Source organism: Scophthalmus maximus, chromosome 5 (assembly GCF_022379125.1).
Source record: "Scophthalmus maximus strain ysfricsl-2021 chromosome 5, ASM2237912v1, whole genome shotgun sequence".
Classification (NCBI taxonomy): domain Eukaryota; kingdom Metazoa; phylum Chordata; class Actinopteri; order Pleuronectiformes; family Scophthalmidae; genus Scophthalmus; species Scophthalmus maximus.
The window spans coordinates 7,970,001-8,086,060 of record NC_061519.1 but is presented as its reverse complement, the minus strand read 5'-3'; the positions used below and the strand labels follow the sequence as shown (position 1 = coordinate 8,086,060).

Sequence of the window (116,060 nt, the reverse complement as noted above, 5' to 3'; positions counted from 1 at the left end):
GTGCAGTCTGTCCTCTTTGTAGACCTTAATGATAGGGAGGAGCTTGTGTAGCTCACGTTCTCTCTTGTGGCAACACCTGGGGGTTGTCTGATGTTCTCCCAGATCCTGTTCTTCATTAATGTTTACCATCTTCAATTGCCGTCATCCTGATTATACACACTGTAAATCTATTCGATACGCCGAACCTCTCTTGCAGGTTTGTCCACCCTGGAAGAAGGATCCTTCCTCTCTTGCTCTTTATTGTTTAAACAATACTAAACCAATGTGTATATTTTTAAGGCTTACTGTATATCCATGTGTAGGGTAGCTACAGATACAGTTGCCAGTCAACGTCGGCCTTTCATTCACATCAAACTTTTGTGTCCTCACATGCAATACATCTGGGAAGTTGGATGTCTGATCCGTCTCTGGAAATCTCTAAATACATCCAGGTGTCCAGCATTCACTGAATCCAGGATGGACATCTGTTCATGAGGGGAAAAGTCTGCAAGTCCTCTGTGGGGGTTCAGTTTTTGGTGTTTTTGGATACAACAGAGAGCTTGTCAGCTCCTGGCCCTAGTTCTGCACTTGCTGACACTGATTCTTCGACATTCATCTTCCAATGTAACTTTCAGAAGCCACGGAATAAGCTTCTTTTTTTTTCTTTTTTATTCCTTCAATGCATGAGCGATGACTTCAAGGTACCAGAATTCAATTTCAGACAGCACTGTATAAACAAAAAATGTGTTGATTAAAACCAATATGCTTTTTTAATATATATATAAATGTGAACCTCAAACATTAGTTTGATGAGGTTTAATAGTTTCAGCAGAGTCTGTGCAGTTGACGATTCACGTCAGCGTGATTATGAGGTCTGCATGCTAGGATAGGATGTTGGAAGAAAGAAGAGAAAAAGAAAGATGACAGATGAAAAACGGACAAAATTCATCGCTGTTACCAACTCGGCACCTTGTCACTACATTTATCAGAACACTTAGTACGGCCATTAAAGGAAACATTCAGGCTTTGTGACTAAAAAAATCACTGGGCGATTTTTTTTCTTCCCAGCAGCATCTGACAACTGCATCGCTGCACGTGCTTTTACGACTGCAATAATTCAAGATCAACTTTATTAGCAGACACACCGCTACAGACTTTCAGGAGCTTTAAACTCAAGAGCACTGGCTGGCTGAAGTCCCGCACCTCGTTTTGAATGCTTCTAAAGGCCAAAGGGGTTAAAGCAAGCGCGTGGAGAAAGGAATGGCACTTTAATGGACCGTACAACAGTAAAAAGCACAGTAAGTGTAAACTGGATGAATTAATAAGTATCACCGTTTGTCTCAGAGAATATACCGGGAGGCTGCGGTTCAATGTCCTACTTCCTCCAGTCTTCATGCCTAAGTGTGCTCCGGCAGTGTATGAATGAGTATGAATGTGACAGAAAATGATGTATGTCTGTATGAATGTGAGTGGTCGATAACACCAGAAAAAGTACTAAATTAAGTCCATTTATCACTTATATTATCTGGATGAAAGGAAAATATGATAGATTTCAATGTGGTAACATGGCTCAGTGTCAGCGATGTCTCATTGACTCCAGTTCCTACTTATATATGCAAAGCCGTTTCTAATTCAAACAAAGTGGAGGCTGTTAAATCCATAATTCTGCCTTTTCAATTAATTAGTGCAAAACCTCTCTCCTATTTATTGGAGTAGGTTTGTTTTGTTTTTCCTGAAAAAAAGTGATAGACTTACATTTGCTGATGAAAGGTATTAAAATGATCTGTCATTTGTTGGTTAACATAAGTGGACATTAAATAATGTATTCGGAAGTGAAGAACATGGAGCCCTACTGTAGCACTGACCTCCAGTGAGCTGGACTTCAGAAAGTGAGTCTATCAAATCCAATGGAGAAATTGTTGTTGATGCGATTGATGCACACACACACACACACACACACACACACACGGAGAGGGAAAGAGTAGTGTGCAAACCTGAAAAGAACGTCCTCTGTGATTGATTCCTAAATCCAGTGCACGTGAGAGAAATGGAAAATATAACACCCCACTCCTCTCTTTCACGTCTGTTTGTGTTTTCACACATTTTCACCTCACCTTACTAAATCCATTTTCTCCACCTCTTTCACGTAACCCTCTGTTTTTTGTTGCCGGTCACTGGTCTCACCCCTCCCCCGATCCCTGCGCTACATTTCCAGTGTGAGCGCTCCAGTTTTCCAGACGTCATGTTGGACGGGGGCAGCCGAGTCACAGTCCTGCACTGGTGGAACAGCATCACTGGTGCCACTCACTGCAGCAGTCCAAAGATCCTGTGTGTGAAGTATGGTCAGAAACTGCCCAGAGGATCTGTGTAGTGGTGGATCAGGCCTGGAAATGAACCTGCCCACATCTGATATTTGTGGTTGACACAGAATAATGACTTGATTTAAGTAATACCAACTGTTGCCTATAATTCTATTACATTTTCCAGAGGTACTAAAACTCTCCTCTCAAACCCATGATGATCTTAAAAAAGGAATCTGTGAACAAATGATATTGATCAAATCGGGTCTGTCGGTTTTGAATTATTATACTATATCCATTCTTAAAGTCTAAAGAGGAATTTATAGGCCACACATAATCTGCCAACTATTTGATCGCATCAAGTTTCAGCATCACATTGTGATGTGTGATTATTGCCGAAGAAAAATTAGGAAACTCTTGAATAGTTGCCCGGGTCACAACTCAAGAGGTATTCATTCGATTCTTCTGTCGTATCTTTTATCACGTCACATTTCCCATATTCATTTGTTGTTGACGCTGCTGCTGTTTGCTGCTAAATCTAACACTGCCTGCATCGCTTTCACATTTGAAAAGTCCTCCATCGGTGCAGCAGCAGAGCTTCTCCTAGTTGACAAGCCATGTTCCTGCTGTAGAAGATGCAGACGGTTTTAATCTGCTGCCATCTTGTGGAGATGAAAAGAACCTTGAACAAGGCAGTTGTTCGTAGGCGCCAAAAGCCCTAGAGGTTTTGCACCCATAAAATGTGTAAACTGATGTAAAGTGCCAGAGTGCATTTACTCCTCTACTGCACCTAAGTATGATTTTTGAAGGACTTGTACTTTACTTCATAATTTTCATTCTGATGTATCATTATAGTTTTGTTTCAGACTTTTTGTTTACACTTTGAGGGGAAATTAAAAAGCTCCCCAGCAGTATATCAAGTCATTATCGTTATACCAACTTTACCCAGCAGCAACATGAAAGTGATCTTTACACATCAGTAATTACAATCCAATGATATATATTACTCTGAAATGAGTCTTTCTGCATTAGCATGTTTACTTTTCGCACAAAAGGTTAAATTTCAAACTTTTACATAAAAAAACAATGATTTGGACACTTGAGTTATTTCCATTTTTACAAGCTCTGAGTACTTCTTCCACCACTGCCGATAGAACTTCCAACACCTCTAAGATCACTGTATAGGAGGATACAATGGATTCAACATTGGAAAACATGAAAGGCTCATGGAATTAGTGAGGGAAAATATTAGTATGAACCTTTCTGACAAGCTCCAGTGAGTTTATCTGGGCCACAGTTGAAGAAATGTCATTTTAATTACAACTGAGGAATGTGGTTGTTGATTTTCATGATCTGTCCATCGGAAACTAGAGTCCACAACTAATAAATCTGTCCAACTTCTTCACTGTGTGATCTTTGCGTTGGATCCATCAGTTGTTCTCTCAGTCTGGATCTGATTCAAACTATAAAATAATGAGGAAGCAGCTAGAATTTTCTGTTGGATGTGATTCAAAAAATGAATAGGAGGAAAATTTGAGAAGGCAGAACAAATAAGTGTTAATGACATGTCAATGAATTCAATATTTAATAGAGAGCAGACATTTATGACACAGATTATCACTTGCAGATTCATTTATTCAGTAACAGAATCAGATCAATGCAGATTTTTCTGTTGATATTTACAGTTCGTTTTTATTTACAAATATGTGCTGCCAAACAGTCACGTCATACAAACACATTAAAAAAGGTTAGGTTATAGAAAGCGTTTGCCCTTGAAAATTAGCTGCAGTATAAAATTACCTTTTTGTTCTTCTTTAAGTTGATAAATTCTTTAAACATTCATTCCAGACTGGAATAGTTGATGTACAAGATTACTTTCATTTTCTGCCCACAGAGCTTGCATGCATTTGTTTGTATGCATGTAATTTGAGTTTTTGTATACACGATTAGCAGTGAGGACATTTTCCGGTCCTCACACTTTCACTGGGCTGTTTGAGGTGTTGGGGTTTGAGGTGTTGGGACCTGGTCTTGTTTCTGCATGCTCAGTTGTCGGATCTCGTCCACTCGATTGCGGTGCAGCTGGAAGGCGGGGGTGACCCAGCGACCGCACGAACACTGATCCCCGCACCAGCTGAAAGAGCCCAGCTTCGAGCTACACTTGGGACACAGCAGCTACACACACCGGCACACACAAACACAGGGTGAGAGGAGGGAAGCAGCAAACAATACTTAGGTTATACTTAGTTTTAGGCAGTAAGCGATTTTGGAGAGAGCTTGTCTCTCTCTTTGCTGTTGTTGTGATTTTCCTGCTCTGCCGGGCCGCGAACCCGGGTCATCAGGTATGGGAGACCGACGCGCAAACTACTGGCTAATCTTCTCTATTCTAATAATCAAATCTAATAGTCAGTTCAAAATGGATTTATGAATACAGTTTTTACTCAGGTAATCGACCTTGTTAATCAACTACGGTTTTAATGAGAATTAAAATTTGAAACGATAGAACTAACCATCGAGAATTTCACCGTGGTTTTACCGTCAAACCGGTAACCGATTCATCTACTTCATTAAAAAAAATATATTTTTCCTCACCAAAAGTGAATTTCAAGTTGAAAGCATTTTGCAGCCCATGTGCCTGGTGGTTGAGAAATTCTGTAATTTGGCCAAAACAGCAGTGTTGCAGCGCCACCCGCCAGCAGGTCTCTTTAGGGATCGACGAATGATGTTTGCAGTGTTGTTGGTGCAGCCTGCACCATTTGTTTTGTTTTCAATTTGCAGAAACAAGGCTGAGCCGAAAAGCCGTTTTTCCCCCGCCGCACTCACAGAATTGACAGAAATATTCCCTGATTTTTACAAAACGTGTTTTGCTTCAGAAACATATATATAGTATATACTTGTGTTGTGTGTGTGTGTGTGTGTGTGTGTGTGTGTGTGTGTGTGTGTTTGTGTGTGTGTATCACCTGTCCATCCATCACCCCAAGTAAAGCTTGTTCCATCCACAGCACTGGTTCAATGAAGTAAGATGTGCACTGGACGTCTCCTAAATAACAACACATTTATGTCATTACGTATTAAACTCTACAAGTTTCCAGTGTAGGATTGCAGTTAAAAAAAATTAAATATATTGACTTTCAATGTTATTTGTTACAGGTGTTTTTAGATATTCGGACTGTTTAAACTCTGCTCAGGTGGAAGGTGGGTGGAGCTCAACTCAAGCTTACGTTTAGACGTCATAAACCAGAATAATAATGTTGTTCGTTTCTGGACATTTTGGTGCCCAAGCTGAGACCTCTCACCAGCACCAAATATTGTATGGCAATTCTATTAATTGGATAATACTAAATTTGAATTTTAAACTTTATCCAACTTCTCTTATGTCTTCTTACCAGTGAGGTTCCTGGACTTCTTGTGACCAAAGGCTGATGCTCCTCCTCCTACTGGGTGACTGAGAATACTGGATCCACGGAACACAGTTCGTCTGCAGAGGACAGAGCTACAGTTAGGATGTGTATCGCCAAAAATCTTGACTTATTCCTTTAAACAGTGATAACAAAACAATTTATGAAGCAGCATATTTTGAAGTAAGAGACATGAACTCAGCATTATTATAAAACCTCACTACTTTACCAGACTTTCCCAGCTTGGGTTCAATAATGTATCTATCTATCTACCTTCAGCCACTGGATTAAATTTGCACCCCTCACCTGCATTTCCTGCAGCGATAGGACACTTCAGAGGAGCTGGAATAAGCAGGGTCGACGGCAAACAGCTCCCTGGGAACCTGCTGCATCTCTAAACACACACACACACAAGAGCGAAGTAAAACATTTGGGGAATTAATAATCAAGTAATGATCCATGTTCGAAAAAAACAATGTGTGTTGGCTACCGATCTGTACTGCGTGTGTGTTTACCAGGGTACTTCTCAGTGATCTTGCTCAGTCTGTATTGTTTGTACACAGGATTGGAGGTGTCAACTTCACAGTGCATGGCCTCATAAAGACACAACTGCCCCTCAAAACCACTGTTGACCCTGAAACACATCAGCAGCTGTCATTGATCTGTTCTGACTGTTTAACCATCCTGACTAATACTCTTAAAAGCTCACTTCACCCAAATTAGAAGAATGCACAAATTATATCACTTAAAAGGTTAAAACTGTAAAAGACAAAAAACATACTACATCAGGCTACATCCACATTAATATATCAACGTTATCCCTCCAGACGTGAGCATTAGTCGTTGTGAACAGAAAGCAGACTGTCTACTGCTGCTAGTCGAGCCGGAAAAAATCGGACCCAAACAGGAAGCGAAAAATGTGGCTATATATGCACCCATATGAACCCATTCACCCCAGCTCCGTCCATGTAATATGTGTGCATATTTATGTATGTCTGTATTAATGTTTGTGTGTATTTGTTTCCAAAAGCCTCTGTTTTAGGGGCTAAAACATAGTAGTTAGGATTTAGCCTCAGTCATTTTAGCGACTCAATTATTTTATTTTTCTGAGAAACTCTAGCAGTGCAGACACACGCCACACACACTTACTGTACATCCTGTTTGACACTCTTCAGTCTATGGTAAGCCTCACTGAAGCCCAGTCGGTATCTCTTCATTAGATAAGCAGTCACAATGGTGGCACTGCGACTTCGACCAGCCTGACTGAGGCACACACACGCACGCACGCACACGCACGCGCACGCACGCACACACGCGCACACACACACACACGCACACAGTTAAATGCTGTCTGTTTATTCGTTAGTTTACCAAACAGTAGGGGGGGTTTCAATGTGAGCCTCCCCTCAGTCTCTTCACCCTACTTACTTAGTTTTGCTCAATATCTGGATGCCCATGATTATGTCATTTTAGCCTATAAACAGAATAAAGAAAGACAAATATTTCTGCTTGGCATAACTTCAGACTTCCCCAAATGCCTGAAAATTTTTATTTTTTAGTTTCTAAATATGGGAGGTGTTAATCAAACATTCAATTTCGCCAAAAATACTGCTACTGAATGGACTAATTTAACCAGACCACACACAATCTGTTCTATGTGATTTCCTTTAGAGAACTAGTGTAATAACTTTTCACTTCCATTCACTGAGCCTCCGCTGAAGAGGCCTGCCTCCTACTCTAAAAACCTTGGCCATACAGCGTTGCTTTCATATTTACCAAACTAACTCATTAACCTAAATGTATATGAAACACCTGCTTACACATCATTCCATCAGGGCTAAAATCGAATAATGTCACAGCAGATTATTTACAGGAGACTTTTTATTTCATTTTACGTTTTTACTTCTGATACTTAAAGTACATTTTACTGAAAATGCTTCCATACTTTACTCAAGTACATTCTGAATGCAGGACTTTCCCTTGTAATAGAAATTTCTTTTGACATTTATATTTAACTTTTGTGAAATGGAGACATTTCATGGGCATCTGCCATAAATAAAATAAAATACCTTTGTGGAAACACATCAAGGGACACAAGTGACATGATGGAAGGAAATACAATAGAGCAAAAGTCTCAGGGCATCCTGTTGACCTCTGACGCTTACCAGTGAACGATTACAGTCCCACCTCCACCCACAGCCTCATGAATGAACAGGTAGCAGTCATCCATGTGAGACAGGAGGTCAGAGGTCACCTCGTCCAAAACGTTGACCCACTTCCTGCGGAAGGCATCATCGGCGGGAGGCAGAGGGGAGGGGTCAACGGAGTCCACCGACAGGATATGAGTGACAGCGGCATCGGCCAGTGCCTGCCTGTCGTTGAGATCAGCCGCAGCGCCGATGTACAGACCGGGGTCCACCAGGAGCATGACTGCAGAGAAAGACAGAGAGCTGACACCAGTCTCTTCTTCCAGAAGACAAGATGTTTTTTAATAACAGGTTATCTGGTTCCACACGATTCTATTTCTACAAATATGACCATTGACAGCTCTTATGCCTCTGAAAGGCTGGATATCAGAAACCTAAGAAATGAGACGGTCTATTAGTCTTCATACCATACATATCTGATTTGGTTTCTTTCTGTGGTTGTTTAAATTTGTAATCTTTTTTACTTTTAAAATGAGGAGATTTATGATTTAAAGCGTAATACGTAAGGCAAATTTGAAAGCACAGAAATGATTTGTGGTGTTTCATTTAATGTGACCCATTTTCCTTTATTTCATTCTGAATATTGTATTTCTGTAAGGGCGGTCGTATGATGTATGCCCTCTCCCATCTGCCTCACTTCTGTTATCTGTTTTCATGCCATTTGTATGAATGCAAATTAATAACTTAGAACACTTTGAGAGCGGCGTGTCTTATTTTCACTTCCACGTGCTGAGAATCGTTCATCCCTCCAGCGAGTTGTCATTATTGTTGCTCAACTTCCGCCCGCCCCTGTGGAAAGCCACTTCAGTTTAGCACTCCAGCTGCTAGTTAGCACAGTGCTGTTTACCCGCGAGTGTAAAGCTAGCTGACTCCCCTCGTGAGCTTACCTTAGATTAGCCTCTCGGATGTTTTGGCTCTTCCAGTAAAATCTTCTAGCATTGGAAGAGAAGGTGGCTACAACGACAATAACAAAGAGAGAATAATAAAGAGTTGGAATTTAAAATGAAAAAAAAACTACCCGTCTGGTCACTGTTGTACTTGGTTCGTCTTTAAAAGTGTCCGGTCAGAAACACGAAATCGTGTAGAAGTCTGTTCCCCCCTAAGAAGCGATAATCTATCAGTGCCAGTGTCACCGCACATCCTGGCAGCTGACAGCTGAGTACTCATTTTTAACGCTGAACATGTTTAATCATATTTCATCACATAATGTATGTCGACGAACAGTGTCCCAGTAGTTTGTTCAGTAGATAGTCACACATTCAGACATCAGATAGGGTGAACATTTTATTTTGCAATATTTTGGTCTTGTTGATGTAATTGGTCCTCTTTTGTTACATAATGTACCAAAAAGCTTGGACCTTGCAATTGCCTCCTCCCCTCTTGTGCTACCCTGTAATTTGTAAATGTCTCACCAGCATCCCCATGGACTTTACCCACATGTAAACACATACAGTGTGTATTTACAGTTTAGCAGGTATTCACAGACAGCTTCTCCAACAGAAACATCCACAAAATAAAAACAGTAATAAATTCTAGAATTATTTAATTTAAGTCAATGATTTCAAGCACAGGTGGAATTTGATCCATAAACACTAAGAGTATAAACCTATTTCAAACACAGTAGGAGGAGGTTACTGTTAGTTGGAGGACTTTGTAACCACTGTGTTATTATATTGTATATTATATATTATATATGTTATATAAAGATTGTTATATAATACAGTGTATTACAGTATACAGCAACAGTTACATGGTTGTAAATAAGGAGGACAAACTTAATGATGATATCACTGATTTTTGTATATTTAAAATTATTAATTTAAAATCTTTTGTCCAAGTTTTATGTGTGTGTGTGTGTGTGCGTGCCATGTTCATTCAAAATGAACAAAAGCCAATAAGCTTCATTTTTGAAGGAAAAAACTGTGGAAAATCTAGTAAGATGGACACAGACGTGTCTCTTACTGAGTATTTTGAGTATTGTGAAACAAATATTTCACAATAAGTTCCAAAAACTAGCCGAGAACCAAGTTGGAATTTATACGTAACCACTAGGAAAACAGGCTTCAGTAATAAAGCTGAAACAATGAGTTTCCTCAGATACCAGGAGGATGAGGTAATGTTAGGCAGACTCTGGTCAGCAGCCCACAGTCTCATTAGAGTCATGAAGTAAACATAGCTCTACATGCATCCTGTCAACTCACAGCAGCTGCAGAGAGAGAAAAACACTTATATGTTAAACGACTAAACTGACCCGTAAATGTTCTTGTAGAATGAATGACTGTTGTTCTGTTGTGTTTTGTGGACCAGACACCCTTAAATCACTTGTATCATAATGTCTGTCTGCCCTCCTGTTTCTCAATACCTACCGAGTATGTGTGTGTGTCAGTGTGTGTTTGTGGTGATTTGAGCTGCCTGCCAGGGTGCGTCCCACTGTCTGAACATGGTCATAATGTGGGGTGCTCATAAAGTTTTACAAGCTGCTTCAATGTGACTGTATGACCAATCACAATCACCTCACTATGACCACAGTGCTCCCTGAGGTCTAATTGGAGATGCCCATCACACATAATTGACTGTTAGAAGTGTTTTCATCGTTTTTAACCTGTGTGTGTGTGTGTGTGTGTGTGTGTGTGTGTGTGTGTGTGTGGGTTCATATGCATACGAACATGGTTTCTAACCTCATCCGTAGCAGATATGCAGTGGCCAGAATCAGGGATGCATGATATTGGAGTTTTTGCCAATATTTTACAACTCATTTGGCCAATAACCTTTATCGATACTGATCCCAATATATATAAATATATACGCTTTTCCCCCACATCTAATTGCAGGGATCATCAAGTCTCTTCAGTAGTAGAATTAACGTATTATTATGCACAGGAGTTGAATATCAATCATTATAACCCAGAGATCCTCAAAGCATGAAATACAAACACGGACCTGAAGTATGTTGTTGTCCATACTCGTGCATCATGTGTATCAACAATTACATGATGAAGAGTGACAGAGCAATGAGTGAACTTCTACAGAATGTGGTCAAAGACAGATCATCAGATGACATTAAAGGGGCAACTTGACAATCGTAACACTATTCCTTAACAACCCAGAAGTTTGTGCTCCAGAAGCAGCATATTGATCGGCAAAATCTATATGCAGCAAATTATAATTGTAAACCAAAATGAATTTATAACAATCAAAGGATTTCTGATTCCATTTGCCTTAATTAAATATACTGATACCGACTCTGGGTTGAAGACTCGCTGACGACTGGATTGATGCCAATCAGGTCGGGGAGAGAACACAAAGGAACAAACAAACAAGGTGGACAAGACCTACCACTTGTTGTTCGAATCAGGAAGGGCACAACAGAATACAACGTCATCACTGTTTGCAATTGACCCCCAGTATCACAGTATCACCATCAACATTCTTGTGTCAAATGAATCAAAACTGGTGAATATAACAGCCAAGATGGGTTGCAAGCACATAGTTAGTGCTGTAACTGCTGACTATGGAACTCTTTTCTGCATGGACACTGGGAGAAGGGGTGTTGAGGGGGTTACCCTACTGGCGAGGGGTTTTAACTGCAATGCAGAACTTACTAAACAAACCCATCATTAACATTATCACTATTTTTTATTTACATTATCCCAGCAAACACTGGTGCCATTGTGACGTTGTGTCCCCGGCCAAAACTGGTTCGCTCAGACCCTCTCTTACAAATATATATGGATTGTATTATTGCAATGACAAAAACAAATGTGCTTGTGTTTTATTTAAATACAATGATAATTGATTCACGATGAATTTGGTTGGTAAATGGTCACGGTCAGGCCAGACGTCCACACGATGTCCGTCCCCAACCATGTAAAAAGGCAACATCCATTTTTTGAAAATTTTGAAACATGTTCATGTCTTTAATGTAAAGCTACATGCGAATGATATTCTTGTGTCATTGTTTTCAGCCTGTGCCGTCTTTATCCAAGCGGTTGTTGATCTCGTGATACACACCATACACGTTACATCATCTCGCAAGACTACAGCTCATTTGTCAAGCAAGACAACACTGGACAGTGTCAGGCTACCATTTCTACGAGTTATGGTTGTGGCCGTGTTGTAGGGACACAGCACGGTAAGAGATTGCAACGTGATTGGTTGAACAGTAGGTTCATATTTCGTTTTCCTCCAGATATTTAAATGTGGCGAAAAAACGAAAGAAGAAAGGTACCTACGTTGGCGTTATGAAGATTTAGTGATTATTTGATTTTGAAAGCAATATATTCTTCATTTTGATAGGTCTTTAAAAAAAAGTAGTCATTTTGAAGTTCACTTTTGTCTGCAACAACAACAAGCCCTTACCCTGACCGTTATCCTAACCCGACTGAAGTTAGACGTAGCATTTAAATGCTTTTAAGGTATAAAAATACATGAGATGCTACACCTTTAGAAGAACCGCTGAACCAATAAACAACCTCATTTTTATGGTGTTTTAAAAAACAATGATTTGTCTTTGACTTTGTTGATGCTTTGTCTCTTTTTCTCTGAATAGCACTCAAAATACTACAAAATACCAATGTTGGAGTGTGAACCAGATGGTTACAGTTTCATGATGGAAAGAAATGGAATTAACCGATTCAAATATTAATAACATTGGCCAGCGCCTCCTGTGATTTTTTTTCTTTATCTTTGCTGGTCTTGAATTAAGAAAGAGATAATTAAATCTAAAATGAAGGAGTCTATTGATTTATTTCCGCTACTTGGCTATTTCTATTTCCAATTCCCTCATCTTCTCAGCCACATGTACAGACTTTTTATGACCCAGGCACTGAGCTCAACGATTGAAACACCACTGCAAAATTGCCAAAACCACATGACATCAGTTTTGTCTGGCAGGGAATATAATGTCAAAGGGCAAGAATAAGGTCTGATAATGTGTGTCGGTGACGCCACGGATCTCACAAGTCAAAAAATAACTTCAGTGAATAGTCGGCCAAAACATTCTATCACTGTATTATGTAAAAGAAATTCATTAAATTAAAGAAAGTAGAAGACAAGCTATTTGCACAAACCTAGACAGAACATAAAAAGTAACTGGAATCTTTTGTAAATGACTTCCTTTCCCATGGTCTTGAAGGGTTACTGTGTGTGGGAGTTCATTTATTACCAGTGTAGGAAGGTTAAATGTGTGCTGGCAGTTTAATTAGTGTCTGGGTGTAGTGTGAGTGTTTTTTCTGTTCGCTCACATATATATAAGACCGACAGACTGACACAGTGTGAGATGAACAGCGGAGGCGACTCACTGACAAGGTAACTGTTGACTCTTCCGCTCTCTTCCCGTCACTGTGCCAGTGAATCCCTTTCACTCTCCATCTGTATTTTACAGTTGTTGGGATCAGATTCTGTCCACGCCGAACAATGATGATGATGAGGATGATGAAAACGTCTCTGTGGCTTCTGGTGCTTGGAGTTGCTGTGACCTCTGCTGCTGCTCGACCAGGTGTGTTAAATGTTCTATGAAAAATAATGCACTTTCAATCCATTTTGCTGCATGTAATGTGCCAAGTTGGCATTATATTATCTGGGAATGTCTGAAGTGCCATGTACCCATGATACCTTGTCATGTCTTATAATGCTTGAACCCTTATAATGTGCCATGTATCTTATTGTATCTGAGCATGCGTCTATGCTGCCCTGTGATTACTCATAATAGATGAATATCAAACAGGTATGCCTTGTATGATCTGGTAAAAACCTCTAATATCTTTAAATGTCTGCTGCAGATATGGCAACATCTAAAATGTAACAATGTACCTGTACAATAAAGCAATGATAGCTTCTATCTACAATATGCTTTATGGATGAAATGAACCTCTCGCTTACACTCAGTGTTTCTCTTCAGGCTCCTGTGTGGGACGTTGTGGTGAGGTTTTCACCAGAGGTCAGCTTTGTGCCTGCGACCTCAGCTGCATGCAACACAATGAGTGCTGCCCAGACTTTGAGGCCACTTGCACCACTGGTGAGACACTGACCACAGGTCAAGTAAGACCGATCGCAGCTTACATTTTTCAGATTCATCCGTGTGAATAAGGGTGACGCAGATGCAGAAAGAAATAACCCAATAATTCCTAAAAGATGAGGAGCAGTTATGTATGGGGTGCTTCTGTGGGGGGATTCACAGGGTGGCAACCTCCGAAGCTGATGTTTCTCTTTTGCCGTTTCTCGAAATTCATCAATGAAAGGATTGTTGAGGAATTTCTCTCCTCTCCTCTCAGAGGGACAGTGAAGATGAGTGTGTGGTTCACTTAAGCGAGGTCAACTTATCTTTGGCATGCCGGGACCGCCAATGGTTAGCCGAAGGCTGTCTCGGGGCGTCGTGGTCGCAGAATTTAGGTTTTAGTTAAAAGACATCGCACGAGACGCACTGCGGTAAATATAGAAGACAGAGATAGAGTGTCGCTATGGAGATAGCCATTCTGTGTGTGAGATGACGACACGTGATTCTGAGAGAGGGAAATACACCACAGACACCAGATGTAGATAGGTTTTTTTAGGACGCAATGCACTGACCACTTGTTGATCTGTGTAACCAACCAGAAATCTCCTCAATATTGACCGCCCTGCGATAAATGCTTCTGCTTAAGACTTCCACAGTCTCCATCTTCCTGAGTCGGCGTCAACTCCATTAATACTTTTTCCATCACAATGAGGAAGGCACAGGTTGTCCAGATCACTCAGACACCTACAGTATCAAAACCGACTGACACATCGAAAACCAAGCCACGCGCAGTTGAGAGTGTTGTGTTGTCTGTTGTCCCTCAGCTCAGTCCTGCCTGGGTCGCTGCGGCGAGCCGTTCAGACGTGGTCAGCAGTGCGAATGTGATCCCGAGTGTGTACGCCACAACACCTGCTGCCGCGACTATCAGCGTCACTGCGGTGAGGGGGGCCCACAGCCGCGACCACAACAGTGTCCAACATCTAAAAAAAAAAATGGAGCGGAGACTGGAGGCATCGCCTCAAGCTCTAAGAGATGTGGCAGTTGATTTCACAGTCTTACCAGCATCTCTCGGAATACACCTGTAATGCTTTTCTTGCCCTCGTCTCTCTCTCTGTCCACAGATGCCAGCGTGTCAGTGTCAGGGTCACATCCAAGAACTTTCCAGCCTCTGGGGGCCAAGGCTTCAGGTTAGATTTCCATCGACAGCAAACTGACCAACCAGCAGCACAGCTTCTCTTTCACTGTAGCTCTGACTGCAATTTATGATCCCCGTCTATTCCATTTCTCTGAACACAGTTACCAAACCAAATTTGACTCTAAATCAGCAACGCAGGTGCCGAGTGGCAAAAGAACCACCGATGGTTTGGACAAGCTGCTGCTGCTTTTTTATGCACTCTTTCGAGCTTGATGCTCGTCAGGAGACCTAAGGACGTTTTGCACTTCTGTGGCCTTTTTTGTGTTCCTTGTAGAAAATCCATATTGCTGTTGGATTACAGGTTTGTTTGTTCATTTTGATCCTCTTCCTCAGGTCATCGAAAATCCGAGGGGAGCAAGAAAGGGTCCAACAGTGAGAGCGAGGAATTGTATAAAGGTAGATGTTGCTTTGAGGCTCAATTTGTTCTCCAGTCATAACATTTTACCTATAAGACACAAACAGGAAATATAACAAAAGCCTGTGAGATACACTTATCTTTTACTACCACCTCCCAGTAGCCTGGGACCCAGAGCCCCAGAATTCTGGGGCTCATTTAAATTTGTTCTGCCAGAACACATATTAAAGTCTGACTACGCCAGGCTAGTATCCAGAAATGTAGGCTGTTTCGAACACGCTAACAGACCCAGAGGGGGCCCCACATATCTAGACCCAGTGCATGCTGATTGTTTTGAGGACCCAATGTAGATGTCCAGTTTTAAAATCTTAATAGAAGAGTCTCACATTTTGGGGAACAATGCGCTCATACCATTCTCTTATACTCATTATAAGCCTCTCAGCCAAAAATTGACTTGTCTACCTTGTTTCCCACATTTTGTCAACCAAACATATATATGCTTCAATATAATTTCCATGAGTTAATAAATAAGTGAATATAGATAAATAAAAATAGGATTTATTTACTTTTCAAGTTTACTGTCCACCTTAAGGTCAATTTATATACAATAGTTACCCAGCATTTATCCACTGACTGTGAATGATCTGCCAACCTAAAAAACAGAACTCTGTGAAAGAGTCACTTTATCCTTATTTTATAAAGATTCATCTCCTTATGCATTGGTGATATGAATGCATTTGTTCCTAACCCTAAATCAAGTGGTCCCTGCTCACATTGTCAAGGTGCATTAGACGTCCTGCACCCACTGACTGACAGCTCCTCTGGGTCGGCCCCAACCAATCAACCACAACATGGTTTGGAGTATTTTTCAAATTTCATTTTCTAGATTTCATTTTTGTTTCCCCCAAAAGATGACATTGTTTTGTTTAATTACCTTAAAAAAAAAAAAAAAAAAAATCTTTGCTAATGAATGGAAGATATTTTCCTTTCCCTTCTTCCTCCCGTAGGTGTGACTGACATTTCCGTCGGCCTGCTGCCAGCGTCCGCCCCGTCCTCTCACGGTGGAACTCCAGACTCCCGAGCACGAATGAATGCTCTGCCCAGCAACAGTGTTCCGTCTCAGGGCGGCAGAGCTCCTGTGAGCCCCTCTGGTCCCAGTGAACCCCTGGTGCTGTTACCTGGGGGAGCGGCTCCATATGTGCCAAGTCAAGGTTCATTAAAGAGAGATTATTTCAATGTGATAGTAACATTTGTTTAATTCGATTGGGTTGAATTTTTCATTGTAATTGTGATGATTACAGTGTGATGCATATTTGTTTGACAATGTAATTCATTTTTTACTTTATTATAGAAACGAGCACATACACAAAAATGCTTTTTTAAATTTGTTTCCAGGACTCACAGGTTCTAGGCCCAGACCCAACACCCTGCTGGACATAGCTCAAGCCTTGGGACTCTCTGAGGTGGACACAGGCTCTGAGAGACCGGGAGCAGGTAGGGAAAGTGGGGGGATCTATTTCCTAGTTTGACCAAGTTCAGTCTGTTGAGTGTTAAATACATATTTCAGCTTCAAAGAATGACATCTTAAAGTGTTTGGCACTGATCTGACCGTCCCTTGGTGTACATGCTGGTGTGTTGGTGTGTGTAGGACTACTTGCTGGTGACGTGTGCAGTGATTCTCCCATCGATGGACTGACTGCTCTCAGCAATGGGACCATCCTGATATTCAAAGGTCAGTATAACTGTGTGCACAGCACTGAAGGTTTTTATTTTGTTCCCTATAGTTCAGTGTATGGTGTAGTTTGTTGTTGCAAGCTGCCCTTGGGTAGACACAAGTAATAATAATAGTAATACGTTGTGTTGTGTTGTGACTGCATATGCTGGAATGAATGTAAATGTGGTGTGTTCTGTGTACGAACTGTATAAAATGTGTGTACAAATGTTCCAGGTGAGCTCTTCTGGTCAGTGGACCCTGTCAGTCACTTACCTGGTCGTCCGCAGAGCATCACAGACAGGTTAGGTGTCTCCTCTCCCATCGACACCGTCTTCACACGCTGCAACTGCCACAGAAACACCTACATCATCAAGGTACAAACAAGGGAAATAAGTGAAATGTGTGGTAACACGACTACCTGACGATCATTTTTTTGCATTTACCTGATCAATTATTTGGTCTATATTCGCTATAAAAATAATGAAAAGTTACTTTTGATCAAAAATGTCCCAGAGCCCAACATGACCTCTTAAAACAGCTAGTGAGTATATATATAGTTATGAGCAACAAGGCTCCAGACTAGCAAAGCTGACATGCAGGGGAAATTATTTAAAAGCTATTTGTTTCAAAATGAATTGCTGGGGAGCTAAAATCTGAAACCATTACAAACATGAATACAGACGTAGACTGAACAAATCTGAAAAATATTAATTTCACGATGATGAGGTGAATGTTTCCTTAAATGTCAAGATGTTTACAGCAGCATTTGCATCACTTAAAAAAAATTATGTTTTGGTGTCTTGGTAAAAAAAAGCAGCATGTACAAGTGGTTTTAATGGAAGTTTTGAACTCGATATGGAAAATGCAGCACCACCATCAAAAGCTTTTCCTCTGCTTGAGGATACATTGTAACCCTCACCCTCCCCACCTCTCCCCAACCCTCCAGGGAGACCACTTCTGGCGTTTCGATAGGAACATGGTTGTAGAGCCCGGCTTCCCCAAGCCTCTGGCGTCCGAGTTCCCAGGACTGACAGGAACCATCAGTGCTGCACTGGCAGTGCCAGCCACCAGGAAAAGACCCGAGACTGTGTACTTCTTTAAGGGCGGTGAGGACTGAATTTGGTTGCCTGGACCTGGAGTTAAACGGGCCTACAATGGTGGTTAGGATGTCGGTCAGCTGAGTCTATGTTAACTTAACCGGAGTATGAAGCATGTGCATGTGCATGGAAGGGGCGTGTTCAGCAGAGAGGGCAGAGACTTGAGGCATAATGGTACTGTCAGATTCAGAAAATGAGTGCACATTGATTCCAAAGGGGACACGAAGAGTTCAAACTAACAAAGCCAGGGAGGCTTGTTGGCAACGATTAGGATACTTGAATTAGTCTATACCTAACCTCTGAGCCTTGACTACAGGGCAGTCACTTACATGTAGGGACCATCAATGAACTCCTGTTTAAATACCTCTTTTGATTGGATTAAATATACAGTAAATGAGATTCCATCTTGTTTCCATGTCATGTGACCCACTGATTCAGAACCGTGGCCTAACCGCAATAGTACCCTCCCAAAATAGGACACACATCTTTTTATTGGATTTTAAGCTGCATATAATTCATAACAGGATCAATATATATATATAAAAAAAAAAAAACTCAATAGCTTCCATGCCATGTCACTGTCTCCAAATCCTACCAGATGCTTTTTTTTTTTGCATCACTCGACAAATTGGACACACCTCATGAAGTTACAATCGACATCGCATAAGACCCGCATAAGCCAGTAACCTTGGTTTGGAGTACAGGTCTCTGGGGATAACATAGTCTTGCTCAGCACGACTCACCTCCCTGTCCATCATCTAGGAGACATGATGCAGAGCTTCACCTACGCACCAGGCAGCACTCCGTCCTGCAGCGGGAAATCCAGGAGCTCGACTCACCAGGCTGGTAAGTAACCACGCCAACCATCTCAGCAGTTACTCATGTACCAATGCCACTGACAACAGTCTTTACATCCTCAAGATGTACAGTATGTTTGATATCCACCCTGTGCAGAGGTAGGCGGAGCAGGTTCCCTCCTCTTCCAGTCTTTGAGCTAAAGTAGCCCATGTCCCATTATCCATCTTCTCTTTTCTGGGTTTCACAGCAACAAAGCATGTCCCCCTAAATGTTTGCGTGAGTGCCGGTTTAATAACCTAGAAAAGTGGCAAAGGTAATGTTTTAACAAAAACGACACGGATAACATTTTGATTCCTCACATTGTGAAGCTCTTCAAGGTGGAGAGATCAAGATCAAATTGGCTCTGAGGGGATTCCCCACCCCGGTCACCTCTGCTCTGTCCATGCCCAGCCCCCAGAGGAGTGACAGATACCACCACTACGTCTTCTCCGGAAGTAAGCACCACCACAACACTAGGCCCAAGTCACCGCATGACATGTGAGGGCTGGCCACAGGAGATTGAACAAGTATTGGCAGGGCTCGCATCTTTGGTTGAGTCTCTCATCCAACCCATTTCCAGCAGCAGCGCAGCTCTGCTCCAGACAGAGGAGCACGTAGAGCCTCACACCAGAGCTAAAAAGGGTGGAAATATTGGATTAACATTCATCAGGCGGACACAGACAGGACTCCAAATGAATGATAATGTCGTTCCGCTGGATGTGATATTTTTCTAAAGATAACAACCTTAAGGTGATAATGTCTCCGTGTTATGTTGACAGATTTGCCTAAAAGTTGGGAAAAATAGAATCAAATTTAATGAAATGAAAAATCAGACAGGAGACACATACACTGCGTGTTCTGTTTATACCCTAACAGAGCTTGAACCTTTTTATATTGTTATAGTGCCAATTTATACCAAATGATTGGCTAATCTAAATAACCTGTTGACCGTTTCTGTAATATTATTGGTTGCAAAAGTCACTATATGATGTCATTTCTTGATTTACTTCATAGTGATGTCACTATGACATCTTTCCTACCATATGAGCATAGATTATTAATGGATGTATATGGTTGTGTCTTAAGTCCAATAAGATGCAGAGATACCTGGAAAAATGCATTTTTTAAATTATGCCTTGTCTTTTTTATGACTTCATTTTGAATTCCTAATAAAATCATTTATCATATGTCATATAAATGGGGAATAATTATCTGATCAACTATAAGCTTCAGATTGTCTTATTTGCAGAGAAGAAGTCTTGAAATTCTTGGGGTTCTGACCATGTGTTGGTTGACCTTGATCTTTGACCAATCAGCTTAAAAAATGAATGACCTGGTGAAACACCCCCCCCCCCGTAATACTCCCGCTAAGTTTCGGAAAATAATCGTTTTGTCATTTTGTCCACACAAAAGCGCGGGCGAAAACTGTACCCTGCTAAGCCGGCGTGCATGGTGATGATCCTGCTTCATTTTTATGTGTCATTGACCAGGAGAAAAGTACAGAGCAGTTTTGTAGTTTAATAGACCCAAATATATTGCATATTGTACTCCATCTAATTCTAATGCCATATTTAAGTGTTTGAGGAAAAGGCAGCTAGAATCATTTTCTCTCCTCTTCTCTGCAGCTGTGTTCTTCAGTGTCCACATTGTCGGCAGCCTGCCTGCGCTGGCCAAACCTGACCCATCTGCCGCCCTCGCACCTCTGCCCATCCTCAGCCCTGCGACCACAGCTACCAACGCTGCCAACATGGCCGCCCACAACGCTAACCCCACCTACCCAGCCTACTCCATCAGAGTTTGGCTGCGCTGCCCATAGAAAGGTCCCGAAGAGGAGATGGCGGCCCTGCTCGGGGTGTTTCCTGCTACAGCGCGACAAATTCTACTATGTAAATATACTTACATAGTTATAGGTAGTAACTATATTTTCTCAAATGCATTGTTAATTCCCATAAGTGATTTTTGTAACAAAAAACCCCATCATAAATTGAAGCGATCTCCCCCTTGCCATAACAGCTCCAACTTGAGGAGGCAGGGCCTCTACAAGGCCTGTTAAGGGCCCTGTAGTATCTGGCACCGACACATCACCAGCACATCCTTAAAGTCCTGCTAGTTGTGAGGAGGAGCAGGAGTAGATCGCGCTTGTTCCTGCACATCAGTCTGTGCCTGTTTCATGGTCCGTCCCTCCGTGCATCACGGTTGGTGGGCACTGAGGGACTCACCAGTGCTGACTAGGTGCCTCACGAGATGCTCCCATCGATTTGTCAAAGTCGCTCAGGACTTAACACCACAGTGACTTAGATGGTCACTGTCCAGTAAATCCCAGACCTTAACATGGACTGGTGTAATGAGATGATGTTATTCGCTTCATCAACAAGTGGTCACACTGTTTTGTCTCATTAGTTTGGAAAGCTAACTCTTACTGGAGCAAAAACAAGTTTTTATTCCCCTTGTTGTATAGTATTTAGAATTCATTCATTATGTCACCATTACAGATTTCTGTATCAAATATTATTTTTTGTGATTTAGCCTACTTAAAATAATTTGAAGTCAATAAAACAGCCCATAATCTTCATAATTTACCTAATGCAGAGTTGACATCTTTAGATTTTCTTGGTCTGATCAACACTCTAAACAGCAAGAAAGTCAATTAACAAGAATATAAAACTGATAAAAGCAGAAAATCCTCAATTTTTTCAAGATGAATGATTTGCACCAGTACTGCTGCTACTCAATTTTCAACTTTATTTTTTAAAACAAGTGTTTAACAGCTCTGATGGAACAAATCGAAAAACTAACATCAAAAAACAAGAGCTGCGTTCATGATTAACAAAAATGACAAAAGAAATGAAAACTCTGTGGATTACACCAACAATATGACCTTACATATCTCACACAAATACATAGTCATGTCTTTCTAATGTGATCATGTATTTTTATTGGACACAATTCTTTTTGTTGTCGCGAATGACTTAAACTCAACAAAAAAATTATCTAGGAATTAGGCAATCTTTTCATTTCTTCATTGGATGAGATGGCTGAGGTCTTTCTGATGACATCATCACTATGCAATGCCCCCTCTGCCCATGGCCCCTCCCCTTCCTCCCCGAGAGAAAGTCCCTGGTAGGAGATAAACATCAGAAACATCAATAAACGAACAAAACAAGCAATTTAATCCCACATCATCTCTACTCATGATAGTATTCTTGTGATGTCTGTAATGCTGCTTTCTGCTTATTGCACTTTAATAAACGACTTCATCATAATCTGAGTGACTTGAGTCTATTCTATAAGTGTACAGATCAGTGATCATCAAGCTTAGTGCTATGTAATCTTAGCTGAGGTGTTTAAAGTCCAGGCCTCCGAGAAAGTTTCAGATTATTACCTCTGCGGGTGAGTAGCATCCTGCTCTCCCTTCCTCCTCTGCTTCCTCTGGCCGACAGGCTGCTGATCAGAGATTGGCTCACCGCGCGCCGCTGAGTCGCACTGCTGGTGTCTAAGAACAAAGCCAGAGAAGAGAGATGAGACTGGGTATGACACGAGCAGGACACACTGGAGAGAAGAACACAGCAAAAGATTTTTAGCTGTTATCAACAAAAAAAGATTCACCGAAAGCTATCATGACAGATTGAATCACAAGGGTGCTGACATTAATTGTGGGATCTACATATGGAACGATTGAATGTTTTAACCTAAAAGCATGATGAAAGTCTCTATTTCCTCTGTTGAACTTGCTGCGGTTTCACCATATTCAGCCACAGATGGACTAAAGATTTGGTGTAGAGAGTGATGTAATTATCCTGAATTCTAAATTCTAACATTATACACTCAAATTGTTTAAAGATATTTTTATTGAATCCTTTTTATAGTGCTAATATTACAAGCTTGTTGCCATAGTTAATGGACTTAACAAGTCTCTCATCCAAACAAGATGGTAAAGTGTCTTTGCTGCCCCAGAAGTCTTTGATGGATTTTGTACCCCTTTGCCTCGACACCATCTAAAAGTGGCTGAAAAACAACAGGCAAAGATGAATTCATCGAGATGTTAAATGCAGAAACCATGGAAGGCAAAATTGACCAGTCATTTTAATTCCTTTGATGGGGAAAAAAACCCAAGAGATCTCCCAAATCTGAGCTGATGTGTCCCATGTTCTCACCAAAGGCAATGCAAATGAAGAAAGAAATTAAAGAACCACACAAAGTAGCAACAACAGAGAGCTGAAGCTGCCAAACTTCCACAGAAGGCGTTGCACATTTGTACCAAAACAAACTCCTTCTTTAGAGTAAAAAGACAGAAGAGGTGAGATCTAAACTCTCACCTCAACTATTATGATGATACATTAATTGAGTCATTTTTCTAGCAAAACAAATATCTGTTGGCTTCAACATTTTACATATAATCATTTGCTCCTTTTTATTTTATATGATAATAAACCGAATAACGGAAATTATTTTCATTTGTCACCCTGGGTTCAATGAAACTGTAATTGTTGTATTCTATAGTTAAACTAATTATTTGAGAAATTATTCAGATTAATTGATAATCTGCCCCCACAGTCAGGTTAGAATGTGAAAAATGTGGCACAGCCCTGCCACTGTCATCACTGAAATTCGGTACACAGGCAAAAAAGGTTGGTTCAGATTCATAATGAAAATCCACAGCCAGGAAACAGAAGAAGTTACCAGGGTCCTGGCTGGTAGAAGGCAGAGATGCATCATCGCTCTGCTGCCCTGATGACTCCACATCTGTCTGGCTCTCCAAAGACGACTCAATACCATGCCTGAAGAAAAAACACACAAATAGGGTTAGACGAGACTCCATCCTTAAATATAATCCTTTTCTGATATCTTGCATTCAGAATTTAGTTTGATGGTACTAAATATTTTACCAGTAATCCACCTGAACATTAGGAAAAGGAACGTGTTAGTCGTATACTTTCACAGCCCATAATCTCCTGATCAGTGAACGTTGCTTCTCTAATATTAAAACCACAGAATTGTTTTTCAAATACATTCTCTGGTGTCAGTCCCACTGGTTTACTGAATGTCAGCTCAGGCCTGACTGCTCATAAGTCACTCACCCCTCTCCTTCCTGATCCACGAACACCTCATCTCCATCGTCTGCAGCGGCAGCCATCCCTGTGGAGGCTGTCACCATGGGAACAGACTGGGAGGCCATGTTGTCACCCGTGTCTGAGGGCAGTGACTCCGTGAAGACTGTGACTGAGAGATCATTGGGAACATGATGCAGCGTTTATCCTTAGAACTGTAATCATTTCGACAGTGTGTGTGTGTGTTAGTTTGTGTGTGTGTGTGTGTGTGTGTGTGTGTGTGTGTTACCTGGTGCAGCCACTTGTAAAGGTGTGGTGGGGACACTCCTTCCTCCTCCGTCTTCATCATGAGCAGCCAGGAACAGAGGAGACTCATACATCCCCAAACCTGCAACACAGCAGTGGTTCGACAGTCATTTAACAAGTGAAAAGAAAAGGAATTGAGTACGCTGTTACTGTGTGAGTGTGTGAGTGTGTGTGTGGGGGGGGGTACCTCCTTGAGAGGCCAGCTGTCCCAGGTCAGAGTGTGACGCTGATGTCTGAGGCAGCAGGTCCTCTGGAGGTCCAAATCTAAACCTAGTGGACAGACCTGCTACCTGAGGAGAACTGAGAGATGAAGAGAAGACAGACGTGGGAGGTAACATGAGGATCTGATGAAGTATCCACTCAGAATTAATCTTAAGATGATTCATAGCTCAGTTTGTTTTTATAAAAGGGGGAAAATAATGTGTTTTATACTACAATTAGGCTGAACTCATCAAGGGGCCAGAGATAGGTGTCATTGGGATAACTGATTATTGGTTCTACTGCTGGTGAACTGCAGTAGAATGGTGAAAATTACTTTTGAAATAATGAAGTACACATAATTTCTTCTGCAGTGAAAACTCTATTGACCATGTGGTGAAAAAGTACAAGCTTATGTCTCCGATCCAGAGTACACAAATATACTTCTGCAGGAAGACCCACAATAGAAATCCTGAAATGCTAATTTCTTGTGCCATTACATAAACATTCAGTCAGTTGTAATACAAGTATCAAATCAGGTTATTTTATTTGGACTACTGATATTTCACTGTAAATATTGTCAACAGAACCTTTGGATCTCTGGAGCCATTTTGAAAATTCAAATTCTTAAAATCTTAAAACACTGAGTGATCATTTCAATAATGGGTGTTATGTATTTTTTTTCCAGACCACACTGAACACACTCTGACTGAAACATCACACACTGTGTGTGTGTGTGTGTGTGTGTGTGTGTGTGTGTGTGTGTGTGTGTGTGTGTGCGCGTGTCTTACTGTATAGCCTCAGCGAATCCATCAGTGCGATGTGGGACAACCAGAGTGGGAGTACTGGGAACCATCCTGTCATCGTCATCAAAGAAATGTTGCTGCAACAATAAACACAAAGTCGCAGCTCGATTGTTACCTGGCACAACTTTGTAATGCACACTATTAAAGATTAACATCATAAAGATTATGTAACTCATTTCCTGAGTATACAGTTGATTTCTTACTGTGCTGCCGATCCCAGGGGTGAGTTGGAGTCCACGTCCTACTGATGGTCTGCGCAGCTGAGAGGTCTGTCTCTGATTAATAAACCCACACTGTCAATTTTCTACTATTCATACAAAAATTCATCTTCCAGCACATTCTCAGAGTAATGACACAAACTAAAATGTTAGTTTTTTGACAAACTGTCCCGACATATAAGAGGAAGCAACAAATGCTTTCTTCATGTATTGCAGGTATGAGATTGATCTCTATACATTAGAAAGTTTAGAAGCCAATATTTGTGTTGCATTTAGTTGGTGAGGGAGCACACGGATACAAAACCCTTAAAAAATCAAAAAAAAAGATATATTCTACGTTGAATTTAACCTCTTTTACTTTGCCCAACAATTTCACAACCTGATTTAAAGTTTACCAATGATGCACACGTTGCTTTTTTTTGTTAATTTGGAAGTGTGTGTGTGTACCTGGGTGTGTGGAGGTCCCAGCTCTGGAGCTGGAGGTTGGATATAGAGCCTTGGTGGGAGGGAGTGTGTGGGCCTACGGGGATGGGGCAAGCGGGGTGTGAGGGAGGATGAGAGGGAGGGGGAGGGTGCACAGGAGGAGGATGTTGGGGGGAGGTGTACAGGCTCTCTGGTGGGGTCCGACTCTGATGTGGCGCTGCTGCTGCCTTCACCTAGAAGATAATGATAGACTCACATGAGCTCATTTCAAAATGAGGGGAGATTCATTGAATCCACAAACTACAGGGGGCGCTCACTGCTCTGCGCCGGCTCTGAGGCATGCTGGGAGTCTGACGACGCACCGCACACATCCTCCTGAGTGTTGGGGGCTTCTGATGGATCCTCTTCCTCTCCCTCATCTTCAGGATCTTCGCTCTTCTCATTACTCTCATCTCCTCCTCTCATCCCGCTGTCAGCAGCATCATCCTCATCATCCTCATCCTCCTCTTCCTCCTTATACTGAAGCAGACAGAGATAGTTTGGTTATTTACTTTACACAATAGACTAAAGCTGAAAACATTTTGGTGAGTGAGAAGAGGACAGCACCTCCTCCCCTTCGTCTTCCTCCTCCTCTTCTTCTTCTTCGCCTTCATCCTCCTGCTTCTCTTCCTCCTCTTTGCTCTCTCGGCTCTCGCTGTCCGTGTCAATCACAATGACATCCCGGATTATAGCGGAGCCCTGAGAGGATAACTCATAAGAGGGGACAGACTGGGACACGCCTTCTTCCTCAATATCCTCATCTTCTTCAGCTAAAACAGGAAAACTCTCCTCTGGAAGCTCCTATACAACAAATATACGACAATCTTTCATTTATTTCAAACTTGAAGCTTGTATTAAAACGCATTGTGCAATTTCAAACTAATAAAGACCTGTTCCTGTAAAGGATTAGAAAAATCCACACTGATCAAATCCACATTCAAGAACGGTATGTTCCTCTTTCAACAACGCCATGGAACATCAGCTGTCAAATACACAGTGTGTTTGTTGATCCTCTACCATGTGGCTTTCATTAGTTGCTAACCTGACTATCATCCGGTGAATCCTGTTGTTCTTCCTCATCCCTCAGCTCTCCTTCCATCTCCTCATCGCCTTCCACCTGGAACACAAAACATTAAACAGCTGTAATTAAACATGTTGCAATGAATTAAATAAATGACACAAAAAACATTGATGATTGCCAATTAACAAACAGTCATAATGTCCAAAGATCTCTCTGTAAACCTCTGTGATAACATTTACAGCAAAGCCAAGTTAAGGGAGATGGTATAAACCATTTCAAAAGCATCAAAGCTTCCCAGGAGAACAGTGGCATCAATAATTGTGAAAGACTGGAACCACCAGGACACTTGTTTGGGCAAGATGCGTCCTGGTCTTTCGTCCTGGTTTTTCAGAAAGAACCTGCCAGAGTGATGAGCAACACAGCGACACTCCATCACTCAGGTCTGTATGTAAGATTTATGTCTAGTAGACACCAGGCTCTGCTCATCACCTGGCTAATATCATCTCTATGGTGAACCATGGTGGAGGCAGCATGATGCTGTTGGGGCATTTTAAATAAAATGAAGCATAGTGCAAGGATTCGGTAACTTCCTTGATGTTGTCATAGCCATCAACACCCTTCGGCGACATCAGAAATTTGTAGGAGAAAACATAAGCAGCCCAAGCTGACCAGTCACAGTCCTTGTAGTCTCCATGAGGTGTTTCTGTGGCCGTTGAGTCAGTTGAATGAATGAAGAACATTTCAGGTGACAAATTACTGTAGTTCACCCCCGTTTGGGGTTGTGTCTACCTGCAGTGCTATCGATGGTTTTAGGCGTAGTTTTTTAGCCGTCGGTGGTGTGAGGGAACTCTCTGGTCTGGTCTCCACTTCCTCCTCCACCCCCTCTTCCTCTCTGCCCCGCTTTGAACCTGCTTTAGTCAAACCAAACAAACACACACAGACATGCACGCACACAGACGCGCGCGCACACCCCGTCGGGCAGACATGCACCGTTGTCATTAGAGCCTCCAGTGTTCACTCAGAGTGCATTCAGTGTGAGGTCAAATTAGCTTTGAAACACTTTAAGTTTGAATGCAGTGGGGGTAGTGCTGGTGGTTTTGGAAAACAGTCCCGCTCACCTGTTCCACTCAGAGAGGAGGATGTAGATGGCCGCTCGGTGTCCATGCTGGACCCTGCATCCTGACTTGCTGCCTGCTGCTGGGTGGGCTGGACAAAAGCTGTGGTCTGTGTACTAGTTGGCTGAGTCATGGGTGTGGGTGCGCTCACCAAACTAGAGCTGGTAGAGTGTACAGAGGCTCCTGTACTAATGAGCACTACAGAGAGAGACATTATGTTAAACTCTTGTCACATCACACACATGATTTAACCTTTTTTTAATCATGACTGTGTGTTTTATCTTGTTCTGTGAAATGGTTCTATCTATATATTTTTAACCACCGTTAAAAATAATCTACTATTCACTAGGTTACACTTTGTTTTTAACTCTTGTAGAACTGCAACAGTTAATCAATTTATCAATTAGTAATTGACTAGTAAATTAATCACTAACTATTTTGATAATCGATTAATCGGTTCAAGTAGTTTTTCTTTGAAAAAGAGTCTAAATTCTATGATTTCAGCTTAAATGTGAATATTTTTTGGTTACTTATCTCCTCTATGACAGTAAACTAAATATTTTTAGTATGTGTAAAAAACGAAAAATCATCTTGGAGTTTGGGAAACACAATCATAATTTTACTAACTAATCGATTAATCGAGAAAATAATAGAAAGAATAATCAATGGTGAAAATAATCGTTAGTTGCAGCCCTAAACTCTTGCTCTCACCCTCTTGGCTGTCAGTCTGTGTAGTTGGCATGACGGTGGCAGTAGGTGTTGGGATGGGGACAGTTGCTGGGGTAACCATAGGCCGGATGCTGGCACGGGGCGTGGACTTGCTACCAGGGGAGGGGCTCGGCTTGTTGCTAGGAGATGGAGTACTTGGGGTGGGGCGGATGTTAGCAGTGGGAGGCTCAGACATGCTGGAGCTGATGGAGAAACAGGTGAAATTAATATCGTCATTTAATTTCAGCAGACAGTTTTCATGTGTACTTTTTTGTGTTTATTCTAGGGGTGGGCGATCTGGCCAAAAGATCATATCACGATCTTTTGGGATAGAATCACAAACCACGATCTGAATCATGATTTTCCCCCCCATCTAGGCTACCCCGCCCCACCCCCTTTTTGCCACACGGAGAAGCCGGTCTGTCTCTGTGTCTCTCTGCTGCGTGTCGGGTCGGGCAGTGAGAGCTAGACACGCCCCCTGCAGTGGGCAAGATCCGAGACATGCACACAGAGCGCTCAGGATTGGAGAAGATTCATCATAGACGAAAGCGTTGATTTCCCCAATGCCATTAGCAGTGCCAAATATGATAATATATAATCAAAAATAAATATCTGTTAGTTGAAATGAATGCACACACAGTTTTGTGTAATTTCCACACGATCTGTAATATCTGAAAAGCAGATAATATGCCAAATTATGATTGTCCACGGTATAAAATCATCAGATCGCACCCCACTAGGTAGTTCTATACAATTTTTGTGTTTCTGTCTGGTTATATCATCTGAATGAAATATGAGGAGCTCTATCAAGAGTGTCAACGATCATTCACCACCAGTTCCTGATGTTTGCGCATGTGTGTTAATGTTTCCATTAGTAGTTACCCTCCCCTGTCTTGGGCTGGACTCTTCAAAGATATCTGTCTCTGGTCTGCAGATCTGGGCTGATCACCCACCTGAGTACAGACAGAGGTTTGTAATGTGGCATTTACATGACACGAAAAACACTCAAGAGAAATTCGTAAACATGACACAGAAGATTAATTCCACAGCATTATGTCATTATCATTATGTGATTACATTTAAAATAGTTAGATAAAGAAAAAAAATTCCAGAAAAATTTGTAAAGAAAAAAGTAATAATATTCTGAGAATGTTAATATATTTTAAGGGCAAATAGTATTTAGAGGTAAAAAATGCATAAACTGAGTCATACAGGTGCCCTTCTCTGTGCTAGTTTAAATGTGATGCCATAACAGAGCAATAATGTCATGCACAGCGTACTATAATAACAAGGTGATTCTTGTTGTCTGCCACACCTGGTTATTGACTAACATCACATTATTGGTTTAATTTTCCATTCAATATCCTAAAATCACTCTACTTTTTAACTGTGTTTTGGATAATTCAAATATCTATTATTACACATTATAGTTAAGAAAGTAGGTAAAAGAAGAGGCTGAGTTTCTCTTTTTGTTTAGCCATCATGTAATCATAGCATACAATAAAACAAAAAACTAGTTGGTTTATTTGGTTGAGGAAGTAAATGAATAGTGGCCTCACAGTATGGACCTTCATGTCTGTCATGTAGCATGTACCTTAGCTCCACTCTGGTCCTGTGGCTCCTCTCTGGGGTCAGAGTGTGTTTGTGTCTCCCTCAGTTCTCTAAGCTCTCTGTCCTGGCGAAGAAGTCGACCTTCGAACTGAGACTTAAGGGCGTTCATTCTCACCTCCATTTCCTCCTTACTCTGTTTTAGTTCTTCTATCTCCTTACTGAGCTGCTCTTTGGCATCTATAAGTAAAAGGGCAGGCAACAAACAGAAATGTTAAAGTAATGTTACAGAATAGCTTCTTTGTTTACTTGAACTTGTCAGCATGTTTTCAGGTCAGTATGTTTGTGTTAGTGCAGGTGAAACTGACTGATAAGTTGGTTGATTTTGGTCTTAGCTCCCAGGAAGGCCTTCTTGGTCTTTTCCTCTTTGTCAGCAATCTGCTGTTTCAGCTTCTCCTCTCTGTTCTTGTTGTCCAGCAGCTGCAGAAAAAAATGCACAACTTTAACTGCTGCTCTGAAAGGGTTCTTAAAGTGATGAATAATATCATAGGCCCCGGACAACAACAAAAACACTCTTGAGTTCTTATAAAATGTTTATTTTGTTGTGCGAGAGCACAGTGGATATATAAGAAGCAGAACAAAGAAACCAAGACTCTTGAGCCCCACAGCGAACCGCATCTTTACTGTGATTTTATCGTGTATTACTCTGACATTGTGTCTGAACTCAGCACACGCGCCCACACACATACACACTCTCTCTTGCTTGTTGTTGTCTTTTTATATGATGTTCATATGATATATGATTGGAAGCTTAGCATATAATAGACATTTGTTGAAAAAAGTAGTATTGATTGTACATTGATATTGCTAAAGTTAATAAATGTTGTTATATTTTAAAGAAAAGTTGTTTTGTGTTATTTGCATGTACATTGTGATAAAGGCTGGTTGACAGAGTCAGTGATCAGATTCACACCTTCAGCTCACTCCATATGGTCATATCTACCAGATATGATCATTTTGAGTGAACACCCTGAATTCTTGAGACTGAATTGACCATTTGGTTATTGGTTCCAGTTTCTGGGTAGTTCCCTGTTGCTATTAACATTGATTAATAAGCTCTATTGATTTTAATAATTCATAATCATCTTTGATAATTCATAATTATTACTGATAACCAAATTAGCCCAAACTGATGCACAACAATTTATTAAAATTATATATTAATTTGGTGTCTAAACAGGCTGAAGAAATATTTTTTTCTGTAAACTGGTTTACAAATTACTAACACTCAACACGTCCAGTTTGCTGAGTGTTCTTCCTTCCTTCCTGTGTTACAGGATGTGCCCCAGGGTTCAATACTAGGGACATTTGCTTTTTAATTTGTTGCTCTTAATTCTGGATAATTTAATTTTGGATAGTCTTGGGAAATCATACATGTTTACATATCTTAAATGACTTTTCTTGAACTTGCATTTTAATTTGTTGTGTTGCATTTTAATTGGATGTTGAGAATACTCTTTTGCAGTACGTGAAAGTTGTCTAATCTCTAAAAATAGATTTTAATCTTTCATTCAGTGTAAAGTTAGTTTTTGTTTATTTCATTCTTCACGATCACCTTAAGTTGACTCTGCTTCAACTTCCTAAACCATAAAACGTTTGGCTTCAATCTTAGGACTTAGTTAATTACTGTGTCCTAATCAAACAAACAATGAATTGTTATCTTGCAGATATATGTAAGTACAGGATATAGATTAAAAATGGTTTACAGGAAGCAGGAAGTACCTCTTGTCTGAGTCTAGCAACCTCTTCTTGTTGTGCTTGGTTAGTGTCACTAGCAGCGTTAGCATCACCGGGCTGGGAACTCTTGGCCAGTGAAGCTTGACCAGCTTCATTGGCCTGGTTAGCTTCAGTCAGTTGCTCCTGCAGACGCTTGATGTCTGCTTCCCGCTCACCCACCGTCTGTCACAGAGGAATAATAAGGTCAGGGACAAGGTTGTGTGAGAGCACATAAGGATGGATGGATTGAAGTTAAAAAAACAAAACAAGGTTTTCCCAACCTTCTGCAAGCTGTCTTGCTCTCCCTGGAGCTCAGTCAACTGGACAGCAAGCACAGATAGATTAGATTTACAAAGACAAGATTTCTAAAAAACATTTACCATTTAGCTCATGTACAGCATCACACAGAGCCAAAGTAAATGCACCTTATGTCACTGAAAACTTGGCTTCAAAACTGTTGGAAGGAAACATTGAGTTCTGTTCATCACCCATAGTTCGGATCTTATTGACAAAATGCGTTTGAGGGGCTATTATAGAGAAAGAAATGGTCCCCACCTTGCCCTCTGCTTGGCTCAGTGCAGTCTTTAGATTGCTGACTTCCTGGTTGTAACTGTGTTGACTGGTTTGGTGGGTCTGTTGTAGCTCTTTCTGACTGGCGAGGTTCTGCTGGAGTGACTCTTTCACCTGCTGGAGCTCCCTCTGGATCTGCTGAATCTGGTTCAGACGGGCCTGAGCTTGAGACTGAGCTGATTTTAACTGGTTTTGTACCTGTGATTTGAAAAGGCGGTGTGGCAGGTTATTTTAGTTGGTTGTCAGGTGAATTGTTTTTGATTGCTGGGTTACAGACATGAGGATCAACGTTGAAAACAGATCAAAATGTAAAATATGAATCCGGCAAGAAGGCGTGTGTATTAATACAAGATGACTTAATCCTGGCAGTGCTGCTCACCTGCTGGGTGTGGGTCTTGGCTTGGTGAAGCTCTTTTTGACTCTGGGTCAGTTGGTTCTGATTCTGCTGCAGCTGAGTCTGGGTCTGAGACAACTGTGACTGGACCTATAAAGATGTGAAAAAAGGGATTCCAGTCTTTTAATCTATTTCATCAGACAGTGGCTCCACTTTGAGAGCTACCTAAATTTATTAAAGGGGCAGAAAGCAATTTTGGAGAAAGATTGTTTAAGGATTTTTTGACCACATTGGTCTGGGCTCGAACCAGCAACCTCAGGTAATGGGAGATGGACACGCTAAGCACGAGGCCAAATCCCCTGAGTCGTACCATCTGTCGCTTGGGTTTTTAATTTACAGAGCCAGGACTGTGCGGAAAAAACATTTTTTTGGCGCGCACACAGAACTGACAGCTAGCAGACAGCTGAATTTTACAAAAAGTGTATTGAATTAAAATTGCTTACTGCCCCTTTGAGTGCTCTTAACCAGTCTCAATTTTCCCATTTCCAGGTGAAAGCTCCACTTTCTAAACGTATTTAGAGGCCACAGAAAACTTTAGCCTGGCTGACAATTAACACACTCATCAACATATCTGTCAAAACCTGACAAAATAAAATACAGACTTAGCTACCTGTGTCAGTTGGTTCTGGTTCTGTGTCATTTGGTTTTGGACCTCCTGGGACTTTTCCTTGACTTTCTGGTTTTCCTTCTGGGCCTCCTCCAACTCCTGCTGGGCCTTCTGGGTCTGGAAAAACACAGGATTTTAAGGACTCTTTCCCAAACTCTGGTTTAAACTCCAAAGGACCAGAGTCATTTAGACAGGCATGCACAATACTGAGGTTTATGTTCTTATTTATAATTCTTTATGTTGGGTTTTGCATAATTAACACAACTTTATGGTGGTTATGTGAAAAGCAAATTACCAAGGACGGTGTAGGTTTATGGTCACACTGCAAGTTGGGTCTATTCAAATGGTTGGTTTTATAAAAAAATTGCAGTGTTCTATCCTTCTATGTTGAGTCTAAAGTACCTTTCTGCTCACCTCTTCCTGTTTTTTCTGCACCTCTTCTTTCAGTGTTTTCAGCTCCTCCCGGGACTTGTTGAGCTCCTCCTGGGCTTTAGTCAGCTCTTGCTGCACCTCCTGGCTCAGAGCTGACTCACTCCCTACTTTAGATGCTGTTTCCGCAACAAGCTGGAACCCACAAAAACACACAAAGATTCACTTTCAGTTTCAATGCTCATCTGGTCTTTTACTACAGCCTTAACCCAAACCTCAGGCCCACCTTGTCATGCTGGACTTTGAGCTCGTCATACTGGGTCTTGTAGCGACGTCCTATCTTCTTGACCTGGGTGATGGTCTTGTTCTTCTCCAGGATGTCATTGTTTTTTGTTTCCAGTTGTTTCGTCAGAGCTTCTTTCTCTGACGTCAGTTGGGTCACAGAGTCTCTGAGGGCTTTCAGCTGAGACTGAGTCGAGTTGCTGCTGGCATTGGATCTACATATTGGATTGACACATAATCTCAGTTAGGTGACATTTGAACATGCATTTATAAAGACTTTACATACCCACATTCTCCACTGATCAGCTTACTGCCAGAACTCCACCCTGGGTTTTTTAAGTATTATAGTATTAGGTTATTCCATTGCTAGTCATGCAGTTCAAAGAAGTAGAAGGCTTTTGATTCTCTTTAATTTCTATGCGCAGACGACTGCAAGCCCTCCATCAGCCAGACCTGGCCAGAGGTCCAAGCTGACAAGAAAGAAAAACAGATGCACGCGTTTCTTCTCTTCCACTACTACCGTGCACACTCACACACACAGTGTTTGTTGAGAGTTTGCATAAAAAATAATTTGGAATAATTTTGGAAACTTAAGATTCTATGAGACCTGATTTGAATACTGCACGTTCGCCCCATTCTGATTGAAATGATTCCAATTGAAGATGTTGCTGTTGAGGTTGGACCTAGAATGATGATATGTTTGTGTTGTCTAAGTGGGTGTTTTACCTGGCCAGTTCAGTCTTCAGCTTGGCCGACTCTTCAGCTAGCTGTGTGATGCGTCTCTGCTGAGCTTCTTTCTCATTGGTCAGTTTCTGTTTCTCCTCCGCATCTCCATCTTTCTGTTGGCTGACCAGCTGCTGCAGATGGACACGGAAGGAAGTGCAAGTCAAAATTACGCAGTAAAACAGTTTCACAGCCGTGACAAAATGTAAAACATGAGCTCTATTTTAGTATAGATTATAAGTGCAAGAGTACACACGCTTTCCCTCCTTCTGTCAATGTTCGTTCGTTCGCGCACGCGCGCACACACACCCACCCACCCACCCACCTACCTGTGCTTTGGCCTTCCAGTGTTTGAGGTCTTCTTCCAGAAGCCTCTTTTCCGCCAGAAGGGAGCCATTTCTTTCTGACAGCACAGACAGAGAGAGGTGCAGTGGGCTGATGTCTGACTGGAGCTTTGTCACCTGACAGACAGAGATGACATTCTGTGAGCTTAACCAAGAGCAGCTGCATTGCCAGTGCTCACTGGCAGAGGGGTAGTGTGGTATAGATAAGCATGGGCTCTCAGATCCAAGACAATGTTACACAGACAAATTCTGCTCTATTCAGTCAAATCCATGTTTTTTTGTCCACCCTGCCTTCTGAATACACAACCCAGTTCTAGAGATGAGAAAAACTAATTCCATCATTAAGTGATACAGTAGACCTTAATTAGAGTTGTACACCGCACTGATTGCAGCAGTGTTTTGTCTGAAACAACATCAACACTACAACGTGTAACTTTTTAAAAGGTTTCCACGTGAGAAAAATCTCTGTCCACACAACATAGGACGGCTAAGACTTCTCAGTGGGCAGAAACTGCAAACCTGCATCACAGTCAACATCTAGTAGGGAGTGCAGGAAAAGTCAGCTCGCAAATATCGCAACATTCTCTGATAAATTGCATTATTACAATGTGAACATAAGGTTACATTAACAAGCAACATAGTCGAAAACTAATATATGAGCCAACTTGAGTCACGTCAGCCTTGTTAAAGTTAACATTTCCGTGGAAACCTACAGTCTCTATGCTGACCCGCTGCACTTTACAGCACTGTTGTGACTCAGGATGTAGTATTGAATCTAGTGATGGTTCTTGAGAGACTAAATAGAAGACTAGAAGAGTTTGACTATGTGACAACAAGATGTGAAGCCATGGAAGTCGACTGAATAGTGTCTGAATTCTACTTACGCCAGCCAAACCAGTCTCAAAGTCGTGCTTTTTGTTATTTTTGCTCAACTGTCTTCATGTATCCACAGCTAAAAATAAAGGGGATACCTGACAAACCATGACATACAACACTTGGATCGTACTCTAGCTTGCGCTTGCTGCAGCTCCAGTTGCAGTTTATCTCTGTCCATTTTCAGCATCCTGTTGGTTTCTTGGAGAGCACTGATACTGCTAATCTTCTTCAGCTGTTCCTCTTGTTGGGCCAGAGTCTTAGCTGTAGCCTGAGAGATGGAAGGGTGGCAAACAAACCTCTTAATTATAATCAGCGGTATTCTCTTTTTTGCACTTTTTGCCCTAAAGCTGACATTATTTAGTGCACATTTGGGTTCACCATCTGAAGATACTGAAGACAATTAATTCTTTCCCTGCCTGAAACAGGCGGAGATTCTCTGTAGTCCCATAGTAATTTGTGGAAAAATTTACTGTAAATGTGTACAGAGCAACTATAATCTATGTCTAACAGCCATCAGAAAAATTGTGAATGTCCTCTTAACTAAAGATGAAGCTCAGGTACAGCAGTTGTTAGATTTCACATATCAAATCATATTCAAAACTTCATTTACTTCCAGTCGTCCATCCTCATTTCCTACCTGCATTTTCTCCCTTTCAGAGTTCAGTGTGTCCTGTAGATTCTTTAGTTCTCTGTCCTGGTGTTCCACTCGCTGTTTGTAGCGAAGAGCTTCTCCCTCAGACACCTCACATCGAGCAACAGCGATCTGTTTCTCCTGCCGCACAAACCTAAATGACAAACACAATTAATTCACACGGAGACGAATGGAAACTGGAAAATAAAGGTTTATTCTGGTATAAGATTCAACAAAAGTCATGTGTTTTTATACGTTAACAACCTCAAGCCCTTCTCACGGGTGTTAATGCCAACACAGTCACCCATGGCATTACACTATTACCTGAGTATTTCTAGTATCTGTTCAGTGGTCTTCCCTTCCTCACTGAATGACAGGTCAAGCTGCTGTTTCTGTTGCTGCTGTTGCTGCTGACGACTCCTGGCAGCCATGTCGTCCATCTGCTGGTGCAAGAGAGCATTCTGCCTCCCCAGCTCCTCACAGCGACGACTCTGATTTGACAGGTCCTCCTGAACATGGGTCAAAGTTCGATTAGAAACACAATCGTCTAATTACCCTGTAGACGACGTAGTCAGGAGCAAGTTTTCAAGGCATGGACAGATTTCCTCTAAACTTGGTGAGTAAATGGTCAGCAAAAAAATAGAACCATTGATGTCTAGTTCTCTCCCTCCACTCTCTTGGATCAGTCGTCCTACCTTCAGCTGTTTCTCCAGTGCGTTACAGGCTGCAGTTTTCTCCTGCAGGAGGAGGGAGGTCTTGTTCAGTTGCTCCTCCAACTCCCTCTTCTGTGCCACATCTTGTTGGATTTTTTTCTTGAGCTGCTGCAAAGCCTCCACATCAGCAGCATGAAGCATTAGCTCGCGCTCATACTTAGCCTGCGCCTCACTAGCAAGCTTAGTCTGGGAGGAAGAGAGACAACGGCTGATGTAAGAGTGAGTGAAAGTCCACAGAGGTTAACACAACCTTGTCAAGTGTAATGTTCTGAGTGTAGGGGAAAAACTGAAGTCAAGACTCGTGAGCTTTATGGGAACCGTTTGAGTGTGTGCGTTCATGAACCTGCAGCAGGCTTTCCTGTTTTGCCTTCTGCTCCAGAGAAAGAGAAGCAGCTGCTTTCTCCAACGCCTCCTGCTGCTGTGCCCGACTGGCCACCAGAGAGCGCTGCAGCTCATACACCTGGACAAGAGAGCAGGCAAAATAACAACAGATGGTTGGTGCTGTTCACTTTGAAGGCTGAAAGGTCAGTGCAGGCATTACTCAGGGCTCTTTTAATTGTCCATCAAACCACTTTGCTGGTTTTATTTTGAACCTTAAGACAAACAGAGTCATTCAGCAGTGGTAACAGAGCAACCTGAGGTATTTTAGTCCAATATTCACTCTGCTTTAGCTCTAGTTGGATCTGGCTAAATGCTCCACTGTTGTTTACCAGCAGAAGATGTGATGAGCTCAGTTGCTGAGGAGAGCTGCAGATTCAGGTGATAATCCTCAGTAGGTTCGTTGCTATGAGCAACACCTTTGATATACTTTTTTTTATGCAAAATGAAAATCTTAATCAAAGCGACAACCTAAAAAGCATCTAGTCATGCAACATATTTATGGATATTTCCATAAGGTCAAGGCGGGTATTTAACACAAAGTTTCTTAGTCAAGTTCTTAGTATAAAAGAAGCCTTACTTGTTTCTCCAATGCCAACTCAGACTTTACTCTCTTATCCAGCTCCTGCTGCATCACTGTCTCCACCTCTACAATCCTCCTCTCCAGGTCTTTCTGCACATCCTGTGACTCCCTCATTTGCATCTCCAGGGGAATGTGGGCCTACAGAGGTAAGGGGAAGTCAGTTTGTACAGGGTGTCTGCACTCTTTTTGAAATGAAATCTTAAAAACAAAAGAGAAGATTTAACCCTTTTGAGAACAGACAAATTAATTAATACTATACTTTTAGTCAAAAGTATCTTCAACAGCAGCCTTGGTTGTTTACAAAAGTCGCTACCCCCCTGTGTCATGGTTAATACCACACCCATTATCAGATAATGGGTTGTAATTGGCCTGACAAGTTTTCTGCAGGGGCAATCACTGCCCAATGGAGGGGATCCATACCTAATTTCTGGCAGAGCAAATTTAAATGAACTCCCAGAATTTGTCTGGGTCCCAGGCTTGGAGATTTAAAATTGTCTTTAGGTGTGAACAGTTGTTTGTTTCTATGTCAGCCCTGTGATGGGCTGGCAGCCCGTGTAGCTCAAATCTCACCCATTGTCCGATGAGATTGGCTCATGCCTCCCCCATAAACCTCAAAAACCTTAACAGGATGAACAGTGGATGGATGGATTGATGGAAGGGATCCCGGATACCCCGTTCCATGTTCGTCGATGGGTGTACATTAGGGCCAAAGAGAAAATGGAAGAGAAGAACAATCTTACCTGCTGTTCGTTACGCAGATTCTCTTCCAGAGTCAGTACCACACCTCTGTACTGCGCAACGGTAGCATTAGCAACCCTCAGCTGCTCTGTCAGTTCACTGTTCTGTTCCTCAGCAGTACGCAGAATACCTTTCAACTCTGAGAGCTCCTGCTCTGATTGGCTGGGCTGTGGGGAGGATGCTGGCCCTGGAGGGCGTACTATGGTTATACAGAGAGAGAAAGGAAATTTAATTTTTAATAGGCTACAAACAGTTACAGTCAAGGTGCTGAACTTACTGATGAAAATATTTTAAGGCTTGTTCTATGAGAATCATATGTAATATCTGTGCCCATTAACAGTCAACATTCGGTAGAGCCTCTGTTCACCTCGCAGGGGGGCTCTGAGGGGTGCAGCTCTGGTAGCTGTGATGCTGCTGTTGCTGGGACCGGCCTCAGAGGACGAAGCAGAAGCCAGCTGGGCTTTCAGCGCTGCCACCTGCTGTTCAGAACTACGCAACAACTCCCTGGTCTTCTGCTGCAACACATTCTGCATCTGCAGCTGCTTCTTGGCTTCTAACAGCTGAGCCTGCAAGGGGGGGGAATAAGAGGTGTGACAACACAGATTGCATGCAGTGTCCAACAACAACACTTATTTACTCTATAATCAACTCTACATACGTCCATGGTGCGTCCGAGGGCATGTCTCTGTGCTACTTCCTGCTCCATCCTGGTCTTCATGGAAGCCAGCTCTGCCTCCAGATGCTCGATCTTGTTGTTCAGTCGTTGACGGCTCTCTGTCTCTGTACGCTCCATGGTCAACTGGACAAATATGACGAAGGAGGAGGCGAATTGTGAGAAATCAGGAGAAAAAAATGAATTAAAGGCTCATCTGGTTTGGTAACTTCTAACAGCTTAGAACTGTCTAAGATGACTCACTGTGGATGCAATGAAATTATACTACACCTTTGATTGTGGTAAATGTTAGTCCAAAATACATATGGGTACCCAATGACACTTTCTCCCAATAAACAGAATATGATGACATTACTATAATGATACTGAATTAGAACAGGATACTAGCTCCCTACGATCTAGCCACATAATGGAGCATATTTCTCTTATTTGAGGTAATGAGTGGGGGAAAAATGAGAGTGAAAACACTGCCTGTATAAGTATATAGGTACCTGTATTGTCTTGAGGTTTGTGAGCAGCAGGTTCTGGTTACGTTGCTCAGCCAGTTTGGCTTCCTTCTCTCGAGTTAGTCGACTCTCCGCTTGCCTTAACATGTCTTTCTCTTTGGTCAAGTTCTCTACACGCACCTACAATGAATGGACATGAAAAACAATGTCAGACTGGTTGTTCACAGGGCAAGATATAAGTTTGGGTGGTGGGTTTGCAGAGGTTTGTATATGCCAAACAGATTCACTGGAACTGTCATATTTGGTGTATCAACATACTTCACAATAAGGGGAAAAGCTCCATTACTGCTGAAACTAAACAAAATGAAATATAGATGGACTGATTTTCAGTTTAAGCCTTGTAGCAATGTATAATGACTGGCTATTCTTATAAGATATTCTGCTAGGATATTGTGGTTGAAGGTGAAACATGCACATTACTGTACTTGGAACACTATCACCAACCTGAGAAGCTACGATAACACCAATCCTTTTATGACCTATATTACATTAGTGACATCAGGTATATGTGTTCCAGACATCCAGATGACACTCTAAATGTATGATGAAGTCCTAATTCTTTATAATGAAAATCCTAATAAATGAATACATATTCAAATCTATAAAACAGCAAAGTGAGAGGGCCTGAATTCTTTATGAAGCCACTGATGTGCTCTAACATATAGGTGGCCACATATCCATCACTTTCATACTGCAGCCATTAGGTTGAGAAAAAAATATTGCAAAATTTGAGGTTTCACAAAGATTGGGGGTTCTGTCTTACTGCAAAAGTTAATTCCCGAGAAGGTAAGCTACATTCACAATTAATAAATTAATACACAATAATGCTGACATTCATCAGATTTCACCTCTAGTACATCCAACAGACTCAAAATTTAATGTCCTACGATCTTATCATATGTTCTTATTCCCATTGCCCGGCTTCCTCACCTCTTCCAATGCCAGTTTTTCATTAGCCTGCCGCAGGTCCTGGGTCATTGTGTGGATGATGTGCTCGTGTTGTTGGGCCGTAGCAGCCATTTTTTGGTTCCTGTCCTGAAGGGCAGAGATCTCTCTGCGGTAGGCGGATACAGTCTCCTGGAGTATCTCATACCTGTCAAACACAAAGACACAGTATAAAATGATTGTCCAAGAAACAGGATATGGGCCAGATACAGTAGCAGTAGGTGGTAGCATGAGAAAAAATCCTCGAACAAAAAGAAAACAAGCCTGCCAAAATCAAACAAATGGTCTGTTACAGAGCAACATCTTTATTTCACCACACCTCTTGTTGCTGAACTCCAGTTGAGAAGTCAGCTTGGCGTGGCTGGAGTTGAGTTCTGTTATCCGTCTCTGCAGCTGGTCGTTTGTTTCATTCAGCATCCTGTCGTTCTCTGCCTTCTCCTTTTTATACAGACTGAAGGCATCATTGAGCTGGAAGTTCATAGAGAAACATTCATCATAGGGTCACTTTTTTCCCCCATATGTCATAACAAAAGATTAAGAAGAATGCTACTGAGTGTGTGTGTGTACCTGTTTTAAAGCAGTTTTAGCCTGAGCGGTCTGTGCTGCATCGGCAGCAGTAGCTCTTTCTGGCGTAGAACGAGTACCTGGGGCTGAAGGTCGAACCGGAGCTGGGTGGGATGATAAGTCTTGACCTGCAGATGGAGCACAAGGGCAAAAGCTTGCTTGATAATCTGACTCACGATCCCTCTGAATTTTTGGTTTCAGGGTAATGTTAAGATCTAGTGATGGAACGGTTACCACGGTGAAACTCCTCGCGGTTAGTTCTACCGTTTCAAATTTGATCATTTATCATTAAAACCACGGCTGATTACCACGGTAGATGGTTAGCAACAGTTTTGTTTTGTTTTATTTTAAATTTGATTGTTTCATGTTGGTTGTGTTTAGGGCTGAAACGATTCCTTGTGTAATTTGAATAATTCGATTACTAAAAATCAGGCAAAATTGTTTGCCTCGAAGCTTTGTTTAATCAATCCAACTTAACGTTGTACTGCTCACTGTGTTTCTGCACGGGTGATTTCTAATGTCAAACCACAGGCTTCTGCTGTGGACGCTGCAGAGAAAATTTACGAGACGGCGCGGATTATAAAATGAATGAAGAGAGCTAAAACAGTGACACAGGTGGAAGAAAATGACAGAAAGTGAAAAAAAGGAGCAGAGCAGCTAGAAGTCAGGTGTGCATGCTAGCAGCAGATGTGCAGTGAATGTTACAGCTGATGTCCAATAATAAATGCAGCAACGCCTCAGTTCCACACAGAAGTCTCTGTGTGTCTTTTCACCATGCTGTTTGAGGGAAAATACAGGGGTTGGTCCCGGTGCAGGCTGCTTCTGCCTCAACACTCCTCTCAATAAAGCAAAAGTATATAGTGGAATAATCAGTAGAATACATGCTTACTAAAATAATCAATAGCTGTAGCCTTAGTTGTGTTGTAAAGCACAAGATAGGATTTTTTGTGTATGCAATGTGGCCCCAGTAGGCCTCTTCCTCTTTTACAAGAAAAAAAAAAAAGGAAGGATGAACCGTTCTTTTGAAAGGTTTTTGTATCAGTACTAGTTGAACATTTTCAAAATACCGTGATAATACTGATAACTGAGAGTAAAGGCCCGTGTATGTGAATATTTTTGTGTCACCTTGAGGAGGCAGGCTGAAGCCTGTGCTTTGCGTCAACAGGGCCTTGTACATGTCTCTCTGTCTGGCGTTGGAGTCAGAAAGCTGTTTCAGCTGGTTCCTCTGCTCTCTCAGCTGCTCCACCTCCTTCTGGAGTTTATCCACACTGGCCTCCAACTCGCACATGCTGCAGGGAACCAGAGACAGACGTAATGTTTAAAAGACATTTCACACAACTTCACCTAAACTACAATAAAAACTGAACACGGACGTAAATTGGAATTGCTTCACTTTTAGCACACTTCACTTTGTTGTTGAGTTACTTGTGAATGGCTAGAACTGCTCTGCCCATCAATCAACTCTCAATAAACCATAATGAAAAAGTGGAAAAAATAATTTTTTGAAACAATTGCAAATTTAGGGGAAAAGAACTGAAAACTGTAATTATGAAAGTACTTTTTAACAATTGTATATTAATATCATTTTGTGTTTCTTCCCAATGCTTCTAATTTTTTATGTAAAGCCCTTTGAATCGCCTTGTTGTTGAAATGTGCTATACAAATAAACTTGCCTTGCCTTATTTCAACCCTTAAATTTGCTAATATAAATTAATAAATTAAATCAATTTGATTAGCAGCATAAAGCTCTTAACTTTTTTTTTTCAGGGGGAGTAGGTCTTAAATCCTGGACAGATAACAGATTTTTCTCATCCAAGACATCGTCTTTTATACTCAACGTTTACCCTAAATCAAAGTCTGCAAAACCAGTCCAACAGCAGGAGTAATCGTATCTCACCGTGCTGAAGTTACACTGTTCTGTTGTCTGTCCTTCTCCTGCTCCCTCAGCCGTCCCAGCAGGTTTTGGTTCTGCCTTTGCAGCTCCTCCACACTGCGGAAAGTCAACTGTTTTGGGCTGATGGCCTCAGACGTGCTGGAAATGTCGGCGGAGCTGCCGTCATCCTTGGTCACCCGATTACCTCTGGCTTCCTCGAGCTCAACCAGAAGAACACACACCTAGTAAAGAGAACAATTAATGAATGAAAGCATTTGCACCAATCATTAGGGATCTACGTTTATTTTGTATTTTCATCATTGTTACCAGCTAAAGAGAATGTTTTATCAAGCCGCCGATTACTTGTCACGATTACAACATTTTGTTGGACGATAAATAGTCCTAGAAATTATTTATTTATTTATTTATGCTATAAATGATATCATTGTCATTTTAAGACCATTTTTGCTACTGAATCATGTAAGCTTGCAGTACAGCCCTATTGGTTGTTTTGCGTGCGAGTGATTGTACTCCTCTCCTTCACAATTTTTATTGTGAAATGTTATCTAAATCAGTGATTTTCAACCAATTGATGGGGGTCATCGGAGAAAAGATTATAAATATAATATATTCAAAATAAAATGACATATTTTAGACTGGGAATTGTCTTTATATCAAATTGTATATACCAGTGATAAGATCTGCTTTGGAATGGATGTTATTTGGTGAATTTGTGAAAGTGTATAAGGTAATTAAGTGACAGACCTACGTGATGGTTAATGAACCTAATTTGATGAGGTCAAATCATTGCACCAGTGAATTCCACCACCATAGACCAATCAGCTGTGTGTATTTCTCAGTGTGCTGTGTACCTGTGTAGATGTATCATCTAACTGTCTCTCCGTCTTCTGTTTCTCTCTCTCCATGGCATCGCAGCACTGCTTGGCCTCTTCTTTCTCTTTTTGCAAACTGTGGATCTCCTGATTAGAAAACAGAACAGAAACAGAACCTGTTATAGTCAATACGTGAATTGCAAAAATGTACAAAATAGATTCAAAACAGAAACTTATATCATCACAGACCATTCGAGCCTGTTCCAGTTTGTTGCACAGGGAGGCCATGGACCTCTGCATGCCCTCATACTCCTCTCGCTGACGCTTTAGGACGGGCGCTTTGGCCTCGACTTCCTGCACGATCTCATCCAGCACTCTGCTCACTCTCCTGGTCTCCTGTTTCTCAAGCTGAAGGTGTGTCTGACACTCTGCATAGGCATTATACATCTAAACACAAAGACAGAGGACGAGGCGTTGACACTTTCTATTAAAAAAATATAATCATTAAAAAGACAAGATGGTACTTCAGGTAGTATACATTTACATTAAGTTTGACTTGTGCATGTGTATAGGTTGAAGAAATTCTACACATTTTTCACTTAAGAACATGTTGTTTCCCCTAAACTGCAAATTAAACTTACCCTCTGGTGTTTTGCTGTAAACAAACATTGTATTCTCAGTGTCACTCACCTCCCTTTGCAAAACTGATTTTTTTACTTTACCCTATTTTATCTCGGGTTTTCCTAACTTCCATACATCTCAGTTTTAGCATAATATTTTTTGAACTTAACATAATTCTGGATTCATGAAGACAAAGAAAGTTTGTTTGTGGATCTCATCTGTATGTCTTGTATTTTGAATACCAATGGCAAACAGCCTCACTCAGATGCAGACCGTGTGCATGATTGTGCATATGCAAATGAGCAAAAAATTAAATTAAATAAAGCACCATAGGGTTACTTGAGGTCAGAAGGTACTCTCCAAAGTGGGGTACTGAGCATTATGTAAATATTATCACTTTGAATGATATAGTGACTGGTGTTATAGTTTTACAAATGTTTAATTTGAAACAAATTGCAAATGAACAGTGATTTTGTTTCCTTGTGTATCATTTCACAGTGAAATCTGTTTGCACTGAACATATACTGTGCTCAGTTTCTTTAATTCATTTCAACATTGTGATGTTAATAGCAACCATATCACTATTATAACATATCCAATTGCACTCACGTCAAAGAACCTCATGTTCGGCATCACAACCTCAGCAATGGCAGCTGCCGCTGGACACATGGCGTCCAACTGCTCCTCATTAAGAGTAGGCACACCTGGAGCAGAACACAAACGCATAAATAAAAGTGGTAAGAAAATATACAAACATACTCATCCACACATCAACATATAACATAAAGCCCCAATACATCTAGGAATGAAATTAACGTCTACATTGGCATGGTAAATTATTTTTACATTTTCCCTCAAAAATGGCAAAATGACAATCAGAAAAAAAGTATGTGAATCCCTTAGGGAGAGTCCAGAGTCCAGTCAATGAAACCAGATTAAAAGTGAGTTTTGTGTGTGTGTTTTGACACAAAATGGAGATGATTTAGTTCTGTGGCTAGATGACTTCAAGAGAACAACACAGAATGATCAGTGTGGTAAAGAAGAGGCCAAGGCTAACAGTTCTGGGATTAAATAAATCACCAGCACTGGTTTGTGGTGCCTCCATTTTCCAAAAGGAAAAACATATTTTTGTTAATGAATGTATTTTAGGTTTAATTGTTTTTGAGGAACAAGCTGCACTACATGAGGTCAGGTGTAAAAAGTGCTTTGATCCACAGCTTTATAGAGCATTTGAGTTTATTGCTACCAAATGAGGTTCAACCAGTTTTTTAGATCCAATGATTTTACTGTGAATAAAATAAGACAATTATTTTTGTGTGTATTTAGCTGAAGCACATTACCTTTGACTGCACTTTTAAATTAGAGGAAAATCCAGTCACATTCTATGAGCAATTAATGCAGAAAATCATAACTGTGTGTATCTGTGTGTGTCCGTGTCTGCGTGTGTTCTTACAGCAGCGTATACCAGCAGTCCTCATTGTTGCGTTTTCCAGCTCCATTTTCTTGACTTTCTCTCTAAGCTCTGCCTCGAGCCTCGACTTCAGTTCTTCTCCCTCAGACACCTTCTTCTCCAGAACCTTATTGGCTGCACACAAACAATAACATTAATCATCAAACTCATTATTGATACACTATAGATGGAAAGGCTCACTGCTCACACAAAAAAAGAACCACGACCAACGACCAAGTGGCATTTTGCTGATTTAGAGTTTTTCCTTCACCGGAACATACTAAGATTATAGACAAACAATTATCAGTAACCCAAACATGAATTGAAAAGCACACCGTGGAAAAAATGGTATAGAGAGCAATCACTCCTTCATATTAAATGTAAATGCACATACGTGTTATATGTGGAAAACAAACACCTGAGAGTCTTACCTTCCCCAGTGTCTTTAACCACTTTGCTGAGCTCTTCCACTGCTCTGCTCAGTTCTTGGTTCTTTGTCTCCATGTCTGTTGCTGCCCCCTAGAGGAACCACAGGTGTCACATACGCACTAACATCATGCAGGGAATAACATGACAATGCAACAGAAAGAATTTGCCACATACTAAAATGTCCTAGTGTTGTTTAATTTTAGAGAATATATTTATTCCTGGTGCCTCCTACCTTGTAGAGTGAAGACAACCTGACATGTGCGTTGAGCTCATTGCGGTATTTCCCCTCCATGGCACTCAGCTCATCTTTAGCCTGGAGAGAAACACGCAGAATGTTTACACAACAAATCACACAACACATAAAAATGCAGTACAAGCACATTGTTTAAGGATACATGATCTGACTGGCATAATTTTTCCATGTTTTAGCCATCGGCAATAAAGAAGTTTGTCTGGTTTATATTCGGTTAAGTATATTCTTTTCATTTGTATCCACAAAAATGTGACCAAACTGCAAGAAATAGTGCAAAGTAAATTTCAATACCATCGTTTTATGATCTTTTTACAAAAAATATGTACTCCTCAGTGTCCATGATGCTTGGACGATGGTTATTCTTAAGTCTCAGACTACTGTAACATTACATTAGTTTTCTCCAATATGAAAATAAACCAGTCACCAGTCCCTGCTCTGAGGACCCTCACATTATCATGTACTACAGATGTGGACATGCAGAATGCATATCGAGAGAAAAGAAAACATCTAAATCCTGTCTGAAACTAACCAAACTAGTCTGTCCATGAAATTCCTGGTCGAGGAAAACACTGGTGCATGTGCATTACCTGTTTGAGTTTGTTGTTTAGGTCCTCAGCTCTTTTACGTTGGTTTTCACTGGTCACCTTCAGAGAAGTGAGCTGACTCTCCAGTGCGATCGCCTGGTGAAGAGCAAAGTTATTTGGAAGGCATCAGCATTGAGGATTGGGAAATATGATTCTTTGCCAAGTGTTCTGTGAAAGCACTCGTTACTCGCAAATGGTTCAGTTTGGGCTGAATGATGTTTAAAACTTTCACTTTGTGGAAAATCTGAGTTATAAGTTTAAAAGTGATGTAGAAATGAACTGGTCACATGATCCACCTCAAATCATGACAGTCCCATTAAATGCAATGCTAATAATTAGTCCGTGCAGACCCTCTGTGGTTTATGTACGTAGTGACTAAGGATGGTTAGCTGACTGACTCTCTTATAGCAAATATAGAGACTGCATCTATGAGAACAACAGAAAAGTGAATGGGAGATATTATCTCTATCTATGAGATGTGCATGTTGGTCCATCGGTCTGCACTACAAAAACGACAAAAGTAGTCAGGACCATTTCTGTGATTGGCAGCAACATACGGTCAGAATTACATTCACAGCTGACTAACTTAATCACGTCATGTTGGAATGTTTAAGCTTCTATTGAGCTTCATTCTGACATGATAGGTAGAAAGCATTAGCCTGTGGTATTCAAGCCCAGACTGAGATAATAACCATATATATTCTTCCACAGTCACTGGTAATATAAGAGACTGAAGCCAGTGGGGACACCGCTGGAATATTGTCGTATGAATTCTTACTTTGGATGCGTGTGCCGTTTTTGCTTTACCTGTTCCTTGCTGTTCTTCAGACTACCCTGGAGCTCGACTATCTCTTTGCCTTTGTCTCTGTTGGTGTTGAGCAGTTCATCAGTTTTGGTCTTCAGTTCACTGGTTAACCACTCGATCTTCTTCTCAAGTAACTCTGTCTCCTGCTCCATGCGCTTCTCGCGGTGCTGCAACACACATCACTGGTTAGACTTTTTAAACAATAAGGTTGTTTTTTTTCAGCTCAAGGAGACTACCGTGTGAACTTCAACACAGAACTGTCGTGGTTTCCATGAAATCTTGTATGTACCTGTACAGAAGCTTCAGATGATTGTGTATTGTCCAGTTTCAACTGCAGCTCCATCTTGATCTTGTTTGTCTCTGTCAGCTTCTCATTCAGACGGTTCACATCCACTGCAAGCAAACACATACACGCACACGCACACGCACACACACACACACAGACACAGACACACACACACTTTAACCAAAGAATAACACATTTGTGTTCCTGGATATATATCAGGCAGATTAAACATACAATGCTTCCACATTTGTGACCGGACTGCGTTTTTGTTTGTTTGTGTGCATGTACCAGATATCTTACCAGTAAGATTCTCCACCTCCTGCGTTCTCTTCTCCAGCAATCTTGCCAGCTCTCTCTTCTCTGCCTCAATCTCATACTTGGCCTTTGTTTGCTGTAGCCAAACAAACGCGCACACACACGCACACACACACACACACACACACACACACACACACACACACACACACACACACACACACACACACACACACACACACACACACACACACACACACACACACACACACACACACACACACACACACACACACACACACACACACACACACACACAAACAGTTTATACAGTTTCTTTCAAAATAATGAATAAACATAAATAGTATAAATATTTGCTCACAACTTCTTCACTAAACAGAAAAAATGGGACAATTTAAATTACAAAAATTCAATGCCCTTAATCCAATCCATTGACTGATATCATTTAATGACGTTTCTTCACATCCAAAACAACCTGTCTCACAATTTTACACAACATTTAGTGCAATGTACTATTAAATGACTCAGAATTACTTAAAAATGATTTACCTTATGAAAGCATTTACTCAAATTTATTTTCTGAGTTTAGTTATTTTTGAATCAGTGAGAAGGACAGCGCAAACTGATTATATCAACAGAAAAATAATCAACTTTGAAATGTTGTAATCCAAAAGCAAAATCACAACCCAAACAACTAACAATACAACAGAGCATTATTGACACTTTCTGGTGAGGTGTAGGTGTATGTTTACCTCTTGTGGTGTTTTCTCTTGAAAGGTCTCTCCCTCTATTCCTTTCAGCGTATTCAGCTCTTCATCTGTACGACAGAATTGAATTGAATTGAAATACGTATTTGGAACATTAAAATATATATATAAGTAATCAAAACAAAAATAGAATAAAATATCCCTACTGTGTACATCACAGCCTTTCACAATATAATAAACATCATCTGTGTGAAAAGTAGTAGTAGTGTGTGTGTGTGTGTGTGCGAGCAATGTATCCATACCAATTCATGGTCATAGTAGGTATACTGCCCTTGCACACTGCAAAGTATTTCTGTGCTTGCCGGGATTTAATCTGGAAATCATACATCTCTTCAGAGCCCACTTAGTGAATAACTGTAATTCGGGATTATTTGTCGATGGTATAATTATCTTGCTGCATGGACAGATAACGTCACTTGTATTAAATAATCTACTCCTCAAATCCAGTGTTCACTTCTTCTATTGAGCTTTTCCTTTCTTGCGGTGCACCGTGTTAGACAGCCAACTATCATGCATATGTCCTCTAAAAGCAAAGTGAGAAATCGCTGCATCTCTTGGGATAACACTGAAGGCCATTACTGAATAATGCTGGCAATTTTTGTAAACACAGCGTAAATATTTCACTAGAAGAATCTAAAATTCACTAAAAAGACATTTTTCTAAAAGGCAAGTGTGATAATTATTACATAATTCTAATGTTCATTTAGCTGACGCTTTTGTCCAAAGCGACTTACAGTAAGTGCATTTAACCATGAAGATATTTCTCCAAAAGTGCAAGAATCATGAGAGTACATGAACATTTATCAAACAGGCAGAAACAGCTTAAAATGCTCCATTTGAGAAAAGTCAACATTTCTCTTTCTGAAAGACCTAGCACATACAACATGAAACTAAACGACACTGTCATCTTACTTTAATTTGAAGCTCTTTCCGTCCATATTGCTAAGAACGTTTGATGTTCATAAATTGTGTGTGTGTGTGTGTGTGTGTGTGAGTGTGTGAGTGTGAAAACTCACTGAGTTTCTTGTTTTCCTCCTTCAGGGTCTGCAAGTCTCTGGTGGCAGACAGGATCTGTTCCTGGCTCTCCACCAGTCTCTTCTCGATGTCAAAGTACTGCTGCTCTGTAGGTGCAGAGCACATTCAACAGTATTACATGATACAGAAACGTAGCATTGCACCGTTTTTACTCCTTTCTATATAAAGACTGCTGTTTGAAACAGCGGCAGACTTTCTGTACCACAGCTACGCAGTTTTGTAAACTGGCATCACGGTGTGCAGCTGAACACTTTTATCCTACATGTGTCCCTGGCAAATATTTAAAGATGTCATATGCTACCGATAATAATTTGAATGGTTGGTTATGTTTCTTCTCGGGCAATGAGGGTGACAATTCCCAGGCGAGGTGTGATGGAATTTATAATGTAGCATGGATTCAATTGAAACTACATTATTTCAATCCAAGCTTCTTCACTGTCACCTCATTCGAGCTGCATGTAAGTGTTGAGGAAACCTTATGCCTAATTGTGTTGGTTGGTATCAGGTATTAAAACACGCGACGTATAATAATAATTGAGGGATGGGGCAAGAAGTCAACACACAATTCAGTAATTCCTTGTCCAACATGTGAATCGTAGGAGCTGTCGGCAAAGTTAGCACAACATAACGGTGGCATCAAGGCTAAAGCTGGCGGGCTCCTGTAAACAATGGGAGACACACACACACAACACTGACATATGTATATATATATATATGTATATGTATAAACACCGACGTTTGATATAACGCTCAGTCGTAGCTAATGATGATAAGCAAAGTGATTCTGACTCCTGGCTACCCACCGCTGTCCGCCTTGAGCCGCTCGTGCTGGGTCCTGAGCGCCTCGTTAGCACTCTTCAGCTCCGTCACAAACTTCTCCAGTTTGTTCTGGGCAGCCTTCGGAAGTTTGCCTAACTCCGCCCGCTCCAGCACCTGCAGCAGGACGGCCGCCATCTCCGCCTCTCCTGCCCGAAAACAATAGTGCGGAGAAAGAACCCAGAACCGCTGTGAACTAACGTGCTAACGTATCTACTCCTTGAACCCGGTTCGAATGCGCAAGCGACACTCCGCTCACACGCGAAAGCAGCAGGATATCCGCTTCGAACTTTCAAAATAAAGCGACAACCGACAGTTCAATTATACCCATGCTTGCAACAGCCAACATTCCCGGTGTACCATATGGTGTAACGGGGTTTTTACAGTAGAAGTACGTAGTAGTAGGCAACGTGAAAAGCATAGTATATTGTAGGTAGAATACGATTAATGGATTCAAACTGAACTGAAAATTGTTTTCCTGAAAACAAAATTTGATGTGTCTTTGTTTGTGGGACAGGAAGGTTCACCACAGACTGAACTAAAGTTTTATTTGTTTATAACGTGACAAAGCTACGGCGCTGTTATTTTCAGCGTAATAAATTAGTTGCTTTTTAAAGTTTACGTGAATTTAGCGAAGAAGTACAACAAGTCTGAAATAACCTTTAGTGGTAGTTTCTACTCGACGTTTTATTTTGAAGAGAAATGAACGATGTGCCGTTTGTTGTATGTTCTGACTCGGTTTGCCCTGCGTCTGCCACTACGACAGAGATACGCGACGGAAATACGTCACTGCGCAAAGCATTGTGGTAAATTGTGTTTTTCCTCTCTGCTGACGAACCCCTGCCCGCTGTCAAAGTTTAAAAGAAGCCCCTGCCTCCAGGCTCACATTTTATCCACTGTCTTGCTCCCTGCAGGTATTTCCTCTCTGTACCCGAAAAGCGTCTCCAGTGTCGCGCAGTAGGAACTCTGTTTAATATCAACTCCGACCATTTAATGGTAGCTAAGGGTAGTGAACTGATGCCTGCTAGCTAGAGGAGCAGACTACCCTTAACCAAGCAGACGTTAACGTTAAAGTTTTACGATTAACTTATTGTTAATGCTTTCCTATCTAGTCAGAAAGTGTGGGGGGTTTTGTAGACAGCACTAATGATTAAGGCCTTTGTAAACTGTTCTTGAGCTGTGTTCTGTTTCACTGCAGACACAGCGACAAGTAAAGACACTGACACTCTCTCCTCAGACAGAATGGGTCGTGGCTATATAGTAGAAGATGCTGTGGAGCGATATCTGTGTGAACTGTGTGAACCATTGGCAGGTCCAATCACAGGGCTGCTTATTGGACAGGTAAGCGTACAGCTGTGTAAGCATTAGACCGCATGCAACAGCTTGGTATCAGTGAAACAACAGTTACATCTTGGCCATAATAGAACTGGGAAGTAGACACTGTAGTCACTGTTCAGAGTTTAGACAGGCCATTATAATAATACATTTATTTATTAATTTATAACATACATAATATATATGTTAGCTGCACTGCAGAATTGTTTCTCATAACATGGCATGATATAATGTGGGAAATGACTGTCTGTGTGTGTGTGAGACAGCAACTGATAATTAACTGAACATTTCAGAGCTCAGCCCAAAGGGATTTTGTTGTCATGGCGACTCGCACCCCCCAAAGGGAGGAGTCTGCTGCAGCGACTGGAAATGCCCCGGACAAGGAGTGGGTTACTGAGCACGCCAGACAGGTGGGCAAAGAGGACACTGTTCTAACCTTATGCACATCCACGTGGTCTTGAGCGTGTAGGTGTGTATTAAAGTGTGCATCCAGAATTTGGAAGGTATTTTAGAACGCACTGGGACATCTTTTGGTGATGCAGAAAGCTCATACAGTTAATTTGATGTTAATAAATATAAACAATGATTACATAATAGAATCATATTTGTGGAGCTTTGTGTATTTTACAAGAAAAGTTAAATATGGTTGCCTGAAAAGGGTAAGGTGTTTTTGCCAGTAACTGTACTTTGGCTCATTGTGTGTTACAGCGTTCATTTGCTGCTGGTTTCAACTTGTTCTTTTTTCCAGGTGTCCAGGATGCTGCCCGGAGGCCTGTCTGTATTGGGAGTCTTCATCATCACTGAGACCGATGGCAAGGACGCACTCACCACACTCCGACAGGTGAGATTCATATAAACACACTTGTGGTTTGCTTGTGTGCGACAAATAACTGCTGTTTCCCCCTTCTGTCGGTGGAAGAATTTTCCCACAGCGTGCAGCCATATTTTAATTTTTGTAATATTTTGTAATATTTTTTATTTTTCTTATTCTCAGAATGAAAATTAAAGTTATACATTGACATTAAAATACCTTGCTTCACATGCCAAAACAGACATCAACATTTATAACTCATGTTCATTCTGATTTAGCTTGTGGATAGTTAGTCTGTTGGTTTTAGAGATTCTGATTTGATTTGCTAATGGACCGACAGTGTCCCCTCTTCTCTACCTTCCCCTATCTCACTCTGCTCACCTCAGTTTGGCTGAAATTGCTAGAATCCTGTACCACAGTTATTCCCAATGCGAAGTGTAACTACTACTAATGTAATGTAATGTGTAATTGTTGCCAGTCCCTCATTTCAGCACGTGAATGTACGACAACCAGGAAGGATTCACAGACTCCCCCCAATTTTATTCAAATTCCCAAATCAAGTATCTTGAACAGAAACTATTGTTGAAGTTATGAAGTTAAGAATTATGATGCGTTAGCCAGTCAGAGTAAGTTTCAAGTATATAGTAGATATTGATAGCATACTAAAATGAGCTAAAACCCCTAAAATATATATTTTTTTAAACCAACCTAGAAAATAAAAAAGATTACAGCATCAGTTAATTAAATAAATTATGGTCAGTTATGTAACAGTACAAAATCACTGGTATATTGCTTATAAGCTGCAGTGTCAATTTTTGTGCACTTAAGCGCAGGAAATGATTAAAATCAGCCAACAGACACAAAACAAAAACAATTGTTATGACTACTTTGTGAGACCATTAACTTTATCTATCTGAAACGTGTGTGTGTGTGTGTGTGTGTGTGTGTGTGTGTGTGTGTGTGTGTGTGTGTGTGTGTGTGTGTGTGTGTGTGTGTGTGTGTGTGTGTGTGTGTGTGTGTGTGTGTGTGTGTGTGTGTGTGTGTGTGTGCGCGCGCGCGCTGTTTCTGTGCTTAGCTGGTTTTTGCAGTGGAAAACCTGATCTCCTCAGAGCACCTGTGGAACCCTGCAGATGATAACATCACAGACTGTGTTACCCTGCACGTCAACCCTAAAACAAGAAAGTATCCTTTAGCACGGTCTTCTCACTGGATCATGTAGCTAGCAGATACTGTGCGTGGATGTTCTTTAACCCCACATGTCAGAACCATCTGCAGAACCTTTGACATCAAAGATACCAAGGTCAGATTTCATCTTTTTTTTCTCACTAAGCGGCAACTTCCATTTGCAGGCAGCAGGGCCTATTGTCTCCATAAAGTTACTCAAGCCCAGTTTCTTTGTCTGTAATGTCTAAACCACACAGCACCACCACAGAACTGAGGAGTATTGACACTCATATCCCAAAAAGGAAAAGGAAAGTTGAAATGTTTTTAGTTAATAAATAGTAAACCTTTAGAGAAACACTCCAAAGATCCATGCTTTCTCACCAGCTTGGTTTTAGTTCTCCTGAGGCTAAATCAGTTGACTGGGCGTGATGATGATCAGGGATTAAAGTTTCAAGCATGTCACTCATACTCATTGCGATTTAACTTTAGACATAATGTTTAGATTTAGGCAAGATGATCTCAGTGTTGTGTTGTTGTCAACTATGTCATTGTCATTGGCTGTTCCAGAGCATGGCCAAGCCTGCAGACTGGAAGTACCAGTCAGGTGTGTGTTCCTCCTGGTCCATGGTTTCATGTTGTCTAAATGTGGACATGCTGGTACCACTACCAAGCAACACAACCAGTACAGAAAACATGGATGCGTGTCTTAAGGTAAAGCGCACGCACACACACACACACACAAAAATCCTTTTTTTTTAAAGGAATTTTAGTGGAACTGTACTCAGATCTGTCTTTGTTTCAGGAGGGACTGAAGGTGTGGGCACACCAGATTATGAGTGGAGTTTGTCTGTTTGATGGAAGAAAGCTACCAGAGGACACAGAGCTCACAGCAGGACAGGTTTGTATAAATATAACCAGCGCTGAGAAAACAAGTTTGCATGCCAATCATGTATTAATCGAAGGAAGGCAGGACCCCGTTTTTGGAGTCTTGCTCAAGGGGACTTAGGCAGTAATTTAAGGATAAAAAAGTAATTCTCAAAAGGTGTAAAGAATTGTTAATATTGCAACACACTGCTTTGAGCAATGAGCTATGTGCTAATGTATATTTCTGTTGGATCAAATGCAGTAATTCTACTACTTGCAATGCGATTGTTGTCTTGTCTTTAACTGTTGAATAATCGATTCTGTGAAAAACTACAGGAATATCATTCTAACTCTACTGACTCTGATTTTTCTCTACAGAAGAGGAATATGAGACAGACATACACAACTCAGCTGCTCATCACACCGGTAAGAGGGCACGAGATGCTGCCTCCATACTGTCACACTCTTTATTCACACAGGCCCTAATCAGCACCTCACAGAAAGGATTTTGTTGGTCATGTCACAAGAGAGAATCATTTTGTTGTGTACCACTTTTCAAAAGTTGAATAGTTGTGGAAATTCCTAATTAATTAATTTGACCTTTAAAATGTAATGATGTATATCAAAGAGGATCATGACTTCCTGTGTGTGTGTGTGTTTAAGGATGAACGGAGGCTAACAGATGTGATCCAGCGGTGTGGGGGCAGTGTGTCAGTCAGAGGAACAATCCACAGTAGAGCTTACCTGCACAGCAACAAGCCAAAGGCCAAGCTGGCTGAGAAGGTAAAGTGTCAATATATCAGACAGTGTCAAATGCAGATGAAAGAAGACTCCCAACATTTTTATCATGAAATCTTCACTTTGGACAGCTGCTGAAGAGAGATGTGGTTTCTACGGTGGCCACAAGGGTTCAAATGCTCCTGGAGGAGCTGCTGACATCAGAGGAGGAGAGAAAGAGCAGCAGGGACACGCAAAAGACCGGTACAGACACACACACAGACACACACACCCACACCAAGTGGGTTTCACCCCAGCTCATGAGGGGGAAGGGAAGCAACATTAAACCAGATGATTTTAGTAAAAATAACTTATTTAAGGATATCAAAAATTGGTGCAAACAAACAAATGAGGTAGACTAAAAAGGGGGAAACGGGGATATTGGGTGTTGTTCGAATTAAAGATACAAATATTACCAAAAGAGGACTCTGGGAATACAGAGTTTCAATCAACCCCATGTGGACAAAACACTTTATTTCAGTTGTAGCAGTCAAGTAGCAGGCGTTTTCCCTTGTGAGTCAATGAAGGGAAGTGGAGAAGAAATGTGTAATGAGACTGATGAAGACACTGTCTACGAATGGTAGAAACCAAGGAAAGGCCATCCATGCTTTTGTTTAATGCCATTATATAGTTACAATTGCCTATGTAATTAAACAAACTAAAAATGAAAACAAAACCTTACTGACTATGCTATCTTAATCAAAAACAAACAAAAGTACCATATTCTTTCTGAGTCTAATACAAATATTTCTCTATGTGAATGCAATCAGTTTGTTTTTTTGTAATATTTATACCTGGCCCAAGTCACAAAAATCATTAACAATCATAAATCTATGGTGACATGCAAGTGGCGCACTGGCTAGCTGAGATAGACAGCTTAGAATCAGCAACTTCACAGGTCACAGTGCGGCCAACTCTGGCTTTCAGAACGGGGAGCAGAAACAAATACATCTTACTCCTGTCCACATTCAAATGAAAGGAGTTAGCATCTCTTGACTGTCTGCACCTGAAGTTACCTCACCTAATGACAAACCCTCACCCAGAACTAACTGATGCTCCTGAGTCTTGGAACCATGAAAATGTTGGGAAACAAATGAAAATTGAATGTTCCATCTTTTTTCTAATTGCCAACTGTTACACCGTAATATTCAGTAAGAAATAACTCTCATCATCTCATCAACATTAACCTTAATATCTACCAAATGTTTAACCGCTGCACGTCTCAATGCGTCTCTTTCAGAGCAATTCTGCCTTCCTCGTCGAGTCTTTTGTCCCATAGAAGCAACTGGGCCGGTGTGTGTGTGTGACTACCAGTTCAGTGACGAGGGCCTGTGTGAGGTGATTGACAGGCTGAAGGAGATGCTGGACATTGATGCAGCCGAGGAAGACTTGGATACCAGGCAGGAGATGACGGCTGAACTGAGAGAGAGCAACATTAAAGCAGGTTGCAAAATTGTGTGTGTGTGTGTGTGTGTGTGTGTGTGTGTGTGTGTGTGTGTGTGTGTGTGTGTGTGTGTGTGTGTGTGTGTGTGTGTGTGTGTGTGTGTGTGTGTGTGTGTGTGTGTGTGTGTGTGTGTGTGTGTGTGTGTGTGTGTGTGTGTGTGTGTGTTGTGCGTGCCCAGTTTTTCTACATAATTATTTTAATAGCAAAGGAAATACTCATCCCATGAGCCATTGCAAATGCATTTCCAACGACTTCAAACTGGCAGTTAAGTGCACTTCTTGTGAATTTAACCTTCTTCAACATCACTGTAGTGTTTATATTGTTGATGGGATTCTTGAAATACAGTGGTTCCCAAATGCAGAGGCGCCAAAGCTAAACGGGGGGGTAGCGAAGCACTTCTTGATTGGAGGGTGTAAGAATTTTATATGGAAATATTGATAACTCAGCATTTAATTATCATGCTCTGGCCAATTATCATCTGTCCTAATCCACACACTCTCCTTGACATGAGCAAAGAGAATCAATCGGTCTTGAGAGCTTCATGTTATTGCGGTTCAGCGCAGAACAAACAATTTGAGTTCCGGTTTCCTTGTCCTGCACCGATTATTATGTTATATCTGATTGTTTCATGGTGGTTATGTTGTGAAGCAGAATCAAACACAGGCACATCTCTGCTTAAGATAGGATTTTTGTGTTTGCAATGCAGGATCAGTAGTCTCTTCCTCAGTTTTTCTTCTTTGAGCCGTTCTTTTGAAAGGTTCATGTATCAGTTTTTTTTTGGAAAATGTTCATCATGTTTTAACAATACCGTGATAATACTGATAACTGTGATAATTTGTGTCACTATAACCGTGAACATCCGCAGTATTCACGGAGTTAAGCGAGCAGTCCAAGCCGGCTAAATGACCTAGTCCTGTATCACAGAATTGTGCAAAATTAAAGCTGAGTCTGTCATTTGCAGTGAGAAATTGGCGAATGAAAGTTTGAAACCCTGCAAACTGAAGCAACACCAGAAACTAAACCCACGAAACAGTCATCAAATTGTTCCATGCTACTACTGTTTTTTTTTTTTAAACGAATGCAGTGAATATAAGAAACTAAGATATTCCTAATGAAGTAGGTCACTACTTTCCTCCTTTTTCAGTTAACAGGGTTACGGGGGGGGGGGGGGGCGTTCCTCGATGTATACTATAGTGAAAATATGGGTCCCCAAAGAAAAAGGTTGGGAACCACTGCTCTATTGCTTAGCTGTTGTTTCAGAACCATGGACAGTACAGTTTGTTAGTGATGGTACTTAAACAGAGTGGAGGAGGTCGATAGACTGACAGACAGAACATGCCCCTAGTTCGGTTTCTTACAACTCTATCAAAAATAACACATCTCACCAGCCTGTGTACCTGTGAGGCGGGGTGCTCATGAGAGCATGCAGCATGTATTTTCAGTAGGGGTCGACCTATATGGCTTTTTCAGGGCCGATACAGATTTAGAATAATACAAACTCAGACACATATACTAATCACCCCCCAAAAGCCTTCAGACAGGAACATATCCATCTGGCAGCAGTGCAGTTAAGTTAAAGATCATTACCTAAGCAATGCCTTCTTGTATTGACCTTTATTAAATCCAAAGTGAAGGTGAAACTATAAAAATGTGATATCTCCGCGACTGAACAGTTTGTTGTTTGTAAAAACGGTAAAGAAAAGTTCTGTTCCATTGCTCTCACCATCACTTGTCTTCTGCAGACCATGTCACTACAAAACAGACTTCTTCTTATGACTTTTAAAAATAAAAGAGAAGTGTTCACTGTCCAGTTGCATGTAAAGGTTGGTTGTAAAGAGAAGTCTGAGTTTTTCAGCCAGTTAGTAATTGTGATATTACTCTATTGTTGGTATTTAAATTGTGTGTTGTGTGTTTCCAGAGGCCACTGTGGAAACCACTGAAGTGCTGGAACCCAAAAGAAACAACTACAGTGGTAAAACACTTTGTACAGTGGACACAGCTTCACATACTGGACTCACTTAAAAGATCGTCAGTAGCTAAATGTTGTTACTGTAAACTGTGGATGGATGATAGGAAAAACTATTTTGAATTAGTTTTTTTCTTAAATCACCTTAATAGACCTTGCATTGGTTCTCAATAAAGGTGACATATTATGCAAAAATCACTTTTCAGTGTCTGTGCACATAAATGTGTGTATCTGTGATTCCTGCCATCCCACAAATTGTGAAAAAGACAACCCTGTAGTTTTTTTGTGGGCTGGCTAAATCCTACGGACTGGCTCTGAACAACTGGTTCAGATTTGTCTCCCAATGTGATGTCACAGTCCATTTACCATTTACCATAATAATGCTGATGTCCCTGAATATGAGCATAATATTTCACCTTTAATGTAAGTATTTGTTCCCAATCTGGGAAAAAAGAGCAGAACAAATCCATCCCATGTTATAAAGCTAGTCACACTTTTGAATTTGTTACAAACAGGGGCAGGTTTAGAATATGAAGAATAACTGTAACTCCGAGTCCATTAATGAACATGTTATGTGACAACGGGCCTCTGGACACAGACATGTAAAAGACCCCACCTTTCTACAGAGGACCAGGAAACTCATGGCCCTATTCTCATGTCACAACATCCAATGCAAGCAGCTCCCAGCATGTTGTTATTTTCCTTGTAATTCGCTTTGAAGGCAGCAGGACTGATACTGTCTGTTAAATTTCAGTTAGAGTTATTACAGTGATATTACTGGCTCCGAGTGTATTTATCATTTTCAACATGACATGTAAACAGTCACTTTATACAAATGCTCTGGTCCAGAGGCTCAGGGTGTGCACCCAAGGGTCCATCAGTGATCAGTAATCCATTATTTATACCAACAAGACATGTACCTATCATGTTCTCAAAATTACAGTAATTTTTTTGTGTGTGTGTTGTACAATCACTATCCTGATTTTTCTCCTTTGTTTTCTAGGTTTTGCCATTGCCACTGCTGCTGCCGTACTTGCCGCTGCTGCCTCAATGCTCTATCTCAATGATGTTTGACACGTATAAACGCACACCAAAATAAAGGGTAATTGTTTTGGACAAGTGTCTGTTGGTTGAATCAGAAAAGAAGCAAGAAATACCAGTAACAGTAGCTGCTGTAGATACGACATCAAACATGCACAATACAACTGAGGGATGTAAACGCAATGAGTAAGCTGCTGCTGCTGCTTCTGCATGTGGAGGGTTAGGTTGAAGGAGGGTCACAGCTTCTCTGTGTAAAAAAATAGCAGATGAATGTCAATTCTTTATAACAAACTCAATTTAATAATCATGTTCTACATCATATCATTAGCCATAAAATAGGTTGCCTGCCACAATGCAGGAACTGCATTTTTCATCTTTTTTTTTGCCGCAAGTTTAGGTAACTGCACGTTGTGTTCCTGATCTTAATTATTAATCAGGAGCTGCAGGCGAACCTTTGCAGCGTTAAGCAAACAGTGTTGCATAATAATCAGTACATTGAGGGGTTGTGTTAGTGGATGGTAGTTTGTTCACTGGGAATGGATTTTGGTAACGATCCCCTTATAATCTTGTTTTTTGCTGGACTTCTCCCCTTGCTGTAGTGATGGGCCACTGTACTTCTTGAACATGTGACATTATAGTTGGGGGCGGGGTTACAACAACCCTAACCTAAGAGGTGACACTGACTTGATGCAGGCTGTTGGGACAAGCAAGACGGGCAGCGTTTCACACATTAACCGGGGGGTGGTTCCTTGCTGTAATCTGAAAATGTGACTGATGGAATAAAGTGCATTATCATCAAGTCTGATTAAGCATTTAGTGGCCTCATATTTATGTGTTGTCATATATGAGCATTCTCATCTTATGAGAAGCAGTAGTTACTGCTTCTCATAAGACTGCTCCTAAGAAGAGCACAAAAAGAAGAGGAAGAAAAGAGATTAGTAAAAATCCAAATTTATGAAATTAAGTTATGTATCATCAGCCCAAAAGAAATTGCGAAATACAGATTTTGTTTTAAGTGCCTCCTTGTGCTTACATCCTTTTAACGTGGTGGCATATTAATATAGTTGTTAATAAGAGAAAATGAGTCCGTCCATTTGTACCATGGACGTAGTCACCGGGTCAGGAAAGTGAAGCCAATGCGAAAGTGCCTGAAGCCTTTATTCTCTGGAATGACCAGTAGATGTCCACTGTTTGCAAAATAAGTCGGTTTCTATATAAGAAAATGACTTATTCTCACTGAATTTATAATACACACATTATAAACATTTTCCTGAGAAGTTTATGGTCAATTTCTAGTTTGAAATATTCTGTGTATTGTGTTATCAGTATATGAGAAGTAAGACAAGTAGCATATGTTGTGCATTGCTGTATTAGTTTATCTAAAGTGTTATGCAGGTGAGTGATGGAGTAGACATGTTAGATTGCTGTTTGATGCACATTTTCTATGGTTATATTACTGCACTTTCTATTGATGCTTGTTATTTTGCAGTCCTGTAGAGATTTAGCAGGAGAAATGTACACATTCATATTCATAGTACACTGTATGGGTTTTGGATATATTTTTCATCTCACCAATGATCGAATTTGTGGCTGTGCATCCTTCCATTCATATACCCGTTTTAATGCTTATGTTTTTCAGGGATTTTACATGAACGTTACTACATAGCACTTGTTTACACTAAGTCTAGTAACTGTCCTGTGCTGGTTTAAACTTCAATCTGGTGTCTCCTTGAAACTGGCAGTAAGGAGTTAAACAGTGATTTATGCATATGGAAGAAAAAGAAGGGATCCACTCCCCTCAGGGGTAGGTGGAGTTTGGACCTGACAGGATTTCCTGGACAGTTTTTGCTGGTCCCTGTTTGATTTAGCCAAGGCTCAGGTACAATTCACCCACAAACCATGTGCACTGCCCAGCCCTGCTGAACTTCAACCCCTCGAGAGTGATAACAGCTCCGTCTGTCTGTCTGTCTGTCTGTCTGTCTGTCTGCCTGTCTGTCTGCCTGCCTGCCTTATCTACATGCACAGGTTCCTCTGTGAAATATCAACTTTGTGTGGAGGCTCCCTGTCAGTGAGGAGAGTGGTCTTGATATAGGTGGTCGGCTCTCGCATAGTTCCACTCGGGAGCAGAGCAGTCCCGGACAGTGCTTCGGACCTCTAATCCAGAAACCAGCGAGAATCTCCGGGAGATCCACAGGAAGCATTCCAGAGCTTTTCTTTCCAAAATTGGACCGAAGCATCATGTTGAGTAAAGACCTTCCAGACATTGAGGTAAACTCTGTTTCCTGATTTAACGCTCCTTTTCTGTCCTCGTGAACATGCCACGTATCTTCAAATTCACAATGAAAATACACATGCTTCTAAATTTCATAACATTGACAGTGCACACCGTGGTACTTGAAAGGAGGGAATTCAACATTATACATTTTTCTTCATCATAAAACTCATGATCACACTCATGCAAGGTCATTGTCAGTGTCCTCTAATATTAACCATGATGTTAGAAGCACAAGTCTCCAGGTCTTTTTTTATTGTTGTTCTTGTTTTAAATGAACATTTAAACCCTGTATGATCGTGTTTGGTGACAAATTAACTCCTCTGGCAGGGTTGGTTTTTTATTACATAGCACAGGTGCACATAGAATCTGTGCACTTGTTAAAACCCACACTAGTACAAAAGTCGCTGTAAATGAATTGATCAAAAGATTCAAATTACCTTCACTAGTCCTTAAAGGAATTTTTACAAAGGGGATTTTCTTTTTCTTGTATTGGGGATTTGGGTTCACCACTATGCAAGGAGCACTAATCTGGGGCTTCTGTGCACACGACTGAACCACTGACTCGTCTGTAATCGTGGGACAGGGGGAGTCCTGCTTAGACTGTGAAATAGTCATGTCAAGTGTCTTGTGTGAGTCCCCCAACTTCCCAGAAGTACAATATTAAATCACAGGAGTCCCAATCTGAGCACTTCAGTTGAAATACTGTACATGAATACAGGAGAGCTCATTGTAGAATTACATAGAAATGCATCATACAGAAATCGTGCAACACGACATCATCAAACTGCACATACCATAGGACACTGATGATTTCCAGTCTGGCTGGTCTGACTGCAACACATTATAACAAGAGAGACGGAACATGTGACTTGAACATACCAACAACATCCATTGATCCTATTCAACATACAGACAGATATCAACAACTACATGGCAAAACATTAAAAAAAAAGTGAGAGACTAACAACAGATCATAAATGCTCACTCTCTTATATGGACGGCTGTGGCTCAGGAGGTAGAGAGGTTTGTCCACTAACCAGGAGAACGGTGGTTTGATCCTTACTTCCCCCAGTCCGCATGCTGAAGTGTCCTTGGCGTAAGCGGACGGACCGCGGGGGCAGAGGTCGCTGCCGTCCCAGGGCCTGCGCTCAGTAGGGGCCCCCTACTGAGCTACCTTTTGTCTGTATTGCAACATTACTTCTCGAGTTTGGGGCAGGCACGGCACCAGGATTTCAATTTTGGGTGGGCCTTTTAATTACAGAAGCCAATACTGTTTGCTGTCCTAATTCTAAAACAACCTCAAATGGCAGAGCAAGTTGTGATGCTAGTACGAGTGGAACATGCCGGTATATGCATGGCTGAAATGAAACATAATAGTCTATCCAATCTATCATGCTTTTTTAATGCTGTGTATTATGAAGACCAAAACACCCATTCATTGAAAACATTTGACGTTAAATGAGAGAGAAAGCAGCGCACGGCACTGTAGTTCACAAGTTAGATCATAAAAACATACACAAAAATAATCTTTTCATTACAGGTGACGTATTTATCAACAATTCATGCTGCAATTCATGCTGCAGCATTCATGTTTATAAGAACCTGTGTTAATGTGTTTCCAGTCCTTGTATCCATAGTGTTGGAATTTCTCTTCCACGCCTCTCTCACCATACAGCGTCCTAACTAATAATCTTCTCAAAAATGTGTACTTTTTATACTAATGTGGGGAGAAGCTCCTGGCTATGTGTCCTAAATCTGAGACGGGACTGTTTGAGTTTGAGATCCCTGTATGTTCTTGTTTGCTTGGCTCAATAATTTACCATTTTTGTTAATGGTTTGCAGTAGTTGCATATGTTATTATAAATCACCTATTTCATAGTTGTGATTTTTAAAGGGGGCCCCCTGAGAAAACGCCCCCCTTAAAACTGCCTCTGAGAGCAGTTAGTGAATGTGATAGCCAATAGCAGCACTGTATGAATATGTGTGTGTGTGTGTGTCAATGGGTGAATAAGACTTTCAAATACAATCTGTGTAACAAGCCATGTATTTTGTGCCATACGTAACAAGCTGCAGATCAGTGACGTATGGTCAAAATGAAGGCATTGATGTGCACGTGTAACAAAATGGGGCAATCTTTTTAACACATCTTGAAAAATCTGCGTTAAAAAAATCTGGAAGTTAAAAAAAAATGATTTTGAATGTAGGACAAAAATGGTCATGTAACAACTGCCAGGTGATGTAATAACTTCATAAAATATTATAAACCACCCCTCTAAACGCTGTGAGTTGGAACTATAAAGAAACCTGTTATTAATCTAATCGAAATTACAACCTGGATATAGATATTGATTTCTTGATTAGATGTTAAGAAGGACTTACAGTAAATAATTTCTTCATTTCGCCTCTTATATATCCATCCGACAGGTCACATAACGCCAGTGCACTGACCCTGCAGCCTATCAGTATCTTATCACCCTGACCCCAACCGTTAAAAACAAGCAAACTTCCTAGAATGTTCCATAGTATCAGTGTTTTTGCCAGCAGATTTCCACGTGCGCTGCTAAGACAGATAACAGCTCATGAGTAGCAGGAAGAAAACAACGACATGGTGAAAGTTTCCATTTAAAAATAACATTTGTTAAACTAAGTTTATGGAATGGAATTAATAATTAATGACACATTATTAACGTACACATTTTGACAGAATGTCAGCTGTAATGTGGGATCTGATTTAGAATTCAGATAGTATTCCCAATTCCCAAAATATAATGCTTATACAGGCTTCACACACGAAGAACTGTGAAGATGGGACAATCTTGGGTTGTTTCTTTCTGTTTTTTTGTTACGAGAATAGAATAAAATTCTTCATGGAAAAAAGAGAAATGTGTTCATTATCATAGGAAATGCCGTTTATATACTGATATATGAACATAACTTTGCAACCATGGCTCTTCTTGGCTTCCGTTCTAACACATTTTCTGTGATCTATTCTTTGAAAACTGTTTTCTGGATTAACTTACTCACAGGTGTTTTTCTAAGAATCGGGAGTTCTGGCTCTTTTTATTGATTTGTCACTTCATTTCTTACAGAGCATCCTGGCTCTGAACCCCAGGGTGAAAACTCATGCTCAGGTCATGTCCACAGCAGACAAGAAAAAAGAAAAGAAACACTGGAAAAGAAATCCTGAACGGAATTGTGGCGTAAGATATTACACACACACACACACACACACACACACACACACAAGCGTGTGCAAAGACACTCAACTTGACATTGCTATCATTTGTTTTTTTCTGTTTCCTTTAAATTTTCATCATCGCTTTATTTATTGTTCTTCGTCCCCCACTCTTCTTTCTCTCAGTCTTGTGTGAAGTTAGAGAACAACTTTGACGATATCAAACACACAACGCTGAGTGAGCGCGGAGCTCTACGAGAAGCATTGAGGTGAGAATGAATATTGTGGTAATTTTTTGGGGACGTGGAAATGACTTGTAACACAATGACAAGCTCTCGTCCCTCAGTTTGGATGAAAGCATCTGCCAAATGTGTACATTTTTGTGTAAAATGTATAGTAAAAGTGGCAGACTGCATATGCACATGGATACTATTTACTTCTATACTATTTGTACTACCTTCTGATTTGAACTGTCAAATAAAAGTCAACTCTATGTTTAGGTGTCTAAAATGTGCCGATGCTCCCTGTCAGAAGAGCTGCCCAACTAATCTGGACATCAAGACATTCATTACAAGTATCTCTAATAAGGTAATGTAAAATATCCTGCATGAATGATGCGTCACGACTAACTAAATCGAAATTCAAAAGTTCATGGGCATATGGGAACAGCCTCAAAGATGGCCAGATGCGGTGCCGGGCGCCCCCAGGTGGACACCAGGGGGCGCCATTGCACCTCCGGTGCTCGGGCCCGAAAAGACATAAAGAACAGGTAGCACAGTACTAAAGTCATGGTTCATGTGTGTATGTGTATGTGTTTGTGTGTGTACCAGAACTACTATGGGGCAGCGCGGACAATCCTTTCTGACAACCCCCTGGGTTTGACCTGTGGAATGGTTTGTCCCACATCAGATCTATGTGTAGGCGGCTGCAACCTGTATGCCTCTGAGGAAGGACCCATTAACATCGGGGGGCTACAGCAGTTTGCTACAGAGGTATAAAACATTGACAGTTTCTTGAATTTTCTCATAGTTTTAGCAAGTTACAGTTACATCACCATCATCTCATATGCCCTTATACTGTACAGTACTGTATGTGTATGTGATCATTATTGACAACCCCAGAACTTACTTACTCAGCATAATAAACACAGATATACAACTATCACACTATTATCTACAGGTCTGTCACCCAACATATTCATCCATGTAACATTTTTTTTTAAACTTAGTACGTTTTTCTCTGATTAGTTCCAATTTCCCGCTTGGCTCGCAGGTTAAGATAAAATGATTATGTGGTTTATAAAGTGAATGCTAAAGTGAGACCGTGTGACTCTAAAGAGACGTAATAACTCACTATTCCCCTTTTAAAGAAAAAGTTTAAGTCATGTGCTGTACGCCACACTGTTGCTGAAGGATTTTTGTGGATACAAATTGTTACAAGTGATCTTATCTCAGGTAATGATTTTGGCTGTGGGTGAAACCTCAGGAAAAATAATTATATATATATATATACATACATACATACATACATACATACATATATACATTTACTCTTTTCTACTTGTGCCACCAATACAATGCAATACCAATGCATTTTGAAATAAACCACCATTGTGTTCATGCCAGTTGTGTCCACCGTGGACATTGTTCATTCATTACAGTCACATACAGTAGCCTCATTCTAAAGTCACACATGTTTGGTTGAGAGTTACAGTATATCAGGTTTATGATATGACTGCAATGTATTAAAGGGCTTGACAAGGGTATTGTGTCTTTGTTTTTTTCCAGGTGTTTAGTAAGATGGGCATCCCTCAGGTCAGGAATCCTGAACTCCCACCACCCAATGAGATGCCAGAGTCTTACCGCAGCCCTATTGCTCTGATTGGCTGTGGCCCAGCTTCAATCAGCTGCGCGTCCTTCCTTGCCCGTCTCGGATATGATAATATTACAATATTTGAGAAACAGAAGTTCCTTGGAGGGCTGAGGTAACATATCATTATCTTTATATGGTGTTTTCTGACATACACTTTACACATAATTATATGAAGCAGTGTTTTCATGTAATACAGAGGATACAGCAAAAGTAGAATAATTATCCACAAAGAAAAGTAATAACAAATGAATAATTGGCATTAATTCATCAAATGTTAACCATGACAAGATCATGTAGCTTTTTAGTTCCTTGGCAAATAAATGTTCAGTATTTTTTTAGTAACATTGGGTTATTTGAAAATTGATTGGTGTTAATGAGGGAGGATTGTGAATGTATGTTGCCTGTTAGAAATAATCAATCCCAGGGTTGAGACACACAGATGTGTTGACAATGTTCAGAAGATGCAGAAAGTGAGCTAATGAATTTGCATGGCAGAGTTACAAGAGGAGAGACATGTGAGACAATGTCAAACGGAGTAGAGGATAAAAAAGGAAACATTTAAAAACAGGTATATGCTCTTCCATGCAGCACATCAGAAATCCCCCAGTTCCGGCTTCCCTATGAGGTTGTCCAGTTTGAAATAGACCTGATGAAGGATCTGGGAGTCAAGGTATGAAGTGTGGCACCCCATTTTGGTCTGATACAGTGTCCATGACCTTACATGAATAGTGAAATCGTGATATTTTGATGCAATAATTGTTATTTAGTCTTATGCTGGTAGACTTAGAATTGGCACTTTGTTAGATTTGTCTTGGTCAGCCTCAGTATAAAGAAATACAAGCCGATAACAAAATTTAAAATGACATTGAATAGAAAATCTCCAAAGTTACACCAAAATCAGTGCTTAACACTCAACACCCCCACTTTAGTCTAATGACCGTATTTATTATATAATTAAAATTTTGTGTTATGATATGATGAAACTTTGACTGTATTCTTTTAATCACAAATCTTTATTTGATATATATAGGTGTTGTGCGAGAAGGCCCTCTGTGTGAACGAAATGACTCTGACGTCCCTGAAGGATGAGGGATTTAAGGCTGTCTTCATTGGGATTGGTGAGTGCCACTTGTTTAATTAAATTTAATTTAATTAGCTTGGCATTAAGCTTCACAGATAAGCATTGTGACATGAGTGGGGTTTTGACACCTTTGAACATACAGTACATTGTTGTAAAATTGTTCAAAGTTGAAATGGATTTTTTGAATAGCTCCCTCTAACAGTCACACTATCTGTGCAAACAATTTTTCTTCCAATTGAATGTGTGTGTGTGTGTGTGTGTGTGTGTGTGTGACTACAGGTCTCCCCCAGGCCAACAGAGCTTCAATGTTCCAGAGTCTTACCATGGATCAAGGCTTCTTCACCTCCAAAGACTTTCTGCCCATTGTGGCTTCAGCCAGCAAGAAAGGTTAGGAAACTTAAAAGAACAAAACACCCAGTGGCCGGCGCTGTGGTCCAGCGGAGGTCCGGCGGGTCTCACGGCGGACCTCCGCTGTGACTATGCGCCCGCTCCTTCACTGTCAAGAACAGCCGGTGTCTCTGCCCCAGCAACGTTACGTCAGCTTTGTCCAGCTTCCAGTCCCTCAGCAGAGGAGGGGATCCGCGCCGCCATCATAAGTGTCGCTCCATTTGTCTGAAAAACTTAAGTGAACTTGGTGAGATAGACCCTCAGAGGGCTGAGGGAGCGAGTGAACAACAACGGTCACTCGAGAGGTGGATATCACCCACAATGCATTGCAGTTAGGCATTTGGTGCAAGAGGGAAGGTGGCAGTAATCTACGTAAAACGCGATTGCTCACCACTAAAGAAGAATAGCAATAATAGTGACGACGATCATGATACAGATTACAAACAATAGTTTCTGAATCAAAGACGGACGTCGCTATTTACCAGGTGCCGCCGTATTGCAAATCATCCGTAGAAAACGCCTCAGTGAAATGAGTCTAAAGGTATTTCTGATTACTTGTTAGAGGCAGTACAGCGTTGAGTCCACAACTGGCGGTCGATCCACGAAAGTTTGGGCTGAAAGTGAACAAGGGTAGGTGCGTTCCATTTCAATCCCCCGCTCCTCCCCCGCCCACTTTCCCTCTGCTCCCCAAGTGGCCTCCGTGTGACTTATGCTGTTACTTAATACCAAGGGCTGAGGGGTAAAAACACGCTGCAGGCAGGTCCTGATGATAATTCTGTGCTTTGTTTTGTCATCAAGATGCCCACTCGCTCGCTGAGATGTTCCAGCTGTACTCTCCCATGGGCTCTCTCTCGGACATTACCCGGAAATTTTGCTTGCGGGTTGGCAGGAAAAGTTCTGGGAAATGTCTGGAGCAATATCTGAGGACATTTGCGTTTTCTCATACAGCCGCTCGGAAGAAAACCGGGACAGTGTCCGGACTTCAGTGCATGTCTTAAAGCAACTTATGTCTGTCTCACTCTCTGCCTCTGTCTCCCCTTGTCTAGGTATGTGCCAGTGCCGCTCGTCTCTGCCAGAGTTAAGAGGCGTAGTGATCGTCTTGGGCGCCGGAGACACTGCTTTTGACTGCGCCACCTCAGCACTTCGCTGTGGAGCCAAGAGAGTGTACGTCTGCTTCAGGAAGGGTTTCACCAACATCAGGGCTGTTCCAGAAGAGGTATGGCTGTGGGACAAATGCAGATCTATAGACAGAAGGATAGAAGGTGAATACTGAATGTATGTGCTCCCTTTTTTTTTCTTCTGTCAGATGGAGCTGGCGAAGGAAGAGCAGTGTGAGTTCCTGCCCTTCCTGTCTCCTCGCGAGGTCATCATGAAGAACGGCCGGGTAGCTGGGTTGCAGTTCTGTCGCACTGAGCTGACCGAGGAAGGTGACTGGCTGGAAGATGAAGAGCAGGTTGTCACACTGAAGGCCGATTTCATCATCAGTGCCTTTGGTTCCATGCTGAATGAACGACAAGGTAAGGAACCAATCAGAGGACTAACACACCGACTGATCAACAGTTTGACTTTTTGATGAACATTAAATGACTTATTTTAAATTCAAAATCAATCAGAGGATTGATGTGTAAAAATATCTCTAGTCATATATGCGACAGACAATGCAAAATATCCTCGACATTATATATTGTCATCGTTACAAAGCAGAAGTGGCTGAAAGTTTCCTGAAAGTCACTGACCTTTTCAGATTTGTTCGAGTTGACTGAGGCAGTAGATGGATGCAGAACATTAATGGGGCAATGATGACATGCTTTCGACTGTTTGTAGTGACTGACGCCATGGCTCCTGTGAAGATGACCCGCTGGGGCACTCCAGAGGTCAACACAGACACCATGCAGACCAGTGAGCCCTGGGTGTTTGCAGGTGGAGACATCGCTGGTCTGGCAAATACCTCGGTGGAGTCAGTAAACGACGGCAAACAGGCCTCATGGCACATGCACAGATACATACAGGTACTTGAATATATAACTGCTGACATTTACTTTGGGTAACTCATCAGATATTGAAAACGCATTGTTTAAACTACAATATGCAATTCGCTTGCAGGCAGAATTTTTTTTTCTTATAAACCACATTCATGAAAAATGGGACTTGACTTTTGAAGTATTCAACTGAGACCCAACTACGTTAAACGTAACATTCCATTCCCTCTGTAGTCCCTGCATGGACAGACAGTGGACCCAGTCCCGAGGCTACCACTGTTCTACAGTGCCATCGATGAGGTTGACATCAGCGTTGAGGTTTGTGGAATAAAGTTTCCCAACCCGTTCGGCCTGGCCTCCGCTCCTCCCACCACCAGCACGGCCATGATCAGAAGAGCTTTTGAACAAGGATGGGGCTTCGCTCTCACCAAGACATTTGGACTGGATAAGGTACACATACACAGCAGTCACATGGTTTGGAAGCGCACAAAAATGTTTTGACTTGGTCAATGACGAGGCTCTACAGGTCCTCCAGGAGTCTCCAGGTGTCCTTTCCAAGGACCAAGTAGTCCCTCAGGAGGTTTCTCATGGGCACATGGGGGTTTTACAGCTTTTTGCTCTGGGCGGTGAAACACCTTTTGGAGGTTTTGCTGTGATGTGTTAGACGGTGTTTCCCACCACCATTAGCAAAACACCAAATGAGGGAATGTCCTTTGTGTTAGGGAGGTGCAGGAACAGGACGCAAATGCAGGTGTGGGGGAAAAGGGATTTTATAAAAAGCAACAAAAACTGACCTCCAGTCTTCTACTGGCAACATTAACCAAAATCCAAAACGTCATCAAAAGAACGTGGACACATGGCATGGCATGGTTTAAACATAGAGACCAAGCGATACACGGGGATAAGCAGAACTACAGGGAAATGAACAGAATATCCAAGAAGAACAAAGGGAGGCACAAAGATATACACACAAGAGAGCACATGTAAGGATACACAGGTGAGATACACTGGAAACAGGCGCGGATGATCACAGGGAATCACAAGAAACATAAAGTAATAGCAAACCAGACACAAGAGCACAGGAAATGATTTCCAAAATAAAACAGGAAATACAAAACTCAAAATGAACAAAACACAAGGGATATCAAGAAAGTAGCTTTACATAAACCAAGACACGCAGGGAAGGGCAATCACAGAAATCATATGCAAGGGTCCACAAAGAAACAAAGGTCTATAAAGAGTTCTCTCGATTTCAAGTCGTCATGATCTGCCACTTTGGAAGCGTTCAATACAGAGTTCCATAATATAAGAATTTGTCAATTTTCATAATCTGAGTGAACCTGTCTCTTTGCAGGACCTGGTGACGAACGTGTCACCTCGTATTGTGCGTGGCACCACCTCAGGCCATGTGTTTGGCCCGGGCCAGGGCTCCTTCCTCAACATCGAGCTCATCAGTGAGAAGACAGCAGCCTACTGGTGCCAGTCAGTAGCTGAGCTGAAGAGGGACTTCCCCAACAATGTCAGTGTCCTGTCATGCCACATCACATCCCATACCTGGAAGGTGGCGAGCATTCGAAAAGTAACCCTCTACACGTCTCTTTGTCAGGTGGTGATCGCCAGCATAATGTGTAGTTACAACAAGGAAGACTGGACAATAATAACCAAGATGGCAGAGGTGAGACAGACCGGGAGCCAGTAACATGATCGCTCTACTTACAACACGTGGAGTATGATTACAGTTGATTTATAAGTTTCAACTCTGTGGTACAAAAAAGTATTTTGTGTTCAGGAATCTGGAGCAGACGCACTGGAGCTGAACCTGTCTTGTCCTCATGGGATGGGCGAGAGAGGCATGGGACTGGCCTGTGGACAGGTGCATGCGCACACACAGACACACACTCACACAATTAATATTTCTCAAAAATGAACAGTCTGACAAATCATGTGTTTTTGTGTTTGCATCACTAGGACCCGGTGCTTGTGCGTAACATCTGTCGCTGGGTGCGTGAAGCCTGTAACATTCCGTTCTTTGCCAAACTGACACCGAACGTTACCAACGTTGTTGACATCGCCAAGGCTGCTCATGAAGGTAAACACACTGCGCCGCACCTCCACTCACGTCTGATTCTTTCCTCCATGTCATTTTTGCATTTTTTTTTCTCCACATATTAAAGGACATTCATTTAAATGATGTTAAATTTGATGACCAAAATGTCTAGCAACACATGTCGATTGTTGTCACTGTTGTGTTGTGTTTTTTGTAGGCGGGGCAGATGGAGTCACCGCCACCAACACAGTGTCCGGTATGATGGGACTGAAGGCAGACGGCTCCCCCTGGCCGGGTGTTGGAATGGGAAAACGTACCACGTATGGAGGGGTGTCCGGTAGGGACACACACAAACACATACACAATCCCTTGCCGCAGCTGATATATTACTATATGTCTTAATAGATACAGTTGATAGTGACACATGTAAATACGAATTCATAACTGTTAGGTTGTGGCAAAGAGGCAGGACCCAAATGCGGGAAGCAGATAGAATACTTCCAATCAAATTCAACCAAGGGTATCCACGAGTGCAGGACCAAATATCAAAGCAGGCCTCACAGAACGGAACAGAACACACACAAACACATTATCAGTCAATATTGGCAATTATCACGATAAATATCGCATTATTTCTTCTTTTTAATGTAAAGACCACGGTTGTGGTTCTTCTTTATGGCCTGAGAATGACAAACACTTTGCACAATGCATAGGCATTTAATCAATATATATTTGACTTTTGTTATATTTCTATTGATTGTTGGGATAATTATTGATAGTATTTATCGCCCAGCATCATAACTCAGTGTCCCGATTTTCACACACTATTCAAATGAAGTGAAAGCGAAGGTTTGGGAGGTCTAGGAAGACTTTCAGGTGTAAGAATCGTAGGTAACATGAAACAATACCGGTATTATCCTTTACAATGTCCTGACACATGATGTTCACGCTGCGCTAGCTCCCCGTGTGCTGCCTCTCCCGAGCACTTAGCAGTTGTGTGCACGATGTGTGCAGGTAACGCCATCAGACCCATCGCTCTGAAAGCAGTGTCGGCCATCGCCAAAGCAATTCCTGGTTTCCCCATTCTGGCCACCGGTGGTATTGACTCAGCAGAGACCGGTCTACAGTTTCTCCACGCTGGGGCCTCAGTGTTACAGGTGATACTTACATTACTGTTACCGTTTTGATGATATAGTACATGGGTCCAACATTGGTCCTTCATTAAACATCTGGTATCTGTTAATCTGCATCAGTAGGAGGCAGGCTGTTTGTGGCAAGTGTTTGTGTTTGAAAAGGAAAACCTTATTTTGCATTGATTTAATTTTGTTGGACCATTTTTCTATTTTAAATTAATTTAATAGAATTTGTTCAAGACTTTTAATACATCACATTTATCATTCATTTATTATTATGATTGTCTTTTACATTTTTGGTCTATATTTGTTTTTTGCCAGTAATTCCTTAAAAGATACCTCGATTAAAGTAGAACCATCCCTGATTTAGAACATCCAATAATCCTGACAATAAGGTAGTGTCCATACTAAGGTGGATGTTTTGTTTGAGCGAGGGCACCATGTTAAAAACAGTGATAACGTTTTTTCAGTATGGCAAGTTCTGTAAAACAGCGCGCTCGTTTTCATGCAATGTTGAATTTGTCTTCACAAAATTGCAATGATTTTAAGCAAAATAAAATCTACGTGTGGTTGTGATGATTCTTGTTCATTGTTGATCTGTCTGTCTCACTGTGCGTGATAACAACAGGTGTGCAGTGCAGTTCAGAACCAGGATTTCACAGTCATTGAGGATTACTGTGTAGGTAAGTAGCTGTGTATTCTGTATTCCATCCTTGGTGAAAAATGATCATGCGGACCCAGCATCTTCAACCCCAAAGCAACAGATGACTAACATTTTTCAGATATGTTTAACCAAGCCCTGCACTGAATTCAGCTCTGGAATTTATTCATCCTAGTTCTGTATTTTATACTAGTAGAAGTCCACATTGACATTCTGATGTGGTAGATTTCAAATCGGTCATAAATGACTGGTGTCATTTAAGTTACCGGAGTGCAGCTGCTCACTCTACAGGTGAGGTTGGATCACTTCTAAGAGCACTCTCCTGAACTATCCACCAACCTGAAATGCTCCAGTTTATGTGTGCGGTTGTATTTACACTATATGATGAGGGCATCATTGTAAATGTATGTGTCCAGGTCTGAAGGCCTTGTTGTACCTCAAGAGCCTGGAGCTGAAGGACTGGGACGGCCAGTCTCCTCCGACAGAGAGACACCAGAAAGGAAAACCAGTGCCCAGACTGGAAGAACTGGTCGGACAGGTGCTGATACTTATTTCTGTTTATGCAATTATTGTGATGTGATTATTATTAGCACCACTACAAGTTGTTTGGCCTGGATGTTGCCTGTAAGAAGAGACACAAATCATCTACTGTACCAATTCAATTTTCATGTAATATAGCCTCTAAATGGTTTATGTTTTGGGTGTGTGTGTGTGTGTGTGTGTGTGTGTAGAGCCTCCCTAGCTTTGGTCCATACCTCCAGCAGAAGAAAAAAGCCATCGATGGGTACAAGAAACAGCTCAGAGATGCTGGTAAAACTGATGAGATGGAAACCAACATCACCCGTGTTGGCACGGCCAAAAGACCTGTTCCTGCTGTCAAGGTGCTGTGCGCACACAGACGCACTCATCAGGATTTGTGCTTTCTTCTATGGCATATGTTTTCAATCAAGTAAACGTGTGTGTGTGTGTGTGTGTGTGTGTGTGTGTGTGCGTGTGCGGCGTGCGTGCGTGCGCGTCTGTGTGTGGGTGTGTGTGGTAATTGGTGTGTTCGTAGGATGTGATTGCCAGAGCATTGAGGTACATTGGAGCATACCAGGAGCTTGACAACACAGAACAGGTACAACTGGGTTTTTTTCTGACATTGTTGCCATTTTATGTTCTAAGGAGTATACTGGTACATCTGAAGTGAGGTTGTTTTTCAATCATCTTGTACATTTACTCTCAAAGTGTAATAAATCAGGAAATACATTTTACACTCACAGAGTGTAGATCAATTGACCGGCCACAATGTGGGGCTTCCAATAAAGTTTATTTAAATAAGATGACCACATTGTGAACAATGTTTAGAGATGGGAAGTACACATATTAAAAAAGTTGTTCAATGATGTTTCCTCCAGTTAAAAATCATCTAAAAAATCAAACCAATACTCTCACACCCCGACCTAGTAAAACTGACCCACACCCTCATTTTCTCGTGCCTAGACTACTGCTACTCCCTCCACTCTGGTGTCAACAAAAAATCCCTTGCACGACTCCAACTGGTCCAAAACTCAGCAGCTGGGCTTCTCACTGGTTTTAATAGATGGCATTACATTACCCTAGTTTTAGCTTCACTTCATTAGCTCCCCGTCCATTTTAGAATTGATTTTAAGATTTTACTGATACTTTTAAAGCCCAGCTTGGTCTTGCTCCAAGCTACCAGCTGAGGATCGCAGCCTTAGATCCTCAGCTGGGTCTTTACAAGTTATTCCAAAGTCGAGGCTCAAATCTAAGGGTGACCGAGCTTTCTCCATCAGGGCCCCTCGACTTTGGAACAGCCTGCCTGAGGAGATAAGGCTGGCAGAGTCTGTGCCTTCTTTTAAGTCACTTTTAAAAACCCATTTCTATAGACTTGCTTTCAGGTGAAGTCGTCTTTTTATATCTTTCTTATACAGATATGTGACCTGAAAACCGTATTATTGTTGGAATGCTGATTTTAATTGTCTGTGATTTGGTTGTTTTTGTGAAAGCACTTTGTGAAGCTATTTCTTAAAGGTGCTTTATAAATAAAATTATTATTACGAATTATTATATAACTTTGGGAAAGATGCAGACAACACAGAAAGTTTCAGTGTGAAGTTCAGTTGTATATCACTGCTCAGTGTCAAAGCTTCAGTTTTAGCAAGAAGTAAAATACTACTTGAGTAATATTAAAACAACCTGCTCAAGCTGCACACAGTCATGCCAGAACTCTCCTCAGAGAGCAAAATAATTGATCGTTCTGGCAATTAACCAGGCGTCCTTATCCCCTCCAAACCGCTTGTCAAAAAAAAAAACGTACTTGTTAAAATACAGCCTGATTTTGAGGTTAACATTGAGCACAGTGGCTGTCTGGTTTAAGAAATGTGTTCTCATAAAAAATATGTGTGTCTGAATGTTACAGTATGTTGAGTAGAGACAAGGTGTAGTAAAACCAACATTTACCAACATGTAAGAGGTCACAGATACAATGAATTTAACCTGATCATAACCCCTCATCTGTACTCTTAGGTCCAGGCTCTGATAGACGAAGAGATGTGTATCAACTGTGGTAAATGTTACATGACCTGCAATGACTCTGGATACCAGGTATGTCAGTCTGCTTGTCCCACAATGACAGTTGTCGCTCTCCATCAGCATGTTGAAGGCTGCTTCATCCCTCTGATGTTTTTTTTGTCTTCCCAGGCCATAACATTCGATCCAGAGACCCACCTACCCTTTGTGACTGACAGCTGCACGGGCTGTACTCTGTGCTTAAGTGTCTGTCCAATCATAGACTGCATCAGTATGGTTACCAGGACAACCCCCTATCATCCCAAGAGGGGTGTACCCATTAGTCCTATCTGCTAAAAGCAAGGACAAACCAAAACATTTTATTTAATAATGGAGAGCAGACATTTCTTCAAATGAAACGACTCATTCATTTGCCACATGCAGATCGAGACATCGTTTCATGTAAATGCAAGTTATTGGATGATGCAAATTGATAGAAAAAGGACATCTGATATGTTTATCATGGGTGGGAGTCTATGAGAAATTCCAATGATTTTTTTTAACCAACAATTTAGAAAAAGGCAATCAACCCTTTTAAGGTCAAGGTTCACTATATTGGCATCAAATTAAATTTCTTGATAATTTAACTGTAGTTCTGACTCTGAGATTACATTTTCAATCAGGGATCCTGCTTTGTCGTTATCCTTAGCAGTTGATGGTAACATTAAGTATTTGATGTAATGATGGCCTGTTTCAAATTAAAAGTACATTTACTGTGAAGTATATTGATGTAAAGGAAATGCATTTCTTGCATTATTTGATACAATATGGTCTGTGATTTAAATAAAGGTTTTCTAATACAGCAAACCATCTGTTCAGTGGGACACAAGCCAACTTGATTCTTGTAGAAATCAGAAGCAAGCATGGGTTCAGTGGTGGGACATGTCTCAGGTTTACAGCAACAGGTTTTATACAATCATAAAACTCAAATCATAACCATCTAGTAAACAAAAATATGAAGAAAGAAAACAAAGAGAATAAAACAAATTAGAAACTGCACATGAAGCAAAGGGTTATGTATAAAACTGGAGCATGACACAAAATCGAAACACAGGAAGTTAAAACATTTTCTTTTGACCCAAAGTCAACAAGACAGACTGCTGACCTTGTCCATTACTGCCTGAAAGTTGTGACATGAAGATTCAGTGTTATCAGAAACATTGATCATTATACAAACATTTGCATTTTAACTTATATACTTAATTCAGTACATTCAGCCTCCTCACATTATTGCTTTAAAGTTTTGGACACCTGTGTTAAACGCCTCTATGCAGATGCTGAAGGTCTCGTGTCAACTGATTAACCTTTTCATACTTGACATAATTTGGACCTCGGAGAAAACTAGTTGGGGAACCCTGCTGTACAGCATCACCTCAGGGGCTTGCAAGTTTTGCACCAAAGCACCATATACATAAGCAGTCTCTCAGCAAAAAACAGAAATGCTGGTGCGTCTTCACACAGAATATGAATAGTCTTAGCAGTTGGTATAGCTCAGTTAGTTACAACTTCAATTCTGCGATCCAATATTGGGGGATTCGACTCCCAGTGACCTGTTGCGGTCTTTTCCATTAGTGGAAAAATCCAACACGCGCATTGCACAGACATATAGACACATAAAATGAAAGGCACAGTTATCGCCCACACCCAAAGCCCCTGTCCCGAATTTCACCCATTCTAATCTGGTCAACTGTAACTGTAATCAACTAATGTGGCCATTCACATTGGGAAGGCTAGAAGTGGTGGCAGAGATGGACTCGAGAAGAGAAGTCAGAAGAAGAAGAAGCAGCAGCGACCCATGAACACATCCATGCAGCATACCATCCCGAGCAGTAGGGGGCGGTAGCACGCCCAACGTAACTGTTGGCTTCCGGTAGCGCGTTATAGACGTGAAGAAGAACAACAACAACCATTTTGCTCGGACTGTACAGGCATCGTAGTGGGCCGAAATATCAATAGACAGAAAGAGGACAAAGAGCTGCAATGGACGGGTAAATGTTTTTTTCTTTACGACTAAACCCCACGTGTGCACTTTGTACAGATGTTGCATGTGACCGAGACAGGACAAGCAGTTTGCCGAGCCGCACGCACACCGAACCTGGGTGCTCACGTTAGCTACCGTGCAATAACAAGCCCCAAGCGAGAAACGTGTTGGTTTGCTGTTGTCTTGCTCGAAGGAGGGTGTACACGTACAGGAGATCAGAACTCGAAGAGGGTGTTTTGCATAGCATTTGATCTTTTTTAATTCGGCACTGTAACAGTCGGTAATCTCGTTGACAGAATAGCACTAGTGCTGCTCAGTAGTGTCCCCTCCTTTTGTCCGTATAATGACTGTTGGCGTTAGCTAACGTAAGATAATGTAGCTGCCGTTTACAGGGAAACGGAATAAATGCAGGGAAACATTTGAAAAAAACTGCAGTAATGAGGACAGGAAAGAGAGATCCGGTCTGGATCGCTGCTCGTCACCAGGGAACCATGTCATGGCGACCTGTCAGATCATAAGGATCCTTTGTCTGAGGCTAATGGCTGTTACACGCAACCTGCAGTGATTGCACACAGCCTGAGTGTGAGACTGTGCACACAGCAGGAACAGCATATGAACTGCAAAATTAAAAAAATGTAAAACGGCACATTTCCATTTATTGCTCAGATAAAAACATTTTTCAAAATGACTTCAAAAGTTTGATTCTATGGCAACGTTTTTTTGTTGTTGTTTGATATTATTAGGTTTGATGGTGGAGACGCGTCAAGCGGTTTAGCCTCCAATTTGGTGTTTGACGTCTTTACTGTTTATTGTGTCAGGTTATACAAATGCTAAGAAATGTTAAATTGCCACCAGCCAACAAGAAACAGTCTCAGTTCGTCCGTTGTGCCTCTCAGCGTTCCTTTCCACCTTCATTCTTTTTTTCTATTTTTTCTATTGTGCTCTTGGTTTTTCTTATTTTTTGTCATCATGTTAAGTGGACACATGCAGAAGGACCACCACTCCTCTGTTCAAAACTCACTGTAAATCCTCTGACTTCTGGTGTCTCATGGTGGCCACACCAGTTTCTTGGTTTCTGACTGCATTTGGTGATCTACAATGGCACATTATTTACGATGCCTGTAAGATATGTCAAGGATAAGTGTTAACAGTGGCTTCAGAATAGTCGACACAATGTCTTCTGTACACACCAGTAAACCAACGACTGGCTTCAAGTTATACATACAAGATATTTGATAGTTTTTATTGCCCTGTGAACATGCATGCTGTACACTGTCATGTGCACCCAATGCACACTGAGAATTGTTTGCGTGTCGCGAACAGGGAAAGCGATATGTACAAATGTTATGCAGGATTCTGTGGTGTACCTAGACCAGGGATGACCCAGGCCTGATGACTAAAGATTTTGCAGAGTAGGCTATGTTTTGGACAGCTGAGGCTCAGCTACGCATTGCAGAAGCTACAAAATGCAACGAAGAGGTGCAGCCATCCGACAGCGTTTCCAGTGCATCCCGCTCATTATCAAAGCATGGTTCCAAGGCAGGTTCTGTTTATTCTTCTCGTGCATCAGCTTCGGTGTCTTCTGCTCGTCTGAAGGCGGAATTGGTGAGAGCTACTGCACATTGTAAGCCCAAACATCCACTCTAAAACAGAGACAAGGAAAAAGTAGCAAAAATAAAAAGTGGAAAAGAGGAGCTAGAGATTCAAACTACTTTAGCAGAATTAGATGCTAAAATTTAGATCATGGAAGAGTTTTAATGGCTGTTTGTACATTAAAAAACAGGCTTCTAAAACCAGTATTGTATAACACTCTTACATTTTTCATTCTCTTCCTTTCTTTTTTCCTCTCCATGTATTCGGTGCATTGGCAGAGATGTCGCGGTTGGTGTGAAGGCAAGTTGTCTCCTTTCTTTTTTTCAAATTTTACATGAATACATATTTGCCACGTCTGCATGATATTGTCCAAAAATGGGCTGTATGTTGAGTTGTTGGTAGGTCAAAAGAAATGATACGTTATAAGTGTTGGTTGTGGAGTTAAAAGATAACTTTATAGCATGATGATAAATGAAAATGAAATGCATTTTGTGTTTTGTATGCTGCTATTATGTGCATGTGCAATAACCGGATATCAACTGTCTTTTGGTTCATTGTTGTTCAGTAAGGCATTCACTGTCCTTGTAATAGTTATCATTTTTGAATTTGACAGACATTGATATGTAAATGAACAATTTTTTTTCTTTTTTTTTTCTAGAGAGGCTCAGATGAGCTCAACATGTATGGTAGCAGCCCCAGCTCTATGACCGGTAAGATCAACCTAAACCCTGATGGGATCAGTAAACACAACCCACCATCACGTGAAGCAGGAATAATATCTTAAGTAAATGGGAAGTGGACAGGAAGTTTGATCATAGTAACGCTCTATAAATGACACATCAAGAATTTGAATGTAAGCCCTGTTCACACCTGGCAGTAACATCCGTCTCAGGTGATCCAATGGAAAGTACACGCGTGAATTGGAGCCTGACAGATATATCCGTTGATTAGCCTTTCACAGACATATCGGTATAGGTGCTCATGTTTACCAATATGAAATCTTTTATTGTACAGAATACACAATGCAGAAAAATGGGCATTTATGTTTTCATTTTCCCTAAAATAATGTTTATTTTCTTGTCAAGTGTAAAGTATCGGTCCAAGCACGGAACCTTGTGGAACACCATGAAAGTAAATTAATTCTTCTTTCTGCATCTCTAAGGTTACAAAATTGTGTGTAAGGGGATGCAACTAATAGTTTTTCTCAATTAATTGATTAATCGTTTGCTCTACAAAATATCAGAATATCCATAAAGGGTATTGAGCCAGGCGCCAAGCGTGGATGTGTTCTTAGTTGCTGAAAGCTCAGTTGAAGCGGTCTAGGAATTTGATCTGGATGCCTTCCATTGGAGGATTTCTTCTGGGCATTAACTGGTAGAGCCCCCGAGTTAGGAAAAGAACATGGTGAAGAGATTATATATCTCATCTGACCTGGAAAACGTGATAGGGAAAGAGATCTTTGGACTGCCTTGCTTAGCCTTCAACCCAATTCTGGATGGAAAGAATAGAATTAAGCCATCATGTATTTAATATTTACACCTGTGGATTTGCCTCTGTGACATGTAGGTGACGCTGACTGGGATTATTGCTTTATTTTATTTTTTAAATAATTAAAAAATTCTGTGTGTCCATGTTCAGCGAATGGCAGTGACAGTAAGAAACAGCGTCTGGACGAATCACCTCCCTCCAGAGTTCTCCACATCAGGAAACTTCCCAATGAAGTGTCAGAGACTGAAGTCATTGCTTTGGGTCTGCCCTTTGGAAAGGTCACCAACATACTGATGCTCAAGGGGAAGAACCAGGTACACTGTTACAAATTCTATGATGTCTTTGAATACTTTGGGGTGAAAATGGTAGAATAATCACAACAATGGTGAAGTCTAAGGGAATGTGTTTGGATTAAAAATCGACACATTGGGCCTCATGCATTTTCTTATTCTTATCCTCTGTACCAGTTGTAAATTCTGGTCCAACTTGAAAGTAAACTTAGCTTGTGTGCCCAGTGTTGGCTATTGATTGACAGCTACTGTACTGGTGAAGAGAGTGGTCACGCTCTCCTCTCACTGTACGGACTGTTTCTTGAGGGAAGCTGAAACAGAGGAAAACAGTAACGTACAATAGGAGACACATGGATATACTGTTTTCTGACAAACGTACTGTTGGTGGTGAAAGTGTTTCCGCTCCTCTTTAGCAAAGTGCTCTCGCTCAGTCTGACTGCCGTGGTCCTCAGCGATTGGGTAGCTGTTTTTTCTCCGGCACCACTACTTTGATGGACTCTCATGCTTGTAGGAGCTGTGGGGCCCCTCTCCAGCCCTAGGATGGCCTTGACCTTTGTCCCTCTTGTCTGGGCCTCGGACATCTGAGGGAGGGTCTATCAGAGGACCCATGTATGAATTGCAGTTACATGCCTCGTGCAGTCACATCTGCTTGACTGGCTGAGGTGGAATGCCTGATTGGTGAAGCTGCCACTCCACAGTGGCAGCTTCTGCCACTCACTATCATGACTCGGAGGATCTACAGCAGTCAGAGCCGGCGCCTGCTTGTGGCCTCTTTAAGCGCACCCCAGCCCCCGCCACCTTCGCTGTTCCTCCCTCTGATGAATATCTGAGGGAGTTGCATGCATGCCGGAGGGACACTAATGGTGCGTTCTCACCGGACGCGACGCAAATTTTTCGCGCGAGTTGATTACATACAAAGTCAATGCAAAGAGGCGACTAGACACAAATTTCGCGGCACTGACTCGGGTGGCGTGAATGGTGCGATATGCGCGATGCGAATCAGGCGGTAATTCGTGTCATGTCTATCGCTCGAGTTGAAATATTTGAACTCGGGCGATATATTCCCACGACGGATTGACGCGATAGCCAATGAGCATTGGGATCCTCCCTCCGTCATCTGTCGTCAGACGGCCTGTCATTGTATCATGAATGGAGGATCACTACTGTCGCTGTGTGTGCGCCGCCAGGCTGGGTTGAGACCGGGTGAAGAGGGAGAGGGCTTTGCAGAATATGAACGACGTAGTTGGGCACACACATCCGGTATGACACAGTGGGGAGCCACATGCTGGTGCCCCCACTTATTTAAGATTGCGTCCCCCTGGCACCCCAGGGGCTCCTGCGTGGGACCTGCCCCTGGTGTTGGACGCCCTATGATTGCCTCCCTTTGAACCCTTGGCACAGGCAGAGCTGAGCTGGTCGACAGCCAAAACTGCTTTTCTCGTGACCATCATTTCACCCAAGTGTGTAGGTGAGCTACATGCCTTGTCTGTGAGCACTTCTTGTTTGAGGTGATACCAATATCAATGGTACGCACGATTTAAGAACAAATCTGTTCGTACCAACTGTTTTTGCATGAGGCCCAATGTCCAATGTCAAGTGGACGTGATTCTTTATTTATCAAAAACTTTGTGACTGTGTTTTTTCCAGGCGTTTCTGGAGTTGGGTACAGAGGAAGCAGCCATCACGATGGTGAACTACTACACAGCTGTCACACCACAGGTCTGAAATGCATCATTGCCCATCCATGTTGTACATTATTATTATTATCTTTTCTTGTTAAATGTAATGTTTATTATATGGGTCTCACACTGTTTAGGTCCGAAACACTTCTGTCTTCATCCAGTATTCGAACCACAAGGAGCTGAAAACAGATTCTGCTCTCAACCAGGTATTCCCACACACACACATAGATGTGTGTACACTAGACACTGTTTCTACAAAACCACGTGGTTAGACTGGTATTGGATTTGATGCCATTACCTCACCATGTGTCCATCTTTGTGGCTTTTCCATGCAGAGGGCCCAGGCAGTGCTGCAGGCGGTGTCAGCTGTTCAGGATGGAAGTTCTCCATCTTCTGACCCAGGAGTTCTGGACCTTGCTCCACCTCCCAGCCCTGTGCTGAGAATTATTATTGACAACATGTTTTATCCTGTGACACTGGATGTTCTTCAACAGGTAAATCCTGAACACATTTACATAAATCCACCAGTCATAGACATTGTCAAGTTTTTACCTTTTTTATGATGTGTGGTTGTGCTTGGCTACAAAATCACCATCTTTACAGTGAAACAGAACTTTTCACGTGGAGAAAAGGAGAAGGGAAATGAGTATCGTATTTAGGCCTGCACTGAGATATGTAGCATGGCATGATGTCAACAAAGCATAAAACTACAATCATTGTCTTACTATGCTTATTTTGACAGAAGGATGGTTTGTTTTTAATATGTAAAGTGCTATGATTGATTTGAATCTTGCAGATCTTCAGTAAGTTTGGCACCGTGATGAAGATTATAACCTTCACCAAGAACAACCAGTTTCAGGCCCTTCTTCAGTTCAGTGACCCCGTCAATGCACAGCAAGCTAAACTGGTAGGATTATACGTATGGAAACTATGGATGTTTAATCAGCAACTAGTCTTATATGGTTATTTTGTTAGCATTCGACAATTATAACTTCAATATAACTTTCAACTGTGTGCATATGTGTGTGAGCATGTGAGAGGACAGAGAATTCAGTGCAATAAGGTTTTGTTATACTTTGTTTGTCCCTCATGTCCTGACTGCATGCAGCTTTGATAGTAAAACACATAATTAACTAGAGATTAGATTTAATCAGTGAATTAAATTTCTAATTGTGCCAGTTTTTCTAGATTTTTAAACTATCTAATATACATTTCAGTACTGACCCAAACAAATACAGTATCAGCTGGGCTATACCTGGCATAAAACACTGTTATGTCACATTATGATTCCCTCTCTCACTCCTTCACACCAGTCTTTGGATGGACAGAACATCTATAATTCATGCTGTACTCTGCGGATAGACTTCAGTAAATTGGTCAACCTCAATGTCAAATACAACAACGATAAGAGTCGAGATTACACCAGACCTGACCTTCCTACTGGAGACGGAGAGGCAACCAACAAGGATCATTCTCTATTGGGTAAATATACCTCTGTGTTGATCTATCTACACCACATCCATTCCCTCCATGGTGTCCATAATACTTTAGTGAGTCATGTGACCCCTCAAAGTAAGACCCCTTTCTAAGTAGTTTTCTTTCAGTTGTGCTGCTCAGTTGTATCTCAGTCAAAGGCTAAGATGAGGAAGTAAATGTCAAGCCAAAGTCAGTCCACTGGGACATTCACTCCTGCCTGACTTGGCACCGTTCCAACTAATACATCCTCACCTTTCGCCTTTGCCTCAGTTTGCCTGTTTGCTGCGTTCACACCGGAACCGATGCAAATTTTCGCGCAAGTAGATTACGTACAAATTCAATGCAAAGACGAAACTAGGCGCGAATCTTGCGTCATTGAGTCGGGTGACTCGAATGGCAAGTGTAGCACGACGCAGGCCAAAGACACGAGCTAATCGAAATATTCACGTGATGTGTGGACGCTGTAGCCAATTAGCGTTGAGATCCTCCCTCCGTCACTGCTGTCAGAAGTCCTGTCATTGTATCAGGAGTGGAGGATCACTACTGTCGCTGTGTGTAGGCAGCCCGCTCGGGTTTATTTGTATCGTGACCGGGTGAAGATGGAGAGGGCTCGGCAGAAAGTGAACGAGGAGGTAGGACTAGCTTTAGCCCTAGTTATGTGGCTTTGCCATTGGCAGAACAGTTAATGTTTGTGTGTGTGTGTGTGTGTGTGTGTGTGTGTGTGTGTGTGTGTGTGTGTGTGTGTGTGTGTGTGTGTGTGTGTGTGTGTGTGTGTGTGTGTGTGTGTGTGTGTGTGTGTGTGTGTGTGTGTGTGTGTGTGTGTGTGTGTGTGTGTGTGTGTGTGTGTGTGTGTTTGTGTGTGTGTGTGTGTGTGTGTGTGTGTGTGTGTGTGTGGCCTTCCCATTCATTCCTGTCTGCCTTTTTTTCATTCAACAGTTCATGTGTACGTGTGCATGTTTGTGTGTGTCAGCATGTGTTTTTTCAGATGAGATTTGTCGGAGAAAGTGGAGAACGGGCAAATAATAGCGCGAATGACTCGAATAGGCTAAAATGTTTGCTTGCGACCAAACTCGTGCGAGAAAAGCAAAGCGAGAAAAGCAAAGCAAAAATTCACAACGCGTCCGGTGTGAACACAGCATTAGGCTCACCCTAAATAGCATCCCAAAACTGTGAAGAGGGAGGGTAGATGGAACCTAATGCCATCCAACAGCGAGTGTGCATCAGAAGTGGTGCAGCACAGTAAAGGCAAAAACAGACAATCGTATATATGAGGCAGGTGGGGCTGAAAATCCATTGCCACAGGGCATGTTATGTCATTAATGTACTTTTCGTATTAAGAAACAAATAAAGCCACTTGTTTGAAACCAGTAAATTCAACACTAAGTGGCAATTTTCATGGCGTATCATAACCTTTTATTAACCCCATGCCACAATTTGATAGACATCAGTCACACCCAACAACCCAGACTACATGAAGGTAGCTCTACAGGGGAAAGGTGAACTGGATTGCCGTATGCTACCAACTAATTCTGCACTCTGAGCTAACAGGCAGATGGTGAAACGTGCTGTATAAACAGGAATTTAATCAATGGAAAATTTCTTAAACCTTTGTAGTAACACAAGCAAATATTTCTGGAATAGTTTCTTTATAGTAAGAAGTTTTATATTTACCAATTGCTCTAAAAGAATATCCTATAAAAGCCAGACTGAATTGTGCAGGTGCCTGCCAGGCAACTCCTTTTTATGGGCATTTTCCACAGGGCATGTGATGGTGGTGTTGTTTATGGAAGACTATTGCTCTTCTATTTCTGCACAGTAATCTACTCTTTAGGTTCTAAATACTTGTGTGAATGAGAGATTTAGCTGTTGATTTTCAATACATGTTTTTACTGTTTCATTGTTGGATATTGAGTGAATGGTAATTTCATCCTTTTGAAATATAATTTACAACACAAAGTTTTGCTATGAGGATTTTTGTAGAGTCGGACCATTTTTAAAATCTATGTGCGATGATGTTTAGATTTGATATATTGACAATTATTACTAATTTTGTTATAATACTTCAGTCAGAAGTCTATTGACTTGGGTCGGTTTGTTTTCTTGTCTTTCTTGTCTTGTCTTGTAGGTACCCCATCTGGAGCTCTAGCGTCCTACTCCAGTGGAGGAGGCTACTCGTCTTCACTCTCCCTCTCGCAGGGTGGAGGTACTTAGCTTTTCCTTTTTCATAATTCTGTTTTTTTTTTTTTTTTCATCACTTTGTTGTTTTCTGTCCTGCTGCTGTCCTGTCTCTCGTGTCCCGCTGTGGTTTTCGAATGTACTGCAGATACCAATACGCTGCCCATATTGGTTGGATTATATCAATAGTTTTAAACTCATCGATCTTTCTTGTGTTGTGCTTTCCAAACAGGAGCCATTAGTCCTCTGAGTGCTGCAGCCGCGGCAGCAGCAGCTGCAGGTCGCGTTGCTCTGTCTGGCTCCGGAGTGTCAGGAGTCCTGTTGGCATCCAACCTAAATGAAGAGGTACACTAACCACACGTATAACCTTACTGTGAATGAGCATTCCCAAGCTCTGCTTTAAGTAACTAATTCCAACTGTTGAAAAGACACTGGAGTTGTGCTTACTTCTGTTCACTTCAGAAATCAAGAAAAGGGTTTTACATATAACTCTCTATAATGATTTAATCTTTGATTTCTGTTTCTCCTGTTAATTCTCTAATTGTAAATTTGTGCCTACTCTGTCATCTGTATCTCTACATGTACTGTACCTGTTTCTGTATGTTACATCTCTCTATCAGAGTACTTCTCTCTGTCTGTCTTCCTCCCTCTCATGCCGCTGCTGAGAGTGGCTTAATATTGGAGTGATGGTTTTCACACTTCTGCCCCCTTCTGGAAGAGTCTTGGTGCAGCAATTGTACCCTGACTGTCTGGGAACATCATACAGTTCTCTCTGGTGACCCATCAGCTTGTTAGCAGCAGCTCCTGTGTCCACTGCCCATACAATTAAGTTTCTAGGTAGTGGGTGAGTGTGGTGAGTGTTGAGTCCAACAGATAGCATCGTTAAAATTTGCTATATTTAGTTAACTTTTAAAAATTCAGTCAACAGCTAGCCCGTTAACTAGAGATGTATCGACAGTAGCTCTTGTTCTGTTTTGCAGTCTCTGCAAGCTTTGTGTTGTGACACATTTACCAGATCTCTGCCAAAGCAGAACAAGGAGTACCATCTAGGGGCCGATACCGATTATTCCTATTCTAAGAGACCGATAACCGATTTTTGAAACAGATACTTGTCTGCAGTAAAAAAGTGTCAAAATGTGTCAAATGTTTAGAATTACACAAACTCTTAACACAAAACTTTGTTGAAATGCCTTGTGGGCAAAGAATAGCAGTAAGCGCTCAAACATCCAAAAGAAGTGTCCAAGCGGCAGAATCATAACTTCCAGTCAGAGATTTGGGAGTTCCGCCTTTAGCTTTGAGTTGAAGTGACGGGCTTTGTGCCCAGGTAACCATGTGTACAACTAAACATGTGATCACATGATTTTAACTAAATATGTGGAATCATGATTCTTACTGTGATTCTACCCACGAAGATTGTGATATAATCCTTTGGCCAGATCACCCACCACTGCACAAGGGGTGTTTTTTTCAGTTCCTAGTTCATCCACTCAGCTGTGACCTCTAATGGGCAGACTAACATCTGTGGCACGTTACAGTCATTTCCACAAATTTAAACGTTGCGCAAACTTTAAGTCAGCAATAAACTAACACAGTATAATGATTACTCCATTCAGAGAAGATTGCTTTATGCCATGATGGTCTCGTGGGATGTTTGACATCCTGCTGAGGAAAAAGAAAGTGTGATCTGGTTCTCCATCTGCTTCCTTGATATATCCTGCCGCACAGTCTTTCATTTACCTATTCATTGGCCCTCCTTGCCGGCAACAGGCAGTTTTTTCAGTCGAACATCATGGTCACTCTGACCTCACCTTACTGTGACTGCAATATATCAGCAATGCTTGGAGGGAATTTCTTTACATCTGTCAAAAAACCTCCTTGTACCCCATGATTGGGGTCAGAGGTCAAGGTCACTGACCTTACATCACAGGCTTTTGGCCTTTTCTCAAAAATGCCTTAAGGCAATTTCCTCCAATTTGGTACAAACTTTCACTTGGGCTTTAAGATGAACTGATTTGGAGGTCAAATGTGACCTCACAAAACATGTTTTGGCCATAATGTAAGCCATAATTTTCTGGAAAGACTTTTCTGGCTGTTATTTAACACTATAGCTAAGGGTCAGAAGGCGACATTGTGACCATGTTTCTTGCAGCTTGACTCGCTGGTGAAGGCGTGCAACCGCAGGGTGGTAATTCCAGTTTCCTGATGTCTTCATCCATTCATTCTTAAATGTATTATTTTATACCTTCCTCTCATCCTTTATTTTCCTCACTGATAAAGGCATCCAGCAGGGAGTGTACGTGTGCGTGCTTGCGTGCGTGCGTGCATGCATATGTGCGTGGGTTGGCATGTGTGTTAACAAAACTGGAAGGCGTGTGTGTTTGGAAACAAACCAGCAATCATTCAGACTCCGTTGATGTCCCACTGATGCTCTGTTTACTGACCTCTGCTTTGGTTTTTGTCCTCCTCTCCTCCTTTCTCCCTCCCCACCTGACTCCCTTCCTCTGCCCCTCCCTTTACTCATTTTCTCTCCATTTTACCCTCACAACATCCTTAAATTTTGTAAATGCCCCTCCCCCCTATGTACATGTCCTGAACTCTCTTTCATCTCCACTTCCCTTCATCCTTCTTCACTTTTTCTTATTCCGGTATTACCTGACTCTCCAAACCCCCCTCCCTCATGCCCTCCATCTTTGCTCCACTCCTCATCATCACGGAAACCACCACCTCCCCCCTCGTCCAACGCTGGGCGGTCTGATCTCTACCTTCGTCTCTCCTTCTTCCTCCTCCTCTGCTCCTCCTCTTCCTGTCCTCTGCTCTGCGGTCTCTCTCTCTAAAGATGGTCACGCCTCAAAGTCTCTTTACCCTCTTCGGTATGTTCAAACCTCTACTATTCTATCTGTATATCTCTCTCTGTTAATCCAATTTTGTTCACTTTCTTCAGTGATGTCGTGGACACTCTTATTCCTCTGTATCTTTGTGTCTCCAAGCTTCCTTCTATCATATTGTACATTACAGAGTTAAAATCTACTTCTGTCTCTTCTCTCTACATTGAAAAACGTGTGAGTCTGAGAAATTATGTGTTTGCTCAGCTTTTCTCTTAACTGATGAGAACAAATACACCTAAATCATCCATGCGTTGTTGCAACTCATAAAAGCTTGATCCGGATTCAGAGTTTGGTCTTTCAATCAAGATTCCATCACATAAGATTTTTTGCAGTGCAGTTGCTGTTGGCAACAGATCGGAGCCTCTAATGTGGGCGTGTTGTAAGTTTTCCCAAATTGCATCATCATGAGCCTGTCATAGCCTTGAAAATATTGTTCCGTGTTTAGTTTACTTTCCTTAAAAGGGATCCACCAATGAAATTTTGATGTGAAACCTCCAAACCTAGATTTTGATTGATTTGAAGCAAATATTTTGTTTCTCATATTAATTTAGAAAATAATACTTTGCAAGCCAGTCTCTCTATGGCCACAGATTATTATATAAAGATCATCCTCCAGCAACCATGAGTTGACTGTTTGATACCGGTTTTGGAAAATGTATTCACTATTCTCTATATTAACATGAGTTAATGGTTATGTATAGATCACTGGAGCCTCCAGCTCCTGTCAGTAACACAAGTGTGATTTTAGTTTTTATGTTCTCGCCACATTAATGGTTAAGTTGATCATGTACTCACTATGACTCACTCTAGCCTTTAAATGCTCTGCATCTCCTCCTTTCTTTTGCCTCTTTCTCTAGATTGTGTGTTAATCCAGTGCAGTCATAGAGCACGTTTTCATGTTATTCGACAACTTTGCCGCTGGGATTATCTGCCACTCAGTTACCTACATTACATGAGACAGTCATCCAGCACAGCAATTTTTTAACATATTTGTCTTTACACTTAACTACAGTGATGGAGAAATATAATTTCTTTTGGCCTCTTCCCTTCTCTTAACCAGTCAGCCAAACAGTTTCAGGTGTGTTTCAGTTGTAAAGCTCAGCTGAGCTGTCTTTTCTTTTCTCACTGGTCAGTCTACTTGTTTACACAGAAGAGTTTGATTGAGTTTCTATTGGAAGACGAATTGGAAGATTCCATCTTTTCCCTTCATTAGTCTTTCTGGCACTAACTTTATCCTTCCATCCTTCACACCTCTCCTTTTTTTTTTTATCTTCGTCGGCTTCATCTCTCCTGCTCTGTCTGTTCTGTCCTCCTCTTCTTTTCCTCTACCCTGCTCTCTCTTGCTTGCTCTCTTGTTCTGCCTTTCTCCATCTCTCTCTCTCTCTCTCTCTCTCTCTCTCTCTCTCTCTCTCTCTTGCACTCTCTCTCTACCTTCAGGAGTCTATGGGGATGTCCAGAGGGTAAAGATCCTCTACAACAAGAAGGACAGCGCTCTGATCCAGCTGTCTGATGGCAACCAGGCTCAACTGGGTGAGTTTTGAATGTTGATGGTTTTCCTTCTCCAAATCAGAAGTGGGTCCTTATAACATCACTTGCAGGTCCCAACATTTACATCAATTAATCCAGCTTTTTAAAATTCTCACCTGCTTATGTTTTTTTCTGTTTGTCTCTCCTGTAGCTATGAGCCACTTGAATGGTCAAAAGGTGTTTGGTAAAGTGATGAGAGTGACACTGTCAAAACATCAAACCGTGGCTCTTCCCAGAGAAGGACTGGATGACCAACTACTAACCAGGGGTGAGAGGAAAGCTGCAGTCTGGAAGTGAACTTGCTGATCTTTGCATTTCCTTATATGAAATAAGCTGTTTTGGTATTAGATGAACTGTTAAGCCAGTAACTTACTGTGTCAACTGGTAGATCAGTTATTCACAGATCAGTGTCAATGCATCAATTCCTCGAGGGCTAATCGAGAACTCGTTTTTCTGAATCTATTTTTAGAACGTAACGCATCTTTCTGCTGGAATAACCATGCACAGCAATACAGTCTACCCAACACCTAATGCTTATTCTCAATCAAAACAGTCAGTTATCTTTAAGGATTTATTTTTCACAACTTCAAAACATTTTTTCCTTACAAAAACATAATTAAATTCGCAGGTCACACTTTACTTGACTTTGCGTCATACAAACGTTGTAGGCCTGTAACAGTAAAAAAAAATTTAAACACATGGGCTTAACACAGAAAATAACATTTGGAAACACTGTTGAATTAAATTCTTGCTCAAGAAAACAAGCATGTCAACGTGTTCGGGAGAAAGGCGAGAGCGCATTCTGCGCATCCTCGTGCCGCTCCCCCATTGTACTCCGGTCAACAGAGAAGTGTAGCGCATACTGGTATGTCTCGCTCGCTGCTGCGCACCTATGTCAAAGTGCTGGTTCCAAAAATCTAAGGTGTTTGTATCTCAGGTCAAGCGCAGAAGCAAGGAGTGCTTTAGAATGGACTTAACGTGGTCGCAACAACATCCCATCTCTCGCATTATCCGATACTTACAGTAACCACAAATACACACACACACTAAATGCTACAGTAAGAAAGCATTGGACCAAGAGTAAAGCTGGGGTCAGACTACAGGAATTTTGGGCCAGTTTAACCCTGATTCGTCCAACCCGAGAATCAGAGGAGAAATCTGGTTGGGAACCATGTTCGGTAAATTATCTGGTAGTGTGAGAGGTTTACAGAGCCATCCTTAAACCTCCTGAACTGCCTGCAGAATCGTCGGGCTGCCCTGAAAGTTAAAAAACTTGTTTGATATTTGTTATTTGAAATCGGGATGATTATGTTAGTACTTTTCAAGCTGAGCCAAATCTGTCAATGATTTCTTTGACAGATTTCTCTGGCTCTCCACTCCATCGCTTTAAGAAGCCAGGATCCAAGAACTTCCAGAATATCTTTCCTCCCTCTGCTACTCTTCATCTCTCCAACGTTCGGTATTACAACACTACACACATTAATCAGATTACTTTTCTTTTTGGGTCTATTTGATTTCATGCTGTTTTGCTTTAAGATTGTGAACAGTATGTGTTTTCCATGCCCAGGGATGGTATGGGAGAGGAAGATCTTCGTCTTTTGTTCTCTAACAGTGGAGGAACTGTCAAGGCCTTCAAGTTCTTCCAGTAAGAAGCAATTTAATGTGAAGCTGTTAAAGACACTAAGAATATCTGCAATTTTTACATACATGTTTTACTTTTTAAGAATAAAAAGGAGATGATCACTGAACCACATTAGTAATATCCTTCCTTTTTCCTGTACTTTTTACGAGATCAGTGCCGTGTTATTCTCTGGGTTGACCTTCCTAGGAACTAAACAGTACCATACAAACAAACTAGCGATATAAACGGTCTCATCTGTTTGTCCCTGCTCTCTCTTCACCAGGGATCGTAAGATGGCCTTGATCCAGATGACTTCAGTAGAGGAAGCCATCCAAGGACTGATGGACCTTCACAACTATGACATGGGAGGGAATCACCATCTAAAAGTTTCCTTTTCAAAGTCCACCATCTAACCCTCACACCCGGCTCCTACACCTGAAGATCCACGACGAGTGAGGAAGTCCCTACTAGTTGTCCTCTTTTCAACATGTTCTGTTAACATCCTCCGCAATGTCCCAAAACTTCAAATGATGTAGGACAATATCACACTTGATGTGATTTAAAAGTCCAAAGTTAAAAATTAAGACATTATAAATCTTATATTTTAAATATTGAGAAAATCGATTGGTCAAGAGTGTAAACTCTTGACCAATCGATTTTCACTCTTCCTTTGGTCAAGAGTGTAAACTCTTAACCAATGGAAGCAGTACTTACCCCAGCCCCCGGCCCATAGGCAGTTTGCTCCTGGGTGTGTCAGTACATGAGACAGACTTGAACTCATGCTCTCTCACCTGTCGGCATTGCAGTAGACACTTTTCCTTGAATTGTCTGTTGAGCTTTGAGTTCTGTAATTAATGATTACTCACTTTTATGTACATTGTGTTGCTACCTGAACTTTTTCTGTTCCCAAGCAAATGTCCATTTTGAATCCCACGGGACAGTCACAGTCCTTCTACTCATTCTCTGTGGTAGTTTCTCCAACAAAACATCATACATGATCAATTTCATCATCATTTGTCTGACTCCTCTTCTACCTTTCTTTCATTTGAAGATGTATTTCGGACCTAGTGGTTTGTGACACAACCCACTCGTGCTGATTCACTTAAACATTTTCAAAGACATTAGGATCCATAAATCCTCAAATGTTCTATAAAAGCCATGTGATGCAATTTTTAATTTAAAGAAAACAATTTTTATGAACAATCAAACTGAGGCCGTTTATACTTGAAAGCTATCCAACTACAAGCATCAAGTTAATCATAGCTGTCTGAGTGGGGATGTTTAAAACATATTCTGGGAAATGTGACGCTTGTTGAGGACATTTGAGTTCTCCCCAAATTTCCTTAACAAAATAATTTGCATTATGCATTGATATTTATGTTGTAAAAATATCAAGGATCCAAAGGTTTCTGTTAGACAAGGATCCACCATTCACCATGTGATTGTGGTCTTGGTCTCTGGTTTTGGGAGGAGACTAAAGTATGTGCATTCTTTCTGAGGTCTGATTTTATCGTTGATTATTTTGTGTTTTTAAACAGTTAATTTTACCAGCAATGTTCGTTGATCCTGGGTTATAAACCTGTGCGAACTATTATTTGTTGAATAGATGTGAACCTTTTCTTCCCAGTCAGACAACATGAACTTCTTTATCAAGCAGAGATTCACAGAATGTCACTTATTGAACTGAGGGTATCTCCAGTGTTTCTAAGTTTTTTGTTTTTTTTACTTATCTCTGGTTCTTACTTGCAGCTGCATTTTATTTGGATGATTTCGATTTTCTGTTAGGGGGTTGTTTTAATTTCTCAACGTGAGTTCAGTTCATTTATTTTTTATTTTATTTTTTTTCTTAAAATTTCATATTAGCACAAATTAAACACGTCTTTTCTACCAAGGAGGCCAAGTTGAATTGTGTGTTTGTGTATGTTTGTACTTGGTTCAGACCTCTGCTCTCATCTGTCTTACTGTCAATAAACTTCTCTCACTCTGTCCAGCTCTGTCTCTCTGCTCTCTCTTCTTTCTCTTCATTCTTTCCTCTTTTAGCTCCTCTGTTCTTTCTACATTTCTGCTGGCACATGAAAACAGGTATTGTGTTGACACCAAGGGCACAGGAGCAAAAACTCATTCTACTCTGGTCCTTGATAAGGAGTGTTTAGACTTGGTAAAATCTTGAAATAACCATCAATTGCTTTTGTACATTAGATTAAAAAAATGTTAGTCGGTAAATCATTTGAGAAATTATTAAAACACCACAAATGTATAGCTATCTTTTATTTCATGATATTAATACTATTTTATTTTTTTCATGACAGTGGTCTTGTCACTGCCCTCTCACTATCAGTATAGAGTCACGAATTAACATTTTCTTTCTATTTAAGGCTGGACATGTTACCTATAGCCAGCTTGCTAACTAGCCAGGCTGGGTTATGAACTTGGTTTGTCTGTTTCAGCATGAGAGTGTAGACAGTATGATTGAATGGATGATTAAAGAATTATTTTGGCTATCTGCAACGCAACTTCAATGAGAGCAGGGGTGTAAAATCCTAAATTTTACCAACAATGTCTTATTAAAACACTGTCTTAAAAAGATGAATTGCACTACAAACTAATATTCCATGTTAGAGTCACTCAAAGAAAACAAGGTTTTATAGAACTTCAGTTTCCCCCTTTCAGTTTGGAAGGTCACATTTGTGTAACATATTCCAGTGTAGTCTATCTGTGTGTCTATATCCTCTAGAAAGCAGAGATACCTTGAAAAATGCATGAACTGTGTGAATGCGTGATGTCATTGTCCATGATATCACTTAGCATATGATGTTATATAATCGTTAGATCATTTTATTTATTATTAATATAAGCCTTAGATTGAATCTCTAGCCCTCTTTGTTCCATGATATATTGGAAAAAGTGCTCATCGTCCTGCCTCCAAACCATCGCTTTTCCCCCAGCTTCAAGACAAGCCATCGGCCCTCATCCCCTCACCTGCCTGCCCTGGCTCCCACTGCAATATCATCATTTAAATCTGTTACTTTCCATCTCCCCTGCCTGGGTCTGCATTTTAGGTCCAGTTTGAAAATAAGAAAACAACATAAAAAACATTGTCTTTTTTTATGCTGCTATAATAAATTTACAGATAAGGTAACATTTTCCAGCTCCAGGCCATTTTTACATGTCCCTGCTCGAAAATGACATGCCAAAAATGAAAAGAGTATACCTCTGCAATTACAAGGTCTATATGAATAATCTTGGTATCTATATAAAGATAATACATGTGATTATAGTAGTGGTGTAAAAAACAGTATAGATGTTACTGGGTCAGATTTGATGAAGATGGAACACAACATAAATTAAAAGATTTCATGTCTGCCTGAAAATAAAATTTTAAAAATCAGAGTGAATATGCCCAATGTAAAAATGCAGATGAGGCCCATTCTTGAAATCCATAGGACAACATCTGAACATCATCTGTGCCAATTTTCAAGCTGGTTCAGTGAAGCAGGGCGAAGTTACAGCTTTAGTAAGGCCATGGTCAGACATGGTCAGCTGTCCCATTTGAGGTTTCTCACTGCAAAACTAATTTAATCTCTGTAAATGTCATGCCACCTGAGGATCGACGTAACCCTTTGTAGCGACAGCCAATCACGTTTCAGTTTGCTACAAAGAATTGGGACGCGATGGCCAATCAGCGCTCGCGTCACTACCAACATTCGCCCGTCATGCTACCCTGAATTGACCAATCAACGTTGACGGCCCGCCCAGAGTCATGGCGGTTGCCGACTGGAATCAACGACAACAAAGCCGATAACTTCTGAACGTTGTGAAAGTAAGTATATCTTTAGAGCTGTTATCAATACAAATACATATATACATATATATATATGTATATATATATATATGTCCAATGTGGCTCGGTAAAGCTAACAATGAGCTCTGTATATTGTATAATGTATATGGCGATTTTGAGACTTAGTACGAGCGGTAATGTGAAGCCAGTTTCACGGTAATACATCTTCCCGTCATTGAATGATCATTAAATTACACATGTATCAAGTGGAGTACAGTTAAAGTGACGACAGGGCTTGTTGTATAATTTCGGCTCGGTAAAGTTAACGCGACTCTAAACGGCGACTGTAGTGGCGATTTTGAGACTTACGCTGCGTTCAAGTTCACCTCGGAATTCGGGGTTATCGTTCCAGTGGGATCTCGGAACGCGGAACTACAGTCACTGTTCAATGCAGATGCAACCGACATTAGTGTGCCCGGATCAAAAGCGCAAACTCGCACACACGTGGCCGCATAAACAGCGCACGGACACGCGCCAGGATCGTTCAGGGGCTTTGACCGCTCTGCACGTTACCGTCAACTCGCCCCGTTCTCCTCGTAAAAGACGGAGCGCTTCATCGGCTGTCACCCTACGAGACTGAAAACTCCCAAAGTCAGTGGGACAGACGAAGGTATTTCTATTGATTCTGGCAAACTTTCTAACGTGCCCTGATCACTGGCTGCTCATCACATGATCGGGTCATGTGACCACCCACGTACCCCCGTCACCCAGGCTCCCACAGATGCATGTTCATATATGAACCTACTCTGAAGAATAAGATGGTTCGAACTGTACCAGCTGCGACATTGAAGTGATACTTGTAGTTATTTATTATAGTGATATTTCTACTGGGTGGTATTGCTTCTTTTACCTCATTTAAAGTTCTGAGTACTTATTCCACCACTGGACTGAAAGAAAAGGTGGTGGGCTGTTACAGTCCAGGTCCCCTCCCCTTCATCCACTACCCTTTGACCTACTTGCAAAATCCTCTTTTATCCCGAGTAGGACATGAGCATTTTCTTCAAATAAACAAAGAAAAAAAACTGAAATAAGTGTTTTTGGAGCCAAGAACGATTTAAAGTTAGCACCCAGCTTCAAACGGTAATGTTAAAAACCACAAACCAAGCCAGAAATCTGGGTGTAGTCATGGACTCAGACCTGAAATTCAACAGCCACATTACAGAGATTAAGAGGTCAGCCTACTATCCACTCAAGAATATATCAAGGATTAAAAGATTTATGTATCAGCAGGATTTGGAAAAACTTTTCCACCTCATCTAATAATTTCCTTTTTAATCCAGATGGAACCTCTCTTCAGGAGACGAGCTGATGGCAGTCTAAACCTGACTGATACAAGCGATGCAACAAAGGTGAAGGAAGCTAATAGAGGAAAGCCATGGATGCGACCCGTGTCCCCAGAGGCAGTGCTTGATAAAGCTAAAACAGCTTTAATTCAGCACCATGGAGATCCAACAAACAGAAAGCACCTGCTGGGTTTCTTCGAAATTCAGTTTGGGGTCTATCGTGGGCAGACATTTAAGTGGGTGGTTCAAAATGTCTTGGGATATGCTGCTTACCTTGTGGCAGCTATGAAGAGGGACCCCACAGGAGGAAGCGAAGACCATCAACACCATGCCCACAATAAGAGGTGTTTGAGGGAGTACATTGAGCTCTTTCCTTCTGGCAAAATTGCAATTGCTATGAAGGAAGAGCAATATGTTGGGAAAACTTCCGCTGCCACCTCCCAGGTCTCTCCTCCCACCCAGCACACTGACACTTCCTCTCTCCAATCCCTACTGGTTAGGAATTTGCCTAAACAGAAAAGCTTGACCAGTACTTTTAAAAAGCTGCCATCCCCCATCAAAGCCAAACCTTGTAAGCAAACATTCACACATTGTTTTATGTTTAGTATTATTGCTGTTCAATACTACTATTCAATAATATGTTTATGTTTGTCCTGCTATTTGGCACACGCAGCGCCCTCATCCACCCTCACCAACCCGTCTCTGTCCACTGAGGCAGCAGCAGGGCCCTCATCCACCCTCACCAACCCGTCTCTGTCCACTGAGGCAGCAGCAGGGCCCTCATCCACCCTCATCCACTCCTCTGTGTCCACTGAGATGGATGACAGCACACTACTGGCAGCGGCGACAAAAGTGGAGAAGACACATGTGATGCGTAAGTTTATACATTAAACACGTTCTACACAAAATGATTTACTTTAATCTTATGGTCTTTTACTGATGCTTTTAAACTTTATTTTTAATAACTCCCACAAGTCCAACAATTTTCCTTATTAGGGATAATAGAGTAAAGTGAAATTAATTTATTGTTGTTTATTTCTTTGTTTTTGTTTTTCCAGAATTGCGAGTCTGTCTTCCAGCGGGCTGGATACACATCTTGCCTGATGTGGACCAGCGGTGGATATCTAAGACCCTCTTTAGGTGGACAGCACAGGGGCATCCTGAGCTGGATTTCAGCAGGGTTGACAAACTTTGGTGGTATCCTCCACAGGTGCCACTTAGGACCAGTAATTCCCCACTGCTGGAAAATTACTTTGGCCATCCCCTGCTGCTCTGGATGCCACAAAAGCTGTGGCAAGTCAGGTTGAAGTGTCCACATCCAGAATGTCAGAACGAACTTTTGACCTCAGCCGGCCTGCATCAGAAGATCAGACAGGTGGTGGGCGTGGGGAAGATGTATTTTGTTGCGTCTGAGTACCTGGCCTGTCGGAGATGCAAGAGGAAGTTCACCAGCTGGAGCCATGATATTGTCTCCCAGCTCGACATTGGCCACAGGGTGCAGTTCCCTTGCATCCTCACATCAAAACTGGCATGTGACAAGGAGGTAGCTACTTTGATGCGTCAACTAGGGCTGGGAAACAGCAGCAGCCAGATCCAGCGGAAGCTGCAGGAGTCTCATACTGAGGTCTGGTTGCAGAAGATTGTCCAGTACCTGACAGAGTGCAAGGGGATTGCCAGTGCTGTTGCATCTGGCCTGATCCTGCCTGTGACCTTTGAGCCTGCACCTGCCATGCTTCCTGTCCCCAAGCACCAGTGGCTGATGCAGGTTTATGTCCAGGATATCCTGCAAAGGCTTAATGAGATCAAGGCCACCATCACGTCACAATATGGTCGGATATTGAAAATTGATTCGACTAAAAAGTTTGCTCGAAAGCTTGCAGGACGCACCTACACTACCTGGGCAACTAACGTTGGAAATGAGAACGGACAGGTGATCATGTCTGTTCTCACAGCCAGCGAAGGTTCCGGTCTCGGGCCGATGATTGAAGGCCTCATTAATCGGTACAGACTGGCTGGGGTGGCTCCTCCTGAGATAGTGTATGTCGACCGAGACTGCTGTGGCAACACTATTCTGAGGAGGATGTTTGAAGAGTGGGAGCAAATGACCATCCGCTTAGACATTTGGCATTTCATGCAGAGGATTGCTGTGGGTTGCACAACTGACTCACATAAGTTATATGCAAACTTCATGAGTCGCCTAAGCCACTGTATTTTCATGTGGGACGAGGCCGACCTGACGGTCCTGAAGATGGCGAAGCGGGCAGAGCTAGAAGCTGAGCGGAAACAACCCTCCGAGGCTGATGTACTGCGCTTTATCACCCGAAGTGAGCTAGCCCTGCATTGCAAGAGAACCACCCGCGGGACTAAGGAGACCCAGGCACTAATTGAGAGCCTTATCCAGGCCTTTGATGGAGCTGCTGGTCGTGACACTCAGGGAGTCCCTCTCATCAACTCGGCCAGGATGAACGAGATCTGGAAGTCTCAGCATAAGCACGTGGCCTGCATCCAGGATCCTCCTGGGGTGCAGTTCTATACGCAGATGGGAACTGTAGTGAAGGGAGGGCACCGTCTGCCAACCTACCGCTGTGCCAGAGGTTCCACATCGCTTGAATCGTTTCACTTACACATGAACCGATTCATCCCAGGTCAAAATGTCAATTCTTTTTCTCATTACCTCATCAAAATATTGAATTGTTAAGTGATCAAATAGTTGATAATTATGAGAGTGAATGGGTTTTCAGAACAGCTGTTCATGTATTTATGGGAAATATTTGTATGGCAGAGACAATTTTTATTTATTTTTTACATTTCTGAATTTACAGGTGCACATTTACAGGCAAGTGACACCTTCTTCCAGGCCTATCTTTTGGATGGACTTGTAAGGTGGAATGAGGCCCGGGCTGTGGCAGCAACAACTGAAGGGCAGCAGCCACATTCCTACAACCATCTTCTCCGCCATGCTGTAAATACTCTTGCAGAGGAGGTCCTGGGCAAGAAAATCATCCCTTATGCTGGGCCTAGGAAATACACTGGTATGTAGGCCTGTCACGGTAACTACTTTTTGTCAGACGATTATTAGGCCAGAAATCATTGCGATAAACGATATTATTGTAATTTTTTGCGACAGAATTATTTGGGCTTTTAGCAAAGGCTTATTGGTTGTTTTGTGTTTGAATCACTGCATTCTTCCCCTACACATTTGTGTCTCTGCCAATTTCATATAGGATTTTTTTCAGCAGGGGGGGCAGTTCATCAAAGCAGCAATAGGGGCAAAATGTGATAAATAATGTGCATTCAGTGCACGACATCTAACTGCATTTTAAAGATCTTTACTGGACCTTGACAGGTGCTTGTGCAGATGAGCAGACTGACACTCGCACTCAGAGACCGCAAGACATCGTACTCTGCATTGCTCAACATCAATGTCGTGCTGCCTTAAATGTTTGTCCAGATCCAAGGTGCGACCCGACTTGCAGCTAATAAACGACCTGCATTTACTACACTTAACCTTGTCTGAGCTTTCTCTGTTAAAGTAAAGTCAGACTTTTGACCGTTCACCTCTTTTGGTTGGACGTTAGCATGCTAAGCGCAAGGCTCCAATCAAAACACAGGTGCCAGTACATTGGTGTGGGGACGTAGACAGACAGGTCCTGGCAGATGAATGAAAACCTCCAATTAGTCACGTCCTTACAGATAACCGATAAGATAAGATAACCGCGGAACCAACATTCAACTTTTTCTTACAAGTACCCAGTGACCCTACTCTGTCCTCACTGTCTCTCCTCCTCGGTGGCGTGTTCCCTATAGCGCTCCGTCGTTGTGTCTTGTCGTGTCAAAATAAAAGCCCTCGCAGAGTCATGTAATTGCGACTTCATGACATTTAATAAAATTTGGAGGCAGTGGCGGCAATAATTTGGCAAAATGAACATAGAGGAAAGCAAGGCTGCTGAAATAAATGAATCTAAAAGTTTTGACACAGTTTGTGAGCTGCGACACAGAGCAGAGGAGAGGAATGAAGCAGGGTGACTGGCTATGTCAACAAACACGCATGTAAATACAGTGCAGATTATCGAGGTCAGTAGAAATGATCGGGTTCATGTTCATGTATCGTACGATAAGTCCATAACGTAGTTATCGTGACAGGCCTACTGGTATGTAACTATGACTATGTAGTTGTGACATTTTCATTCAAGTTTACAAATACCACTTAATACTGAGTTATTATATAATGTCCTGTATATTATCCTATTGTTGGTCAATGTTTTTATGTTTTAAAGGTGAGCTTATTGGAGTTGAATACCTTTACCAGCAAACTGGTAAAATCCTGCAGGACTACAAGTTGGCCATTGAGGAGTCAGAGACCACTGATGTTCATGTAGAGGTGGATGAAGGTTATGCTGAACTAGAGGAGTTTCAGGACATCACTGTCCCCACCTTTGACACCCCGGGGCGAACCCCTGGTGCCTCCTCACAAGCATCAGCAGCGTCCCTGATTTCATCAGCTCCAACTCCCCCAGCAACTAGCTCCGGCTCATCACTGTCTTTGGTCCCTCCATCATCAATACCGTCCACTACAACCAGCTCTCTGCTCACTCAGTCAAAGCCAACACATAGCTGTGAGTTTTTAATGAACCTTCTGTTTTTGTTGTCATTCTAACCCGAAATGTATATTTGTCATAGAGACGTAAGAACAAATCAAAACTAAATATTTATCATTTTTCATGCAGCCCCAGTGGACCAATTATCAGCAGAACCCAAGAGCACATCTGCAAAATCTGAAGAGTCCACTTCACATAATGTAAGGACCCATTTCCTACTCAAATGTACATTTATATGTTTCTAAACAGAATCTGGGTAATGTTGGATGTGCTCTTGTCGGATTAATGGTATCCATTGATGCTATCAAAAGTTCTAAACTTATCTTAATTTTAGGATTCTGTTGGACCAGACAACTTTGAGGGTTATGCGGCCGTGCAGAATTTGGCAGAGTGTTTGGTTGGCCTCAGAGACCACCGTCTTGCCTTGACTGGAGAAGAGTGCACCCAAATCATCACCCTGTGGCAGGCACTGGGGGAGTATGACAAGAAGAAGACAGTTTACAAACCACGTCACCAAAGCACTCAGGGACGATTCAGGGCCACTAAAAAGATTGTGGCACCAGGTGTGGAGGGCACCAAAAGGTATGTTTGAATTCAGCAAAAACAGGGTCTTGATTGTCTACAATTTTTTTTTTTAACTAAAACTGGCTGAAATATTGTCTCCAGCTTTAGTAGATTAATTCAATTTATTAAAGGATACAAATTAGTTGATACCTTGACAACCAGCCTGTCCTCCCACTAGTGCTGTCAACATTAATGCGTTAATCTTTGCGTAAATCGTGAAATATTTAACGCCATTGATGCATTTTGTTTACTTCCAAGAAACTGATGAATATATTGCAGGATACTAATGTTGAAAGAAACAGGAAGAAGTTTGAGCGGACGCTCTGTTTTGTGCGGACGGAGAGAAATAACTTGACGGGTTAATATGTGGTTCTGCATTAAAGCAGCTCGAGGTTACGCTCATCATCTATTGCAGTGAAAACGCACAACATGCCCGAAAAAGCTCCGCATATAGATTTGTAAAAAACACACGGAAAAAGGCAGAGAATGTGGGTGAAGAGTGTTGTTGTGTTGTTGTGCTACAGTTCCTCCCCCGGGTTTCCAGGTTGACACACTCACTGCTTGTCACATCACAGCTCAAGCTGCCGGAGATGGGTTCCCCGACGTGTCGAGATATTAAGCTGCTAGATATCTGGACATGTCGGTCACCTGCCTGTGACCGACGTGTCCAATTAAAACCTTGTTGGTTTTTTTTAGTTCACAGGAGAGAATCTATGCTCAAAGTTAAAAAGATGCTATTAAACAATGGTATTTGAATTTAAATACTTCCTTTGTGTTGATTCTACATAATATCCATTATTACAAACTTCACTCTTAAGAAAAAAAAGGCGATTAATCGCGATTAATCACAGCAAATTGTGCAATTAATTAGTTGTTATTTTTTAATCGATTGACAGCACTACTTCTTACAAAAAATATAATTTACATACTAAAGTAATTTAGACAATAATAAACAAAAGCATTCATTAAAATAGAACAAACAGTAAAGGAAAAATACAGCAATAAAATCAACATGCACTGTAAGCATCACACATTGAAAACAATCTTTTATTAATGATATGCATTATGTTGTGATTTCCAGGTGTTTCATTGGGGCTCATAGTCCAGCACAGTGGCCTGACTGCGACAGAGTGGTGGAGGCCATCTTCACAAGGCTCTGCACTCTTAACCACTACCCTGTGCTCTGTGATGGAGTGAAGGTGGCACGTTTGTACAAGCACATCCGTGAATGCATCATCACCAACGCTAAGGTGATGAGCGAGACAACCATCCAGCTTCCAGAAGTGAATGCTGCAACGGTCACACAATGGTCAGTAAATAAGTATGCTTTGTATACATGCAAAGCATGTAGACATTGTTTGCATTGTTCAGTTTTGCATACCAGCTTGTACATACATTTTCACAATATAATTTCTGGAGGGTGTGATCAATAGCTTTGTGAGCTGCAAAACTGGAGCCGCAAAAACTATTTGACTCTTAAAATGAAGATAACACAGCGTATAAAGTTTTATACATAGTTACACTATATATAAAATAACTATAGTTTGTTGCATTTAATAAATTAAAGAACAACAAAAAGAAAACTGTTGATATGCTGTTTTGAACTGTGATAACAAAGCAAGGGGAGAGAAAACACTGGCATGTGTAGGTCCTACTTTGAAACAAAAAACAGACCTATGTAGGGCTGTTTGAGTCCTTCCCTTATTTGTGGAAAATTAATAAAATAAAAAGTTTTCAAGGAAGGAAGGTAGAGGCTGCAGGCTGTAGTGATGACTACAAAGTAGGATGTGATGCATATTTTTATTGAAGAATTATTAAAACACTTTTTATTTTATTTCAGTGTCACAGGTTTCCTCTACGTTCATTTTGCTTAATTATTGCCGCCACTGCTACAGAATTTTATGAAATGTCATGAAACTATTACATGACTCTGTCTGCGACGGCTTTTATTTTGAAACCACAAACACAATGACAGAGCACTGTAGTGACACACCCCTGAGGAGAGGCAGGGAGAGAGACGAGTGAGGACAGAGTAGAGTTACCGGGTTCGGTTCTGCTTATCGGTTCCTAAAAGAGATATGTATATATACATTTGATATACATCACGCATCAACATAACGGTGCCTGTGTTTTGATACAAGCAAGCAATTAGCATGCATGCTTACGTCCAAGTCACCGAGGTAAACAGTTAAAAGTCTGCCTGTAACAGAAAGCGGGGACAAGTGCAGCAAATGCGGGCGCTTATTGGCTGCAAGTTGGGTCGCACTTAGATTCTGAACGAACATTTAGAGCATTAAAAATTTTTAAATAGCCGTCATTTATTTTCATTTTTTTCCAAAGCTACAGGGAGGTTCTGAAGAGCCGCATGCAGCTCTAGAGCCACAGGTTGCTGACCCCTGTTTAAAGCAGATGTTTGTTAATATTGGTTGTTCTATGTTTTCCCAGGTTCAGCAGGCGTTACAAGCCTCAAGACAAAGCTTCCGTCCCACCCATGTCAGTACCAGGAAAGTTGCCTTTGGCTCCGCTGAAAAAAAAACCCCTGCATTCTGGCAGTTTGGCTGTACCACACAATTTCATCCTGTCACGTAACACTGCTGGGAAGGCGAAACTCAAGGGGACGCTGCAACCTCTGGCCATTTCCCAGGCCCTACCACCCCCATCAAATCAATGCTATCCTGTTATTGCACCAGCACCATCCAGCTCCCTCACCTTCATTTTGCCATCTGTGCAGATTCCTACAGTACCTGGACCCTCACGGATGATGGCTGCACCTGGAACCTCACAGATGGTATACTTCAATCTCCCATTACCCTCAACTAGTCCACCATCAACTGAGACATGGACTCAAGCTTTGCCTTACACCACGCAGCGGTACAGGAAGAGAAAACTAGAGAGTGAGCGCACTGGCGCTTTCAAAAGAAAATACCAGAAGAAGACAGATGTGATTCTTTGTAAGAAGTGCCAGAAGGAGAGAAAGCCTCCTTCACATCTCCAGTACTTTGGTAACTGGTACTGTGAAGACTCTGAGACTCAGACATACGTGGACTGGAGGGCTGTGCTGGAAAAACGGGGTTATCGGAAAAAAAAACAGGGAAATGACAAACCTCGTTATTGATATTTCACTATATTTCTTTTACATTCCATCTCACTTGCTGGCATGCTGTATGTATTAATTTAATATTAGCACATATTGCACATTAGGGCGGCAGATCAAACAGATGCTGTCCAGGATGAGTTTGTTTTACGTACAGTAGTTTTTGATCTTGTTTACGCCTCAATTTGTTTATGTTACACATTTTGATTATTATTGTTAGTATGGGTGTTATTTATATTTTTATGTTGTTACTATTACTATCACTATTATTAGTATTTCTACTTTGTAGGAGTACTGATAGTAAAAAAAATTATCATATTTTTTTTATCATATTTGTTATTGTTCAAATAAAAGGAGTTTGGACATTTCAGTGTTTTTATTTATGACTCTTAACGTTACTTAGTTATTATTACAACTTCTACTACAACTTTTAATATGTACAGAAGGCAAGATTATCTGAATTTAAACAAAGTAGATTAATAAAGATTTCATATTCTTGCCGTCTTTGTCATAACATTAGGTATTAAGTTTGCCCACTGAACAATTTTATATTACATGAGTTGCTCCCACACATATTTACCGGTTAGCATTATTATGGCGAGTTTGTTACAAGCGGGATTCAAACTGGCGATCACAGGATACAGTACAAGTATTTCTTGGTAGCATCCATGTCAACAACACCCTTTTCTACTGTGAGGAAGTGAACAAACTGTCGACGAACTTCATTCGTCAAAGCTATTTCACATTATTTAGAATAATCAGAGTTGATCTAACTAACTCAGAACTGCTTCTCTGGAACCGAAAACTCCAGAGTTTCTCATCTGAGAGTAGATCAAGTCAGAGTTCAGGTTTCACTTCAAAGTTTGTTTAACCTGCTTCCTGGAATAGGCCCCTGGAGTCAACCTGCCTTGTGTCAGCAGTCCAGGCGGCTGCTGCTGGTGGTGTGATGGAGTGAGGATGGTTTTCTTTACACAACTTGGGCCATTAATACCAGTCAGTCATATCTGAGTATTGCTTCTGACCATGTTTATCTCTTCATGGCCACAGTTTATAATCTTGTAATGGCCACGTCCAGCTAGGTAATGCTCCATGACACAAAGCCAAAGTCTCAAACTGGATTGGCAGCATGTATGAGATGAAGTTGAAGAAGCAGGCTTGGGATCGAAAGGTAACAAAAGGAATGTGGTTGGGGGGAGTCAATGAACCACCCTTTCCCCTCCCTCAACATCCTTGGCTGAACTGCCCTTCAGCAAGGCACCTAACCCCCCGACAGACGTTTGGCTCTGCCTTAATTGCAGATTCACAGAATGGTTCATTTCCCAGTACGCATGGTTTAAATAAAAAGCCACATCACATTATTAGGTTATTCATTAACCAGAGCTTTGCAGAGCAGCTTTGCTCTAAAGATAAAACGGTGTAGAGGGAACCAAGCACTAAGTGAAACCTCGTCCTTCTGTTCTCCTCCTTTGATTTCTTTTATCAAATAATCACTAATGAAGGTCTTATTATGGCACAGTGAGTCCTTACAGAGGGGAAGACAGAGAACATGAGATAAAGGAGAAGACAAAAGAGAGCGTAGATATAGACTAATGGACCGGTTAATGGCATCTTTGGTTTCATTAGGAGCGTTGATCTGGTCAGAATGGAGCCGCTGCACTGGCTTGGTTTGAAATCCTTCAGCGCCGAGGCATCGATCAGCTGGATTACCAAACAGCAAACAGATCAACTTTGCTGCTGCAGGAGCCCCGACAGTCCGGATCGGACGGGCACACTCCCTGTGGAGTCACGACAGAAGGGTTTAAATGCAAAGGGGCAAGATTAAAACAAAACAATGTACAATCCAGATTGCCTGATTGACAAAACGACAAGACGTGTGACCCCTTGCTTGGTGTTGAGTCAGTGGGCTCAGCAACAAACTCTTCCAGGGAGCGAGTTGCAGCTTCATTTGCTTAGTGTGGCGCTGAGTAGAGCGACAGTATAGCATGTGCTCCGGACTGGAGGTGGCAGCTTCTTTAAGTGGCCTTGACCTGAAACTAGACCCAGACTAGGCTGAGTGCACTAAGACAGTTAGATGGGAACATTGTTAGACGTGGGTGACGAGAGAATCCAGTGTGTTTTGTCCACTTGCGCTCAAGATTTGTTTCGTGTTAAAGCACCTGTTTTAGTAAATTTGGAAAGTTGTGTTTTGAGGACTAGCACCATGGCTTCTGCTGGTCTCTTTATTCAGGTTTCCGTCTGAAGCAGTTGTTTAACATTACAGAGCCTTTTACTGTTGAAACTAGGGGCCAATCCTCTGAACAAGACGGTGAGAAGCATTCGCAGAGCTACTTTGGTTCGAGAGAGAGAGAAAACATGCATTTACCTTGTGTGTCTTCAACTGCCAATCTGACATTTGAACAGCAAAGGGAGCTGATGGTGTTACACGTGCACCATGGGGAAATAAAATACAGAGAAGAGAATAAGAAAAAAAAAGGAGATAGATCACTATAAACTAGATATGCATGAGAAAGGTCAAATGTCAGCTGGTGAGTAGATTGAAAATGTCACATCCATGGGTATATCCATACCTTTAACCTTAAAGGGAGATGAGTTATTTTTCTCACTTGCTAAAACCTTTGCACAGCCACACACAGTCAGGATTATATGTAAAGCACTTTTAAAACAATGAGAATCAACCAAAATGCTGTACAATTAATAAAAACAGGGCAAGGGCAGTCGCAAGACAGATACGCGCAGGACAATTTTAAACAGTTTTCACAGGCTTAGCAGAACTAACCGTGGCAAATAAATAGACCATTTTGAGTAGAATAGGTGAAAGGGCCCTTTAAATGCCGACATTAACCTCAGGACCCCTGTGATCCACTAGAGGTCAGTGTGAGCTAAATCTGCAGCAAACACCAATCTGTCTGCATGGTAGGACAGGGTGAAAGAAAAATATTCTTTTTTTTAAATTGCAGTTTGTACTTAAGCACTGTAGGTACAGTGGAGGAATTACACAGTGAATCCTATTTAAATGGGTGGGCTCAGTTTGAAGCTGCTGAAAGTTACTTTGAAATGAGACTCATATACATTACAGTGTAATCTGCTTGTATGTCTGTGATATTAGTCAGAGTAATCTCCCAATATGTTTTATAGAATCTTTACTACATGGCCAAGCACACGCATGCACGCACGCACTCACACTCACACACACACACGCACACACACAGACAGGCAAACACACACACACACACACACACACACAGACAGGCAAACACACACACACACACACACACACACACAGACAGGCAAACACACACACACACACACACACACACACACACACACAGACAGGCAAACACACACACACACACACAAACACACACACACACACACACACACACACAGAGGCAAACACACTCACACACACACACACACACACACACACACACTCACACACACACACACAAACACACACACACACACAGACAGGCAAACACACTCACACACACACACGCACACACACACACACACACACACACAGACAGGCAAACACACTCACACACACACACACACACACACACACACACACACAGGCAGGCAAACACACTCACACACACACACACACACACACACACACACACACACACAGACAGGCAAACACACTCACACACACACACACACACACACACACACACACACTCACACACACACACACAAACACACACACACACACAGACAGGCAAACACACTCACACACACACACGCACACACACACACACACACACACAGACAGGCAAACACACACACACACACACACACACACACAGGCAGGCAAACACACTCACACACACACACACACACACACACACACACACACACACACACACACACACACACACACAGAATAGAGGGGGATAGCTTTACACTGACTGTCAAGGATGAGATCATCACATACAGATGGCTGACAGAGATTTAAACCAGGTGATGTGACAGGACTCTAGTGGCCATGATGGAGGCCCTCATCACCTGACCGACCCACTGATTGGGCGGCTGTGGCTCAAGAGGTAGAGACGGTCATCCTCTAACTGAATTATCAACCCAATCCCAGTATACAACAAAATGAAACATTATTTTGTCTTTCCATGAAGTTTCCCTGTCCCTCTGAATAATCCACAGAGCTCACAATCCACAGTGTCCAACTCTTTCTTCCCTTGGCAGACCAAAGTTCCAGTGAAACCTGTTCACAGTAATGTCTGGTTTATACAGCAAAACATGTACAAATTGTCTGGACAGACATTTATATATATTTAAATATAATTTTCCAATGCAGTGAGCACCACAAATGAAATCGCATTCACCTCTACTGTATGGAGGTGAAGGGTGGCTAAAGTTTTGTCATTCATGGTAGAAAAATCCTTTCAATCCTTTTGAATTTTATTGAGATTAATGACCTCCAATTCAGATCTCCACTGAAGAATTATTTTCTTCATACAGGCTGCTCCCTTCTCCCATTTTCTCCTGGTCTTGTGTATGATCTCCTGCAGTTATATGCATGATCCTGGAGGAGACACACCTCAGGTGACAGACTACATAGGCACATGATGTGAGCAGACAGCAGACAGAAAAACAGAAGCACAACATCCCAAAATTGTAACCATGAATATCAAAAGAAATATATATATATATATATATATATATATTTTAACAAATGAGTTTTCAAGCAAAGCCTTCACCTTGAAAAAGTCATGGAGATAAACTATTGTGCTGCGTTTTTATTTTTTTCCGTGGCCAACTGCGGAACCTGTCCATCTCAATAATTAATGCAACGTCAGGTGGTCTGCAGATGCTATTGCTCCGGAGACATACTCCTGTGTTAGCTGTGTTGGGTACCCATTTCATGAGATAGAAAGAAAGAAAGGTATTTTTTTGCTTATGCCGATCCATAACCGCCCAGTTGACCAATAGCATGCGGCCTCCCCAGTGACCTCAGAGCCCCTCCCTGGTGTTCAGTGATGCAGATGATCCACACTGTGGTTGATCTGTTCTCCCCCTCCCCCAACATACCTCCATTGTCCTCACACAGTCCTTGGTGGCGTGGGGGAGGGGAGAGTGGGAGGGAGGTGAGGAGGAGGGAGGAGGGAGGAGGGAGGGATAGGGGGAGTAGGTCATGAGGAGAGCAGGAGGCGCAGTGCATGCAAGCAAACACACACACACACACACACACACACACACACACACTCAAACACATACACTGAGGAGGCTATAACACCTGCGGTGACATCAGTGTTTGTGTTGATGTCCAGGAGATCCAGGAGGTAGATGCTCCTTCTCTGCAGAGAATCAGTACAGCCGCATCTATAACAGTTACATCACTGACAGTTGCGGTCAGAGAGACACAGAAGCAGGGATGTATTTGCGAGGTGCCAACCCCCTAACCCCCATCCATCACAACTACAGTAAACGCCTTAGCCCAACCCTAACCTTATTGTAACCTGAACCTCGACGCCAAGCCTTAACTTCCAAACATCCAGCTACTTCTGCTTGTCCTTGGACAGACACTGGCACAAATTTGCCTCTATTCATATTAAAATCAATGTTGCGTGTACAAGGCCATGTTCCACAGCAGCACAGTCAAAGAGATGCATTTCCATCATATAGTATGTGAAGGAAAATCAAACCGATGATTAATTCTATTCCCCCGTCAACCCTGTTTGAATGGATGTAATGAATGGATGAAAGCTGCAGGACGCTCGTGTCCAAAGCACTGTGTTGTTGTTTCATTTTGCTCTTGACAGTCAGACAGTCTCTTTTGATAAAGCTGGTATTATTTATTCTCTGTACTTGTACAGGTCACTTGGACCCTGAGTCCTGACAGGAGCTGAACCCACCGATCTGCTTGCTTCACACAATGGTCTGCATGGCGTTGTCGCTGGTTACCCATAAAACCCTAAAAATGTCTTTGTGTGGTAGAGACGTTTACATGTATACATGGACACATTTTTACATGCATCTTCAGAGAAGCATGTTTCCACCATTACTGCCCCATGTTCTCTCATGTGTTGCCCCCTTCATACAGGTCAGGAGGTCGACCACATCCCGTTATCTTTGATACCAATGAACAAAAACTAAAATGTAAAGATGAAGACACTTATGGCAACCGGTGCTCGCTCGTTGTGGGAAGGAAGCTGTCCACAGTTTGTGTGAGCTTCGAGGTTTGACCAATCATTCAGTGACTTTCGGCACTGAACTCCACACCAATAGTTTTTTCCGTCATCTAAAGTAGTGCTGCTCAGGTTACATGCAAACAACTTCAGCAGAGGAGCTGCGTGTTGAGAGGCACGATTCCTGGGTTCCTCAAAAGCTTCACAAGACCGTTTCCTGCTGTGGAAACGGGATTTTAAATACAGCGCGTTTGATTTAATTGTGATTCATTCAACACACACACACACACACACACACACACAAACACACAGAGTGAGCTACCGTGCGGGGTGCTGCTCGTTTGAGGCTCCTGTATTAAAATCCTCTCCATCAGCTGTAAATTGGTTTGACCAGGAAAGCAGACTCCGACCTTTCCACCTTGTGCTCTGCACACCACCCGACCCTCACTGTTAGCTTTTGGGAGAATTCGGAGGATTTCCGTCAGACCTTGTTACTCATTCTGATGAGATTGAATTGTTGGGGATTTCAATGTTTACCTGAATAAGGCCTGTGATGCTCGTTCCTTCACTTCCCCTCCAGTTGAGCCTGCTCACTGCAGTGGCTTCTGATCCGTCTGTCTCTCCTGTCACATTTGTGATGTAAGGTCAGTTTCTTATTAACGCTGAAGTGATACGAGCCTGTCCTCATAATGTTGGCGCCGATGTATTTATCACTCGCCACATTGCTCCATTAACTTTAACTGCCCCCGGTGAGTGATTGCTGGTGGCCCGGGCCGCAGCGACAGGCCCTGCTGATAACCGTACCAGTGGCTTGAACACAGATCTGTCTGGTCTCCTGCAAGTTGCACCTCGTACACCGAAAACTAGATGGTCGAAGAGGTCGACACCTTGTTGTACAGAAGAAGCGGGTTCTCTTACGCAGGCCTGCAGGAGAGTTGAACGCGAATGGTGCGAATCAAACCTGAAAGCTTTCCGTCTGTCGTGGCAGGAGTGTGCACAAGAGTACAAGACTCCTCCGCACGATAATTCAAT

The 116,060-nt window shown here is 41.6% G+C and overlaps 7 protein-coding genes across 20 annotated transcripts; 5 read left to right on the top strand and 2 right to left on the bottom strand.

The window, feature by feature from the left end:
- Positions 1-3,893: 3,893 nt before the first annotated feature.
- Positions 3,894-8,935, bottom strand: dusp12 (dual specificity phosphatase 12). 6 transcript variants are annotated; one of them, XM_035635219.2, is made up of 9 exons: positions 8,769-8,935; positions 8,575-8,670; positions 7,840-8,104; positions 6,824-6,937; positions 6,190-6,308; positions 5,981-6,068; positions 5,663-5,754; positions 5,237-5,316; positions 3,894-4,451 (listed from the first exon to the last, which is right to left on the bottom strand). In XM_035635219.2, exons 2-9 carry the CDS (start codon positions 8,642-8,644, stop codon positions 4,260-4,262), a joined length of 1,020 nt encoding a protein of 339 aa, XP_035491112.2. In that variant the 5' UTR covers positions 8,645-8,670; positions 8,769-8,935; the 3' UTR covers positions 3,894-4,259. The 6 variants fall into 6 exon arrangements, with proteins under 6 accessions (XP_035491112.2, XP_047188188.1, XP_035491115.2 ...); XM_047332232.1 differs by lacking the exon at positions 6,824-6,937; XM_035635222.2 differs by lacking the exon at positions 8,575-8,670 and having other exon boundaries at positions 7,840-8,140.
- Positions 8,936-13,783: 4,848 nt separating this feature from the next.
- Positions 13,784-21,726, top strand: prg4a (proteoglycan 4a). The gene is made up of 12 exons (XM_035634590.2): positions 13,784-13,897; positions 14,701-14,814; positions 14,998-15,063; positions 15,405-15,467; positions 16,434-16,637; positions 16,822-16,920; positions 17,075-17,158; positions 17,375-17,514; positions 18,087-18,246; positions 19,000-19,083; positions 19,404-19,529; positions 20,700-21,726. Exons 1-12 carry the CDS (start codon positions 13,849-13,851, stop codon positions 20,888-20,890), a joined length of 1,380 nt encoding a protein of 459 aa, XP_035490483.2. The 5' UTR covers positions 13,784-13,848; the 3' UTR covers positions 20,891-21,726.
- A 76-nt stretch (positions 21,727-21,802) lies between these two features.
- On the bottom strand, positions 21,803-52,458 carry tpra (translocated promoter region a, nuclear basket protein). Of its 3 annotated transcripts, none has more exons than XM_035634582.2 (55): positions 52,192-52,458; positions 51,370-51,474; positions 50,339-50,403; positions 49,611-49,701; positions 49,314-49,417; positions 49,027-49,191; positions 48,223-48,315; positions 47,615-47,695; positions 47,385-47,472; positions 46,957-47,088; positions 46,113-46,207; positions 45,132-45,329; positions 44,922-45,029; positions 44,074-44,291; positions 43,302-43,465; positions 42,180-42,304; positions 41,932-42,080; positions 41,598-41,760; positions 40,653-40,787; positions 40,147-40,287; positions 39,856-40,054; positions 39,491-39,687; positions 38,748-38,888; positions 38,133-38,249; positions 37,772-37,975; positions 37,401-37,585; positions 37,083-37,230; positions 36,576-36,713; positions 35,555-35,686; positions 35,229-35,359; positions 34,507-34,717; positions 34,254-34,415; positions 33,855-33,968; positions 33,230-33,334; positions 32,836-33,048; positions 32,562-32,600; positions 32,287-32,463; positions 30,873-30,984; positions 30,551-30,744; positions 29,839-29,909; positions 28,960-29,159; positions 28,252-28,446; positions 27,923-28,044; positions 27,155-27,229; positions 26,680-26,913; positions 26,391-26,592; positions 26,098-26,306; positions 25,636-25,707; positions 25,418-25,515; positions 24,616-24,728; positions 24,412-24,510; positions 24,153-24,294; positions 23,755-23,852; positions 22,457-22,567; positions 21,803-22,191 (listed from the first exon to the last, which is right to left on the bottom strand). In XM_035634582.2, the coding sequence occupies exons 1-55, from the start codon at positions 52,340-52,342 to the stop codon at positions 22,136-22,138; spliced, it is 7,587 nt and encodes a 2,528-aa protein (XP_035490475.2). In that variant the 5' UTR covers positions 52,343-52,458; the 3' UTR covers positions 21,803-22,135. The 3 variants fall into 3 exon arrangements, with proteins under 3 accessions (XP_035490475.2, XP_035490477.2, XP_035490482.2); XM_035634584.2 differs by having other exon boundaries at positions 25,418-25,509; XM_035634589.2 differs by having other exon boundaries at positions 25,418-25,509; positions 34,266-34,415.
- A 502-nt stretch (positions 52,459-52,960) lies between these two features.
- odr4 (odr-4 GPCR localization factor homolog) lies at positions 52,961-61,681 on the top strand. 2 transcript variants are annotated; one of them, XM_035634777.2, is made up of 14 exons: positions 52,961-53,118; positions 53,442-53,545; positions 53,833-53,949; positions 54,288-54,380; positions 55,426-55,532; positions 55,614-55,650; positions 56,082-56,225; positions 56,317-56,412; positions 56,757-56,804; positions 57,042-57,161; positions 57,248-57,359; positions 58,396-58,599; positions 60,518-60,571; positions 61,569-61,681. In XM_035634777.2, exons 2-14 carry the CDS (start codon positions 53,447-53,449, stop codon positions 61,637-61,639), a joined length of 1,302 nt encoding a protein of 433 aa, XP_035490670.1. In that variant the 5' UTR covers positions 52,961-53,118; positions 53,442-53,446; the 3' UTR covers positions 61,640-61,681. The 2 variants fall into 2 exon arrangements, with proteins under 2 accessions (XP_035490670.1, XP_035490671.1); XM_035634778.2 differs by having other exon boundaries at positions 52,973-53,118; positions 53,446-53,545.
- A 1,903-nt stretch (positions 61,682-63,584) lies between these two features.
- On the top strand, positions 63,585-79,594 carry dpydb (dihydropyrimidine dehydrogenase b). Its single transcript, XM_035634776.2, has 25 exons — positions 63,585-63,874; positions 66,971-67,081; positions 67,243-67,325; positions 67,557-67,644; positions 67,887-68,048; positions 68,844-69,040; positions 69,517-69,598; positions 69,959-70,046; positions 70,289-70,396; positions 71,443-71,612; positions 71,703-71,913; positions 72,221-72,405; positions 72,610-72,825; positions 73,730-73,894; positions 73,982-74,050; positions 74,165-74,248; positions 74,344-74,464; positions 74,640-74,759; positions 75,437-75,579; positions 76,184-76,238; positions 76,633-76,754; positions 76,948-77,097; positions 77,271-77,333; positions 78,746-78,823; positions 78,920-79,594. The coding sequence occupies exons 1-25, from the start codon at positions 63,845-63,847 to the stop codon at positions 79,082-79,084; spliced, it is 3,066 nt and encodes a 1,021-aa protein (XP_035490669.1). The 5' UTR covers positions 63,585-63,844; the 3' UTR covers positions 79,085-79,594.
- A 1,073-nt stretch (positions 79,595-80,667) lies between these two features.
- Positions 80,668-97,495, top strand: LOC118310716 (polypyrimidine tract-binding protein 2-like). Of its 3 annotated transcripts, none has more exons than XM_035633918.2 (19): positions 80,668-80,775; positions 82,640-82,661; positions 83,020-83,071; positions 84,000-84,163; positions 85,787-85,858; positions 85,956-86,027; positions 86,157-86,315; positions 86,618-86,728; positions 87,135-87,303; positions 89,423-89,500; positions 89,705-89,817; positions 92,309-92,342; positions 93,215-93,295; positions 93,418-93,435; positions 93,795-93,887; positions 94,036-94,152; positions 95,244-95,343; positions 95,452-95,529; positions 95,789-97,495. In XM_035633918.2, the coding sequence occupies exons 1-19, from the start codon at positions 80,768-80,770 to the stop codon at positions 95,916-95,918; spliced, it is 1,671 nt and encodes a 556-aa protein (XP_035489811.2). In that variant the 5' UTR covers positions 80,668-80,767; the 3' UTR covers positions 95,919-97,495. The 3 variants fall into 3 exon arrangements, with proteins under 3 accessions (XP_035489811.2, XP_035489814.1, XP_035489812.2); XM_035633919.2 differs by lacking the exon at positions 80,668-80,775 and adding an exon at positions 82,333-82,373; XM_035633921.2 differs by lacking the exons at positions 93,215-93,295; positions 93,418-93,435 and having other exon boundaries at positions 80,683-80,775; positions 95,789-97,411.
- Positions 97,496-99,249: 1,754 nt separating this feature from the next.
- Positions 99,250-109,253, top strand: LOC118310714. 4 transcript variants are annotated; one of them, XM_047331947.1, is made up of 11 exons: positions 99,618-99,956; positions 100,627-101,200; positions 101,303-101,503; positions 101,688-103,274; positions 103,452-103,661; positions 104,907-105,245; positions 105,357-105,427; positions 105,562-105,809; positions 106,873-107,100; positions 108,237-108,284; positions 108,523-108,704. In XM_047331947.1, exons 2-11 carry the CDS (start codon positions 100,627-100,629, stop codon positions 108,551-108,553), a joined length of 3,537 nt encoding a protein of 1,178 aa, XP_047187903.1. In that variant the 5' UTR covers positions 99,618-99,956; the 3' UTR covers positions 108,554-108,704. The 4 variants fall into 4 exon arrangements, with proteins under 4 accessions (XP_035489807.2, XP_047187903.1, XP_047187902.1 ...); XM_035633914.2 differs by lacking the exon at positions 99,618-99,956 and adding an exon at positions 99,250-99,325 and having other exon boundaries at positions 108,237-109,253; XM_047331946.1 differs by having other exon boundaries at positions 99,688-99,956; positions 101,354-101,503; positions 108,237-109,253.
- Positions 109,254-116,060: the final 6,807 nt, after the last annotated feature.

Excerpts from the sequence above, each read along its gene's own strand:
- dusp12 (XM_035635219.2), bottom strand. The coding sequence starts at position 8,644 with ATGACAACTCGCTGGAGGGATGAACGATTCTCAGCACGTGGAAGTGAA. Across the intron at positions 5,755-5,980 it reads TATCGCTGCAGGAAATGCAG|ACGAACTGTGTTCCGTGGAT; the intron begins GTGAGGGGTGCA and ends TGTCCTCTGCAG. Across the intron at positions 4,452-5,236 it reads TTGGGGTGATGGATGGACAG|CTGCTGTGTCCCAAGTGTAG; the intron begins GTGATACACACA and ends CGGTGTGTGTAG.
- prg4a (XM_035634590.2), top strand. The coding sequence starts at position 13,849 with ATGCAACACAATGAGTGCTGCCCAGACTTTGAGGCCACTTGCACCACT. Across the intron at positions 14,815-14,997 it reads CGACTATCAGCGTCACTGCG|ATGCCAGCGTGTCAGTGTCA; the intron begins GTGAGGGGGGCC and ends CTCTGTCCACAG. Across the intron at positions 19,530-20,699 it reads CCACTACGTCTTCTCCGGAA|CTGTGTTCTTCAGTGTCCAC; the intron begins GTAAGCACCACC and ends TCTTCTCTGCAG.
- tpra (XM_035634582.2), bottom strand. The coding sequence starts at position 52,342 with ATGGCGGCCGTCCTGCTGCAGGTGCTGGAGCGGGCGGAGTTAGGCAAA. Across the intron at positions 49,702-50,338 it reads AAGAGAAAACACCACAAGAG|CAAACAAAGGCCAAGTATGA; the intron begins GTAAACATACAC and ends GTTTGGCTACAG. Across the intron at positions 30,985-32,286 it reads TTGCTAGACTCAGACAAGAG|CTGCTGGACAACAAGAACAG; the intron begins GTACTTCCTGCT and ends TTTTTTCTGCAG.
- odr4 (XM_035634777.2), top strand. The coding sequence starts at position 53,447 with ATGGGTCGTGGCTATATAGTAGAAGATGCTGTGGAGCGATATCTGTGT. Across the intron at positions 54,381-55,425 it reads CACTCACCACACTCCGACAG|CTGGTTTTTGCAGTGGAAAA; the intron begins GTGAGATTCATA and ends TTCTGTGCTTAG. Across the intron at positions 55,651-56,081 it reads TTGACATCAAAGATACCAAG|AGCATGGCCAAGCCTGCAGA; the intron begins GTCAGATTTCAT and ends TGGCTGTTCCAG.
- dpydb (XM_035634776.2), top strand. The coding sequence starts at position 63,845 with ATGTTGAGTAAAGACCTTCCAGACATTGAG. Across the intron at positions 71,914-72,220 it reads CATGCTGAATGAACGACAAG|TGACTGACGCCATGGCTCCT; the intron begins GTAAGGAACCAA and ends GACTGTTTGTAG. Across the intron at positions 72,406-72,609 it reads ACATGCACAGATACATACAG|TCCCTGCATGGACAGACAGT; the intron begins GTACTTGAATAT and ends TTCCCTCTGTAG.
- LOC118310716 (XM_035633918.2), top strand. Across the intron at positions 84,164-85,786 it reads TGCTCAAGGGGAAGAACCAG|GCGTTTCTGGAGTTGGGTAC; the intron begins GTACACTGTTAC and ends TGTTTTTTCCAG. Across the intron at positions 89,818-92,308 it reads CATCCAACCTAAATGAAGAG|ATGGTCACGCCTCAAAGTCT; the intron begins GTACACTAACCA and ends CTCTCTCTAAAG.
- LOC118310714 (XM_035633914.2), top strand. The coding sequence starts at position 100,627 with ATGGAACCTCTCTTCAGGAGACGAGCTGATGGCAGTCTAAACCTGACT. Across the intron at positions 103,275-103,451 it reads CATGAACCGATTCATCCCAG|GTGCACATTTACAGGCAAGT; the intron begins GTCAAAATGTCA and ends CTGAATTTACAG. Across the intron at positions 105,810-106,872 it reads GGTGTGGAGGGCACCAAAAG|GTGTTTCATTGGGGCTCATA; the intron begins GTATGTTTGAAT and ends TGTGATTTCCAG.